This window comes from Pangasianodon hypophthalmus, chromosome 13 (assembly GCF_027358585.1).
Source record: "Pangasianodon hypophthalmus isolate fPanHyp1 chromosome 13, fPanHyp1.pri, whole genome shotgun sequence".
Lineage (NCBI taxonomy): Eukaryota > Metazoa > Chordata > Actinopteri > Siluriformes > Pangasiidae > Pangasianodon > Pangasianodon hypophthalmus.
Genome location: NC_069722.1, coordinates 3553264 through 3678263, shown reverse-complemented (window position 1 = coordinate 3678263; position 125000 = coordinate 3553264). Strand labels below are relative to the sequence as shown.

Genomic DNA, 125000 nt, shown 5'->3' with positions numbered 1-125000 from the left:
TCCAGTCATTTAAAGATGCTGTCATGGACCAGGAGCACACAAAACACAGATATAAAATGCCTTGATTGATTAAATTGCTATTAAAAGAGGTTCCTTAAAAACGTATCCAGTGCGAACAGGCACTGATGAATATTTATGTATTTTCTCAATACACACAGTTCTGTGCAAAAGTCAAATTAAATGTTTCTGCATTTAAAAAATACTGTAAAGAGCAGTAAACAGTAATAAATGAAACAAAGTCAATATTTGGTGTGACGATCCTTCACTTTAAAAAAAAAAAAAAAAATAGTATCTCAGGAACAATTAGTGCAGTTTTATAAGGAAATGAGCTGGAAGTGTTACTGAGCATCTTGCAGAAGCAGCCACAGTTCTTCTGGAGACTTTGACTGTCGACTCGCTTCTTATTTCTGCAGCGAAACCCAGCAGCCTTCATTATGTTTTTATCTGAAAAGTGTCTCTTTATGGAATCTGCTGCTTTCTTTACTGACATACAAACATTCTTCTGTAACATTTAATTTTGTGCTGGAAAACTAATGTTTGGAATCTAAAATGGTTTTGTACTGAATCAATAATGTAGAAGTCAGAAAACAAAGTTTGTACTAAAAAAAAAAAAAAACAGGGTGCCTAAGACTTTTGCACAATACTGTGTGTATATATTTTTAAATATACAAAACTGTGATAAGAGGTAAAGTGATCATCGTGATATGAGGACTAACATTGTGTTCGAGCTGCAACGTCCAGGACGCCTCCATGTTCGTCTTTTGTTAGCAACAAGTTAGCCAGGACGTATTCTTACCTCCTCAAAACAGCGATCTGTATAGTCAGTAGGCATGAGATGATACGCTACAGCCGCGATACGAGACATGTCCTGATACAGGCTTCACGAGACGAAATCGACGAATAAAAAATTATTTTGTACATAATACCTTTAATATACATTAATATATTATGACGAACCACTGCAATATCAATACATTGTATTTTAAAGAAAAGTAGATCATATTATATTATTGGTAATATAAACTGTAATTTCCCTCTATTGTTAACATTATTTTAATCTTTTTCAGTGTCATAAATGTATTTCATAGCAACGTTATTAATATGGAAAGATTATTTGATGGTAGATTGTGCCTTAAATGATTAAATAATAAATTAGTGTCATCACATCACCATTCCTGCTGCTGTCTGACATCCATCTGAAATGCACGAGCGCGTTACACTTACATATTTAACTGAACAGATCGGGAAATAAATAATAGCATCACCGCATAACACACGAAGCACTTCTGAATCGCTTTAGACGCGAGTGTGACTTACATCAAGCGCAGCACACAGGCGTGGATTTAAGACTGTGGTCACGGCACCTTCGGTGGAAACTGGAGTGCACTTACACACAGCGGTTTACAGTAACTGCCCATCGCATGGCTACGCTACAGATCTGCTCTGATTTCTCAATAGTGTGAACAAGCTGGGCAATAGTGCGCTACGGGCGTTTTTTTCCAAGTTCAAGCGAGCCGAATGAAACGAGGCTACAGGCCTCATGAACCGTAACGCGTCCTTCTGATTGGCTCAACTTTTTGTACTATTAAGTAAGCATGCTTCGAGGCAGTTAGATTCCCACATTCAAACTTCGCGCTCCATATGCTGCTACCTCTGATGCTGCCGCCTAGTGTGTAAGAAGAGGTAGAGCTTATAATAAATATTAAATAGAAATATCGCGATACGCCTCAGAGAAGCGAAAATCTGTCTCATGTCTAATAGTCAGTGTTACAGATTTAACAAGCGATTATGTCTGTATGTTAATTGAGCTAAAGCACATACGTAATTCATTTATACGTAAAGACGCGCTGTTTTGTTTACTGTCGATGCTCAGAGCAGCCGTGTTGATTGGGTTGAGGAGAACGTCCCGAGTTTCCGAGTCGCGGTCGGAAATTACGAGTTACAGTCTTTAGTCGAGTCAGTGGAAAAGCAGCAACAGTGCAGGCAAAGAACGCGCAGAACAGTAAACTGGTGTGTGTATGTTCTCTCACGGATACAAGTAAAGAATATCTTAATGTATTGTAATGTGTTTGTCTAGTCGTAGCAAATGGACACGTGGACTTAATCCTGAGTAGCTGTGGTTCATTAAACCAATCCGTGATATTTGCTACTACTAGATAGCAAATTTTTTTAAATATATTTGCTTCTGAGATTCACCCCTCTGGATTCTTTGCGTTCTCTCTCTCTCTCTCTCTCTCTCCCCCTCTCTCTCTCTCTCTCTCTCTCTCTCTCTCTCTCTCTCTGCTTCAGTTGAAGAATGACATTAATGTATGATGTTAAGTGTTTCGCTCTGACCGCAGTGCTGTTTTGTTCTTACGCAGGGGTCGGTAGAGCCCATGCAGATCGATGCCGACCCTCAGGAAGACCAGCAGAATGCGCCCGACACCAATTACGTTGTGGAAAATCCCACCCTGGTACGTGTTGATTACACCTCGAGTAAATCTAATCACAGAAAAAAAACAGCAAGTTTAATGATTCTCATTTAATTTTTTCCTTATTGTCATTTTCTGACACGTTTTGTCAAACCTTTAAGCACTATAAGAAAGTGACAACTTGCTGAGGTTTACAAAACAGAATTACACTGTATGTTTTTCTGAATCGTATGAAACATTGCTGTTCTGTTTAACCTCATTCCTGCGTTTAGATCAGCTAGCCTGCAACGATATCCACTGATGTTTGCTCTGATTGTTATATTACCAGACCTGCCAGCCTTTATGCGTTTTGTGTCGGAGCTTCGCAAAAACATCAGAGTACGCTTTTTTTTTTATCGCTGAAATCTTTGGCACAGTTTCTTTTCTCCCCAATAAAATGGGAGATGAGCCGCATATTAATCTGGAGTGATCTGTGCTCGTGTTTTTAACTCCTCAGTATTAACAGACAAGAATCCCACCCTCTCTGCATCTTACGTGCTCACGACTGGCGCGTATCCCTCGCTTTCTGCAATCGTTAGAGAATGTTTTGAGCATAAATGTTTTGAATGTGTAATAAAATTTAGTGTATGTTCGACTTAGCCAACATTAGACAAGTATTTAACATCGCTTCAATTTCCTGTTAAAAAACAAACAAACAAATAAATAAATAAATAAATGGCCCAAAATAGGGGGGAAAAAAAGGAAGATTTTGACCCAGAAAGATTAAAAAGGTCTCCAGCGAAGTGTCAAATCAAACACTTTACAAATAATGTTAATGCCGTTGATCGTTAGAGAGTAATTAAAACGCTTCTTTACACTGCAGACACTCAGAAACTGCGAACAACAGTGAATTACATTGAAAATGCTGTTTTATTTATTTATTTTTTTTGTACAGTTTACTGTGCGTTACTGCAGAAGCACCTAAAAATCCACCATCCGCTTGGGTTTCCGCGATTGCCGCAGATCCTGACTGCTCGGCTAATAATGTTTTTATGCACTCCTCTACTTTATGCACTCCTTTTTAAACATGAAATGGTGGAAATGTTTGTTTTCCTGTCTTTTTTTTTTTTTTGTCGGTTCTGGATGATTGCATTGTTACTGTGATATTTTAAAATGGAAAGTTGATAGCAGGGGAAAAAAAAAAACCCAATATCGCACGTCACTTTTATTAGAAACAGTAGAGTTAGGTAAACTCCTGGAAGCTGATTTATCTTTATCAGAGCTGGATACAAAGCCAGAAGTACGCAGTGACACACCGAAAGTGATGTTTATGAAAACAAACGCAGGTAAACGCTAAAAATCTGGGCGAGTAGATTATCGCGGGACACTTTTCTGCACTTTAATGAACTTGCTTAAGTGTGTGTTGCCAGAATTACTGCGCCACAGGGTCTTTGGTTGCTTTATTGTTCTGCCAGTAGGTGTGTTTTTGTGTTTTTTCTGTTTCGTGCGTCCATTTAAAGTTTTCATTCCTCCGACAGGATCTGGAGCAGTACGCGTCCAGCTACAGCGGACTGATGAGGATCGAGCGGCTGCAGTTCATCGCTGATCACTGCCCCCAGTTACGCGTGGAAGCTCTGAAGATGGCCTTGTCTTTTGTCCAAAGAACATTTAACGTCGATGTTTACGAAGAGATCCATCGCAAGCTCACTGAAGCCACAAGGCAAGAGCAGCTCCTGTAAATCTTCTATAATTCCCTCTATTACAAAATATCATTGAACTTAATCATGTTCCAGGAAAACACTTGAGCTTGTTGTGTCATGAAAAATCATGTTTTAACTTTAAGTTTATAATTTATGCATACTAATTAATCTGAAACCGGTCTAGTTTAAAAAAAAAAAAGAGTTTGTTACATGTCATGGATGTTGTCGAATCTGTTTTTTGGTTGTTTTGCTTTTTTTTGTGCACAAAATGGATGAGGTTGAATCAGATCAGTGCTTCACAAAGAGAGGAAATAATAAAAAAGATTACAAGTGCATTTTTAAGGTCTGAAAAGCTGGTGTAAAAAATGAGTCAGAATTAATGTTGTACATTTTCCAGTTATTTGTAGATACAAACATTGTCTGTGTGTGTGCGTGTCTGTGTGTTTGCGTGTCTGTGTGCGTGTCTGTCTGTGTGTGTGCGTGTCTGTCTGTGTGTGTGCGTGTCTGTCTGTCTGTGTGCGTGTCTGTCTGTCTGTGTGCGTGTCTGTCTGTCTGTGTGCGTGTCTGTCTGTCTGTGTGCGTGTCTGTCTGTGTGCGTGTCTGTGTGTGTTTTCCTCAGGGAAATGCAGGGAGTGCCAGACGCCGTTCCTGAAGGAGCAGTGGAGCCTCCTCCCCTCGACACAGCCTGGGCCGAATCAACCCGGAAAAAAGCCCTGCTCAAACTGGAGAAACTCGACACCGACCTAAAAAACTACAAGGGAAACTCCATCAAAGAAAGCATCAGGTATTCTATCATTTTCTTTTATTGTTTTTTTTTTTTTTTTTTATTGTTGTTACTGGCTGACAGCAGTATGAAATGACTAGTAATAACACTCATCCTGAAACCAGTCATCCTCAGAGACCGTCTTATGGCACCGTTTATACATTTTTACACCACATCGCTTTTGAAAAGGCCAGGTCACCTGTGAACTTCCACTGAGAGTGTGGAATAGTTAAAAGCTGCTGATTAGAAGATTAAGGTTCTGGAGGTGGAATAGAGGGCAGAGAAGACTGGAGATGAGGCTTGGTGCAGTACTATGTAGAGCAAGTGTCAAACACAAGGCCTCGTTTCATTGGGCCTCGCATGATCTTGGAAAAAAATAATAGTGAAACGCCCCGCGTATAAAAAAAAACAATTTAGAAGCACGTCTAGACTAGAAGCTGCATTTTGGACTAGCTGCAGGTATGACAAGGTTGATTGTTCAAATTTAAAAGGAATTGCAGTAGTCTATATGGGAAGAAATGAAAGCATGAATGACAGTTTCCAGATCTTTAAATGATAAGATGCTTTTTTTTAGTTTAGTAATTGCTCAGAGCTAGAAAAAAAAAAAAATAAACCTTTCAAAACTCAGTTTATTTGCTTGTCATATTTTGGGGCAGAATCAAATCAACAAGTCACACAGTCCCTCACTTCTTTCAGTAATAGACACATTGCATCACTTCTTATTCCCATAAAAGTTACACTCGTATTTACGCTTGGTTACGCTTTAATTTTTCACATCGCCTGCTCCTGTTCGTTTTGCTCGTCACATTATGTCGCTGCACGTTCGCGTATTTGTTCGGCAAACAGTTTCATCCAGAGTAACTTCTATCAAACGCCAGCACAGAGTTGAACAGTTGACTCAGTCTTGCTCAGTGGACGTGCTAAACGAGAAGCTCTGTGGTGTGTTTAGGAGGGGTCACGATGATCTTGGAGATCATTACCTGGACTGCGGTGACCTCAGCAATGCCCTGAAGTGTTACTCCCGAGCCAGAGACTACTGCACAAGCGCCAAGCACGTCATCAACATGTGTCTTAATGTAATCAAGGTGAGCCGATATCTCTTAACGAGCTCTCTGTCTTTCTGTTTTACATTAGTAATGCCTGGGATGTTGGAGTGAACCTCCTGAGATATATATATATATATATATAGAGAGAGAGAGAGAGAAAGAGATAACTCCCTAACATTAATTATCATATTTTAAATGTGTGTGAATCTGTTTTCACGTTTCGGCATTCACACTCTTCCTCATGACTGTTTCCTTACAGGTTAGCGTTTACCTCCAAAACTGGTCTCATGTACTTAGCTATGTCAGCAAGGCTGAATCCACTCCAGAGATAGCAGAGGTTGGTGAAAACTGCCGTTCAGTTCAGATGTTATAAATAATAATGTCATGGAGGAGATGTAAACATTTCTTTCTGTGTCTTTTTTCACAGCAACGAGGGGAGAGAGATAGTCAAAACCAAGCTGTTCTCACCAAACTAAAATGTGCTGCAGGTACGCTGTCTTCTCATGTCTATATTGTTTATGCAGGACCGTTGCAGTGTCAGTCAAAGATCCAAGGTATGAAAGACTGATTTATAGCAGACAGTCCAGTACCTCAGTGAAGCTACTTGGAGCTGTTTCAGTGTGATATGATGCAATACATTATGATTTAGAGTTATACAGACAGTTTGTGTTAGGGTTATTGTTAGAAACCAAGCCTACTTCACAAACACTGACGGGCTCAGAGGCCATGCTTCTTTCACAAACACTGACGGGCACAAAGGCCACGCCTCTTTCTCTAGGACTGAGGGGCCCAGAAGCCACGCCTCTTTCTCTAGGACTGATGGCCCCAGAGGCCACGCCTCCTTCTCTAGGACTGACGGGCACAGAGGCCACGCCTCTTTCTCTAGGACTGACGGGCACAGAGGCCACGCCTCTTTCTCTAGGACTGACGGGCACAGAGGCCACGCCTCCTTCTCTAGGACTGACGGGCACAGAGGCCACGCCTCTTTCTCTAGGACTGATGGCCCCAGAGGCCACGCCTCCTTCTCTAGGACTGATGGCCCCAGAGGCCACGCCTCCTTCTCTAGGACTGACGGGCACAGAGGCCACGCCTCTTTCTCTAGGACTGATGGCCCCAGAGGCCACGCCTCCTTCTCTAGGACTGATGGGCACAGAGGCCACGCCTCTTTCTCTAGGACTGATGGCCCCAGAGGCCACGCCTCCTTCTCTAGGACTGACGGGCACAGAGGCCACGCCTCCTTCTCTAGGACTGATGGGCACAGAGGTCACGCCTCTTTCTCTAGGACTGACAGGCACAGAGGCCACGCCTCCTTCTCTAGGACTGATGGGCACAGAGGCCACGCCTCTTTCTCTAGGACTGACGGGCACAGAGGCCACGCCTCCTTCTCTAGGACTGACGGGCACAGAGGCCACGCCTCCTTCTCTAGGACTGACGGGCACAGAGGCCACGCCTCCTTCTCTAGGACTGACGGGCACAGAGGCCACGCCTCCTTCTCTAGGACTGACGGGCACAGAGGCCACGCCTCTTTCTCTAGGACTGACAGGCACAGAGGCCACGCCTCCTTCTCTAGGGCTGACAGGGACTATGCCTCCTTTACTTGGAATGACAGGAGTGTTTAAAATCCCAGCCACTCTTTATTTACAGAGTTGTAATAAAATTTTGTTTCCCACTACAGGATTGGCAGAACTTGCCTCGAGAAAATATAAACCTGCCGCCAAGTGCTTCCTGCAGGCCTCTTTCGACCACTGCGACTTCCCCGAGGTTCGTCTTTTTTCTTAATAACCTTCAAAAGTGTGGTGTGGTGTTCTATCAAAATCTCAGTTTTGATAGAATGTGAGCTGATACTCCAATGCCCTGAAAGCTGTTCATTTCGAATACTTTTCCTCTGCTCTTGCAGCTTCTTTCCCCTAGTAACGTAGCAGTTTACGGAGGACTTTGCGCTTTGGCTACATTCGATAGGCAGGAGCTGCAGCGTAATGTCATCTCTAGCAGGTATGGAGAAACATTTTTAGCTTTATTAACACTATGCAAGATGTCATCTTAGCTACTTGCACAGTTTCAGAGATTTTTGTTTGTTGTTTAATTGCTAGAAGAGTAAGCGTACTTATTTTACCTTTACATAACAGTGTGCGGTTAATGATGTCACACCTTCCTTTGCAGCTCCTTTAAGTTATTTTTAGAGTTGGAACCCCAAGTGCGTGATATTATCTTCAAGTTTTACGAGTCGAAGTATGCGTCCTGTCTGAAAATGCTGGACGAAATGAAGGTAAGGGTTCCTCGTTATAATGCTGTGGGAAGGTGTACGTTACACTGGCTGTACCTGGCTGTTAGTGAAATCGCTGTGGTGTTTGTGCTTTGTGTTTTAGGATAATCTCCTCCTAGACATGTATCTGGCTCCACATGTAAGAACACTGTACACACAGATCAGGAACAGAGCCCTCATACAGGTAAAAAAATAAATTAAAATAAAATAAATAAATAAAAAATATTGCACTGTTTATTCCCAGTCTGAAATCTTAACATTATAGCAAGATAAATTGTCATTAAATTAACAATTTATAAATCAAATAAATAAATGATTGTTGCATATAATCAGTATTCATTACACATTTTAATAATATAGGTTTTTCTTTCACATTGTGATCATTTTTTTACCATTCAGTTAAATAAAAATAATAAAATAAGTAATTATTTTAATAGTATATCAAAGAATAGTTAAATTATAATAATCAGTTAAAAGAAAATAAATAATAAGTAATTTATTTTAATAAAAATATATCAAATAATATAATAGCAAATCATATTAAATAATTAATTAGAAATTTTATTTCTTTTTTTCCCCCTTGTTATGCATAAATTATTATAAATATTATATTTTTTAATAATATTTTTTTAAATATTTGTCTGATAGTTTATTGGTAATTTATTAATTCTGATTTGGTTATATGTATTTTATTTATTAATTTTTTAAAATATATATATATATATATATATATATATATATATTTTTTTTTTTTTTTGGGGAAACAACAGCATAGTACAGATGAATCGTGTGTGTGTGTGTGTGTGCGTGTGCGTGTGCGTGCGTGTTTCCCCCCCATGCAGTACTTCAGTCCGTACGTGTCTGCAGATATGAATAAGATGGCGTTGGCGTTTAACACCACAGTGGCGGCGCTGGAAGATGAACTCACTCAGCTGATCCTGGAGGGACTGATCAACGCTCGTATCGACTCTCACAGCAAGGCACGCACACACACACACACACACCCACCCACACACACACACACACACACACACACCCCTCAGTCACTCCATTCTGTTATTGTCAAGCAATAAACCTACTTGAAGTGTTTGCAGTTTTATGACAAGTTATTTACGACGCTGTGAAGCGACAATGCTGATTGGTTGCAGTAAATTGCTCGGAACAAGCGCGTGACGCAGGTTGCCCCATAAATTCTTTACATCTGAAGCTCACATCAAACACAGCAACAACCAGGAATCTTTCAAAATGTATAGATCCAAAGCAAAGATTATGACTTTGGTTCATCGTGATGCTCCCTTCTGGCAATGATATGGGAATTTAAGGTGATTCTACTAAGTTCTGTATGTGTGTGTCTGCAGATCCTGTATGCACGTGATGTGGATCAGAGGAGCACTACGTTCGAGAAATCACTGCAGATGGGGAAGGAGTTTCAGAGACGAACCAAAGCCATGATCCTGAGAGCAGCAGTACTACGAAACCAGATCCATGTTAAGGTAACACAGTGAGGTTCCCCCACGCAAACTTCGCGCTCTGTATGCTACTACCTCTGGTGCTGCCACCTAGTGTGTGAGAAGAGGTGGAGCTAATAATAAATATTAAACAGAAATATCGCAATAAGCAAAATTCATCTCGCCAATATTTTGTACCGCGATATTAGAGAGAGTGAAAATCTGTCGCATGCCTAAGAGCTACTCATTATAACACAATTAAGTCAAATCCTGAGCTCAATACAGTTTAAGGGAATTAAAAAAAAAAAAAAAAAAAAAGTCCTTCCAGTCTTTCCTTTCAGCTCTGGTCAGTCACATGTTGTTGTTCATTTACATTACATAATGTTACGTTATGAGAGTAAAAGGTTCCACTCCCGCTACTTCTTAGTGGATCCCACTGGATGCCGGTCCTGATGCACGTGGTGACTAAACCATACAACAGCTACCGACCAGGGATGATACGTTTACATTTATGGCATTTGGCAGATGCCCTTATCCAGAGCTACTTAAAATAGTGCTTTGAAGTCTATCAAAAATACATTCTGATATTGGCTCACTAGGTCACAAACTAGGAACACCATCAGTCCAAAACTCTGTTGGGGAGGTAATAGACAAGCGCTCAGACAATACTTTTTTTTTTTTTGGTTTTCTAAGTGCTAACTTACAAAATAAGTGCAAAATAATACATGTTCCTCCAAGACACGTGAAGCCAGCCACAGCATGTTTTTCGAACTGTTGCTCATGCTGCGTGACAGAGCAGCGTAACACACTCGGAGGAAAGTGCTGTCCGCCCTCTTCCACATACTTGAGCTCACAGGTGCCTGTGATTGGCTAGTGTTGCTGTGATTGACAGGGAGAGTAAGTATGTATGCCCCTCCCACCTTCAGAGCACAGCCAGTTTATCTCTCTTGACTCTCTCGGCCGCGGATATCTGTGACATCCTAAGGATTCAGATTCATGATCTACTAATGATAGAGAGAACGCTTTTCAAACAGAAATGGGGGAAAAATGCATGATCCTGATTGGTTAATTAAATGTTTTGAAACTACTTCGACAAACCTCGCTCTGAATGGAAAACACAGTAAGACTGAATGTTATAAATGGTCACTGTAACACCACAGTGTGTGCTGAATATCGCTGTATATCATATAATGATTATCGGCACGTAACTAATCTCCACTGTTATCTCCTGCAGTCTCCACCAAGAGAAGGCAGCCAAGGTGAACTGACACCCGCCAACAGCCAAACACGAATGAGCACCAACATGTGAACGCTCGACTCGTCGCCTCTCACGAAGGAGCGCACGGGGGCCCACAGAAGCATCGTAGACCCTCATCCTAGAGTTCAGTTCTGTTTCCCTGCTGAAGAACGCAAAAAATCACAATCTCTAAAGACTTTATTTAAGTTGGGGGGAAAAAAAGGTGAGACCCGTCGTCCGTACTAAAGACGCCGAAGATACCCTGTTGCTCTGACGATTATACAAACAAAATTTAAAAATGGGGAAAAAAAAGAGGGGGGGATAAAAAGTGAAATGGCACTTCCGCTGTACCGGCCTGTTGTTGTTTGTAAAGAGATGCACTTTCCTCTGTATCTTGTGACAAAATGTTGATTACACATCGGAAAAAAAAAGAGAAACCTCATCACAGAACATGCTTTTAAAATAAATATACATTGGAAAAGACCATTTCTAACAGCATTCTTTGTTTTCTTCATAGTTACGTTCTAGTGGAGTAGGAGTAGATGATATTTAACACGACTATCTCCATAGGACACAGATTTGGTAAATAGAGATTGGGTTGGAAAATGCTGTAGTCTTCTTCAGTTTAACTATAATTTAAACTCCAAGATGTTTTAACTAGAATTACACCAAACCCATCTTTAATGTTTAGTGTGATATCGAGGGTAAGGGTTAGGAAAAGTCCAGTATGTGTCTCGACACTTACCTCCAGTACTTTTAGTGCTTCCATACTAAAAAGCCTGAAAAAAAATATATATATATATATAATATATATGTGTGTGTGTGTGTGTGTGTGTGTATTTCACATAATCTCATGTCCCGTCATGTTATTCCGCTTATACCACAGCGATTTGCCAATGATTACAACATTTAATTTATTCATGAACGACATTTCATGCATTTTTAACAGCTTATAGTTACAATTTAATGGTATAACATCCCAAGACAAGTTAGTTCCTGTGATCACTCGTGTTAAAACCGCAGTAAACAGTCATTCTTTCACCAGCATCACCTTTTCTACTTTTTCTGTCTGTCACAGGTTGTCATTTTACCAAGAAACCGGAAAACGTAAACAACTCTGTCTTGAAAACTTTGCCCTGTGACCGTTACAAAGCGCCAACACTCGAGACTCCTTCCATATATTATATATTAGATTATGTAGAGCGTCTGCCGTAGAAGTCTTTGTGAATGATCTATTAACGATAATGTATTTGAACGAGAGCATTAATATAAACGTGCCGTTCATGTTAAAGCCAGAACTAGGGTCTGAGCCGTGCTGTGATACGGAAATAATGCACAGCTTCTGACCAATCAGATTTGAGAATTCAACCAGCTGTGATATAAAACAATTTATAAGTTATAATACCCCATTAAAGCCTTCAGACGGTGATTAATTTTCTGTAACAGCAGCTCTGACAGTAGTGCAGCTGCAAATCACAGGTTTATATGAATACGCTGGTTCGAATTTATCGTTTCTATAGTAACAGCTTGTTCATAGGGAAATGTATAAACAGATTTTAAAAATGTATAGTCACTGATATGGTGAAGTTTTCTGTAAGGAGATGTTTATTTAACATTTATCGAAGGAGTCTCCAGTGTCAGTGCTTCGTAACAGCTTTGACACAGAAGACAGGTTTTTTCAGTAAAACATCACAAGCTGTTTTTTTATTATTATTATTATTATTAACTTGGAGAGAAATGAGAGATTGGTGAAGGAACGAGTTTATAGCTGCTATAGCGTATGTGAGAACTTGTTTGTTGTAACTGTAAATCGATTAAGAAATACGTCATTCTTTAATGAATAAATAATTGTAATCACTGGCAACTTGCTGTGATATAAGAGGAATAAAACACTTTGGAACATGCCGTTATATGAAAGTAATCAACCTCAGGGTGGTAACAGTAACGCCGCTTGATCACACCTCCCTGCTGTTATTTTCCTGTAACAGTACGAGAGTGGTTTATTCCTTACATAGGAAATGTACATGAATAGACAGCATGTTGCATGTTCGTAGCTTGTAGCGTGAGGAATATCTGTCATTTTATTATAATGTTTTAAATTTATTATTGATAGTTTTGTTCACACAGGAAGTGACCTAATTAGCTTGACATGCTGAGTGAACACACATCTAACCCTAACAAGTGACAGTGCCAGATATTAGGACAAAATGGAGCAGATTGTTGCTTAAAAGAACTTTAAAAGTTTTATTCATTGTAAAAACCTCAATGTTAAAAACACAAAGCAGTGGAAATGTCACAGATGATCCTCAGAAAAACAGCAGTTTCATGTACCTCGAGGATACTACACTAGATTTCAATTTTCAAGCTGTGTTCAGATAACGTGCTGGTAAATCCAGCTCTGACATGATATCCTGATTTCCCAAGAGCGTCAACATTCTCCCGCGTGAGTGTCGCAAATGTAGAACATCAGCAGAAACTGAAATTTGACTTTGGTGTTGATTGAACATGTGAAAATATTGGGTATCTGTTATGTTTAAAAAAAAAAACCTAAATGTAAATAAATTAATAATTTTTAAAAAACCCGTTAAAACAGAAAAAGGTGTTTGCGTAGTTTGAATAAGTTAGCCCTGTATTCTAGCTGTTCCGTTTAATATCTGAGGATTGAAGTGTAAAACAGCCACAACGCCGAGGTTTACAGTATATTGGCAAGTCTTTGGGGGCGGGGCTTAGCTAAAACAATGTTGTAGCTACAAGTTGCAGCTACATGAAAACCCTACGTACAAAATTTAGTCTCTGCAAGTTACAGATTTTAATCGTGTGTGATTGTTTTCCTGTATGGAATTCGTTCCTGTCTAAAGTAGTAATAAGTTTTTACTCTTCAGCAGCAGTATTCGGTTTCAATGCATATGTGTATGTGAGTAAGATACACTCGTTTTGTTGCGTTTACAGCATGAGTTGCGTTTGCAGTGCGGATGCTAAAACCGAACTCTTAGCAAAGTCCGAGCCGGAACTCGAGCGACGCAGAGGTTTAGGACGATATCTCTGTTTGGACAGCGACCTTCTGCTTCTGCGCTTTCGTCTTGAACCTCAAGCCGTGACCTGCAGAGGATCAAAAAAGGATGAGCAATAGGGTGGACAAATTCTTCATGTGTGTATGGTAGAAAAAATATTTCACAATATTTAGTGCGGCTGAGGTTTAACAATACTGCTACATTTGAACAGTCCATAAAATGCTCAAAATTTGATTTTAGAAAACTAAATTATTTACAAAAGAATCTTTGGATGAAAGAAAATTGGATTTTAAATATCCAGTAAGCCATTTCATTGATGTCCACAACACTTTATTAAATCTCAGTCACCTTTATTACCATTAAAGCTTCTTTTTTTTTTTTTTTTTTATACATTAAAGGTGTAAACTCACCTGGACAATCTGCGACTTCCTTATAAGCCTTTTTCTTACAGCAGCCACGACACAGGTTAAAGACACACTTATTCCCCTGCAGGAGCGATAAACAGTACAGAACTAAATATACAAATCTTATTCTTAACCATCATTTTCTCATTATTTCGATTCAATATCATCAATATGAATTTACATAATCAGTGTAAATACTCTACAAAAGTCAGGGAAATAAATAATTAATGAATATATTATGTGTATAAATGAAAGAACACTTACTTTGGGATTCCCACATTGCTCACATTTGATGTACTTTGCTGCAGATGGAGGAAAAAAAAGATTAGATCTTTACAGTCAGTCATCTGGAAGACCTTTTTATCCACGAGGCAGAATTCAGTTCATGCACATCAGTAATAGGGTTTGCAAAGTTATGGGGGAAGAAAAAAAAGAAGAAATTCTCCCTTTTGTTCTGATGGTTTGTCTCCTGATGGAGCGTACCATCATCAAATTTGTGTCTTTACAACACAATAATACGCAAGTTTTATAAAATAGCAGAATGTGTGCTTAAAAATAAATACACAACTAAAACATAATGTATAGAGACGTACTTAAAAGAAATTCAAAATCCGTCATCCTGCCTTACGTTTGAGCTCGGGGCAGAAGTTCTTCTGCGGGTTCCTGACTTTCTTCTTCTGCTTGTTCTTGGAGAGCGAGTCGTTGGAGCTGTCGCTGTCCTCCAACGCCCTTTTCCCGCTCACCGCCTTCACGCCGTTCTCGCTGCTCGGATCCTTCGGCCTGCACAAACAGCAGCACGTCTCATCACTCTGAATTACAGAGGTTTGCATCATGACTAAAGATGGAGTCAAATATCCAGAGACAGCGATTCCTGCCTCCACTTCTCGTCTGACATCATTAATGATCTTCCACTTGCACCGTTTATCACAGAGTCAACTAACAGCCGCCAGTTTTATATGAATAATTTCTATAATGAAACAATATAGCATTACAAAGTAGCATTACTGGTTATATTTGCTTGATATCTGGCGTAAAACAACACAATCTGCTGATTCGTTTTTTTTTTTTGTTTTTTTTTAAATGCTAGGTCACTAAAATGATTTTCAGAAAATGTATTTACTTTTTATCGGAAAAAAAATAATGAGAATTAGGAAATATAGTAAAATCACTACTAGCTAGTAGTAATAAATAAAATTACTATTTGCTAGGAAAATTATGTCTGTGACAAAAAAATTATCATTTTGAATTTTATGTATAAAATTAACATTAGCTAGTGAAATTTGCTTCTAGCTATCAAAATAGTTACATTATTGTTAACTATTAAAATTGTGACCTTTCATCATCATATGGATGAAGAAATAGAGAAAAAATTTATAGACATATTTTTTTAAAAAATGAAGAAATAAAGGAAAAAGTAACCAAATTAATAAAAAATATAATATTTAAGGAAGAAACACCTAAATGCAAAAATAAATATAAAGAAAACTGATAAATAAATGAGCAAATAAAGACAGAAATAAATGTGGAAAAAATAAATATAAGTAATAATGCATAAGATAATTTAGTGTTTTTTATATTTACATTTTAAATTGTTTTATTACGTTATTTATTTATTTATTGTTTTGTTTATTTTTCATTTTGTCTGGAGGACATATTTGGTCCTTGATATAATTCTGTATCCATTACCACTAGCTATTAATGTTAATTATCTATTACTATTAAAAATTACAAATTTGTTAATTGCTATTAACTAGTGAAATTATTATTATCGAGTTCTTTATAAGCTGTAAAATCCAGTTAAGGTCAGTGTTGGCTGCAAGAGAGAAAGTTCTGATATTTTTCCATGTTATGATCTTTTTGACGTAAATGGTTTATACACGTCACGCTGAGGCAACAGGCACTGAATCAGAAAGACTGTGACTCACGCTGGTCTGACGTACGGCTGACAGATCCAGTGAGGAAAAGGCAGTCCGGTCTGATGTCGCTCCGATTCATCCTTACCCATCTCCTCCTGTACAAATCATCACAGACTCTGGACGTCATGTAATATATTAAAGCATCAATACATTTATTAATCACTTTCCTGAAAAATGTCGGTGTTATCTGTTTGTAAGTGTTGTACCGTGAATATTTTCAGAAAAACACAGTATGAAATATTTTACACTGTAGTGATTTACCAATGTCAATGGGCGGTCTACATGGACACGATGCTTGAACGTTGTTTTTAATGAAACCAACTATTGAGTCCGAGATTGGAAACAAAAAAGCAGTGATTTCGTCTCGGGTGTGTACCTGGCAGCGCTGCTTCAGCTGTCTGTTCACCTCCTCAATTCCTGCCAGGTTCTTTGCTTTGGCCAAATCTTCTCTCAGGTCCTGATGGATCTGCAGCCTGAGGGAGGAAATGTCAAAAAAAAAAGTAAATAGCTATGAGTGAGATACTTTACAGTGTGAGTATAACAAAAGAATAGCTGCACTCTTGGCTGAATTTACCATATTGTTGAGATATTTTACAGTGTGATACTGTACTTTACAATGTGAGATACTATACTTTAGAGTGAGATATTTTACTGAGAAAGATACTTTACAGAGTGAGAGTGCACTTTACACTATGAGATACATGACAGTGTGAGATACTGTACTTTAGAGTGTGGGATACTTTACAGTAAGATACTGTGCTTTAGAGTGTGAGATACTTGACAGTGTGAGATATTATACAGTGTGATACGCTGTACTTCAGAGTGCAATATATTTTACTGAGCCAGATACATTACAGAGTTAGATACTGTGCTTTGCACTGAGATATTGTACATTACACTGTGAGATAATGTACTTTAGAGTGTGAGATATTTTACTGAGACAGATACTTTACAGAGTGAGATACTGTGCTTTGCACTGTGAGATACCTGACAGTGTGAGATACTGTACTTTACACTGTGAGATACTGTATTTAGAGTGTGAGACATTTTACGGCGCAAGATACTGCACTTTACAGTGAGATAGTTATAGTGTTACATTTTTGTATTTTTGTATTCCTCATTTCTGTATCCCCCTTGACTTTATATCTTTGATTCTGTGTTTGCACCCGACATCAAGACAAATTCCTAGTACTGTAGAGTGTCCTTTACTGTACCTGGCAATAAATTGTTTCTGATTCTGATATTGACAATGTGAGATACTGTACTTTACACTGAGGTACTGTACTTTACACTGAGGTACTGTACTTTACAGTGTAAGATACTTTACAATGTGAGATACTGTACGTTTTTTGGTGTGTGACTTACGTGTGATGCCAGAGTTTAAAGAGATGAGCTCGGACGTGTGATAGCGTGCTGGGCGTGTGTTTCTTCACCACCTCCAGATATTCCTCCACCACCTCCCACACAGGCGGGTTACGGCCCTCGAACAGCGCCGGGTTGTGCAGGTTCCCCTCTGTCAATGCACAAAAACATAACTGATTTATTAACGGTGCTAAATTATGATAAAACACATTCCTCCATGTTTTATATAGTTATAGTTTTCTCTCAGATCTACTACCTGCACTCATGATGCCCTGCACTCCCGTCTCCGCCATGCAGCGCTGCACGTCACTCAGGTGCTGAATGTTTCCGTTAGCAAAAACCGGGATGTTCACAGCTTCTCTAATAAAAATTAACAAAAATAAAAAAAAACACAGATGATGATTTTGGAAACATAAATGTTTTTTTTTTTAACCTGTTTAGTAAAGAAAACTGGAATTGAACTGAAAAATCTTACCGTACAGCTTTAATGTGCTCCCAGCTCGCCACTCCGGTCAGCGCTCCTTTCTGGTCTTTGGTTCTGCCATGAACGGTGAGCAACTGCGACAGAAAAGCAGACTGAAATCTGCACCTAACTCCACTGACACACAGTTTAAATAACCATAAAACAGCATAATCAGGGTTAATACCTGGCAACCCGCTTTTTCCAGCATCTTGGCATATTTCACTGTTTTTTCAACCTCTGGAAAAACCCGGATTTTGCACGTGACGGGCACGGAGAGCTTCTCGTTGGCTAATTTAACTGTAAAAACAAAAATTGATGAATTGATTTCTTTTTTAAAGCACTTTATTGCTCTGGTGTGTAAATGGAGGGAGACGTACTCATTCTCTCCAGTAAGTCCCACTCGTCCTGCAGAAACACACCGTAGTGACCTTTCGTAGAAAACAAAACACAAAACATTGATATATAAGATGTTATATGTTACAAAGCAAGATACTTTACAAAGCTAGATATTGCACAGTGTGAGATAATATACAGACTGAGCGAGATACTTTACAAACAGCAAGATACTGTACACTGAGATCATTTACAGAGCAAGATACAGTACTCTGAGATACTTTACAGAGTGAGGTACTGTATGGTGAGATCATTTGCAGTGTGAGATACTTTACAGTGTGGGATAATTTACTGTGAAAGCAAGATATTTTACAAAGCTAGATACTGGACAGTGAGAATATACAGACTGAGCGAAATACTTTACAGACAGCAAGATACTGCACAGTGCTAGATAATTTACAGAGAGCAAGATACTGTATAATGAGATACTTTACAGAGCAAGATGCTGTACAGTGCAAATAATTTACAGAGGAAGACACTGTATAGGGAGGAATACTTTACAGAGCAAGATACAGTACACTGAGATCATTTGCAGTGCGAGATACTTTACAGTGTGAAATACTTTGTGTGAGATACTTTACAGTCTGGGATAATTTACTGTGCAAGATACTTTACAGTGTGAGATACTGTGCAAAATACTTTACCGTGTGGGCTAATTTACTGTACAAGATGCTTTACAGAGTGAGATACTTTACAGTGAGATACTGTACTTTAGTGTGATACTTTAAGATGTTAATTTGTGAGAAACTTTGCTGAGCAAGATACTTTTCATAGAAAAATATATAGAGAAAAAAATAAATAGATACCTTTGACAGAAAAAAGAACATTGTTATATGCGATATGTTACAACATGATGATTTTGACATGCAGTTTGCACGAGGCTAAACTGGTAGCCATCTGCTTTCCTTAATCATTAGCTACATTAGCCTCATAGCTCCAAGTCAATACTAAATAAGCTAAATTTAACGGGGTTTGAGTAAAGGGACACTGTGTTCATTCCATTTTTGGCTGAACTGTTGCTTTAAGAGGATCGCACTTAGCTTTCTCTGAATGTTTACTTCTGGACTACAACACGTATGTAAAAAATATTAACATATTACTGTAATAAGTAATATTACAGTAATATGTAAATAATACTATTACACGTTAATATTATAATAAGAAGCAATACCGCGTTTAGCGATCATCTGAGGGCATCCTAAATTGAGGTCGATGGCGTCGCAGTAGTTCTGAGCTAAAAGTGCTGCCTGGACAAACACCTCTGGGTCATTTGCACAGAACTGTGGAAACAAATGACACAAAACATCGACATAAGATGGTAGAGTATGAACAGGAAGCCAACTTGTCACACCATATGATATCTCAATAAAAGTCTTGGCCAAATTCTATAACAGATTTAAAAAAAAAAAAAAAAGATTGACCCCTCCTATAACCCTAAACCCCTAACCCAAGAGGCGCTCAAAAACATACAGTTAATGACAGCTAATGCCACAGCTAATGCCACAGCTAAAGCCAGAGCTAACGCCACAGCTAACTACACAGCTAACACATTTAACAACATGCTTAACACAGTTAAGGACACCGTTAACACCACAGTTTACAAAACGCTTAACAACATGCTTAAACTGCCTTCAAGTCCTCCTTGGAAGTTCGTGCATATGAGTTCAGAGGTCACGATTATGTTTGTGTGTATGTTTTGTCAAGGACACAGTTAACGCCACAGTTAACGCCACAGTTAAGGACACAGTTAAGGACACAGTTAAGGACACAGTTAAGGACACAGTTAAGGACACCATTTACGCCGCAGTTAAGGACACAGTCAACATCACAGTTAAGTTCACAGTCAACGCCACAGTTAAGGACACAGTTTATGCCACAGTTAACACCACAGTTAAGGACACAGTTTACGCCGCAGTTAAGGTCACAGTCAACGCCACAGTTAAGGACACAGTCAACATCACAGTTAAGGACACAGTTTACGCCACAGTTAAGGACACAGTTAAGGTCACAGTCAACATCACAGTTAAGGACACAGTTTACGCCACAGTTAAGGACACAGTTAAGGTCACAGTCAACATCACAGTTAAGGTCACAGTCAACACCACAGTCAAGGACACAGTTAAGGACACAGTTAAGGTCACAGTCAACGCCACAGTTAAGGACACAGTCTACGCCACAGTTAAGGACACAGTCTACGCCACAGTTAAGGACACAGTCTACGCCACAGTTAAGGACACAGTCTACGCCACAGTTAAGGACACAGTTTACGCCACAGTTAAGGACACAGTTTACGCCGCAGTTAAGGACACCATTTACGCCGCAGTTAAGGACACAGTCAACACCACAGTTAAGGACACAGTTAAGGACACAGTCTACGCCACAGTTTAGGACACAGTTAAGGACACAGTTAACGCCGCGGTTAAGGTCACAGTTAAGGACACAGTCTACGCCGCAGTTAAGGTCACAGTCAACGCCACAGTTAAGGACACAGTCAACATCACAGTTAAGGACACAGTTTACGCCACAGTTAAGGTCACAGTCAACATCACAGTTAAGGTCAAAGTCAACACGACAATTAAGGTCACAGTCAACGCCACAGTTAAGGACACAGTTAAGGACACAGTTTACGCCACAGTTAAGGACACAGTTAACGCCGCAGTTAAGGACACAGTTAACGCCGCAGTTAAGGACACAGTCTACGCCGCAGTTAAGGTCACAGTCAACGCCACAGTTAAGGACACAGTTAAGGACACAGTTAAGGACACAGTTAAGGACACAGTCAACATCACAGTTAAGGACACAGTCTACGCCACAGTTAAGGTCACAGTCAACATCACAGTTAAGGTCAAAGTCAACACCACAGTTAAGGTCACAGTCAACACCACAGTTAAGGTCACAGTCAAGGACACAGTCTACGCCACAGTTAAGGACAGTGTTAAGGTCACAGTCAACGCCACAGTTAAGGACACAGTCTACGCCACAGTTAAGGACACAGTTTACGCCACAGTTAAGGACACAGTTTACGCCACAGTTAAGGACACAGTTTACGCCACAGTTTAGGACACAGTTTACGCCGCAGTTAAGGTCACAGTTAAGGACACAGTCTACGCCGCAGTTAAGGACACAGTCAACGCCACAGTTAAGGACACAGTCAACGCCACAGTTAAGGTCACAGTCAACGCCACAGTTAAGGACACAGTCAACGCCACAGTTAAGGACACAGTCAACGCCACAGTTAAGGACACAGTCAATATCACAGTTAAGGACACAGTTTACGCCACAGTTAAGGTCACAGTCAACACCACAGTTAAGGTCACAGTCAACACCACAGTTAAGGTCACAGTCAACACCACAGTTAAGGTCACAGTTAAGGACACAGTCTACGCCACAGTTAAGGTCACAGTCAACACCACAGGTAAGGACACAGTTTATGCCACAGTTAAGGTCACAGTTTATGCCACAGTTAAGGTCACAGTCAACATCACAGTTAAGGTCACAGTCAACGCCACAGTTAAGGACACAGTTAGCATCACAGTTAAGACGCCTTCAAGTCCTCCGAAGTTTGTACTTATGAGTTGAGAGGTCAGGATTATGACATGGTGTATGTTCTATTAACGACAATGTTAATGACACAGTTATGTCACAGTTATGATCATAGGTATCATCAAAGGTATTATCGCCACCTTTTTTGGTAGGAAAAAATGGAAGGCTTGAGAAACGTCTTTCTCAATGAGAAAAACTTCTTTCATGGATAATGTGCCATGACTTTTTGTTATTGACACGCTGGCAACTAGGAAAGTTGGATATCATAGAAATCATTGACATTGACATTGATCATTATGATAGTTCCTGCAGGACTTGAACACAGCATCAGTCCAGGACAGTGGGAGGAGCTGGATCTGTTCTGACTCCACCGCCCCATGGACTTGTGGTCCTTCAGCGTGGGGTACTTGGGGAACTTTCCCCCTGGAGGAGTCTGCAACACTGCGCATGTCTATCACTCAGCAGAAAGGTGAGACAGGTGAGACAGGTGTGTCAGAGCTCACCTGTGTGATGAGAGGGCGGTCCTCAGGGTTCACTTCGTTGTACAGATTTTCTCGCCGGTAGTTGGCGTCGCGTACAAACACCTGCGCGTGCAGCATCGGTGTGTAGCACAGTTCCGCTCCGTGTCTGCGGCTCAGCAGCCTCCACGCGAGCTCGCTCTGGTCCACCATGGGCGCGAGGACGAAGCGTGCAGCACAAAGAGTCTTCCTCCAGAACTCAAAACCCTGCAGCTTCTCCATCGCCTCCAGCAATGAGAGAGCAGAGACACGACTTTACACACTCTATCTGTTAGTAAACTATTATTAAACAGGTGAGCAGTGTCTGTAACACATATCTAAATCATTAAAATAAATAAAACTAGAGATTAATAAGAATTTACACACTATCATTAAAAAAAGACTCGAGCAGATGAACAGTAAACAATGCTGGTTGCTGTCACATGTTACCGGATATAAATCACAATCGCGGCCAGTTTAACACACTTTCCTGACATCCATCAGATAAACATGAGGAGATGATTAGCGCGGAATGTTTTGTTTGTCATACAACAAAGCACAAACTTGTGAAATCAAAATAAAACAAGACTTACAGCTCAGGCACAGCACTGTGCTCTCGGCGGTGCGTTGCGGGAAAGTGGGTCCGTGCGACAACTCTAGTTATCGCAAAGCGTTCCGGTAGGACCCACTGCGAACTGAAAAACAAACTGACACCAAAACTCATCTTTTTTAACTTGTCTTTAATGTCATTCGTAGTATTGTGTATTGTTCGTTGTTATCTATTACATACGTGGCAAAATTTATTGTTTTCCACTGTAATATTCCATAAAAATCGTTGTGAGGTCAAATATCGCGAGAGTTTCTGTACGTTGCCTGGCGTGAATGGCTGAATGTTGCCATAGTAATGAACTCCTTGCTGTTTTTTTAAGCAACTGAACTAGCAAGTCGTATGGAAGCCAATTTCCTTCAACCTGAAAAAATAAAATTTAAAAAATGCACAGCACGTTTTTTCTTTATTTTTGGTAATAGCAGTGGGTCGAAATTTTGACTTAATATCTACAATTTCTGACTTATTGTCCCAAATTTATATATATATTTTGAGATGATAAGTCAGAGTTTTTAGATAATAAGTCAGTACTTTGAGATACTAAGTCAGTATTTTGAGATACTAAGCCAGAATTTTGAAGTAAGTCAGTATTTTGAGAGTAGTCAAGATTCTGAGGTACTAAGCCAGAATTTTGAGGTACTAAGTCAGTATTTTGAGATAAATCAAAATTTTGAGATACTGAGCCAGACTTTTGAAATAATAAGTCAGAATTCTGAGATACTAAGTCAGTATTTTTAGATAAATCAAAATTTTGAGATACTAAGTCAGAATTCTGAGATACTGAGCCAGACTTTTTAGATAATAAGTCAGAATTTTTAGATACTAAGTCAGTATTTTGAGATAAATCAAAAATTTGAGATACTAAGCCAGACTTTTGAGGTAATAAGTCAGAATTCTGAGATACTAAGTCAGTATTTTTAGATAAGTCAGAATTTTGAGATACTACGCCAGAATTTTGAGATAATAAGTCAGAATTGTGAGATACTGAGCCAGACTTTTGAGATAATAAGTCAGAATTTTGAGATACTAATTCAGTATTTTGAGATAAATCAAAAAATTTGAGATACTAAGCCAGAATTTTGAGGTACTAAGTCAGTATTTTGAGATAAATCAAAATTTTGAGATACTGAGCCAGACTTTTGAGGTATGTCATTATTTTGAGGTAATAAGTCAGAATTTTTAGATACTAGAAGGAGTAACTTTAGCGGTATCTATCTGTTGTGCAAAATAGTGCCGTGATTGGCCACTGGGTGTCACTGAGTGTCACTGGGTCCTTTACAGATGAGGCACAGCATTAAAAAGCTCAGTAATGGACTAGTTCAGTCTCTCTCTCTCTCTCTCTCTCTCTCTCTCTCTCTCTCTCTCTCTCTCTCTCTGAGTGTGTGTTTGTGTGTCTTTGTGCTCTTGTCCCACATTGTTGCATTGTTGTTTACAGCTTGAAGTGTGTGTGTGTTGCACAGTGTGTAGGTGTGTATTGCCATGTGTTGTGTCCCGTGTGTGTGTGAGAGACAGAGAGAGATCCTAGAGCCTCATTATTTTCATCACATTAATGTGTGTGTGTATGTGTGTGTGTGTGCTTTTAAATACTTTCCCACAGCATTAACACTTAATTCCGGTTTAAGAGCTCTGAGCTCGCGCACACCAGCGCATTGCCGTCCACGTGACTCCACACCGAGCCCAACCCTGCCACGTGACTCTCATCTCAGCCTCCTCAGCCATTGGCTGTTCGCTGTCCAATCACAAACCGGATTTCATAGCAGAAACACGATCCGTGTGACTGTGGGCGGTCCTACACAGCCGCGAGGAGACACACCCACTTCCGGTTCACAGTCGACCGAGACAGGAAGTAAGATGGCAGATATTCCTCCGGTATTCCCAGGAAAACACGCCTCCTATTGTAATGATCTAAAAAAAAAAAAACATGTTAATTTCCTGGAACGACACATTTAAAGCGAGACATTTAATGAAAACAGAAAATTAGAAATTGTGTACTTTGCTGAAATTATACATTTAAACTGAGACATTTAATGGCAAAAAACTGTATACTTTTCAGAAATTATGTTTTAAAAGAGATATTTAATAATAAAAAAAGCTTAGAAATTGTGTATTTTAAAATTAAATCACATTTAAATTTAGATATTTAATTAAAAACAAAAGCTGAGAATGTGTGTCCTTGCCTGAAATTACATTTAAAGAAGATATTTCATTTTAAAAAGAGAGAGAGAGAGAAAAGAAATTGTACACTTTTATGGAAATACACATTTAAAAGACAATATTTAATGAAAAAAGCAAAGAAATCATGTACTTTGCTTAAATTTCTTTTAAAGGGAGATCTTTAATGAAAACAAAAAGCATAGAAATTAAAAAATAAAAAACAAACAATACTGAAATTAAATCAGACATTTAAAGAAAAAAAAAGTGTAGAATTTGTATAATCTTCTGAAATTACATTTAAAAGGAGATATTTAATGAAAAAAAGCTTCCTGAAATGACACTTTTAAATGGAGATGTTTACTGGTCGTGACGTCCTGCTGATAATCCAGTGGTGTCCCTCTTTAATATTTTCTCTAGTAATAACATGGTTGATTTGTTGTTCAGTTTTGTTCTGTTTTTATTCTATAAGTTATCTGAATAACTATAATTTTGCATCTGTTTATCTTCCTATAGATGGATACAGTTGAATGGGAAATCAGGAAGATAAAGAAATGCAATTTACAGCAACAAGACATTTAGTTCATTAGGTTTCAGTCATCCTTTAACAAAAGTTAAAGGTTAACAAAATCGTCCAGTTAACAAAATGGTTGAAATGTACATGTTAAGATATTAATCTGAAAGGAAACAAAATCATGCTTGCGAGGTTTTTCCCACCTCAGTTTTAAGTTCTCAGCTTTTCTCTCCATTCTCTGAGCAGATTTTTCTCTTTATACGTTTCTCAAATACATTGCCTTTTTTTAGATTTGATTTAGAGAGAGTTGTGGTTCTTTTCAAACTTTTCATTCTTTTCAAACTCTTCTTTGTTGGTTTGGCCTTGTGGTTTAGATTGTTGTCTCGCTGTAAGATACACCCACACTTCAGTTTTAACTTTGAAAATGTGGTGGATGCAAACCTTTGCACCCAACATGCAGATAATGGCTCCAACACCACGGCGTTGAGACAGGAGTGCCAATATTATAGAAATAAGCAAAAGGTAGAACACACATTATATCTGTTTTACAGTTCCTAGAAATTGCTGTGTATTTATGAGGTATTGTGTAAGGTACAGTGTAGTGAGCTCTTTTAGGACACTAAGAATATTTTAAAGAAGAACCTTTTTTTTCCTAGCAGTGTAATTAAACTGTTCCTGAATTACACTGGAAGCTGCTTTTGCTCATCTTTCATCTCTCTGTCTTTTAGTTTTACGTCAAACCCACATCAACAAGCCTGTTGACTGCTTGTCATTGACAAATCTGACCCGCAAACACAGGAACCATGTTGTCCTTGTCCATGTCACGGGGAAATAGAGATGATTATCGTTATTACCGCTCTTCCTCGTTTGAGGTCTGGATGATGACTCGCTTATCACGCCGAGTTTTCATGAGTGGGAATAATCTGCTTGTGCTGTGAGTCATTTCGGCACGTCATCACTGACACGGCGCAATTCCTCCCTGGAGCGATGAGCAAAGGCCAAGAGTCATTGCTGTCACACAACAACATTGGTCAGCAATTAATAAAGTACAAAACAAGACAATTGGAACCAAAAAAAAAAAAAAAAAAAAGTTTAGACAAATGAGTTGTTGCCATTCCTCGTGACACAACACATAACAATACAGTCGCAAATACACAACAGTGTGAGACAAGTACAAAATATACAATAAATATAAAAAACACAGAGCATGCTAACTAGACAGAACAACAAAACACTATTAAATATAAGAGACCAGTGCAAACAATCAATAAACCAGCAAAGCAGCAATAAACCTCGAAAACTAAAATTAAATTGAGACACTATTTCACTTGGCTTATGCTATAAGCTGCTATCTAGTGAATTTTTAAAAGACAGTTGAGAGTTGTATACACACAGTCATCCAGCGTACAGTCTAGCAGGCCATTCTGAACACTTTTAGACCCAACTTACATCTCAAAAAATACATGAAAGCCATGAAACTATAAACCCCCAGCCAAAAGATTCAGGTACTGGAATAGGGATACACATCATTCCTTTTTTTTTTTTTTGTTTTTAGTCTTTCTGTATGCTGTAACAGGGTCACCGTGGTGCGCACGCATTTCTAATGTACTCTAAGGACATTATTTCCTCCATAATTCCCGTTCTCCTTTATCTTATAATAGAAATGGTTTAGTACTTCACAGACACACTGTCTGCACTTACACTTCTGATTCTGATTAGTTGCTATAAAACAAGATCTTTGTGGCCGCACTGTATTTTTAAACTATCCCAGTTTGGTTTTAAAATCCACAACCATGTCATTAACTGTCCTGAGCCGAGATTCTCAAAAGCTTTGAAGCACAAAGATCATTGTTAAATGGTAGCAAGAGCATCACTCTCCCAAATAAGATGATCTTAACTTTGCGATGCTTTTTGAAAACTCAGCCCTGTCCTTCCCTGATTATTAGGGCAGTGTGATTCTTGCAAAATGTATAGATTTGTGAATGAGGGCATTATGGAGATTAACATTTGATGAACAGCTGATATACTGTATATGGTGGGGCTCTGCCTATCCTGCCCCAATGGAAAAGCCACCACTGAATTAACTGTAGACCTTGTTGTATCATGCAATTTAGGTAGATAAAGAAAAGTGTAGCAGTAGGATCAGTAGTCTTATAGCAGAGCAATAGCATTGTCCACGAGATAACACTGCCATTTTAAATTGCAGGTAAAGAAATGTCACATGAATTATAAATGAAAAAAATATAACAATGAAGGCCGGAAATTTCCACTGTCCAAGCTGGAGAGTCTCATTAGAGCAGAGTGATATAAAATGTGTAAAATGTCCAACCAAGTACTTCCAAACTGACAGGATGCATCAATGACTGAAATTCTGTTAGCTGTTTAGAGAAAAACTGTTCCTGAACTTAACCTTGGTCAAAGGTCTGTCTCATCTACCAGAGATAAGTGGTTGATACATGAGGTGTGATCGGGTTCAATGTGAGCTTTATCTTTATTCATTCATCTTCAGTAAGTGCATTTATGGCAGTGGATCTGGAGCCTATCCCGGGAACACTGCGCGTGAGGCGGAAATACACCATGGATGGGAAGCCAGTCCATTGCAGAGCACCACAAACACACACACATATTCACATCTATAGGGCAATTTAGAGTCACATTTCATGTGTTTGGGTGTTGGGAGGACACCAGAGAACTGGAAGAACACACAAAACTCCACACAGACAGTAACCCACCTCCACAAATCCAACCGATCAGGACAAGGAGGTGTCTCTTTACCTACCTGTCAGTCATGTTGTGTTCAGGCAGTGTGTGTACATGGATTTTGCTGGGTGTGGCTGTATTTGTCTAGATTCAGAGCTAGTTTCATTGCTCCTATAGCTTAAGCTAAATTTTGACTATAAATAATTCAGGTCAAATGTGTGTGTGTGTGTGTGTTGTTCTATTTTACACAATTCTGTGTACATATTGTCTTTAACGTGATTTAAATATTGAACTTTTCCTGCTAGATTGAATTGTTTACATTTTAGTTCTGCACCATGCTCAGAGTAGTATCAGGCTGCGTGTGCAGAGTGTGCGGATTACTGACCCATTTATCATTCCAGAAACTGCTTCCCTACTGACACAAGGATGTGCTACCTTTCTGACAGGTTAAACCAGTATGAACTGGGTTTAACACGATGGTTTTGCATAGGACACACCCTAGCAAACACACACCATGAGCCCTTGTCCACAGTAACATGAGCAGCTTAAAGCTTCTATACAATAGAGCAGTCAGTTGGGATGACTGCAAAATGGCTTACAGTCCTCTATTGTTTCTTTTGTATGATAGATAGATAGATAGATAAATAGATAGACAGATTATCTTCTATTATGCCACAGTGCTGTTGAATTCTCGAATCGGATTGGTCAGAAGGTGTTGATTAATTATCTATAACAGCAGCTCTGACAATAATGCAGCTGCGAATCACAGGATTACATTAAAGTGCTCATTTAAATACGTTATTGTTTCTATATCAACTTGAGTGAAGACGCTAATATTTCAAGCTAGTTGCGGTTTAAAAAGTGGGAATTTTCATGATAGGACATGACAAACTTCAAGAGAGAGAAGAAACTGTTTATATTTGCTCTAATCTAATGATAACATATCTAGATCCTAGCTTGTTTCGCGGCCATTCCACAACATTAACCGTAAATATAAATTAATAAGGGTATTGCATTTCATTCGTTAATAATTAACTGAAGGAGTCTCCATTGTCAGCTCTTGGTAACAGGCAGTAAGTTTTCCAGCACAGGAAAGTCTTCAGGTCACAGGATTCTGCCCCTACACGTTTCTTGGTAACATGACAACTTGCATTTTTTTTTTTTTTTGTATTAAGTTCAAGAGAGAGAAAAATGAGTTAATGAGGGATAACAAGAGCTAACTTCTTTTGTGAACGTTCCACAACATTAAACGTAACAAAAATGGAATAAAATGTATGGTGTATCATTGATTAATAAATGAATAACTGTCACTTTTTTGCTAAATTTTGTGGTATAAGAAGAATAAAACACATCAGGATGTGTTATTATAGGATGCTTCTTGTCGGGCTGAATCACACCACCCTGTCGTTGATTATTTTCCTATAAAAGCACACCCTGGCATGTTCTTTTCCTATATACAACTTATAGACTATATTTGTTTTTAATTTTTCTGTTTCAACATCCAGTTTTAGCAGTTTAAAAATGTTAACATAAGTGAAGACTCCAATATTTCAACCTAGTTGTGGTTTGAAAAGTGGGAATTTTTGGGACAGGACATGGCAAGCTGTGATTTAGTCTTATTAATTTTAAGAGAGAGGAAAAAAACAGAGGCTGGTGAAGTGACGACTGTTTAGCTCCTATAACGTAAGTGATAACAGGAACTAGCTTGTTTTGTGGACGTTCCACAACATTAATCGTAACAAAAAATGGAAAAAAAGTATGACATGTCATTGATTAATAAACCAAAAAGTGTCATTTTTGGCAAATTGCTGTTGAATAAAAGGAATAAAACACTTCAGGTAGTGCTTTTGTTGATATTTTTTCTGTAACAGTCCTTTGTTTTTTTTTTTTTCTTTACTTGATAAATAGGCTACAGTCTATTTCAAAACATATTTTTTCAAAGTTTATAGCGTTGCTAAAAGTTTATAAACTAATATTTCAGTGTAATTGTTGTTTAAAAGTTGGAGTTTTCATGACAGGACTGGCTGAAGCGAACAAAAGAAGCCTAGCAGCCGAGCCTTTTGTTGTTGTCGTTGTTGTGTAAAGCTTCCTCGAGCGCCCCTCCCCTTTTTAAAAGAAAAATCCACAGCCAACCAATCACATTCTACCTTCCCTGCTGTTGCTACAGGAAGTGACGTCGTCACGCAATAGGCGTACACTTTAATGGCGTCAGACGTACGCGGGCTGTAAACGGTAGAGCGACGGAAGAGGGTTAAGAAGGCTCCAGTGTATATGTATATGTTTTTTTTCTTCTCTCCAATGTAAAGTAAATCCGCCTTCATCCTTTTTTAAACGCTTCGTTTTTAAAAAGAAAACATCCGGAGCATAAATTTGACACTTTAGACTTCATGTCGAGCCCGATATTGTGATGGTGCGACGCTCGGAATGTTAGAAAACAAATGGTGAAAAAACTGGGATAATTATTGAAGGGGAATTAGCTTAGCATTAGCTTTAGCGTTAGCTTTCAGTGTAGCTTAGCACAGCTGTGGAGCCTGGAGAGTGACTTCAGCACGGAAGAGACAGAGAGAGAGACACACACACACAGAGACAGAGAGAATATAGATAGACTTGGCGTATTATTGTTGTTATTTTTTATAGTTTTATCGATATAATCACATACATCCTTTCTGTATTTTTGGTAGAGCTAGCTGTTTTGCTAGCTGTGTAATTTAGTTATTTTTGTACGATGGAGTTGAGAGTCGGGAACAGATACAGGCTCGGGAGGAAAATCGGCTCCGGGTCGTTTGGAGACATTTATTTGGGTGAGTTTATATTTCTTTTTCTATAAAAATATAATAGAGATGGTTGATAAAACAGTGTGCTTATTTATTTAGCTTGACATGTCAGAATTGTTGTAATGTCTAACGAAAGCTAGTTGGCTATCTGACTAGTTTTGTGTTTGTCCGTTAAAATGATTAAATTCAATCCGAATTGTTTTTATTTCGATTAATTTTCTGAAGATAAAACGATTTATTTAGCGGTCAAGCTACAAACTAGTCAGTGTTTCCAAGCCAGTCGAGCTTCTTGCTAACCTTCCTGCCTGTTTAACTGGGTTAGCTGGCTAGGTTTAGGGATTAACACTGCTAGTTAGCTGGCTGGTTACCAGCTTAAACTTCTCATAATCAGTGTAAGGTTAAAAAAAAACCCACAACACATCGTCCTTTCTGCGTCATCAAGTGTTTATGACAGAAGGAAATAATCGTGTTTAATAAAAGCGTCAAAACAAGATGTGTGTTATTCCGTTCACAGAAATCATAAAGTGTTATAGAGTACAATAAACATCCCTGTCTTTCTTCCTGTGTTACATTCCTGTGTATATACACCTTTTATACACACTTGTACACATTTATACACATTTATACACACTTATATACACCTTATACACACATGCACCTCTTATACACTCTTATACACACATACACCCTTATACAGATTTATGCACACCTTATACACTCTTATACACGCTTATACACACATACACCTCTTATACACTCTTATACACCTCTTATACACACTTATACACACATACACCCTTATACAGATTTATACACACTTTATACACACATACACCACTTATACACACCTTATACACCTCTTATACACACCTTATACACCTCTTATACACGCTTATACACACCTTATACACACATACACCTCTTATACACTCTTATACACATTTATACACACCTTATACACCTTTTATACACACATACACCCTTATACAGATTTATACACCTCTTATACACACTTTATACACACCTTATACACCCTTATACACACCTTTTATACACACCTTATACACGCTTATACACACTTACACACCTTATACACTCTTATACCCTCTTATACACGCTTATACACACCTTATACACCTCTTATACACTCTTATACAGTTATACACCTCTTATATACGCTTATACACCTCTTATATACGTTTATACACCTCTTATATACGCTTATTCACCTCTTATATACGCTTATACACCTCTTATATACGCTTATACACCTCTTATACACCTCTTATATGCCTTTTATACACACTTATATACCACTTATGTACCTTATGGTTTCTCTGTAAGGGTGTGGTGATTTGACAAATATCATATATTGCAATATTTCCACAATACGTATGTTTCACAGTATCAGAGTTTGTTAAGCAAAGCTGTCATTTTTCATTTAATTATAATAGTTTGATGATCCTTGTACTTACTGTCTACAACAATAAACAAAAATCAAAAAGGAGTGGAATCACTGAATCAGCTGAGATTCAGTCCAGAGTTTGTACTTTTTGAAGATTTTTTATATTTAAATGTAGAAGTATAGAGCGATGTGAGCGATATCTCAGAAGAAGTGAATTGTGATTAAACTATAACAGTATAGATATTGTATTGTGATATCACCCAGCCCATGTTCTTGTCCCTCTAGTAGAACCTTTAACGGTTCTCTGTAGAACCCTACACCAGAGCGTTTCATTATCTAAAAGGGTCTCATGTAGGAACCTTAATTATACAAGGAACCCGCGAAGTCCCGAGAGAACCCGCCAACTCCATATTGAAACACTTTAAATATGTTTCTTTTGAAATGTTAGTGACATGCTCAGCGAACCACTTGCTAATTTGAATTTTTTTTACCTGTATTTCCGTGAGAAGTTAGCAGCTGTGTGCTGCACCAGCATCGTCGTTAGCGCAGTTACGATGACGTTTAATAAGAGAAGAAAATTCAACAACCTCAAACTGAAGTGCTAATGCCTTGAAAAAGCTTGAACTTTTTATTTCTCGCTCACTGTTCATTTCCCAGCGACGTTTAAACACCATATTTACGAGATGTGGAGACGTCGGTGCAAATGTCAGACTTGGGGTCCCAGAATGCAATGCAGCTACACGATGCAGTAGAAGACGTTGTTAGACTTGGCTAGTTGATGCTCTACAAGATGGCAAGCGCGACGTTTGAATGCAATTCGAAGCTTTCTTCTTTAAAACAAAAAAAAAAGTTTGAGCAGAGTGAACAGATGTGGAGGTGAGAAATCTAGCTCGAGGAAAGCACTAAAGCGCCGCTGCATCGCTCCGTTTCAGTAGAGATGAAGTGAGAGCTAAATTCTACTGCATCACTATCAGCACGGGATTATGGGTAATGTAGGAAGATGTTAATCAAAGTGAGTATAGACGAGCATTTCGAAGAAAGACTTTTAATCAAAACAAAAAAAAAAACAGTTAATTATAACGATTTAATATGCGAGTCGTTCCTAAAGCCTATTATGATGCGATTGTTATGCTAATTCTGTTAATTAATCAAGGCTAACGAGGTGTTCCTGACCATTACACACGCCTCGCTCATCATCCTGAGCTGACAGCGTCATTAAGAATACGCTAACACCGTTTCGCATTTACACATTAACGATTTTGAGACGCGTAACGAAAATGATTTGTTTGCGTACGCAGTATTTATCTCAGTATTTATGCAAAGTATCTCAGCGAGGATCGTTTCTTTTTTTTTCTTTTTTTTCTTTTCTTTCTTTTCTTTCTCCCCCCCGAGATCACTGGTTGATAGTGAGTCATAGAACATGGGGCGTACACACACACACACACGCACGTGTACACACACACACGCACGTACACACACACACACACACACACACACACACACACACACATGAAACCTTTTAAACAGCCTATGAAGAAGTCAGTATCAGGTACCAGGTGATACTCGGAGCTCTTGTGTGTTCATAGAAAAGAAATTACTGACCTGCCGTTTCTGATCAATTTTGTATATTTTTATCTTGTTATTGTTGCCTTTAGTCTGTAAAGTCTATATTGGGTGGTAGACTGATTAAACATACGTATTTGAATGTCTGATATAATTTTTAAGCTCTCAAACGTGAGACGTTTTAAACTCAAACAGGAAAAAATGACACACGAGTTTTATAAGTAATTATAACGCTGCTTTATAATGAGCTAAAATAACATCAGAGTAGAGTGAAGTTCATGAATAGTTTTCTTCTTCGTTTAAAGAGATGTTATTAACGCTTCATTCATCACTGTGATTTCTGAAAGGGGTGTGTGTGTGTGTGTGTGTGTGTGTGTGTGTGTGTGTGTATACGTGTGTGTGTGTGTGTGTGTGTGTCTGTAGCACACCAGAGTGTTTGAAAGGGTTCTGTTGTAGCAAGCTTGGTTGTTCCACTGATAGACCCCTTACAGTTTCTCCAGACTGTTTCCCTGTCTAAAAGGTTTCTCTTGTAGGAAGCTTGGTGGTTGTTCCATTGTTGGAACCCTTAAAGGTTCTGTGTGGAACCCTACATCGGAGCGTTCTCCTTTCTGGAAAGGTTCTCTTGTATGATGCTTGGTTCTTGTCACTCTCGTAGAACCCTTAAAGGTTCTCTGTGGAGCCCTGCTCCAGACTGTTTCCCTACCTGAAAGGGTTCTCTTGTAGGAAGCTTGGTTCTTGTCTCTCGGGTAGAACCCTTAAAGGTTCTGTGTAGAACCCTAAACCGGAGCGTTCTCCTATCCCCAAAGGTTCTCTTGTGGGAAGCTTGGTTCTTGTCCCTCTGGTAGAACCCTTAAAGGTTCTGTGTAGAACCCTACACCGGAGCGTTCTCCTATCTGGAAAGGTTCTCTTGTATGACGCTTGGTTCTTGCTCCTCTTGAAGAACCCTTAAAGGTTCTGTGTGGATCCCTACACCAGAGCGTTCCCCTGTCTGCTAAATTATTCAAAGACCCCGTAAACTCCATCTTGAAACACGTTAAATATGTTTATATTGAAAGATGCGTGAAATATCTGAAAGGGTTCTCTCGTAGGAAGTTTGGTTGTTGTTCCTTTGGTAGAACCCTTAAATGTTTGTTCGATGAGTCTGTCGTCTGAGTGTTAGTGTTAGTAGCGTGGTTCTCATGCGCTGACAATGACGTAATATAATCTCCGCTATCATCACACGGGTTTTTCAGCCAGCTGCTCCTCTCCTCTCGAGTGCACTCGCTTCACCTCGCCTGGCCAGCGTTTGGGAATTAATTAAAGTCCAAAATGAAACCCACACCACTTTCCCCTCATGTTCCTGCCTCGCGTTTGCTTTTTATTTTAGTTTTTGCTCTGGAGCTGCGACGCTAATATAGCTGATAAAATTAAGCTACCGGTTTAGCATGTCTCAAAAGACATTGCCTTATACATGTTTCACAAAATAGCTGAAGTCATCATAAATTTGAAGCTCAGTGTTTCTCTTTGTCTGTATTTATAGATAAATGTGTCACACAGAGTCAGAAACCACATCAGGAAGAGGTAAAGCTGAGGTTTGTGCAGTGCGCGATTGGAGGCTGTGAGCTTGGCTTACACGCTAACTCACGACAGGAGTCCAATAAACACCTTACATTTCATTTACATTGTTTATTACACATAGGTGGCACGAACAGGGCGTCATTTTTCATCATCATGCCCATTTCGTTCAAAGTGTTCCAGCGTTTAATATAAGTGTCTGGATTCTTCTAGGGGGGAAAATCGACTCTCTTATGTCACGCTTTGAAGGTTTTCATTTGACTCGCACTCGTAGCTACAGCACAAAACTCACAGAGTAAACCTCAGACCAAAACCACAGCTTGACTGATCGAGTACATCGTGTTCTGGAGATCTGGACTGAGGAAGAAAGTCGTCATTTGTGTAATTATTTAATCTTTATTTCACGCCGTCGCCGTGTTTTCTACGCTTTTAAAGTTTGTGTGATTATCTACACGTACGTGCCAAACTTATTTATTTATTTATTTATTTATTTATTTTTAACGTTGCCGTATTCCTGAGCAATACTTCTAACATTTCTAGAGATATCCAGAGATGGCACGACGCCAGTTTTTCTTTTCCGGTACGGATACCGAAATGTTGCGTATCAGCCGATTTCCATACCCAAGTTATAAAAGCTACTGAGCTTTAACATGCTTTTTAACTAAAGAACTTTTGCAAAGATACAAAAGAGAGATGGTGAGAGAGTGAGATACAGAGAGAAAGAGAGGTAAAGTGAGAGAGAGATAGTGACAGATAGAAAGAAAGAGACAGAGAGAGATGGTGAGACAGAATGAGAGAGACAGAAGAAGAGAGAGAGTGAGAAAGAGAGGGACAGAAAGAAAGATAATGAGACAGAATGAGAAAATGGAGGGATGATGAAATAATTTGTTACAGGATCAGATCTATTTTGTTATTTTTTTTTCTTCGCTATCAACCAAACTAAACGTATCAATTTTACTCGATAAATGGGCTCACAAGTATGAAATGCAGTTATGCTTCTCTCTGAATGGGGATAAATTTCATCTCAGGAATATAAATGCTAAAAAAAAGAAAGAAAAAGAAAGTGCCGTGTGGTGGGAACACGGGTTATGGCAGATTTTTTTTTTTTTTTTAAGTTTTGATTAGGGGTGGGTGATTTGTCAAAAATATCATATCACGATTCTTGGATAGATTTCTATACTACACTAGGGGGTATCGTGATATTTAGGTTTGCCAGCGAAACTGTAGGATTGTATTACTCTGAGTTTGATGATATTTTTATTTAAAAAAAAAATTAACACTTAAATAAAGGAGGAAAAATAAGGAATTTGAGAGTTTAATAAATCGTAATGATTCTAGACAACAGTCTGAGCGTGTAATAGTTTTTCAGAAAATATGAAGCTATAAAAAGATGTCATGATATCTGTGAAAAGTGAGTAGTGAAGTAATTTATTATGATTATATTTGATATTACATCGTCGTATCTCCCTGCCCTGGTTTCAAGTGTAACACTGTTGAATATCACAATACGTCGTGAAACCGATTATCAGCTCACGCCTGAACCCGCTCTCGGGCCTCTCTTCCCACAACTCGCTCTTTATTTTCTGTTTTTATTTGCACGCTGGAGCTTCACCGTGTTGAGCTCATTGCTTGGCCGGCTCTTTATGTTTGAGCTTCGAGATGATTTTGTGCAGAGCGTGTGATGAAACCCTTCTCTATTCTGTTCTGAATCGTTGTAACCGCGCGGTAGTGCCAAAGAAATGTCCCAAGGGCTGGAGCACTAATCCTGTACAGATTGCTCAACATGAAAAGAAAAAAAAAATTCTTGTGCTAGTGTTTCTGCTTCTGGATTTTGTGTTTTAGATTTTCCCTGATGATGATATTACGAGCAGAGCGTAACAGGTTAGAAATGCATCAGCGGAAAATTTCCAAGGTTTGCAAAACAAACAAACAAACAAGACTCTCTGATTGATGAATCATTCTTTAGGTGACTCCTCACAATGCCTTTTTTTTTTTTTTTTTAAAGAATTGAACGTGCTGATGATGTAGACCTTGATGAAATATTTTCTCGTGATACTGAAATGTAAGAATTCTGAGTCGCTTCTCGAGGTTCATGAGGTGTTGCAGTCGTTCTCACACACTTAAACACGACAGCTCGGAAATAAAAAATGCTTAAATAAGCAGGTGATTATAAATTTGGCTGCGCAGATGATATCCGTGTCACGGTGTCCTGAATTGGCATTGGACGATTACGACTTGCGAAATGTAACGCAACGCAATGATTCAGCACGCGTGCTGGAAACAATCGCAATCTCCTTATCATGGAGCTTATGGAAAAGCCCCCTGATCTCCTCACACTCCTCACGCCGAGAGTGGACTCGACTCTGATGAAGTGCAGCTGGGGCATGACTGGCCTGAACAACAACACACACACACACACACACACACATATCACTAAAGAGCTGTTTTGATTTTCCTTGCATGGAACGAGTCACATAGACTCAGCGTTTTTTCTTTTCGTAATTGTTATATTAGAATTATTTAGCATGATGATTAGACCAGGATTTTTTCTACATTTGTGCGCTACAGTCTTGTTTGTTTTTACATGTGTGAATTTGTTACGTTATAAAGCTGCAGTTTTTGCTGATTTCATCCAAAAAGCATCAGCCAAACACACACAAAATGTCACAGAGACTAGCGGAAACGATGCTTTTAAAAGCTTGAACATCTGTCTCGAGTGATCCGATCACAAGTGTGAGCGCGACTCGGCGTGGCTCGGAGACGCGTTGTGGTCCAGTCGTTCCGACCGCAATCGGAGGTGATCTGGGACGCATATAATCATTTGTAGCATGAACGTACCAAGCGATTTCGTGATTCGATGCAGCAATGATTATTGGAATCATTTGTCTTGGTATCGTGATCCACTATTGAATTATTCAACAATGTTTTATTTTATTTTTTTCCGGATGTCTGTCGTGCTTACGTTCTTTACTCATTTGCTCTTATTACCAATCCACACAGTACTATAGCATTTTATTTCTGGTTAACTATACAACTACGTTTTATGAAAGGATTCGCAACAGTAAGCTGGCAAACGAGCCACGCCCACGCTGTATGAAGCTGACTAGCTATGCTTGAGTCAGTTTCTAACCGCCTACGCGCCATCCATTTTATCTCATAAGTGGGAAGCTGGAACTCACAATTACATCATTTTCAATCTCTGCGTGTTCAAGCTACAGAGGAGGAGAAGAAACTGGATGTCTGTGTGTAAGCTTCTTTTGTTCGCTAGCAATCATTAGTGATACATTAGCGGTGACATTCGTGACGTATTAACTTGCCAAAACGGCGAACTGTTCAGTGAGTGTTACAGATTTAACCATTAATTGATGGATCAATATTGACGGATCTAAAGCAAATACCGCTCTAATCTCGTTTAAAATGGCCGCTCTGAGTTCCTGGGCTGATTCCTGCGAAAGATTTCTTTGGTTTTGTTTTTAATTCTTCTGAAATGTCTGTAAAATCAGTGAAGGGAAACTTTACAACTGACGCTTTTTCGGTTTCACCAACATCTATGACGTGGTCTAAAGCTAATCAGACACTTTCTGTTCGTAACCTTCAGGTGAAACGAAAAGATTTACACGTCTGGTTCTTGACGCCATTGCTAATTTTCATAATGGACTGTGTTTTTTTTTTTTTTTTTTGGCAGTAAATTATATCTCGACTCCAGTTGCAAATGCGCATACGTGAGTGCAAATTCTGCGCATTTGTTTTGTTTTTAGACCGAACAAAACGTACAGAATTTTTAATTTGATAAAGAGATTTCACTTCTACAGATTCGATGTTTTAACCCACTCTTACTGCTCTGATTATCAAGTGTACATTGATCACCTTCGATCGGATTTGTTCACATGGCTACATTTATAGCTTGCTAACATAATTCCTCCAATGCCGTGTTGTGATGTTGCGGTTTTTGTGTTATCTGAAAGCTTGGTTGTAGTTGCTTTAGATTAGGATTCGCCCCCATTTTCCCCGGAGTGAGGGGGAGGAGGGAGAGCAGCTGCTGCTCGGGATTTAAAATGGACGAGCGTATTGATCTGCTTCCTGGAAGACTTTCTTGTAGAGTTGTTGGGTTTTTCAGCCTTGTTTTGAGCTCTGAAGTTTCAGCTTTAACTTTTATTCCCTTTACAAATTCTCATCCATCCAGGACAGTGATTCTGTTGAAATTATTTTTTAAGACAAAATTTTTTTACCTCTCTAAATACAAATGTTGTTCGTTGACCAAGACGTGTTCTGACATAGCTTCACGTTGTGTCATTAATGATTATCTATATTTATTTTTTTTTTCTTTAGTAGAGGTGGCACTGATTCTATACCTGGTATCAGTATCTGCTTGATACTTCCCCAAAAAGAAACAAAGGTGGATCAGATATTGAAGAAAAAAACGTATCGGATATCAGATCCTGTAACAAACGCTAAAGACCGGAATTTAGGGGGAATAAAAGTATTTTTTGAGCTGTTGGAGATGTTTATATATAAAATAACTTGACTTTTTTTCCTTTATTTTTGTGATTTTATCATTTGTATTTTACATTTTGTTTACATTTACAGTGTCTGTTTTTTTTCTGTGTGTAAAAAGCTTATTAGTTTTAAAAGAAAATGATATAAATACAAGAGGGGAAAAAGGTTTCTTTAAAAAAAAAAATTTCAGAAATTTTTAAGGTTTAGTACAAAATTAATGTTGAATAAACAGCGTCCTGTCAGTTTGTAATTTTTGTGATTATAAAAAAAAATCACTGGCTCAGATGTCAAAGATTTTAAACTGATAAACTATTCCGCTGTCAGTGTCGTGATTAGGGCCGGACCATATGATGTAACTCTGATATCACAATAAATTATGTCAGAATATGATTTTCTGAAATACCGCGGATATTTTTTCAAGTTTTTACAGTTTTTAAAAATGAATTGAATTAAAAACTGATTTGACGTTTCAGTTTTCTACCTTATTTTTAATATGCTCAAAATTTTTACAGAAGAATTTTTCTTATTGTTTGTAGGTTTTATACATAATGATTTAATTTCTTTTTTAAAATATAATAAGATTTTTTATATATTTATTTTTTAACAAAGCTATATTGCTGGGAAATTGTTCGTAAACCTTTATATCGCGATATGATATTTTTGTCCTATTGCCCACCGCTGGTCACTTTGCTTCGTGCTAATGCAGAGATGTTTTTGCTAGTTTGAGCATTATTATTATTTTAAGTAGATTATTTTTAATATTTAGAAAGTATACGGCCACGTGTCCAAGGTGTCACGTGAAATCCATCTTGGTTTGTAAGTTATGTTTGCAAAACAGGTATAAACATCAGAAATAAACGTTCAGGATAAGAAATTTCACTTCGTCATGCTGCAAGTAGTGGATGATACACGCTTCCTGATCGTCAGCGGAAGACGCTGGTTCTCTGAGAGTGTGAAAGCAGAATGGTCTGTTTCGTAACAGGAATGTGTCTGAACATGTCCCTGGTTTTATCAGCTTCCTCGTCAGAGAGATTCGACCTGCCGAATGTGTCTCTACACATCTACATTCCACTGACATGCTGCTTCACCTTTATCTTCCGCTGTGGTGAAAACCGATACGTCCTGCATGTCAAAAATTACAATGAAGGAAATCACGACTTTGTTCAGCTTGACAGAAAGCTTAAATTTGGCCTCGGATCACTTCCTGTTCCAACAGTTTATAAGATTTTACTATTGAAGGTGCTTTAGGTAAGATTAGTCAGTTTTTTAAATCAAGATTAGGTCTCGAACAGATATGTAGGTGGGTTTGTGACATGATGGCCTGTGAAATGATTGCCAGGCGCCGCATCCAAACATAAACAAGCATTCCAGACCGGAAGTCAGTTTTCCAAACGCTTGCGCTGAACTCGAAACTATTTTTATCATGTCCTAAATATCTTCCAGATAATTGGAACAAATGAGAAATTACAAAAAGTTGACTATTGCACCTTTATAGCTGGGATTTAAAAAAAATTACTTCTGTAAATAATTTCTACTGAAGTGATCACATGCAATCGTTTTATGTCGTATAGGTTATTTTCTTGCCCTGTACCATGGATTTGCCCCACATCTACCCCATGAATCAGTGAAAAGTACCCCTACTGACCCCATGTGATTTTATTTCTTTATGTATAATTTCCAAAACCTGATGTACAGGAAATGGGAATTTCTCCTGCACCCTGCCTTGCCATGAAGAATTTGCTGACAGGAGTGTTGTGCTTTATAGTTGTTGCTTAGCTGCCTTTATTTTGTGTGTGTGTGTGTGTGTGTGTGTGTGTGTGTGTGTGTGGTGTTCCCCTCTTCAGGAGATGACTAGTGTGTGTTCGGGTGGAGCCTTTGGCTCCTGTTCTGCCCCGAAGTAAAGGAGTGGCCTTTTTTTTTTTTTTTTTTTTTTTTTTTTAAATAAACTCAAATGGTTGATGATTAACGACTGTGACAGTTCTTTCAGTTTATATTGAAATTATTTTATTTAATCGGCCGTTTCCGCTTCCAGCCCGTTTTGTCCCCCCTGAAACATCATTAGATCATACGCGAGTTATGATTATGTAATAATGCATCTTGATTGGCTCGGATAAGTAGATATCGAGTTCCAGTGCGCCTTGGCTGACTTTAGGCGGCCATTTTGGGCTGTTGAAGATGTTTTGGCGGCTTAGTGACGTCACGTAATTTTTTTGTAATTTCTTATCACTAATGTTTTTGCAAAATATTAGTGTTGGATATGGATATGAGACGAGATTACAGGTATCCATGTGCTAGATAGTCGTGGTTTGTTAAGTGAACATGGATTAACGACGCTAAAAGGGGTCGCTAAGATACTTTAATTTGGAGTAGACTCATTTTAGGGATCTGCGACAAACCCCATTCCTAGCTCGCCAATGAAAAGTGATAAAAGTTGTGCAGTTTGAGTGATTACACAAAATTTCAAAATCATAGTAGAGTCCACTTGCCTTAGCTAATACCACACTGAGGTCGTCAAGTGCCCTAATTCTAACTGTGGGAAATAAGGCGTTTGAGTTTTTGTGGAAGCGACGGCGGTGTAGTCGTGGCCCTTATCCTCGCTGATGTACCACATCGAGTTTTCATAATAACACAGCAAACAAGGCATCAATCTTTGACTAACATTTTCGCTGAGTCATGGTGTGAACTTTTCTCCTCCTACATAAAAATATGATCGAAATCTTGTTTTGTTTTCACGTGTGACGTTGTCGTGTTGGTAGTCAAGTTGTGTAAGCGCTTTGTGTTGTCCTGGATTCTTATTTTCGGCTGCGTTTCCTCATTCCAGGGTGTTTCTGATTCTGAAAAGATCATCCGTCATCCGCGTGAGCTCATTAATCCATCTAGTGAAAAGAGTTTCTACCGCACCTCGGCCGATGAAAATTTAAGAAAAAAACCAACCAAACAAAAAACGCTGGCGACTGCTACACATGCTACAAGTCTCCATGTAGCGTAAACTTTGTTTACGGTTGGTTTTGTGAGCGGCCATGTTGATTTGATGCCACTTGCTGAACTCGGGGTTGGGGAGGCGTTTTCTCTGGTAGCACCTCGCAGGTCATCATGAACGTCATATTTTCTAGAATTTGTTTGCACTCGTATCGATGATACCCACCTCGCTAAATTTTCCCGAGAATGTTTTTGACAAAGCGTGACGAATCCCGGAATTTGGCGCACGGGCATGTTCGTCATCAGGAAGAAATAAAATGTCCACTGCAGTCATTGCATAACGTGCATTGATGGCAGCTCCGGTGAAGATGAGTTTGTAGTCGAGGAACAAATACGTGATGAGGCATGCAGGCTAAATTCCAAACCTGCAACAAACTGAACTCTGAGTTCAGAGAGGGTGTGCGAATTAAAAAAAAAAAAAAAAAAAAACCCTGAGAAACACAAACGAGCATGAAATTCATCACAAGCCTCTGATTGGTCAGAAAGTGTTGATTAATTTTCTGTAACGGCATATCGGACTGTAGTTCCTTCCACGCTCGTATGGCGAACGCTTCATACACGCGTTAACTGTTTATAATGGTGACGTTTTCTGTAATTTAACGTGTAGAAGGAGTCTTTGTAACTGTGAATTTGTGGTTTCCAGGTGACATTTTATTTTCCTCTTAAGAGAAGGAAAAAAGAGAGACGGAAGGAATGACAGTTTTTATCCTCTATAACATAAGTGGCAACAGGAACTGACTTGTTTCTTGGATTGCGTAACTATAAATGATGCAAAAAGCGCAATGTAACATTTCAGTTTAAACGGATTGCTGTGGTGTTGGAGGGTCAAAACACTTGTGCTTCCTGTAACAGCTCACCCCATTTCGTTGGAATGTTTGTGCAAAATACCATTTTTCTGCAAAGTTATATTTTCAGTTATTTGTGTGATAAATATCGCAATATAGTTAACTGTCAGCTGATGATGGACTCATGCTGACGACTGACGTCTGGGCAAGACATGGTATGCGTCTGGCCTGTGACGGAGTGTGTGTGTGTGTGGGGGGAGGAGAACACACCCTCGCCCTTCCCCAATCCATTTATCCCACAGACTCACCGTGTGTGTGTGTGTGTGTGTGTGTGTGTGTGTGTGTGTGTGTGTGTGTGCGTGCGTGCGTGGGCGTGGGCGGGTCGCTGAGAAGGTCGTTGCCGTGTTATTTGCAGGTCTTGTTGCTTTGACTCGTTTTTCTTGCAGTGTCACGTTTCACTTAAGAGCGGGTTGAGAACGACTGGTTTCTGCGCTCTGTCATGTTCAGAGACAAATGGTGAACAGGAGGCGCTCGTGCACGTAACAGCAGACCTGCGGCTTTCTCAGCTGGAGCACGAGCAAGAAATATGGCCTCCGTATATTATACTGTTCAGACCACCAGAGACTCGAGCAGCTGCTGTGGATATCCTTTTTAATTTTTGCTTTGGTTTCAGGTTGGGTGAGATGGAAATAACCGCACGGCCTGGAGTGTGTTATTGCGCTTATACCACAGAGATTTACCAAGAGTTCTAATCGTTAATTTATTAATGAACGACATGTCGCACGTTTTAACGGGTTGTAGTTAGATTTAATGTGGAACATCAGAGAGACAAGTTAGTTCCTGTTCTCACTTTTATAGCCGGACCCCTCTGTCCGTCTCTCTCTCTCTCTCTCTCTCTCTCTCTCTCTCTCTCTCTCTCTCTCTCTCTCTCTGTGTGAAGCCTGAACTATTCTGTCCTGAACACTTTCCTGTGCTGGGAAAGCACTGTGACTGATTTCTTTTTTTTTTTTTAAACTACAAAGTGCTGAAACTGGAGACTCCTTCCATAAACGTTAAATAAACATCTCCTTACAAAACCTTCACATCAGTGATTATACGTTTTTGAAGGAACTGGTTGTTTTCAGAGAACATTAGTCACAATGATACCTACGTGTTTATCAGTGATGTAAAGGGAAGTTGCGTTGTTTTCGCGGCGCAGAGTGAAAGGCAGATGAGTAGGAAAAAAAAAAAAACACGTAGTAAATACGTTACACTGAAGAGGTGTGTGAATGTGGGTCATTCTGACTCAACACGGGGAAATAAGATGCGCGAGCGCTTGGAAACGGGGTGGAGTCGGTTTCCCGACATCGCTTTAAAGTCGAATCTTAACTTTTTACCTACTAGCCGTTCTGTCGGCGCCGCCCATAACGTCTCGCTACGTTTCTGCAATACATGAAGCGTAGCACGATATATAGACAATACAGCAGTGTTTCTTTTTAAAATTTTATTTTATCATATAATATTGAATTTAATTAGTCTATAAAAATATTTTTTTATATTTAAAAAATTTTATTTATTAACACACGATCTGTTTGTTTTTTACAATTTCAAAGACTGCATACAAAATTTCAGCATCACATCAGCAGCTTCCAGTCAGTTTGTAATTATTTTTAATAATATCACGTATCTCAGAAAAGCAAATCATGAAAAATCGATCACGATGCCAATATTATATCGTCATATCACCCAACCCTAATCACACTATCTTTTTTGTATCCTTTTTCAAACTCAATTACAAACTCAGGTGATTTGATAAATTTCGTACTGAATTCTTAAAATTGTAAATGTTCGTTTTTTTCCAGGATTTTTTTTTTGTCCTTTTTAAAATTCTTCATTTTTGTAGAGACAGGGTTTTTTATGCGGCGTCTTAAAGTTTTTAAGTTATAATTTAAAATAACTTTTTAACTTAAAAACTTAGACATTATCTGATTTGAGTAAAAGTTTTGTCCTGAATCTTGTAAAATGATTTGAATTGATTTTTTTTAGATTCTTTTCAGTTTAAAGAATTTTGTAGATGTTGTGAATGTAAAAGTTTTTTTTATTGTATTGCTGGCAATTATGGTACATCGTTTATCGTAAAAATGTCTTCGAGTATCGTGATATGATATTCTTGTTGTGTTGCCACACCTCCATATTAAAATATCGTGATGTTTTTTTTCCATATCGTCTGACCGAGCTAATTTCACAGGACATGCTGTGTTTTTTTTTTTTTACTTTACATCACAGCACTGTTTAATTCTCTATTCTGATTGGTTGTGGAATTTTCTAGATTAGCAGCTTGTACGGTTGTCTAACTTTCGACAAATTGCTGCAGTGTAAGTGGAATAAAACACTTCAGCGCTTTTATTGAAAAATAATCAACCTCAGTAGCTCCTGTTCATCGTCGATTACTTTCCTGTAGCAACATGATCCGTATTGATTTCCTGTTTTCTCTCTGCTCCTCAGGCACGGACATCTCGGTCGGCGAGGAAGTCGCCATCAAGCTAGAATGCGTGAAGACGAAACATCCTCAGCTGCACATCGAGAGCAAAATCTACAAGATGATGCAAGGAGGAGGTGAGTTCCCGATTTCCCAGAAAACACTGGTGTCGCCCGTCTCATTCTCATTAATTACTTCGCTTCTCATTTACATAAAATCAATCTCTGTTCACGTTTAGTGCTGCATGAAGCTCCGCCCACTGCTTTGTCGACTGTAGCTCCGCCCCCTGGAAGATGAAAATGAATGCCTGTTTTTTTTGGCTGTATTTGGAGGCAGGAAGGCATCGAGTCATGTCTGAGTCACGGTGCCTTCATCTAAATCTTTGCTGTCCTGCATATCCCATAATGCCGTGCAGAGACGAGAGGGAGCACTAATTTGTAGACAAATTAATTATTAGTCTTTATTTTCAGGTTTTTTAAAAATTGTTATTTATAGTGAATAATAGCTGGTGTAGTCAGTGAGGATTCTCTCCTTTTCCCCCAATGATTACTCCATTTCACCCAAAGAGTCGTCGTTAGCGTGTGTCGGTAACCTAGCAACGTGGTGACGCGTGCAGGGTTTTTTTTTTTTATATAGACGTCTCAGCGTGTTTTTTTTTTTTTTTTGTTTTGTTTTTTTTAAATAAGAGAATTGACGTAGATGGTGAAACAGATGTCCGGGGCGTTATGGCAGGTGCCCCAGAATAGCTTTTTTTTAATTCATTTGTACTTAAAAGGAAAAAAAAAAAGACTTTATGTGCAAGGAGACGTGTTTATTTAATTTAAAGTAGTGTAAAGTTTGATTTATTTTCCGTCACAGGTCAGGGTTCTCTCCCACGTTTCTGCCTTCACGTCTTCCACGAGCGCCGACTGTAAATCTGTGCCATGAATATGAATGAGGATCCCAAAGGATATTTGTAGTTTGTTATTAGGCGCGAGGAATCTCACACACACACACACACACACACACACACACACACGCGCGCAATTGTCTATCTTGCTTCCTCTTTCTGTTTTCTTTCTTTTCCTTCCATGTCATTCTCTCTCTCTCTCTGTTCTTACTGTTTTTTTTTTGCATTTGTTTTTTATTTTTTTCCTCTTTTCTCTTTCTACTTTTCTACTTGTGTAATCTCTCTCTCTCTCTCTCTCTCTCCCCCTCACTTCCTTCCTTCCTTCCTCTCTTTCCTTTTTTTTAAACACTCTCTCTCTCTCTCTCTCGGTCTCCCCCCCCTTCCTTTTTCTCTTTCCTTATGTTTTAAACATGCTCTCTCTCTCTCTCTCTCTCTCTCTCTCTCTCTCTCTTTCTCTCCCCTCTTGCTTGCGCTCGCTCTCGTTCTCTCTCGCGCTCTCTCGCTCGCTCTCTTGTTCCTCAACATGGTCGTCAGTCCGATTAATTAATTTTCTGAACTGTGTACATATTTTGCCGACACTCTTTCTACAGATGCGTGTTGTATGGCGTCTGAACGTGTACAGCACTAGCGGTGTTTAGAGTAAACGTTACCATGACAACAAGAAGCTTGACAGTACCAAATGGCTAACGTTAGCTCAGTGAGTTGTGTGCGTGTTCAGTCACAGAAGAGTTTTCATCCTGCGTCATTTTTCTAATAGTTTTCTAATCATTACCTTTCCAGTAGAAATCTGTAACTTTTTATTTTCTCACCGGTTGATGATGATTTTGCAGCCGCTGCGTTGGTCAGCATGTCGTATGCACGCAAGGAAAGGTTTTACGCTACGATATTTTGCTTTAATTCTTATTACAGTCACTTTACTGTGGTGCAGTCGTGTAGGAGGCGACTACACACACACACACACACACACACACACAGTTCATGTAAATGTGACCAAACTACATTTACTGTGTGTTAGAGCTGGGAGATATGACAATTATAATATAGATATCGTGATAAATTGTCATGATATGCTTTTCTGAGATATTGTGGTTAGTATGTTATCTTTTAAAAAATTTCTGAATAAATTTATTTTTCAGTGTTAAATATTGAAATTATTTTTGAACTCGCTATTTCTTAAGTCTGTCCTGTTCCCTTCCTCTTTCCTCTTTCATTCTTCTCCTCTCTCATCCCTCCCCCACACGGATCACATGAATGGTTGAGTCCAGATGGCGTGTGTGTGTGTGTGTGTGTGTGTGTGTGTGTGTGTGTGAGACAGAGGAAGGAAGTTGCTCCTCCTATTCTGGGCTTCCTCCTCTACTCTTGTTCACTCCCATACAAAAAGAAAGTTAGCTGTAGCTGTTAGTCGCTAGCGTTCACATTTAGTCAGCTGTTTTGGATTAATTAGCTGTCAGAAGTTGGGACTGAATCAACGTAGCCAGTTATTAGATGTAATTAAGCTCATGATAAAATAATATAAAGTTATACAGGCTACGCGTGCATGTGCTCTGTGGTGAGCAGCAGCGGAGATATTTACCGAATTCTTTTATAGCGAAGTCGCCCTGATAAACGACACGCTGTTTCATTTTCTTTTGAGCAAAGACTTTCACAGCTTTATCTGTTTCCAAGCTGAGATGCGTCAAAGAAAAATGTTTTGTTGCTCTGCTACGAAGTCACACAGCAAGTTATTAAAGTTTGTGTAGGATACAAAATGGGCGAAAAGGAAACGCTTATTACGGGATAAATGACAGTTTATTTTCGTCGATCTTAAAGCTGCAGGTATCAGGTTTTTCAGCAGGAACAACCCACGGCAGACCGTGCAGTTATACGGAAACAATGCGCTCCAGGGTCATGTGACGGCACCACGTGAAGTGGATCTGTGTGTGTGTGTGTGTGTGTGTGTGTGTGTGTGTGTGTGTGTGTGTGTGTGTGTGTGTAACAGGACCGTCAGGAGTGTTATTCTGCTTATACCACAATTACTATTACAGCGTTTCATTTGTTAACGAACACGTCATCGTTAACGGTTTATAGTTAAGATTTAATGGTGTTGGAGCATCAGAGAGACAAGTTAGTTCCTGTGTTCACTTACGTTATAGCAGCGATAAACAGTCGTTCCATCACTAACATCTCTCTCTCCCTCTCTCTCGCTCTCTGACGCACCACATCAACAGTTATATGTTTTATAATGTTAAACTACATGTTTTTTTTAAAAAAATCTGCTGTTGCTGTTACTGTAGAAACAATAACGTAATATAAACCCGTCGTTAAATGTTAAAGCCGGAGCTAGTGTCCGAGGCGTGCTGTTATATAAAAACTAAAGCGCACTTTCTAAGTAATCAGAAACGAGAATTCGGCTGCGCTGCGGTATAAAATGATTTAACGCCTGGCTGGGCTTCACAGACGTCACTTTGAGAACCACTGGGCTAAAAGTACGATATGTAACTGATCTCATTGCAGTTGGTAATCGTGAGGCCGTGGCTTTTCTCAGAATGATGAACACTTTAATTTACTTAACTCAGGACGAGGCTACTATACACACATCTTCCTTGTGCCTCTGTGATAAATCTGTCTTATTGGGAAGGAGGCATAAGACGACGTAGACCCTTCTGAGACGAGTTTATAGACACGTCGCGTGGGTTCTTCACGGAGACGCCAATTTCCTGACTTCAGTCATCGGCGTGTGGTTCCTGGAGAACAGGAAGCCTGAAGCGGACCGAGATGAGATATATTTATCCTTCTGAGCGCGCTCGGAAAGGGCTGACCTCGAAGATGCACGAAGGAAAAATTGCTGAGCGACGAAAGCTCCACACTGTACAAGGCGAAGACCAGATTTGGCTCTCTCTCTCTCTCTCTCTCTCTCTCTCTCTCTCTCTCTCTCTCTAACACACACACACACACACACACACACACACACACACACACACCAGTCAGCTGCAGTCCCCCTGAGCGCTGATGGCTCTTCCGTCTGTTGCTCTTCTCCCTAAATATCACCCGTGCGGTCGTCTAGAGATGGAACAGAAATATAACTGTTATTTACGGCTTATAGCTGCAACTAACAATTATTTTTATAGTCGAGTAATCAATCTTTTTTTTTTTTTTTTTTCTTTTTTTTTTTCTGGTTAGAATATTTCAAGAATACGAAATACCAAAAATCAAATCCCAGCATTTCATTCAAGACTCAAGATCATCGAGCAACTAATCACAAATGAAATACTTAAATTAACTACATGTATGTTTTTATTAGGTTTTATAAATTTTTGTCGAAACATGTTTCAGAAGAGCAATGGAAATGACCTTTATGTATAACAAAAAGACTTTAGTGTAACATTTACTTTAAAATCTAAAGTGCATCTGCATTTGAGTCATTTTTGGAGGGAAAAAAAACTACTACTAAATGCTAGAGTAAGATTTCTAACAAAGATCAATAAGTTACGTGATTATGATTGTCTGGTAAAACTAGCTACTTTTTCATTTCTTTCTTTACTTTTTTTTTTTTTTTTTTTAATAAGCAGAGAAGGTGATGGTGTTCTTTGAATTGGTTGCTTTTTTTTCTTCTTCTTCTTTTCCCCGGCCTGTATCTTTTTACCCAGCGTATCCTTCAAGGTCACCCATAGATGTGTTTTATGGTCTGCACTTTTATGGTTTTTACGATACAGACCTCCGTATGTCGCTTAATCACGCTGCTGACCTCTAACCGAACATCCTTCTCACCTCCATCGCTGTACATCATTCTATCCGTGGTGTAGAAGGTCACCTTCAGTGCATCGGAAAAGTCTGATTTAGTCCTGTGAAGATGTGTGTGATTTCCATGTTGTGATTGTTGCCTCACTGCAGCATTTTAAGTAGAGCTGGGCGATAGGATGAAACTACATCACAGTTCTTCAAGGTGTTATAGTACAGAATTATATTTAAAAGTTTTATAAAAATATCACAATAGCTATGATATCTCAGAAAAGCATAATTCGTCTAATTTTACTTGTAAATTAATCATAATTGTGCCATTCCAGCTCTTTTCTAAGCACAATCTCTCGCTAGCATGTTTAGCTGATATTAAAAACACGACTAGGCTTTATTGATGGCTCTTGCAGCAAAGAGCAAACTTACAAACATCTTGCTATGTGAAGTAACTACTAAATCTAAACGGAAACCGCTCACAGTTCACCATTACACATCATGATTAGGGCTCTGCAGATCATCAGAAGTTAAAATCGCTTCTCTGATTTTCAGGATCTGATTTTGACTATATTGATTAGGTCTATTTTTAAGTCGTTTCCAAATCTCGCCATGTTCTTGATTATTACTGAGATTTAGATTGTTTTGGCACCAATTTTGAATGAATAAAGTAAATGAAGTTTTACAGAATGCTTCATAAAATATGGCTCAAAATGTGACATGCTTTCGATTTTTGGACACCTAATAAAGGGGTATAGGCTAATAAAGTGACGTATGAAACCGCACAGCTGATCTGCAGCTTGTGTGTCAATAATACGGATGTAACGATGCACTTGTGTCGCAATTCAGTTCACGCTACAGGTGTCACAATTTGATTCAATTAGTTTCTCCGAATATTTTGAACAAAATTTGAATGAAGAAAAATTATTTCTGAAAAGACTCCTTTTTTTCTGAATAATAAACAATGCTTAAATAATGTGCATTTTTGTCTGTATAAAACTAAATAAATTAAAAATTGCAGCGAACAGAGGTTTAATATTGTAGACAGAACATACAACAGGTTCACTATATTTTAAAACTAAATGCTCCCCAAAATTAACAATGTCTCTGACCCAGGGAACATGATCGATTGGAACAGTAGCAGCCCAGTTTAACTGGAAATAGAGCTCCAAAGGCGGCTAAAATGCCCAGGCTGACGATTATAACATGGTCATATAACTATATGACCTGTAACGCGTTTCGGTCATTGTGATCCGGAGCGGCTCGGTCACTTCACAAGTGCACATGATTCCCGTTAATGGTCCAGGCTCTCCACGAAAGAACGCGATCATGTGACCAGCGGGTTGCACAGATTGGGACCTCTGGTGTTCAAAATGTGTAAACTGTGTAATGCGTAACTAATAGAATGCTGATTTCCACAATGTCAAATTTATGGGTCATGGTGCATCATTACCTGCCTAGTCACTGAAAGGTCTTTAGAAGGTTGTGTAAACGGTTTATTTATTTATTTATTTATTTATTTATTTTTGCGCAGTGGGGATCCCGACGATTAAATGGTGCGGAGCTGAAGGAGATTACAACGTGATGGTGATGGAGCTCCTCGGCCCCAGTCTGGAGGATCTGTTCAACTTCTGCTCCCGCAAATTCAGCCTCAAGACTGTTCTACTCCTGGCTGACCAGATGGTAAATCCTCACACACACATGCTGACACACACACACACACACACACACACACTCACGCTGTTAATTAGAGGCCTTGTGTAGTGAGGTGACTGCTGAAGGAACTGGTGTTCATATTACACAGATCTGAGTATTGTTCTCTCGGCTCTTTTGCATTGGCGCTTGTGGATCCTCTTTTATCAGGTGACTGATGGAGCTGTAAATGCCCGAGGGGATTGTAGTATAAAAGGTTTTTTGTTCTGTTACTGATTGAATCATTGCTTCGTTTGTGTTGGAATTTGCATCGCAAGTTTCTCCGTCTCTTCCTTTTCGGTTTAATACGCTTGATTGGCGTGGATGTTTTTACGATGCGCTTTATTTATACAAGTCACCTACCTGATTTCCACCGACTGAGCCAGCGTGATTCAGCGTCCTCTGCTTCTGGTTTGGGAAGTTTACAGTTACGTAGTACACAAGGTGTTCAGTATCGAAGCCACTCCGTAGCAAGGACTTGTGGGAGATTTGGTCATATACAGCACAGGGACCTCCACAGTTCTGCTGTGAGTGTGTTTTCGATTCTGATTGGTCAGAAGTGTTTGTCCTTATGAATTGCTTTTAGCTGTTTGTTCTGGACGTGTAGCTTCTCAGAGGAGATTTTGTTATTATTAGCAATACCGCTCCTATTTAGTTTGTTGAAACTGGCAGTCATTTTCATATTCACGTCTCATTTTAATGCCAGCGATTAAATGACGCTGCCGCCAAGCCCCAGGTTTTTTTTTGGTTAAAGATCACCGTCAGATTGTTGTTCTGCTCAGAAGAGAAAGAACCAGCTCTTGTGTCGAGGGAACACACTGATCATGTTCATACTGGGTGCTAGCACGTCGTCCTTTTCTCTGAAACAGCACCAGATGACCTTTGACTCTTGTATTTCTGTATGTTCAGTTGATTTAAGATAACATTGTGGAGAAAAGGATTGATGTGCTTACCTGAAATAAGCCTACATTAAACACTTGCAGTAAAGGTTATCTATAATATGACTGTGTGTGTGTGTGTGTCTCAGATCAGCCGCATCGAGTACATCCACTCGAAGAACTTCATCCACAGAGACGTGAAGCCTGATAACTTCCTCATGGGCCTCGGGAAGAAAGGCAACCTCGTTTACATCATCGACTTCGGCCTGGCCAAGAAGTACAGAGACGCTCGGACACACCAGCACATACCGTACAGAGAGAACAAGAACCTGACCGGCACGGCCCGCTACGCCTCCATCAACACACATCTGGGCATAGGTACACACACACACACACACACACACACACACACACACACACACACACACACCCCTCTTACAGAGAACCAGAATAAGAACCAGACCAAATGTACAGTAAATCCCCGACTGAGTGAGGAATTTATTCATTTATTTATTTATTCATTTGATTGATTGGTTACGTTGACTGTGTTCACATTTCCCATTTTATTCTCTTCCCCCACAGAGCAGAGCAGAAGAGACGATCTGGAGTCACTCGGCTACGTGCTCATGTACTTCAACCTTGGCTCTCTGCCCTGGCAAGGACTAAAGGCTGCGACCAAGAGGCAGAAGTACGAGCGGATCAGCGAGAAGAAGATGTCCACGCCCATCGAAGTGCTGTGCAAAGGATACCCGTGTAGGTTCTAGTTGTGATTAGGACCTGTCTCAAATCTACACACTTTTTTGTAGTCTTAAGTCTCTTGCTTTTTTTTTTTTTTTTGATCAGCCTCAGTATATATATATATATATCGATGCTTAGTGAAGGCAGGGTCCTTCTGATATCTCTCATGAGTGGGATTTTATGTAATACTTCCCAACTTGGCTATAGGTATTCCATAAAAAAAAAAGAAACGTTAATGTCAAATGCTAGTTTAGATGAGTTGTGACGAGACCACAGCACATTTTTTTTTTCATTAGTTAGTGTTTAATCAACCTCTCGTACGACCTCATGTATAAGTATCTTCTACACTGATATGATGGTGAATAGTGTGTGATTTGAGACACAGCCCTAGGCTTCATTCCGTTCATACGAATCTTCCTCGGCCAGTGAGTTCTTGCTTGAGCCCTTCCTCTTTGTCTTCTCACAGCCGAGTTCGCTACGTACCTCAACTTCTGCCGCTCCTTACGCTTCGACGACAAGCCCGACTACTCCTACCTGCGACAGCTCTTCAGGAACCTCTTCCACAGACAGGGATTCTCCTACGACTACGTGTTCGACTGGAACATGCTGAAGTTTGTGCGTATCCACAGGCCAGACTTCGCTGTAGCTTTGTTAAATTAATTGCTGGGTTAAATCTGTCTGAAGGGTGTAAAAGGTGTGGTATGTGTAAGGAACACAGCTTCTCTGGAATCAGTGGTGTTACGAGTGACTGTTGCCGATTATTGCTGGTTATTTTCCTGTAAAAACACATACGGAAGTGTTTTATTTCTCTTACACCCCAGCAGTTTGGCAAAGATTACAATTTTCTGTTTTTTAAAGAAAGTCATACTTTTACCTGTTGATATTTCAAATTCAAATTTTATGTCACGTACACGATCATACGCCGTACGACGTGTAGTGAAGTGTAGTGCTTTTTACGACAGTCTGTGACGTGAAGTAGAATTTCCATAGTGTTAGAAAAAGTGAATTTAAATTTAATGTTGTGGAACGTTAGTTAGTTACAGCTAGTTAAATTTAATTTATTGTTGTGGAGCGGCTGTGAAACTAGTTAGTTACAGATGGATAAATGTATTTTTTGTGGAATGTCTGTGAATCTATTTAGTTACATATACTTACATTAAATCTTGTGGACCATCTGTGAAACTAGTTAGTTACAGCTAGTTAAATTTAATGTTGCAGAAGTTCTGTGAAACTAGTTAGTCAAATTAGTACATTATTTATTAAAAAAAAAAAAGAAAGAAAAGAAATGCCGCTTGTGATAATAGTGATAAATTGCAAAGCATAAACTCCTCTGTCCTGAAGCTGTCAGAAAACTTAGTTACAGCTTCACCTCTGACTGTTACAAAGCACTGACACTGGAGACTCCTTCCACAAATGTTAATTAAGCCTCACTTTACAAAATGCATCAACATGTTAGAATGAGTGCATTAATATAAACCTGCTCTACTGTCACAGCTGCTGTTACAGGAAGTTAACCTTCTGACCAATCAGAATCCAGAATTGTAAATGATGACTGTAGCGTGTAGCATTTAGCGTTGCGAGCTATTCATGGCTACATCCTGTGAGCCTTGTTACCATGGAAACTGATAGTAGCTTACTGTTTTTTGATATTGTTTAGTGTGTTTTGGGATTTTAAGTCTGTGATGAAAGGAAAGGCTCCTCCACAGCACAGCAGTTTTAAGAAACAGGAGTTGATTGACAGCTTTGACTCTCAGGCCGAGAGATTATTTATTTATTTATTTATTTTTTTGCTGTAGTCAGTTTTTTCGTGTGTGTTTTTTTTTTTTTTTAGGGAGCGAACAGAGCAGTGGAGGATGCCGAGAGGGAGAGGAGGGATCGAGAGGAGCGTTTGAGACACGGCAGGAATCCGGCAGCCAGAGGAATGCCGTCGGCCTCCAGCAGACCCAGAGGAACACAGGACGTAGCACCACCCGCTCCACTCACACCCACCTCACACACAGGTGAGAATGCTCAGCAGACCAAATAAACATGCATCAGTAACTTAATTTTGGAGATTACTGGGGGAAAAATCGTCTTGTGGAGGAAAAAAGCCACCAATACCGTATTTTCTAGAGTATTAAGCATACTGCAATTAGACTAGTGAGGAACATTATACAGATTTTGTAGTACAGGAATTATATAGCCAACAATAAGCTGCCTGCTTGTATGCAAGTTTTTAATTTCTGTGTATAAAACACTTTGAATGTTCAAAATTCAAAAGTCCAAATTCTACTTTCTCTACACTTGCGTCCCAAACCATATGCTATTTTACGAACTAGTTTAAAACGTTCGCTTAGACTTTGATGTTTTCTAACCAGCAGCAAGCTGGAAACTGGACAGTTGTTAATATTTCATGCCATGTGTGTGAATTTGCTCTAGCTCTGGAGTGTGTGAAAGTCTTGTTTTCATCGTCTTTTACACCACCGAGCTTTATTTCCTGCGTTGGCAGTGGCATTTGTGGTTTTCGTTAGCAGCAGAGTGTCTCCCCTGGGTTCTTGTGATTTTTGTTTGTGTTCTCAGCTGAGAGGAAGTGGTAAAGTAGTTACACATGTTCTCTCTAAACAGGAAGTCATGACACACAGTGTTGCACTGAGGGACGAACTGATGTTCCTTATTACATGGAGGAAGTAACCAGGGGACTGATGTTAAAAACCAGCCCATATATTATTGTTGCATGTGTCTCATGTTCATAAGCGTAGTGCGTCAGTAAATGTGTTGCAATTGGTTGTTTCATAGGAACATAAACTGAAGACAGCAGAACTCAAAGTTCTAGTTCTGGTTTATTTTCTACAACCACAAGCCTTGGCTACTCTCTTTTCTTTTTTTTTTTTTTTCCTCTTCCCCCCTCGCAGATTTATAATAAAGGACTACTGTAGCATCTGAGCAATGAATGATGTCAGTAACGCATGTACGTGTGACTTAAGAGACTAAAGACCAAAGGAACATTCCTCGCACTGACGTACCAGTCTAGTAGGAAGTGTTGTGTTGTTAAAGGAAAATAATCTACGATGGGGTGGCGTGACGCGGCCTGACTTAGCCGCCTGGTTTATACGTGACGCATGATTTTGCGTGCACATCCAGAAGCAGCGGTAATGCGATTGGCTTTGTTCACACACACACACACACACACACACTTCTGCGTGTTTTATGTACATCCAGGAGATTTAAAACATTGACATTGACTAGACGGCACGTCAGAGCCAAAACATCCCTGTGCATCAGGTTTCCAAGTCGAACTGTAAAATGTTTGGCGATTTTATGCACAGTGACATTAAACACGCTGAGGAGCTCTGTATCTCTTTAAAACTTTCCACTGTCGTCCTGATTGTTGTCATGAGCTGCGTCTCAAATTGAAAACTGACGCTGCATTCAAAAGTATTTACTAATCTAGAAAATCCTGAACACTGGTACTCAACATGAGAGGTTTTTAAAGTTCACACACTAAAACACATTAAAATTCTATACCGAATCTTTTTACTGACTTAATTCTAAAAATGGGGGAGAAAATGAATATCTTTTCTCTTTGTATTTTTTTTAGACAAGAAATAAAAATAAATTATTTTTATCATATTTTTTAAATACATCATGACTGTGTTGCTGGCATTTTGTTAACAAACTTGGATATCGCGATACGTATCTTGTATCGTAGAAATGTCTTTAGATATCATGATATTTTAACGTGACTTGTCTTTTGTTGTCCTAATTAAAGTCTGTGCTTCTTACTAACTTCACTCTAACGTTGACACACTTTCAGGAATGGAGCGTGAGAGGAAGGTCAGCATGCGATTACACCGCGGCGCTCCGGTGAACATCTCCTCCTCTGACCTGACCGGCCGACAGGACACCTCACGAATGTCCACGTCACAGGTACGATTCCTGCTCGCGCCACACTTCCCTTCGTCCCTCCCTGAGCTTTACCGTCATCAGTGGTGTGTAAGCTGCCGTTTGGCTGTAATTGTGGCCACAGTGCTACTTCCTGCTCTTCCGTGGCTCCCTGTCTTTGTTTTCCTTGCCCTCCGGTTACAACTGAGTGACATTAAAGCCTTATGTGGTGTTTTCCCTCATTGTTATTTTTATTTATTTATTTTTTAAAAGTGTTATATAGAGGAGACAGTGGTAGGGAGCCTTGCGAGAGCGCTACAATGCTGTTTATGTGCTGAGCTTTAATATAATTTACTAGCTGCTAGCACGTCCAGTTAAAAATGCAGTTTTAAACAACAGAAGCCTTAAAAAAGGAAGCGTATAGAAGAAAAGATACAGACTTGAGTAAGAGTCGTGTTTATGATATGTAACTAATGTCTTTCTAAATTAGTATTTTGCTATTCGATACATGTTGAGACATGCTATTTGCTTTACTTTAAAAACCAGACAAATTGCGTAAATCTCTCCTGTTTGGGGGAAAAAAAAAACCAACAAAAACTCTTTATTTCTTGGTTCCCATTTCCAACCAAAAGCACTGTGTTGTAATGTGCTTGCCATTGTTTTCTTTACATCCTCAATGTCTTTCCCCCTCCTCCTCCTCCTCTTCCTCCTCCTCCAACCCGCCCACTTCAGAATAGCATTCCCTTCGATCTCCACGGCAAGTAGAGAGGCAGCAGCGGGTGAGTGACAGTCGGCTGCCATTTTGTGTGGCTGCGTTTTCCTGCACTCGGTAAAAAACACTTCCTGCCCGCTCCCTCACGCTGTATAATCCTAGCACTTCCTTTTTTTTTTTTGCAATCGATCAGGCTGGGAGGGGGGAAAAGAGACAAAATGAGGCTTTTAATAAATAATAAAAGCCTGCTGGAACTGTTGGGCAGTTCACTCGATAGCTAATCTGCTAGCTGTAATATTCCCGTAAATGTTAGCTTAAATGTAATATTCCCGTAAATGTTAGCTTTATCATCTTTGCTACGGTAGTGCAAAATTAAAGAAGCCAACTTCAGACGGCAAATATCTCTCTTGCAATTTAATTTTGCACAAGTTGTCTCTTAAGGTAAAGGGAGTGGAAAGCAAGACATTTCTTTGGCTTGTTTTTCCTGTTAGGATCTGTTGCCTGCGCTAAGACTCGTATGGGGGAAAATACAGTGGAAATAAAATCATTTGCTGCACTAAAGGCTAAAATGTGGCTCTTGTCAGGGTGAGTGGTGATATTTTTACAAAACGGGATCAGAACGAATTTTAAATAATTGGTTAAATAGATATAACTAGATGAACTATATAAATTATATAAATAGATGTCAGTTATCAGTTATCTCTCAATAACCCACAAGGCATTTTTTTTGTTTTTGTTTTGTTTTAATGTTAAGATTTAAACAAAGACCAAAACCTTAGCGATTGTGTCTGTACATAAACCGTGACGTTCAGTTTTTTTTATGTGAGTGATTAAACGCTCTGTTGTGCTGTTATAAGAAAATAATCAACAACAAGGTGTTGGGATGAAGCAGAGTTACTGTTACAACTACAAAATTGATTATTTTCCTGTAGCAGCATGTCCCCAAGTGTTTTATTCCTCTTATACCACAGCATTTTTAAAAATTATAATATTTATATAACGTCGTGGAAAGTTCGTGAACAAGTCAGTTCCTGTTTTCACTTGTGTTAGAGCAGCTGTAAACAGTCTTTCCCTCGCGAGGGTCTCTTCCTTTCTCCTGCTTTTGAAGACAGTTTGAAATTTCGGCTCTTCACATTACAGAGAAACGGCAAAAATGTGAACTGTTCTGTCCTGCAGAAAAGTGCTGTCACTGGAGACTCCTTCCAGAAATGTTAAACAAACGTGTCCTTACTGAAAACTTCACCGTATCAACGATCAATCCAGATCTTTTCTTTGTTAAAAAGAAATTTTTTTAAATCCGTTTGTGGCGCTTCCATCATTCAAGTCCCTGTCAATGAACTGTTACTATAGAAACGATAATGCATTAAAAAGCGGACATTAATACAAACCTGTGATTTGCAGCTGAACTACTGTCAGAGTCGCTGTTGTAGAAAATTAAACATCATCATCTGACCAATCAGAATCCAGAATTCAGCAGCGCTGTGGTATTATTATAATAAGTCTACTACAACAGAAACTTGCTTTGTCAAACAGACTTATCTAGGACTTTAACGCCACAAGACGTTTGCTGAGAAAGCTTATTTGCTCATTTAACTAATTTATTTTTTATTAAATTATTAAAATTTACTGGACTCAGTAAAGCTAAAAGATTTGAGACGTAGTTCAAACTGGCAAGAAGATGATGATGATGCAGCATCACTGTGATGCTGTGCTGTAATAAGGAAATGTGACCTTATACCAGTGCAGATTAAGTAGGGACTATAACAGGACATCAATTCAACAATTTGTGCTCACTATTTAAAAAAGAAAAAAAGAAAAACACAGACTCTAAAGCATCTCTTGTTGCACAAATAGCGTGGGAACAGAAAATTAATCAGTGTGCTGTTGGAGTTTTGGCCCTACATGGACTTGTATTTCCACCAGCCCATCTGCTGGATCTGAATCCTTCCAGTAATATTAATATCTTACTGCGACTGCCACGAAACATGTCCATCTGGAGTTCTCATCACATAACTGACTCTTTTTTTTATTTTATTTTTTTTGTAGTAACATACTCAGCTTTTTAAGTAACAATCTCGCTTAATCAGGTTTCGTCATGTCTTTTAAACTTACGAGCTGCAGCCTTTCTCTGAAAGCGAGTTAGGGAACGTCACAGAGCGACGTTGTAAAATAATTCCACATGAAATGCTGAACATCCGTATTGGATTGAGCTCCCGAACGCAGTGTGTCTGAGGTGTTGTAGAGGTGGAGTGAAGGACTAGGATTAATCCGTGTGCTTTTCTCACACCCCTTTGTGCTGCTTTATTCGCCTACAGCCCTGCCAAGCTGCTCGAGTGCGGATGCTTTTTTTTCTTTTAATCCCTGCTTGCGTGCTTGGTGTGCGTTTCTCGAGCGCTCCTGATCACGCAGGTACGACGATTAAAAGTGCGCTTGCCTTCACCGACCCCATGCTTGAGCGAACTGAAACCTGGGGCCTTGTTTATAAACTGATGGGGCTGCGTCAGGAATCTTATGATGGTCCGAAATGTACAAAATGTGTAAAGAAAACTTAATCAGCTTTAAAATAAATCCTTAATTGCAAAGAATCCAAGCGAAAAAATCAGTTGACGATATAATTTTGATATCATAATAAAATTGCATTATCTTTTTATAGTTCAAAAATAATAAATACAGACTTAAGTTTTGTACTGTATCTTTAATCTTTACGTGTTAAATGCAGAACTCATTTTTCCATCTTTACCTTTAACTTATTTTGTGAATATTAAATAAATAGTTAAATTCAGGTTTTAACACAACTTCCTGGCAGTTTTTCTAGCAAACATGAATATTGTTCTACATGTCGCATATCGTAGAAATATTTTTGAGTATTGTGATATATTTGTTAAATCGCAACCTTCAACCTTAGTAGCTGTTTGAGTATCTAACTATATTGCAATTTTTTTTTTTTTTTTTTTCAAACTGTTCATACTGTTAACGTTATAGAAATAATTTCTAATTTCACACACGAGGACTTCAGATGAAAGGATGCTGTCATGTGCACGTGCAGCCATCTTTTCATCACAGGGCAGCATAACTCATTCGAACGAAAGCTCTATCTGCCCTCTTACACATACACGAGCTCACAGGCAGGCACGATTGGCTAGTGTCGCTGTGATTGACAGGAGAGAGAGAGAGTGAGAGAGAGAGAGAATATTCCGTCCTTCCTGCCCAGAAAGCACGGCCCTCTCGTTCTCTTTGCTCGTGGTAACAGATGGCGGTGAATTCGTTGAGATTTTCAGACTCGTGATCCCCTGACGAGAGGGTGAACACTTACCTGAAAATATTCACCTGCACCGGACTGTCAGTCATGTTTTAGAAAATACTCAATGTGTTTCCCGTCTTCGCATAAACGAGGCTCCTTGTCTTTCTCTGGCATGCTGTGTGTGTGTGTGTGTGTGTGTGTGTGTGTGTGTGTGTGTGTGTGTGTGTGTGGTGTGTGTAGTGTGTGTGTGTAGTGTGCATGCAAACTATTCTTTCTGCTGTACTGCTGCTGGCATCATGCTTCGCACTTGTGTGTAAACCTGCACTGCTTTATGCTGTGTGTAAGTAAGCTTTGTATAATTTTTTTAACTTGTCCATAAATGTGTAAGTTTATTCCTGTTCTGCTTCTTTATCATAAAATTAATACGTGACTGATTATTTTTGAATGCCTCTGTAATGGTGTCCACTGGGAGACATGCAAGACGTGATGAAGTGCCTTGCCACTGTTTTAGCTCCTGCTCCAGAGTAGCTCCTTTTCTAGAGACATACTGATGAGCTGAATGCAAGAGGGACAGAATTTCTGAGCCTCTCCACCTCCATTTAACCAACGAGAGATTGCTGAAGTGTGTTTAGTGGAACAGGAACTCCTCCAGAAACTTGAGTTTTCCTTCAGACGTTGGTGGAAACGTGCTGGTTGCTCCTCCTCAGCTTCTCTTCTCTCATGACTCTCTCATGATGGGCCACTATTAGAAAAAATACCTTCTGTTTTTGATCAGCTCCAGATGTTAATAAACAGCGACGTGTTTCACACGTACACATGGGCGTACTACACTCTGTAAAATGATCACGTCCTGTTAGTGGAGGACGTGTGAAATGGCCCAGTGTGTGTTTCCTGGAGGGGAGAAAAAAAATTACACAAATTTCTCTCTAGCTCAGTCTCTCTCCCTGCGTCTATCTCACTTTCTCTCTCTGTCTCTCTCTCTCTCTCTCTCTGTCTCTCTCTCTCTCTTTCTCTCTCTCTCTGTCTCGGCTCTCTCTAGTTGAGTCTCTCTGTCTCTATCTCTCTCTCTCTCTCTCTCTCTCTCTCTCTCTCATTCTTTCTCTCTCCTTATCTGTATTTTCCTCCCTCTCTTGCTCTCCCTCCTTCCTTCTTCCATGTTTCTCTCACCATCCGTCTCTCCCTGCTGATGGAAATAAAACCGCAGCCGTATCACTAACACTTCAGTGTTAATAACAAGCTTTATGGCTTCTTTTTCAACTTCTGAATTTTAGGGATTAAAAAAAAAAAGTTTTCATCCTCAGTAGTTTCTGTGCCTTTCTGTGAGACTGACTAGTGTGTGTGTGTGTGTGTGTGTGTGATAACACTGACTGTGTGTGTGTTTGTGTTCCATCAGGCTCTGTCCCGCGTCACTCCGAGCGGCCTGCAGTCTGCTGTTCCTCGATGAGCGTCTGCGCAGCCGCAGTCACCCTGAGCAAATCAAAGCCACACACAGACTCAACTTTTCTTTTATTTTCCTCAACACACTAACACAAACTGTCGCTGAGGGAGACGGAGACACACACACACACACACACACACACAGTCTCTCTCTCTCTCTATCTGTCTCTCTCTCTGTCTCTCTCACACACACACACACACACACACACACGTTCTCACGCAGCCACACTGGAAATCAAATCAAACAGCTGAGGCACGTCGTCTCCACGTGCTTTTTCACTCTGATCTATGAAGACCTCTGGAGTGGGCGGGGCTTTGACAGAAGGGGGGAGGGTTAATGACATTTCTCTGCCTGTCAGTCATGCGCAGTGGGCGGAGCCATCACGAACAGCGCAAAAAAAAAAAAAAAAAAAAAATTCCTCCACTCAGCTTCAGATGGAGCTGTACTTACTGATAGCCATTGATCTTGTGTTTCTCTGAACTGTTTCTGATTTTAATTTTTTAATCCTTTATTTTTTTTTTTTCTCGTTTATTAACGAAGATTAAACTCAGTTTTCACCAGCTGCGGGTGTGCTGATTCATGGGAGTTAATGTTTGTAAAGTTCTTGCAAAAAAAAAATCCAGGTGGATGAAAGTGGAGAGTAGACAACAGATAATAGCGTTAATTTTTTTGTTTTTCTCGTTTGGTAACGACGTGTAAATCGTTTTTGCGGAAATCTGTGCAAAAATCCAAGCCGTTGATTGTGTTTTTGCGACTTTAGATCAGATCTGTCGTGGGGAATAACCAGCGTTTTGACTTTGCAGTTTATTATTTGTTACGAGGCGTGAATAAAATGATCAGATCGCAGTCGCACCAGACTTCTTTGACATTTTTAGTGTGTACATGTCTGTTTTTCCCCCTTTGCATTCCCAGAAGCTGTGAAATTCACGTTGCTGCAGTCAGCTCTCTCTCTCTCTCTCTCTCTCTCTCTCTCTCTCTCTCTCTTTCTCTTCTCGATCACATGGACGTGTGTGAGGTTTGGGATTTGTGTCCACGTTGTGCGTTTGTGTTAAAGCATGTTGATTTGGGCTTCTTGGAACGGTTTAATGATGTAAGAGTCTGGGGATTGAATGCTATGATGATGACGATGACGACGACGATGATGATCTTTGATAGAGATGAAGTCATCTGTGCCCTTTAAGCAAATTATTATTGTTTTTTTTTTTTTTTTTTCCTTTTTAACTATTTGAATTTTTTATTTGCTAAACATTACCCAGGCTTTTAGGCTAAACTGTGGACGGTGCTCGGAGTGTAGGAAGGAAAGCGGCAGGCTCTTGACCGTAGTCGAGTGTTTAGGCGTTTCTCTGTAGTCGGGAAGGGGGGTGTAGTGCTGAGAAAACTCCTTCATTCTGTTGTCATGTATATAGGACGTGTAGTTGATCACCAGGTACCCTTTTTTTCCCCCCCTGTAGCCTCTTGTTTGTCTCTGTGTGTGTGTGTGTGTGTGTATGTGTGTAGTGTGTGGGGCAGACTGTAGTGTTTAGAGGGATGATAAGGATTTTGTTGCCTTTTTTTTTTTTTTTAAATTTTAAAAGTTAGTCTTTCTTCACTAATATTTACAAAAGCGGCTCCTGTGCCGGTGCGAGTGAGAGCACACTTTGGGATCGAGCGATTCTGGGTTTTCCTTCTCTCTCTTTTTTTTTTTTTTTTCTCCCCCTCCTTTTGACTGATTTCATCACCACCCAATCACCACACTGTGCTGTATCCGATGGAATGATGGGAATCTTCCTGCTTGGGAAGGTTTTATTTTTTTTTCCTCCTCATTTGTATTGCCACTGTATTTGTGTATTTTAAATTGTGTAAATAAATTAATAAGTACTTGTATGTTTCAGGAGTTGAATTTTTTCCAACAGGATACACGAGAGAGCTGGTTTGTCCAAAGTACATCATTTTTTTTTATCCATAATGAACTAAACTGGCTAAAAATATAAAAATAAATTTTACTTTTACCCCAAATAATAATTAGCATTGTGTTTAAAGTGCTTTCTTTGGGCTCTTCGGTTCCAGTCGGATTGGACAGAACAGTAGCGCTGGACATGTAGACTCAGTTTTAAAGTAATAGGATCAAACGCAGTTAAACTGGACAATGGTTTGTTTATTCAGGGAAGGATTCAGTGGACTGCACAATAAAACGTGACTTTCACATTTACAAGAAATTATAAATATTTTTCCAATTTGCCGTCACCTTCCTTGCAGAAAAAAAGTGGAATCAGCTTTTTTTTTTTTTTTTTTACACCATCATTAGAAAGACTGTTGAAGTCACAAATCAACAGAGCATTTACAGGAACTAAATCCATTAACAAACACAAAAGAAAACAAAACAGCCGATACTAGGGATAAGACACGGATTAAATCTGTTCAGCAGGGTGAAAACTGAAAGCAGGTCGTTCTATTACGACAAGTGAGTGCTAAACTCTGTCATTACACCCTTTAGTAATAAAGGCCATCTGATTTTTGCATTTTTTAAAACAATACTGTACCTCCATCATCTCTCACTTTAGCTGTCAATTTGCTCAGACTTTAAAAACCAAAGACAAAAAAAAAAAAGCACAGAAATCATAATTTACGGATAAAAGATTACAAAACATTTCTGTTAACATAGATGTGCTTAATCTCCACGATGATTAAACTTAAACAGGTCGCCAGATTCAAATCATATGACCAGTGTCTCAGACAAATGAAAAATCGATTAGTGACCGGACCTCGCCCATAAAAAACAAAACAAAAATAAAAACCTCCTCAAGCAGAGATCTGACTCCAAGAATCTTCACTTCCCTAACACCTAAAACTCAAACTAAATGTTTTCTTCATATCTATCCACAGTTTAGCTTACACATCTGCAAAATGTAAAAACACATGGAAAAAAAACAAAAAAAACCTTTTCCAAAATCAGCTGTGAAAGAAACCATTCTATTAGACGAGATTAATATAAGCCTCAAAAAAAAAAAAAAAAAAAAAAAAAATCATCACATTTTCTTTCTAAGGCGTTTTCTTTCTAAACCTCACTGCCTGGCCAAAACTTTAGTCTGGAGATTCTCAGAGATTTAAAATAAATAAATACATCTATGTAGGGTTAGGATATTAAGGCAATGCAGTGGCGTCGTCTTCATGCTCCTGTAGCCTGCGCGATTCTGGACGAGGACGATAGATAGACGGAGGGAAAGAAAGCAGGATATCGCAAAAAATATATATATATATATATATATATTGTGGGGGAAATAAAATGAAGGATGCACCGATCCGATTCCACACAATACACACAATCGATATCAACCTCAGGTAACGGTTTCTTCCTTCGACTAAAGCTCGTACCTCGTAACTTCTAACCTCAGACTAGGAATTAAACAACAACTCAACTCCTACTCAGGAGCTCAGGAAGGTCCCCTCAACCCCGAGTTCAGCAAGTGACATCAAATCAAAATGGCCGCTCACAGCATTAAGAGTTAAAACAGCACCTTTAAATGAGTTAGACTGTATATACACACACGAGCCAATCAATAAACATATACGACATTCGCTTGTTAAAACTGTAACACTTGAACACACAGGGATCGACGATGACGTCATTATCTAGCCGATCTCCGTGCAGTCATGCTAACTGCGATGTCAGTGAGTGATGCAAGCATTTTCCTCCTCAAAACAGTGAACTGTGTAGTCAGTGTTGTAGATTTAACAAGCGATTACGTCTGTGTTGATTGATCTAAAATAAATACTTGTGTATATTCAGTAGAAGTCATTTAAAGGTAAAGAAGCGCTGCTGTGTTTACTGTTGACGTTGTGAGCGGCCATTTTGATTTGACGTCACTTGCTGAAATCGGATTTGAGCGTACTTTTCATTAGTCTTAGTCCACAGTCAAAAATTACAAAATTACAGCTTTTAGTTGAATGCAGCACTATTTACGATCATTGTTTTCAATCTTAAATAAAAGGTCTGGGGAATTTTCCACTATGAGCTAATCATGGAAGTCTATTTATCTCTACTGTTTTTTTTTCTTCTGTAAATCTACAACCACGTCTAGTTCTTCACTGACGACTCAGACTTCCTGATCAGTGAGACAAAATGGCCGATTTAAAAATTAAAAATAGATTTTGAATGCAAGCATGTCTGGGATGATCCATTTTTGCACTGAGGGGAAAATTCAATACGTTGAAAAATTATATATATGTATGTTTGTTTGTTTGCCAAACTGTTCTCTCATTAGCTAGCGAACAGCACGTCCTCTCGTACACACCGTTTTAAAATCTTTTACGATTCTTAAGTGAAGGAAGAGTCAGCACTGGATGATACTCTGACCTCTGATGTTTGTATTGCTGTTGAGAGAAATCGGTGCATCCCGAAATAAAACCAGCTGCAGTGGACCGAATCGGATCCACACACACACACACACACACACACACACACACACCTCCAAGCTCCGTCCTGCATAATAAAACCCCTCCTGCAGAGGAGAGCACAACTCGGTCAGTGCAATGCTTAAAGGACGAGAGGAGGCCGTGACGGGGGGGAAAGGGGGGAGAAACCACACAAACTGAAAGGAAGAAAACGGAGAAAGAGGGGGATTGTGGTCCAGAATTCCGAGCACATCTTCAGGGATTAGTGAATATAAGCTCTGTAGACTGCAGACATGTCGTTGTCCGACTGGTCCAGCGCCTTCGCTCTCTTATACACCTGCAGAAAGACGGACATCGTTTCAGAACCACACGCTTCATCCGACTTCACGCTATAGTGTCACTGTGGACATGTAAATATCAGCAGCACACACATTACTACAGCTGTGTCTCTGCCTTAAAGAGAATAAACCACCACACAAATATCATCAGCTCCCTTCACAGCAGAGGTCAAACGCTTCCCCTGTAAGCCTCACTTCCTTCTTTTTTTCTTTTTCTTTTTCTGAGAACTCGCCCTGCCATCAGCTGTAACTGAACATATAGAACAGAATTATTCACCTGAACAGGAGTGAAACAGGAAAGTCAGGTCATGAAGTCCTCTTCATTAATCTCTGGGAGTTTGTGTGATTTAATAAACATTTAACTTTTATTAATTTTCATTTATCATAATGTTATGGACGTTTCTGCACAGTCAGCTATACAATCTGTCAGTCCTATCAGGTTTTAAGGGGCAGCTATACTGCTTTTAATTCTTTTAACTCCTGAACGTTTTAATTAATAAAGCTTCGAGCATAAATATACAAGTCGTAATACTTTATTATAGTTAGAACCATTTTTTTCTCAGTAGGATAGAGTACTCGGTTTGACTTCGGTGCAGGAAAGCAAAGCAAACAAACAGCATTTTAAATCACTGTCTAATTATAATCAACATTATTTGTAAAGTGTTAAATTTTACATTTTGTTCATTCTAGTCCTAATTGTTTTTTTTTTTTCTAGTCAAAAATTTTCAGCCTTTTTTTTACTCTTTCAGACGAAAACCAAACACGCCTTTTCTTTTACTATTTTCAGCTGAAATAATTTGTTGTTATCTGTAATATATATATCTGACTGATGTTATATACTTAACAGTTAATGACAGTCGGAGCAGACTCTCATAGACTTTATTTCACATTAATCCACCTTTCAAGTGGAGACTCGAAACACCTGCGTAACTGTCAATCATTCCGGATTCACATGTCGATTGGCTCCTCTGTTTTCATTAGGGGGATAAAAATGAAGGCTGCTCTTTTGGGATATTTTTTCACTGTTAAAAATGTGTGAGTTGGCAAGTCTGAAACAGTCATTTAAATATATATAAAAAATCTAATATTAAATATATTAGAGGGGTGCCAATACTTTGACAGAAGGCCATCGGAAGTGACGCACAGTGACCCGTTGACGAGAAAGAGAACAACATTTTCTAACATTTTTAGAATTCCTGCATCAAATCCTGATGTGTCTGAGTGAAGCAGTACGTCTTTGAGCTCACAGTAGCGAGTGACAAGTCGCTTGTGGGCGTGGCCTTCTGATGAGAAACGTACAGACGACAGCACACTACAGGCTTTTGTCGTAGCTACGTACACTCACCAGAGGCACCATCACATGCCTCTGTAACTTTAAATCATCTTCTAACTAGTTAAACGCAAATGAACTAACACTCTAATCAGCTACGTGCCAGGCTTTGAATCAGCTTCCTTAGAAGATTAGCAGAGCAGCCTAACTGTACGAGCTGCAATCCATCAGCAGGGGCGCCAGCGACCTCTGCTACTTCCTTCCAAGCTTTATTTTCCTTCGTCACGTCTCTACACACATTTAACGAGACGTCGTATATGACAGGGTAAGACGAAACCACGGTTAGAGGTTCTTCTGTTTTTTTTTTGGTTTTTTTTTTGGGTTAAACGGAAAAATGGGAACTAATCGCAGGTAGGAACTAAAGATGTGAGTGAGGAACTGAATGTCAGACCACACACACACACACACACACACACACACACACACACACGACATCGGATTGGTCCGAAGAATCATCACAGCCAATTGTTTGATCTGTGGCTTTACAGAGTTATACACAATTTGCATGAAGCTGAGAAAATCTTAACTTGGACATCGCTTGTTGCTACAATGGCAGTTCGACATCGCTGTCTGTTGCTAGTGTGAAACAGACACACACACACACACACACACACACACACACTTTTCTTACCTCATTCGCTGCGGCTGCCATCGGTGTAGGGTGATTAACAGAGTCTCCCATCGAAATAGCTAATCTTAAATCTTTCTGAATGTGTTTTAGGTAATAATCTGGTTTGAAGTTGCCCTGCAAAATATCTGGAAAGAAAAAAAAAACAATAAAAACAATCAGCTTGTCCATTTTTTTTCCAGAAACTGTGCTACTGTACTGAATGGTTCAGCATGTGCTGAAATCTGTCATAAGGTGTATGATATAAAGAAGGAATAAAACACTTTGGGACGTGCTGTTATAGAAAAATAAAAAACACAGCTTGTCATGTTATTGAGAAACCATTAAAAATAAATAAATAAATAAATAAAAAAAAGCATAAACTCCTCTGTGCTGAAGATGTTTGAAAACTTAAAGATACAGCTTCACTTCTGACTGTTACAAAGTGCTGGCACTGGAGACTCCTTCCATAAATGTTAAACAAACATTGTCTTTTAATCTGTTTATGTGCTGTACAAGTTCCTGTGAACGAGCTGTTACTATAGAAACGATAACGTAATATAAACACGTGATTTGCAGCGGCACTACTATCAGAGCTGCTGTTATCTGACCAATCAGAATGGAGAATTAAACAGCGCTGTGGTTTCATCATCAGCTGTATAACATGATGTGGTGTGTGGGAGGAAGATGGCTAGAGTTACACGAAATTAGATAAATATGGCGGACAGAATGGTCACTAAGCGAGGAGTCGAGCGATTACACTTCAGTCACTGAGTTTAACAGGATCTACCAGCTGATCAGCTCATGTGGATCTAATAGCATGTGCTAGATGTGTGAATTTATTTCTTTTGAAATGTAGTGCTTTTGTAAGTATATAATAGTAATGTTCATGCGATCATGATATCATAAACAGGCATATTTTATAACTTTTAGGACATAAAATTTTACATATTCACTCCAAACCTAATGTTAAATCTTAATTAACCCGAGTCGAGTGTGATTGGCAGTGCATTACACAGTGTTGGATTTGGTCTGTTTATTTTTTGAAGGCAGATGTTTTAACCTTTAACCTTAAACCTTTGCACTGCTTATCTGTTTAAGTTTTTCTTTTTCTAACTCTTAATTTCAACTTATTCATTCATATGTCTCGCTGTGAGCAAATTCCTTCTAAGGGAATCTTATTTGGTCAATAAAACACATTCTATGTATGAATTTATTTCATTTTTTGTCACACACCGCCCCCTAGTGGTGCAACAGCAACTAGGAGTAGCTGCTTTGGGACAATGTCCATTGTTAAAAGTGCTATACAAATAAATTTCAGTTGAAAACTCCTAATTCCTATAAGCTATACTGATCATTTACATCATTTATTACATGAATTTCTCAGTCTCAAGATCTTCACACTTCTGCAGAACTTATTCGCCACTTCTGCAAAATGAAATTTCACTTTCTCTCAAAGCTTTTTTTTTTCTTCTTAACAATTCATCTTCAAGCTGGGCTCGTGACTCGAACATTTCAGCACGCAGTAAGGAGAGAAGCTCGGCTTTGAAAACCACAGCTTGAGCTAACAGCGTATCCGGATCTGAGCTCACTGCAGCACGGACTGAAGGGTCCTGAAGCGCGGTCGTGACAAGCGAGGCTGAAGCCGAGGTATTACGCATTACGTATTAATCTCTGTTGAGTTTAGCCGGCATTTTGGACAAGCAGTGAGCGAGGTTAATAAATAATAAAGGTAGACACTGACACAGAGAAATTAGTGGAACAGTGTGAACACCTGTGTCTCATATTTCACCTCACTGGAAATCCATAAATCAGTCAGTCAGTAAAAACACACACACACACAAAACCGTGAACCCTTCCTAACAGTGGTTCCTGAGATTTAACAGCACAATGGTACAAATGAAAGTAAAGACTGCTCACTTTGACATTTCTGGTCCACGAACGTGCTGGCCATCTGCCCCTGACACAGAATGTCCAGGAAGGTCTGCTGTGATTGGCCAGTGGCCTGAGCGAGGGTCAGCCCCTCTGCGATGGTGGCCATGAAACTGCCCTGCACCATGTTGAGGATCAGCATCATCCTCGCCGCGTTGCCTGCTTCTCCTAAACACACACACACACACACACACACACATACACACACACACAGCAAACCATTACATTGTTCACTTAATTACAGTCATACTGCTAAACAGGACAGTTCTATAAAGTCACTAGAGCAAATGAAACTCTGCTCATGTCCTAGGAAATCGTTTGATTTTTGGTTTCACTGTTTTGAATTACTCCTGTTTGAAGACGCTCTGATGATCATGTGAGTATCATTTACATTAATATTACATAACCAAGAATAATTAAAAACAAATCAGTTTCATATCCATCAACTTTATCATGTACATCATTTCTGTAATCTCCCGATACGACTGGAGCATAAAAGGTGTAAAGTAGGAATTCTCAAACGTTTTCAAATCAGGAGCTTCTTCCAGAGGAAAACATTCACAGATATTCACACTCCATCAACTCATCCAGCTGCAGAATTTAAACAGCGTGCATCACAAACAGCACTTCCTGATTGGATTAAAACTGCAGTTAGATTAACATACACAGTTTATTTTATTTACTGCACTTGAGATTAAGCCCTGTTGTTTCACAGAACCATGATTTCACATAAATGTAATCTCCACCACCGACATGAGACCCCACTTTGAGAACCATGTGTGTAAAGTACCTAAAAAGAAGGAGGTTTTGCCCATAGCCTGGAAGCAGCTGCTGCAGTCTTCGTAAACAGTCCGATCTCCCGCTGCGACGATGACCAACATCCCGTCATTGGAAAGCTGCTGACTGCCTGAAACCGGAGCTTCCAGGAACCGGCCTCCTCTGGACGTGATCACCTTTAAAAACAGCCGAAAATCTCAAGCAGAGCAACTAAAGCACCGAGACCACGCTGCACATGCACAGGGAGGATAAACGAGGCTCTAAAAAGCTTTAATCATCAGTTTAAAGAGCGGTATTAGAATAAAACGGGCATTTTCCTTTGAAGTGCAGTGGACACTCAATTAAAAAAAAAAACATAAATAATTTTTAACAGTATTTAGTAGTCCTCTTCATTCATCTTAATGACGGTAATGATCGTGAAGAAATCATCATTACTTTAATATCAGTGTTGGTTTTATTCTTTCATTTCTACTTCTACTTCACAAGTGTCGTATAAGACAACGCCCAGATAGCGCGCACACACACACACACACACACACACACACACACACACACACACACACACACACACACACACACACAATCCCAGTGACGTCACATGCAGCTTGTTTGCTAATTGGGAAGACGCCAGCATAGTGTTGTTTTATGATCATTTGCTTCTTTCAGCCATCACTGTGTATAAAGTATGATTTAAACTTGTAACGACAACCATTTTTCACTCGGTCATCTTCAGTAACACAGAGCTGCTGTGTGCTCCAGGCCAGTCCCACGAACACTGTGCAAGAGGCGGGAATACACACTGAAGGGGACGCCAGGCCATTACACAACACCAGGCACGTGCACACACACACACCCATTAATACCTAAGGGACGATTTAAATTTCTTCAGTGGGAGGAAACCAGAGAACTCACACGAGCACAGGGAGAACATGCAAAACTCCACACAGACAAGAAGCGAGGCTCAGGATCGAACCCTGGACCCTGCACCTTTTCTAAAGCTGTCTATTAAAAGTGGAATATTAAGAACAGCTATTAATTATGAATTAAAAAAAAACAAAAAAAAAAACAAAGACATTGTGCTGATGCTGTCCTGTTTAGCATCGAAGCTCCACGTGATGATGTTGGATGTTGGATGCATGTGTGCACTTTGGATTTGTACGTCTTTGCCTTATTCAATTATGAATTTATTTGTTTTAAATCTTAAACATGATCTTCATAAGATGCTGAACGATGGGAAAAATATCAGCATGTCTCTATACACAGTGGAGAATAAATGCAGTTAAACAAGATGACACACTGACAGATCAGCTCACACACGACAACTCTGGATCCTTCCATCTCCTTACACCTAGACACACACACACACACACACACACACACACACACACACACACACACACACTCCTGTGTATGCTGGTCACTTGAAGTCTCAAACTGTGGCGCGTCCGAGAGTAACCTCTCACTGCACAGTTCCTCCATTTCCTCTCAACACCACACTTTCACCCTCCTTCTTCCTCTCGTCAGGGTGTTTCCTCAGTTCTTTCTTTCCTCCGTGCGTGTGTGTGTGTGTGTTTGTGTACGTCCAAGGCTAAGCATAAACTCAGAGTTTTATTTCACAGAAACGTACCTGCGAGAGCTCTGTAATGGTCTCGGGATCAACAGTGGACATCTCCACATAACACTTTCCGGGTCTGATTCCCTGTAACACACCGCTGGGACCCAAAACCAGCTGAAATAAAAAAAAAAATAAAAAATAAAAATAAAATAAAACAAAGAAAAAGGACAGCATTAGAAAGATCAAAGCAAATAGACACGAGGCAGAGCATAAAAATCTACCAAATTAATAATGAAAAATAATTTATATGAATAAATATATAATTAACAAACTTTTTAAAAATAATAAATAGGCATCAGTCTGATACTCCAGATATTCCAGCAAAAAATGGCAGATCTGATCCTCTAACAAATGGAAAATTTGGAAAAAACTTTTTATTTGGAAATGTTCACATCTGAAGAGACTTGAATATATTTTTTAAAATTTTTAGATTTTTATTATATTTATACTTTATTATATTTGCAGTCTAAGTAATTTTTGTGCAAAATCTGCATTTAATGCTTTATTTTTAAAACATCTTTTTTTAAAAATTTGTAGTTTTTAAATGAAAAACAAATATATCAGAAGGTTATTGGCTTCGGCTAATACTTAAGATTTTCATTATTATTATTAATATTATTATTAATAACCATTTTAATAATTAGTATGAATAATGCAATTAATGATTACATTTTAGCTCAATTAAAATTTTAAATATTAACATCAACAAAAACAATTACATAATAAACAATAATAAATTAAATAGTAAATTAGCCTTCTTGTAATTAGATAATGTGCGAGTGTTGAGAGACCGGATCACGTCCATGAAGACAGGTGTGTGTTTTTCAGTGTTAGTTTGCTAGCCGTGTGATGAGGGATGTGAGAGATTCTTGTACTTCTTCAGGCTAATAAAGCTACTTTACTTAATCGAATCTGAAAGTCTCTATTGATTACTTTAGCCATCATAAAGCTAAAGCTACGAGCGATTAAAAATATTTTATTCCCTGTACATTCTAATCAAATCATCTGGAGAACTGTTCTGAAATGTAATTAATAGAAACAGTGAAGAATGTAGCAGTCTAGTTTTCACATTTTATCTCCTCCTCAATCCAAGAACACAAGCACGGAAGCAGAGGTGACGTTACAGAGCTCTACGTCACGTGTCCACCTACATCTCTGGCAGCTTTGGGGTCTGATACGCAGGAGAAAGTGATGTCGCACATGGACACGACCTCGGCTGGCGTTCGTCCTAACCTGGCACCTTCCTGGATGAACAAGTCGCACTGCAGAAAAGAAGAACATCATGATGATGAAAAATCTCTAATGAGGCTTCACTGCATTTCTGCTGCAGGAAGCAAGAACTATTCAAGTTCCTGGAACTTTTTTGAAACAGACAATTCAAGTTCCTGCAAACTTTTTTTTTAGTTCCCCCAAAGTAGGTATTTTTGGCAGGGTGGAGCGTGCTGTATTTAACAGAGCGACTGGTCGTCATGCTCCAGTGCTCAAACATGTTCTGTGTCACCAGTCGCAAAGCTCTTTCAGCGCTCATCTTTCAAAGCTCGACCTCTGTACGAGAGACCGTTTACACACTTACAACGACGCCATAACAGACGGAAAGCAAAAAAACTACAGCGCTCAGAACCTGCAGGCTGCCACACAGCTGCAGCCATGCCACATGCGTACCTCTCCTGATTAGTATTAATTTATATTCAGAAATAATTTACTCTGCAAATTTTTAAACCTCTCTGGAATATTAAATCCTTTAAAAAAAACATATGGATTCGTCTCTAGTAGAAACACAAGATGAACTTATCCAAAAGGTTCTTGGAAACATTGGAAACAATCTGTCTCTGGTATCGAGAACAAGTCTCTCAAATGAAAAAACTTCAGAAATAATTTGAATTCAAACAAATTCTCAGCAGGAAACCTTGACAAAAACATGCAAAATTTGCAAGACTGCTCTGCTCTGCTCTACAATCACAAATGTTACTACAAACCTACAAAGTTTTCCGTGAGGAGATTTTTATTTAATATCTTTGGAAGGAGTCTCCAGTGTTAGTGACATGGGAAAGTCTCTGCTATGAGGTTTTTTGGTAACAGCACACGCCTCATTAACTTCAAGAGACAGAATAAGAGAGGCTGGTGAGGGCATGACTGTTTATAGAAGCTGTATCATAAGCGAGAACAGGAACTAACTTGTTTTGTGGACGTTCAATAATGTTTAACTATTAACAGATGAAAAGGATGACAAGTTTTTTTTTTAAACAAATTAAAAAATGTTTTAAAAAAATAAAAAAATCAGACGTGTGCTTCAGGATGTTATTAGAATATTGTCAAATGTGGCGTGGCAACAGTTACAGCTTCATCGCACCAGTTTGTTCACTGTTTTGTTCCTTTTGTGATATGAAAATCTTGACACGTTACTTTTTCTGCCGTGCGATTCCACACAGTCACAACGTGGCCCATCTTCAGCAGGTTCGAGACAATTCCACTGCCCATCAATCCGAGTCCGAGGAAGCCTATCCTGTTAGAGAGAGAGAGAGAGAGAGAGAGAGAGAGAGAAGAAGGGAAACAAAAAAAAAGTTTAATCTTAAAAATAATAATAATAATAATAATTACAAAAAGTGTTGCTTATCATTTTTTCCAGGTTTGGATGCTGTTTAATTAATTTCATATGCAAGCAGATTTATTGTCCTCACACACGTTTCGTAAACGTTTTACTCGGTGTGTACCTTTTGTCTGTGGGCGTGATGCTGCCGTTGAGAGCCGTGCTGTCTGCAGCCTGAATGGATGTAGAGCCGGTGTCCTGAATAAGAAAACAATAACAATAGCACTTAACCAACAAGTTATTTAACTCATTAACGTAACTGTTGTGACAGGAGGGTAAAAAGCGCCTCACCTCTTCAATAATCTTCAACCGTTTGCTTATAGGCTCCATCGAAGAGGCTGGCTGTGAAATAAAAATCCCCGTCACATATGAACTGAAACGTTACCGCAGCAAATCACTAGCTTTATTCACTACTTACAGCCGCCGCACGAACACCACGTCTGCTCTGGTGATCCACATCAGCACCGTTTATCACTTAATAATCACTTTTACTTAGTTTTGTATTTATTCATGCTCACAGTGTTTGTTTTTTTTGTGTATAGTCAGATCATCGAGCTTTATTTATCAACCTTGTAGCAAAGTTGTGTGTAAATGTTTTTCATGGTTGAACCAAATAAAAGAATTCCTTAGACTTAGAAAGTGCTGCTGATTATCATCGTACTCTCGTGTGCACACTGTTAAATGGTAATTGGACGTAAATTACCAAGGGCACATTTACTGACGAAGTGGGAGGTCTGAACTTGGAACCGCGTCGTTTTCAAGCTACAACATGGGGAAAAACTGGGACACTCATGTTCGCCTTAAATTAGGAACCAGTTAACTGTAATGTTACCGAGTGATGTATATATTTTCAGTACTTTCATATTTTCATTATACTGTAGTCAGTGTTACAGATTTAACACGTGCTGATTGATCTAAAGCAAGTACTAGTGCGTACTCGAGCTCGCAGCTTGTAATTTCCCACCTCCAACCAGGAAAAGCAAAATAAAACTCCCCCTCAACCTGAAATCCCGACTTGCTCGGGAACGAGTTCCTTCCCAGTTTATGGAGTGACGTCAAATCGACATGGCCGCTCACAGCATCCGAAGTAAACAAAACAACACTTCTTACCTTTAAATGTGTTGTGCTGTATATACGACACTAACTACCTTTGCCGTTTGAGGAGGAAAATATACATCACTCATCACAGTTAGCTGGCTAGCTTGCTGCTAATAAAAAGATGAACATCAAGGCGTCCACAGTTTATTCCCTCATCACTGCGTATGTGGAACACACAGAGCTCGAAAACGACATCATTCCAACCTATAAATTACTCTTTGCGAGGACAATGCAGCATAACGCCTGCTCCATTCATAGGGTGCCATTACTTACCAATTTATTGAAATGAACCTACATGTTCAGAAAATAAATCTTTTTTTAAATAAGCCAATTATATGTTACGAATCGAGGTTCACGTTAGTGAGTCTCATTATACGGAAATTTACACAAACTCAGGAGCGAAACGTAAGATACGTAGGAACGCTCTTCCCAGCTAAGTTTCATTAACTTGTGTAAATGATTTACGAATAAATGTGTGTCCAGGTTGATCAATGAGTGTTTGAGTGTTCAGCGATCTGAGAATGAATGATCTGACATGCACAACATGGAAGAAATCAATTAAAAGCACTGAAAGACAGAAAGCTATCGTAGACAGGAGCTAGTCAGACGTGTTGTTCGGACGGCGGATACACTACACACCCCGCTACACTGAACATGGAGCGAATGGAGAACTATGACGGGGTTAAAGTCATCTGCCGTGCACGTTACAGATGATTTTAACGGTGCTCTGTGCTGGTCAGTAGGTTGCCTCTGAAGCTTATCGCTGAAGCTAATCCAGCCGTGTCAGAGCTGCACACACTGTCCCATCTGATACAAAGAGCCACAAAGCCAGCGATACACACCGCAAAATTATCTTTCATGCACACGGTTTCAGTTCAACCCAAACAAAAGCTTGAGGCAACCGACAGGCCTTTTTTTAAATTTTATTTTAAATGTTTCCTTCTGTTTTTACTGAATCATTCAGATCAAATCACTACTGACTGAACACACAGGAAGCAGTGAGGAGCAGCAAGGAAGCAGTGTGCAGAGGAAAAAGGGGTTGAACTACGCTGGAAGGAAAAGAGCTCATGCACATTGAGGAAACTCGGCCAGGATTCGCCGTCGGCCAAAAGAACCCTGTCTTTTATTATTTTTTATAATTAATTATTCAGCTGTAAAGAGATGTGATTCTGTGCAAGACATCTGTGACATTACTGTGCATTTCCCCATAAACAAACATTCATCGTATCCAAGGAGTGAGGAGGAATTTTCCAGACTGAATCAACACACTGTGTGATGTAACAAATAAATTATATAACGTATTGTGAAATTCATTAAAATTGGCAGAACCTGAAATTTAAGCTGTCGCATTCACACATAATACGTCAGGTCACATGATTCGATCGAGAGCACCGCCTCTAATGGCGTGATGAGTGCACAAACTTTCAGTTTAGTGTGCAAATCATGTTAGACCTTCATGTCTCATTTAGTGTTTAGAATTTCTTATAAACTGAAAGTGTGAGTTTACTTTCAGTGCAGCCTTGATGAGTTACTCTGCCTTCACATGGCTTTTTTTTTTTTTTTTTTAAACAATATGGGGAAAAAAAAAAAAAAACACATGCTTGTGAAGACATTCGTACCGGTCCTAGCTAGTAACGGACCACTAACTAGTCTAGCTTGCTGTCTAGATTAGATTTATTATAATTATTATTATCAGTAATAAAGATGAAAATGAAGATGAGGTTGTCTGTCATCGCCGTAGCTTTGAAAAACAAGGCTGAAAGGCTGAAAATCATAAGAATTTGGGCTGCTCGTGTGACACATTTTTATATTTACTTATGCTGCAACATTAGAATACTGGCAATAAAATATTTTCAATCCAATGAGTCATAAATCTTCATATTTCCCTCCTCCACCAGAAACAAAGTTCTCAATGTTTTAAGTTTTTCCCCACGTGACCCCCTAACTTGCGACCGGATTGACATCATTCAGAACTTTTCTGAAAATCTGAACATTTTTCTCAACTGTAAAAGCTTAGCTCTAATGAAAAATCTGCGGCAGAGGTGATTTATAAAAAGCTGGTCGTCCCCACACTGGATCACATGTAAAATGTTGACTGGAGAGTAAGAAATAAATGTGGAAAAATGTGAAAGCAGCCTTGGGTCCCGCTCACACCTGGTATTAATGCTAAGTATAGGAGTGAACGGGATCAAATACGTCTCGAAGGCGCGCTGTGATCCGATCACTCAAATCATATTCGGACGTTATATGGGACGTGTATGACATCACATCACATTTATAGTGTCTCAGACAGCAACGAAGAACCAACCAATCGACTGCGTCACTGCTCTCACCAGAGGATACGTAATCATCGCCAGACTGTTCAGCAATCACGCAGAACTGTAGAGCTGCTGCTTATGGATAAACACGATGCCTTAACAGCAGACACAAAAGCAGCTGCTTTTCATGGCTTCACTTGTCGTCTCATATCTCGTTCGTTTATAAGTTTCGCTGGCAGACCACGAGATTAAAACATTTGAAACAGTCCGTGCAGGTACATAAGACAGAAATCATGGGACTGATGTAAAAGTGTGCGACAGCCTTTCTCCAGCGGAAACGACGTATAAATGCGATCACGTGGTCACCGGAGACGTGCTCATAACGCCAGGTGTGAAAGCAGCCTTAGTTACGAACAATCAGATCAAGCAGGTCCAATCAAAAGAGTCTAATAAATCCTGAATTTGATTGGTCTAGAAAGTTGGCGCCAAATTAAAATCACATTTTCTTTCAGTATTTCTATTTAACCTGGAAAAATTCCTCCGTAAAGAAAGAGAAATCTTGAGCTAGCTTTTTTTTTTTTTTAAAAAAAAAAAAACACTAACACTGTAGCAGTGAAGAGAGACAGGGGAGTCGTTGTAGGAGTGAAAACGAAACATCAAGTCAAGTGCAGGAGACAGAGGACAGGAAGAAATGCTGACTGAAAGCATTCTGCACATCCTCTTACCTTCTCAGACTGGCTGAGCAGAAAGTGATGGAAATGTGGGTCATCCTTTACCGGCTATAATGGAAGAGAGTTAGATTGGAAACTATTCTGTGAAGAGCCGACACTCTGCTCATGTGTGACTGTGTACAGCCGCGTGTGTGTGGTGGGAGGAATCGGATCGGTCGAATCAGACACTGTGCCGTGATACACGCCGCATTTTTTTTTAGATAAATGGGAAGCCGAGTGGACAAAGTAATTGCCTCCAAGATTACACAGTGAGCAGAGATGAGTGCTTCCTGTACTCACTGATTAGCATCGCAGGAAATCTGGCCTACTCACCCGTGCAAAACAGATTTTTTTCCTGCTCTGTTTCATTTTGTTTTGACCTTGTTTTTTTAAAAAAAAAAAAAAAAAAGCTTTAATTCCTTTTTACTGAGTGACCTAAATCTCTTGCTGTGCATTATATTAATTATGAGTATTATTAAATTACGAGTGTGAGTCAAATAAAAATCTGAAAAGCGCAACATAGATTAAAAATAATTTTTTTTCCTAGAGGAATCTGGAGGCTCGTTAAGCGCTGGGACACTAAAAGAAATGGACATCTATTTGCAATAAAAAGTACAAAATAAAAAAAATTATGATTCTTTGCCTCACCCTTGTATACATCACAACACATTTTCCTAAGTTATCAAGCTCCCTTAAATTTTTTAACCTTTTTTAAATAATTACAAACTAATCATGTAAACAGTTTCTACAGATTCTTCTCCTTTTCACTGTCAAATATTTTTATTTAATTAATAAACTATTTTTAATATAAAATAACAAACAGACATTAAATAAAGCATCTTTCTTTTTAAAATAAAATATAGGTTTTTTTCCTTTAAAAACAAACAAAAAAAAAAAAAAAACTGCTGTTTTGCTGGCAGTTGGTGAGCTAGCCTATACATCAGGACGTATATTGTGTATCGTAGAAATGTCTTAGAGAATCGTGATGATATTTTTATCATATTGCCTAGGCCTGGTTCTAGCATTTAAAAATCTGCTCAGGTGAAAAAGGAGAAAACTGCATTTCATTCTGACAGCAGCGCAGGAGCAAATCACCGACATTTTAACAGCTGGGATCTGATTACAAACTGATCTGATTTGCAAATCACGCTAGCAGAGTTTTAGACCGAACTGAAAGGCTCCTGATCTACACTATATGGCCAAAAGTTTGTGCACCCCTGACTATCACATCCAACTTGTTGCCACGAAGTTGGAAGCAAACAATTTTTTGTATGCTGTCTTTGTATGCTGTAGCTTTACAGTTTCTCTTCACTGGAACTAAGAGGCTCAAACCTGCTCCAGCATGACAACGCCCCTGTGCACAAAGCGAGCTCCATGAAGACATGGTGTGTGAAGGTTGGAGTGGAAGAACTCGAATGTCCTGCACAGAGCCCTGACCTCAACCCCACTGAACACCTTTGGGATGAACTGGAACACCGACTTCACCCCAGACCTCCTCACCCACATCAGCGCCTGACCTCACTAATGCTCTTGTAGCTGAATGATCACAAATCCCCACAGCCACGCTCCAACATCTAGTGGAAAGCCTTCCCAGAAGAGTGGAGCTTATTATAACAGCAAAGGGGGAATAAATCTGGAATGAGATGCTCGATAAGCACATCAGAGTGTGATGGTCAGGTGTGCACAAACTTTTGGAAACATAGTGTACCTCACGAGATCTCTGCAGAAAGCCTCAGAAGCTTTAGAGGTGGAAAAAAACATAAATTAATTAAATTAATTAATAACGTCACAGGTATCAAACGTATTAAAACATGTATGCTGTCTCATCACTGTGGAGGAACCTCCATGTGAACGCACTCTGCTTTCCAAATGAAATCAGACATAAAAAGAAAACCAAAAACTCGAGAATCTGGTTGAACAACTAACTAATCAACCGGTGCAGCGGTGTGAATAAGCGCTGTGGTTACACTCCTGTCTCTGCAAGCAGAACAGCTTCTGGTACAGCACAACGTCCTGACGGCGTATTTCACCGCTCGCTTTAACGCCGCCTGTCTGCCGCCACACGGACGCCTCTCGTGGAGGCTGGGTGATTATTTTACTGATATCGAGTGACTTCTTGTTGAATTAATTTATTAGAAGTTTGGCTATTACATCAGGACTGCAGCTTTGCTCACACACACAAACTGCTTGTACAGTAACACACTCCAGCAGCTGACTGCAATTACCCCTGGCTTTAACTCTATAAACACACTAGAGGAGGCAATTACTTTCTCACACTTCACACACTTCACACACGGCAGATGCACTGATGCACTCAGCCCAACAGAACACAACAAACACAAACACATTAATCAGTAAAAATCTTCAGGAACCGTTTTAATGGCAGTGTGCCGATGCCATACGGGAAGCAAAGCGTCTCTGGTTAGCCTACGAATAAAAAAATTTATTTAACCGTCTCTACCGTATTTCAGCAAAACTACAAAAGCTGCCCTGATAATGGTACCGATATGCGAGACGTCTCGGCAGAACACAAGTCGACGTTTCCCATGCTTCTGCTGGCTAAAATCTACACCCTGTCCTTGTACACGCCCGTCCTTGTTTCTATAGCAACAACGTCCGCAGGGGCGCTCCACATTCAATCCAAACGGATTGAAACGTGTGTATGGTGAAGTTTTCGGTGAGGATATTAAAGATGATCAGAAGTGAAGCTCTAACTAAGTTTAACGGTACGGGAAAGTCTTCAGGACGAAGGTCTTTAAATCGGTTGTTTTCTCTGTAACTTCAAGATTTATAAACTTCAAGAGAGATTAAAAAAAAAAAAAAAAAAAAAAAGAGATCCTGGTGAAGGAACTAATCTGTTTTGCAGACATTCCACAAGACTAAATGTAACTATAAACAGACAAAAACTACAATGTGTTGTTAAATAAATAGAAACTGTAATGGTGTACGTAAGGGAAATAAAACACTACAGGACGAGCTGTTAAAGAAAAATAAAACCTCAGGGGTGGTAACAGTAACTCTGCTTCATTACACCATCCAATCAATGATTAGTTTCCTCTAACAGCACAACATGGAGTGTTTAATACAATCTGTATTATGCATCTATTAATAAAGTTATATTCACGTAACCAGATCAAATTTTCAACAAAACACAAAGAAAGCTCTTCTGGGATTCAATCAAGAGATTTGAAATCGAGCTTTAGAAAAAAACGAGGGGAAAAAAAGCTCCCCAAAACGCCGCCTTCTGTTCTGCAGAGATTAGAGATTAGGCTTCTGTTAAAATGTGCACGCTGTGACACAGACATCCAAAACATAAAAAAAAATAATAATAATAAAATAAAAAACATGATACGTAATTTCGACTAGATTGCGCAGGACAGATCGGTGCAGGTTTATTTCTGAGTGCCCAGGCCTCATTACAGTGTGCAGAGTGTGACGGTCTCTCTGCCGGAAAAGCTAGTGTGTGTTACAGTATGATTACGTACGTCTTTTACACGAGGGTCACGTGGTATCACACGGTCAAGGTAACGCTGATACGAGGCTGAAACAAGAACCTGTGCTCGAAGTGCATTAGCGTAAACTGTATAGCGGCTTGAAAGAAGAAGGTGTGTGTGTGTGTATAAGCAGCTTAGAAAGAGTGAAACTTGTTTAATAAAATGGCTTCCACTAGATATAAAAGCATCGTTAAGTATTAAGGCAGTAGCTAAACATCATTCAGACAGACAGCGAGCACAAAGGTGTATGTTGGTTGGGGTACTAAGGGGTCCTTTTTTTAACGGCGACAGCAGGAGGACCGCCACAGTCACCACCATAGTGTAAGAACAAGCATCTGCATTAGGGATGCATCAACACCGTTTTCCCCCCAGACACCCATACTGAAACGAATAAACTACCTAGTATAGGAATTGTATTGAGCTTTGTTTGTCTTAAAATTGCTCACGTGCGTGTTCACGCATTTACTAGCCTCACTCTTTATAACGTTAGCGAGTTAATTTCAAATGACGTGTGCTAGCTATATTAGTTACTGTGAACCGAGCAGGACTGCAGTAGAGAAGAGCGCGGTTTGTTCCACTTCTGTACAGCTCTATGTAAAGTACGTTTTTCTTTTCGCTGCGTTAAATTGTCGGATTGTCAAGAACACCCTCCTGAGTAAGCCCTGAGATTTCCCCCACTCACCCAGCCTTGCCTGTAGGAATCTTTTTTCCTTACTGCTAGCGATAAACTCCTCGTGCTTTTACAGTTTAAGAGGTTTTATCATGTTACAATGTACACTACGCACACGCTACGCTTTTTTTTTTCTCGCATACAAGTAAAAGAGCATGGTATCGGATCGATACCCGATACCAGTACCGGTATCAATGCATCCCTAATCAGCATGGTTTAAGAGGAAAAAGCAAAAAAGTGCGTCTCAAGCAGGGCAGAGTGTGAGTTTATCACCTACACTGCTCTCCCATTTGAATCCTGCAACTGTTCCAGCCACCAGCCGCTGCACAGAGGACGGTTCTGGGTCAGAGTCAGTTTGCTCCTTAAGGGAAAGAGAGACACATTTACCACATACTTGAGTTGTTTTTTTTTTAAAAACGTGGCACCTGAAGCAATAAAGCAGCTCGTGCACAAGGAAGCCTTGTGCGTGCGCTCAAGCCACGAAGCACAACCAGACAGCAATCAAGCCATGACGTGCGAATGAACAAGAAATGTGCGGATATACTCCCGTGAGTCCACATCACACAGGAAGAAGAGGAGAATATACACACAGGTCTCAAACCTGTAATATTAAAACCCTGTGAATGATGGCGCGACTGACCTTGTCCGAGGAGCCGCCCTTAAACGCATCCTCATCGTCTTCTTCTATAATCTTCATCGGTTTCGCGGCGGCTTTCCGCCCCTTCTCAGATTTGTTTTTGTCGTCCGAGCCGTGTGCCTGGAAAATTTAAGAAGAGCAACGGTAATAAAATTACTGGACGATGTGGTGGAAGATCTGGAGAATGGCTTATTTGATGGACAAGCTGTCATCATTTTGGGACACAGATTGTAGAAGTATGTTTATTTGTATAGATAAGATCCTAGAAGAAATCTGTTAACTGATATAAAGGTCTTAAAATGGTACTTGTTGCAAAACCTCTGCACATGCAGGAGTGGAATTTGCTTGAAGGGAGTATACAGGAATTTCAACATTGATGCGTGAAAACTAGAGCCGAGGGCGGACATGTAGCTAGACCAGGCGTCAGGGACAAGCTCAGGACGTGTCCATGATATTAGTTAGGGTTTTGTTTATTTATTTTTTTTAAAGTTTTTAGTTCACAAGGAGGTTTAGATACAACAGTGTATATAACCAATGTTTTTTTTCTTCACTTTCTTCACTCATTCAACAACCAGAAAAAGGAAAAAAAAAAACTATTAGGGTTGTACGGAAGTCCAGAAAGGCCACGAGTTCATTTTTTTTTCTTGTGCTCTCACAATAAGAAAAGTTGTTTTCCTAAGATCATAATGTATTTCCCTTGTGATCACACGACAACAAAAGTTATTTTATTTTGAGATCATGTAGCAGCAGCACTACACCGCTGTGGCCGGCGACACACTGCATTGTAATCGGTATTACGTTATGTTATGATTCTGCACTAATTACACCCTCTTTCCTAAGATTTTCATCACCTTTCGTCTTGTGAGCAGCAAACCATGTATGCAGCATCTCTCAAACCTCATGCGGTAACCATGGAGACGGTCCCTCAAACTGGCTGGGAACGAAACTGATCACTCGCTCAGGATCGCTATATCAGTCCAGGAGGGTACGGATTTCTGAGTCGCCTTCTCAAGTGACGGACATTCATTTGGAAAATGTCTAATGCTGACAAGCATGAAGGAAGACGGAGAGATGGATGGATTGATGGACTTGGGATATAAAATCGAATTTTACGATGATCGAACTCGAAGCCCTGGCGCTGTAAGACAACAAATTTCCACTGCATCAGCTATTTTCACTAGCGTTAGTCCCTGATTGAAGTAAAATCAGATGTGCTCATCCACGATGTACAGCACGTATGCCTGATCCATCATTTCGACACCGTGAAAAAAATAATCTGGGAACTTAGCAAGGGGGGGAATGTCTTTCTCAACCCCCAAGGATGTGAATCTCAAAACTATATGCTTCCAGATACATAGTACACAATGAGATTAAAAAAATAATAAAATACAGTTGAACAAGTTACGATTTGATTCACTTCAATTCACGACTGATCTGATCCTGTTGAGCACCGATACGATTCCAAGCAGATCCTATAAGATTCCTTTCAGATCAAATTTAACATGCGCTGATGCACCCGAGTTTTGACTCAACAAATTGTTCACTGTCTTTATGTTGTCTTGGAATCTTTACTACTTAAACCTTCGGGGTTTTTTTCTACAGTGAGAAGATCCACGGTTCACTGGAATGTTGCCGAGTCGGTATTGTGTATCTGGGTTCCGGCGTAGCTGTCGTGTCAGAACCCAACATTTTCTGTAGCGCTACAGGGACACGCGTCCCTGCAGATGAAGTGTGCTGGAACTCACTTGCTCTTTTCCCTTGGCCTTCTTCAGGTACTCCTCGACAGCATCAACGGCCTGCTGGAAGCGCTTGCCTTTGTTGATCTTGATCATCTCTTCCTTGTGGGGGTGGTACGGCTTCAGCTGTTCAACCTTTATCCAGGCACTTGAAGGGGGGGGGATCAAATAACATTGTGAACATGTGCTTCTTACAACGGAAGAAAAAAAAAAAAAAAAAAGATGTTCAGTACTCACTGATCTTCAGTGCCGAAGAATTTTACAAAGAAGCATTTTTTGCCTCTTGGCTTCTTCAAGTCCTTTGGAGGACTGACAATCTAAAAAAATAAAGAAATAAAAAATAAAAAAATAAAAAAAAACAGAGCGAGAGAGACAGAGAACAAGCGAGAGAGACACACACGCAGAGAGAGCGAGAGAGAGAGAGCAAGAGAGAGCGAGCGAGATACACACGCAGAGAGAGAGCGAGAGAGAGAGCGAGAGAGAGAGACACACACGCAGAGAGAGAGCGAGAGAGAGACACACACGCAGAGAGAGAGCGAGAGAGAGAGACACACACGCAGAGAGAGAGCGAGAGAGAGACACACACGCAGAGAGAGAGCGAGAGAGACACACACGCAGAGAGAGAGCGAGAGAGAGACACACACGCAGAGAGAGAGCGAGAGAGAGACACACACGCAGAGAGAGAGCGAGAGAGAGACACACACGCAGAGAGAGAGCACGAGAGAGAGACACACAGGCAGAGAGAGAGCACGAGAGAGAGACACACAGGCAGAGAGAGAGCACGAGAGAGAGACACACAGGCAGAGAGAGAGCGAGAGAGAGACACACAGGCAGAGAGAGAGCGAGAGAGAGACACATACGCAGAGAGAGAGCGAGAGAGACACATACGCAGAGAGAGAGCGAGAGAGACACATACGCAGAGAGAGAGCGAGAGAGACACATACGCAGAGAGAGAGCGAGACACACACACGCAGAGAGACACAGAGACAGAGAGACACAAAGAGAGACAGATACACAGAAAGACACAGAGAGACACAGAGAGACACAGACACACAAAGAGAAAGAGACAGACACCCAGAGAGAGAGAGAGATGCACAGAGAGAGAGAGACGCACAGAGAGAGAGAGAGAGACACACAGAGAGAGAGAGAGAGAGAGAGACACAGACACACAGAAAGAGAAAGAGACAGACACACAGAGAAAGAGAGAGACACCCAGAGAGAGACACAGAGAGAGAGAGAGACACACACACACACACACACAGAGAGAGAGAGACAGAGACACACACAGAGAGAGACCCAGAGAGAGAGAGACCCAGAGAGAGAGAGAGAGAGAGAGAGACAGAGACACAGAGAGAGAGACACAAGGTTCAAGGTCAGAAGCTGGAAGTCTCTCAGCCTTTCACTGAAGCAGTAACACCAGAACCCCGACTCAATCCGTGTAAATACAGCTTTGTGTGACATGTTGCTCAGCTCCTACCTTTCCTGGCCACGGTGGATACCGTCCGAGTTTCCCCCTAAAACACACCACAAACAGGCAAAGTTACTTTGTTTGACTTAACACCGGTGCTAAAGTCGCTAAAGCCCCAAAACAACAGCAGAAACATTAGCAATGTGCCAACGCAGCTTGCTAGCAGACGTTTCTGCCTTCACTCAGCCTGCTAGCTGCAAGTATTATCCAGCAACAACCCTAAACAGAGGCAACTAGCTAAAAAACGCCATGTCCGCATGATATTATATTATATTTGATAAATATTAAACCCCCTATACTTGCTCGCTAGCATGTTTGCTAACTGCGCTTACTAGCAAGCTGCTTTGGGGGATTTAGTTCACGCTTGTTTTCCTCCGTCACTTAATCGCAAAAACAATTTATAAAACTATCACACACACACTCTGGGGCATTCATTTTTTAAATGTGCCGCGGACACTGAACTAACAAAGCAAACACGATTTAAACATGACACATTATCTCACCAAACCAGATCCCCGATCCGCAGATGTACAGTCGCCATCTTAAAAAAAAAATTTTACTGAAACGTCGCACTGAATGCAGGGAAAGGAACAAGAACACACCCACCTACGGATCACGTGACTCGCTCGCGTAGCCACGCCCGCTTGCGCGTCACGTGACTGAGGGCCGTCGGCTACGATGTTGACGTCATGACGTCTTCGTTTCAAGCCATTTATTTTTTTTAAATATTTGTTTTAAAATAATTTAAAGTATATAAAATATATAACTTATAATTATGTTTAGTGTTTATTTAAAATTATACAGTAATATAATATATATATAAAACTTATAATATATATATTACAATATATAATATATAATACAATTTTATAGGTTAACTATTTAAACTATAAAAACTATAGTTATACAGTTATTATTATTTATAATTATACAAAGTTTGATATATATTATATGTACAACTTTTATAATTAAAATTAATTATATAATTATAAATAAATAAATAAATATTTATATATAGTATATATATAATATAAATAATTTATATATTAAGTTATAAGTTATAAGTTTTATATATATATATATATATATATTTATACAGTACTGTGCAAAAGTCTTAGGCACCCTTTTTTAACTTCTGACTTCTAAATTATTGATTCAGTACAAAAACATTTTAGATTCCAAACATTAGTTTTCCAGCACAAAATGAAATGTTACAGAAAAATGTTTGTATGTCAGTAAAGAAAGCAGCAGATTCCATAAGAGACACTTTTCAGATAAAAACAGAATGAAGGCTGCTGGGTTTCGCTGCAGAAATAAGAAGCGAGTCGACAGTCAAAGTCTCCAGAAGAACTGTGGCTGCTTCTGCAAGATGCTCAGTAACACTTACAGCTCATTTCCTTATAAAACTGCACACACTGCACCTCAGATACTGTTTTTTTTTTAAAGTGAAGGATCGTCACACCAAATATTGACTTTGTTTCATTTATTACTGTTTACTGCTTTTTATAGTATTTTTTTTAAATGTAGAAACATTTAATTTTATTATTTTGAAGGCATCTTTGCTCTACAGCATTTCTTTGCATGTGCATTTGCACCAGAAGCAGCAGGCTCAGGGCAGCTTCTTCCCCACAGCCATCACCCTGCTGCTGAACTCTACACTACACCGTTAGGCCACTGATGTTTTACTGCCTGTAATCATCCTGCTGCTCTGCTCTATACTGTTTACTCTGAATTCTCTCTATACACACTGTAGATTCATGCTATATATCCTAAGTTTTCTGTATATATCTGTATATTATCTGTATATACACTGTATATTATCCATGCATAATCTGTTGTGTATACAATGTACATATCTCTTACATATATTTATGACTATACTTGCATATATTATATTTTTTAGAGTTTTTCTATTAATAACATAGTGTCATGTACGATTCATACCGTTCTACTCGACAGCTACTGCGTATATTCACTGCTCACAGCCTGGTTATTTATTTATTTATTTACTGTGTATATATTTACACATTCAACCTGCACTTTGTTAATTTGCACAATGATACTATGTGCAATCTATCTACACACACACACACACACACACACACACACACACATATATATATATAAAATTTTTGACTGTAATATAAGTAAAACTATAGAAAAAATATATATTTGTTTTATGTAAGATATATTTTAAAAATATAATTCTTTTTTGCTTTATTTTTAAATATCATAAAACATAAATAAAAAAAATTTAAGGTCTTTGATAGCATTGTTATATTAAGGTTATTCAAAAAATAATTGTTTATTTAAAATTACATTTAAAAAATAATATTAAAAATAATTTTTTTAAATAATATAAATTTAGACAAATACAATTTTTTAAAACAAAGAATTATTATTTTGAATAACATTAATATAAGAATGCTATCAAATATCTACTACTATTATATATTCTAAAAATATTGTAGACTTCTTTGTTCTGTTTTGTTTTTCTCATTACTAATCGTTTTATTATTCGTATTTTAATTATACATATTGTAAACAAATATATAGATATTCATTACATTTGATGTGTATTCTGTATTTCTGTTCAATTAAAAAGTCCCTAAATGTTGACTTACATAGAAATGGCATAGAAATGTGTAGTATGTTATTGAGTATATAAAGTATTCAAACATGTTAAGGTGTCTGTTGCTTTGGTGGGAAACAACATGATTTATAGTCATATGTTTCTGAACAGCCATAAATGTAGATGGTGTACAGTGTACAGTACACTTTCACTTCCTGTATTACATTCCCTCTCGGGTTTCATGACCTTAAGAAATAACCTTTGAGCTGCTGTAACAGGGTTTTAGGTTTGCACTCCTGTGACTTCTGGGTGGAAAAATGTACATCGATTTTACAATTTATCTACAAAACAGGATTCAGTGTTCACTGGATTGGGATTTCTGAATAGAAACCCTTTACAACACACATTACAGTAACTGAGTCCAGGTCTGCAGGTATCTCTATTTCTTTGGTAGCAAGTTTAAAAGTTTGCATCCCTCCTGAAATGCTCTAGGTCATTTATTTGAACGTAGGTGTTTACCTTATTAAGCCGTGTTTAAGAGGCTCAAGAGGAAATCAGAGATATAGCTCTAGCACGCTCTAAAACAGGAAAAAACAGACCTGTGATGATAAGATTTCAGTGTTTAGGGATTAACCTCATGGCTCAGGTGCAAAACTAATGGAACACCACAGGTAAGGTCATCAGGAAGGGTCAAAGAAATAACACTGTGGTGCTAAGTTAGTGCAAAATGGCAAAAAGTACTGGTGAAGTCAAATATGTACAAGTGTGTACATCTGATAGATTATATATACATATATGTGCTGAATAAATGGAGTATGCCACTATGGACACTAGGGCCAGAACTAACATGGCCGACCCTCCAGTCTCAAGACATGAAAATAACCAAATTCATATGAAACCAAGAGAAAGAAAGACAGATACAGTAGTCCAGTTTCCCAGATATATTTTTTATTTAGAAACATTAGACGCTCTGGCTATGGAAACAGACATTAGCGTGATAATTCATCTTCAATAACAGCGCAGATATTTGTGGTGTGTGTGAAACTGAGCAGCCTGTAGTCAGATAACTTTCACCCTGCTATATCAGAATATATCTCCCCAACAAGCAGAAGAAGATTTAGGTAATATTCTCCCTATTAGCCCAGATATATGCAAATAAATATACAGTGCATTAAGAAAGCCCCAACTCTGAAAGCCTAAGGAAAAACTGAACTTGTGCTTAATCATAAAAACCGATAGCTCTTCATCATGTAATGAAAGTGACGAAACATAAAGCAGACAGATTTCTTATGGCATTATTGACTCTTTCCAGAAACCAGGATACCAAACTCCTGGATGCTGATTTCTTTGTTCTGGTACTGCTGTAGCTGGCGTTTCGTGATGTTCCCAGACTTCAGGGCGTCCTCGATGGAGAACTTTTTGCCCGATTTTCTGTCGTGAAGAACAGACGACTCTCCATTTGGACCCTTGACGGTGATCTCCTCCCAGTCGCACTCCTGACTCTGGAGGTTGACGAACATCTTCCAGTCGATCAGCCCCAGCTTGTACGCCTCCTCTGGCCTCATCTCTTTGCCCGTGTCTGGGTCGATGACGACGATAGAGCGGCGAAGATGGCTTTCCCTCTGCTCTCTCTTCACCCTCACGGCAGACAGACTCTTCTGTAGCCTTTCGATTTCTTCATCTTTTTCGGTCGTGATGCGTCTCAGGTCTAGAAGTTCTTTCTGCAACGCCACTAGCCGTATTTCCAAGTTCTTGCTGTTGTCCACTGGGGTGGACTCTGTGATTTGCCTGGTTTCCTTTGTGGTGATCTGGATTTCGGCCTGGAGTTTTCTGATCTCGTTCTGCAGGCGTTGGTTCTCCTGGAGAAGCCTGCTGCTCTCGTCGCGGATGTGGTCGAGCTCTTTGGATGACTTTGTGTTCACGAACTCCATTTCAGTCAGCCTGCTGGTGAAGGTGCTGAGCTCAATGTCCAGCTCTTGTCTGCGTTTCGTTTCTTCTTCAAGGCTCCTCTTCAGCCTCTCAATCTCAAGCTCGGCTTCTGGATCTTTCTCGACTTGGACCTTCTCTGTGCAAACGACTTTCTCCCGGACCTCCATTCTCTCCAGCGTTTGCTGTTGGTGCAACAGAGCATTGTACTGTTTCTCCAGAAGCAGACGCTTGTGTCTCTCTTCCTCGACCTGAAGGCGTAAGATAGAATGCTCTTTCTCCTGCTGTGGGTCTTGCTGCAGAACGACCTTCTGCTTGACTGTAACCTTCTCTCTGTTTTCTTTGTCCCTGATCTCGAGCTCACTTAGCCGGACTCTCAATCTCTGAATTTCAAGCTCGGCTTCCCGTCGGGATCTGCGCTCACGTTCAAGCTCCTCCAGCTGGAGATCCAGATCAGCCTTTTGACGCTGCAGCCTGACCAGCTCCTCTTTGAGGATTTCCCTCTGTTTCAACTCATTATTGATGTTCTGAGTGAAGGTCAGACATTCGGACTTCAGCACTGGGTCTTCTTCCATCTTCACCACTTCTTGCTGCACAACCTTCTCTCTGACCTGTGACAAGTCAATTTTCCTGACCCTGATCTTCTCTTCAGTGGTAGCTCTCTCTCTCTCTAGATCCAAGCGCTTCCTCTGTTCCTCGGCCAGCCTCTTCTTGAGGGTCTCAATTTCTTCTTTGGTTTTAGGGTCCTCTCTGTACTGAAGGACCTCGTTAACCACCTCTTTGGTCTGCACCTGGGGTTTTGTGTCTTTCCACCTCTGAATTTCATCCCTCATTTGGACTATCTCTATTTCCAGTTTCTCTGTCAAGTGCGTCTTGTCCACGATTTCATTTCGGAGTTTCTCCAGCTCTCTTTCAGTTTCTGGATCGATCTTGTACTTGATAACCTCCTTGATGAGTTCTTTGATTTCAACTTGTGGGCCTCTGTTTCGCAGCACCAACAGCTCATCCTGAATGGACTTCAGCTGGAGCTCAGCGTCCCTGGATCTTCTCTGCGCTTCTACAAGTTCAAGTCTGAGATTGGCGACCTCTGCCTCTGCCTTGGGATCGGGCCTGACGATCTCACGCATTTTTTCCTGAATGATGACCTTGGACTTCTCCTCCTCCAGGCTTGTGATCTTTCGCTGAATGTCGGTTCTCTCTCTCTGAGCAGACATGCGCTTTGATTTTTCTTCCTCAAACTCCCGTCTCAGCTTCTCAACCTCCCTCTCCAAAGCAATATCTTTTTCAACCTTGAGAACCTCTCTGATGGAGATCTTCTCCTCGGCCATGGCCTTTTCCTTCTCCAGACGCTTGAGTTTTTCTTGCAAGAATCGGAGCTCATCTTCTAGCTGCTTTCGGTTGTCAATTTCTTTCTGCTTTCTCTCGATGAACAGTCTGTATTCGCTCTCGAGCTGGGGATCGTTTTGCACCTTTATGACTTCTTCCTCCTTGATGACTTCCTGCTCCTTGTTCTTCTCAGCAGCCAGGATGGTTATCTGCTTCTGGATCTGAACGACATCGTTGTCCTTGACAAGTTTTTGTCTCCTGAGCTCCTCCAGCTCTTCTCTTAGCCTTCGTACTTCCTCCTCCTGTCCGCGGTCCCTTTCAATGCGTAGTACCTCTTTGACCGTGTACTGCTGAGCGCCTTCTTTCATTTCTGTCTCAATGCCACGTAGCTTCACGCGGAGAGTGTCCAGTTCGCCTTCGAGGATGCGAGTGGTCCTGCGTTCGTCCAAGAGCTTCTGCTGGACTTTGCTGATTTCTTCATCCAGCTGAGGATCAGGGACCTTCTTGATCAGCTCTTTCTTGACAATCGTGTCCTGTGGTTTTTGTCCTTCCAGCACATAGATGTCAGTCTGAATTGTTTTGATTTCCTTTTCAAGCTGCTGCCTTCTCAGAATCTCTTCCTCCAGCTGATTCTTAACTCTCCAGGCTTCATCTCCGGAAGCAGAAGATTTCACAGACTGAACGTTCTGCTGGATGACTTGCACCTCTGTTTGCTGTTAAAAAATAGTCGCAAATAATCAGTTAACAAACCTAAGATATGAAAAAAATCTGTACGCTGTACTGAAGTGTTTTGGTGGACATTATATCTTACCTGATTGAGAAGACTTTGTGCAAACTCAAGGTTCTGTAATCGTTGTTTGTTCACAGCACTGACCTCTGTGAATTTGGCCTCGATGGCTGCTTCCTGTTTAATACATTGGTTTCAAAAAATAAGACAAAATAAAGGTTCAAAATAGCAATTAAAAAGCAATATTATTAAACATGGTTTACACTAAATTCCAGTTAAACTTAAACTCTCAGAAACAGTGTTAATTATGAGACAAATATACGTCATGTGCTAGATTCTAGCTCTAGATACTTCTTATTGAAGATATATTTTCTAACTTTAGAGTTAACTTTAGAGTTTTTTTAATTAAAGAGCCCAGTTTTTTTTTTTTTTTTTTAATTTAACCCAAAATGCTAGAATAAGACTTATAAAACTTTTTACTAGCAGTGTATGTTTATTGTTCTTGGTCTCATCCTGTATATTATCATGAGAATAAGACTGAACTACGTGCTAGAGTATAATAATTTTACCTCTCCCCTGACTCTCAGTGCAGGAGATTCCAGTCGGCTCCTCTTGTATGTTTGCGAGACCAGGCCATCTTCAAGGTCGAGAATGGACCTGAACCTCTCAGCTTCATTTTCATAATCCTGAACAGAGCCACAAAGAGGAACACATTGAGGTTTCACTGCACTAGCTTGTTAAACTATGAAAGATAATTCTGCGTGATATTGCGGGATCGCTTCACACCTTGACCGCTTGTTGGTAAAGCTGTGCGTTCTTCGAGACGTTGTTTAAGTCCGATTCCTTCCTTGCGATGTCAGAGAGCAGATTCTAGCAATGAAACGAAAAATAAACTGGTTTGTCAAATTTGCTCACTCAAAACATTGGTACATTAGTAGAGAAATAAAATATACGCAAGTGTTGATGATGTTATTAGTGTGGACTTACTCTTTGGTTTTTCAGTTTTCCATCCACCTGCTGGATTGTGTCAGTCTCAAGTGGCTCATGGTTCGGCACGCGGGAGAGCCAGCTGTTCAGGTTGTCATAATCATTACGATAATTGTTGTAGGACATTTTAGCTTTCTGCAGACTCTGTGATCTGGAAAACAAAAGCATTTCAAAATCAGTACAGTAAATCAAGCTTGCACGATAAGTGTGCCTAAGTGTTCCTTCTGAAACTGGAACGTTTATGATTTTGAGGTTTTTAGCTGTTAGCAAGCTTCAAACATTACAGCTCAAACAAAATGGCCTAGGGTACAAGTGCATGATGGACAATATTCCCTTAACAGTCAACAGTGAGTTAAAGATACACGTGTAAAATTTCCGTGCAAGGAAAACACTGATACTGTTGGTTCCATGGCTTCAGACAGTTAAATCAATAACTGATGATGATGATGATGATGATTATACATCAATCATATATATTATAAATGATTAAATAATCATTTCTCAACCACCAGCACACAGTGGAACAACAAGGCAGGCGCTTTTAAGAAGCAGTCCTGGCTGTGTTCTTTGGTCACACAGAGCTTTCAAAGTAAAAAACCTTTCAGAAAAGAACCTTGTTGAGAAGAGAAAACCGTGTGAAAAATTATTCTTGTTAATGAGTGAACATGAGGAGATTTATGAAGTGCTGAAATGAAAATATGTATAATTACCAAAGTTTTCTAAAAATAATCAAAATAACTAAAAATAATTTTTTGGGACATTCATCGGTACACGAAGTGACGTCCCACTTTAACGGTTGCACAAGCAGCCCAAATTTTCTTGAATCTCTTCCACCAATCTTCCACCAATTTATCCCGATACTAGATATAGAGCTGATAAGAGCATTGTTAAGCCTGGATCACATTTGTTTTTAACTATGTGTACATGTACGCGAGATGGCTGCTGCGTGTATCCCCGCGCTCGTTCAGAGTGACACTGTGTCTACTTCTAAGTAAACACATTAGTGCTGTGTCTCAAATCGCATCCTCATGTACTAATCTACACACAACCTCTCGTGTTGCCTTCAAACCTACCAAAACCTCGGTTTTTGCGTACCAGTCTTCTGGATGTCTAGATTAGTAAGTACATTTGAATGTAACGTCAGAGTTTTTGATTTGAGACACAGCTCATGACAACAATCACGACGATGGCAGAAAGGTTAAAAGAGAAGGACAGACCTTGAAAGTGGTTAATGTTGCTGTATATGAAATCACTAAACATTTCACAGTTAAACTTGGAACTTGGGTGTATTGGCTCCGATGTGCCGTCTAGTGGTCACTTTTAATCCTACAGATGTACGTAAGATACACAGGCAAGTGTGTGAACAATGCTGCTTGTGTTGCTGCTGTTTTGTGCGTCGAGTATAAACCATAAATATAAATTTTATGGCTAAAGTCACATAAGCTGCTTTTTTCATATCAGCACAAAAGGAGCTCCAGTGCTTATGTAAATAAATGGCAAGTGTGAACTCACATGAATATGTGTTATTGTGAAACATCATTGATTAAAGCCTTTTTATGTTACATACTGATCATGTTAGTAACGAATAAACGTGACACACACCTGGTGTCGGTCTGCCTGAGAAGATTTTCATAGCGTTTGGTAAGCTTTTGAACCTCAGCTTCCTGCCGGTCGATGTCAGGGCAGTGCTCCTGCACTCTGTTCACCATGTTATCACAGCTGACTTTAGAGTTCCTCAGATTACTCTCCATGTCTGAGAGAATGGACTTCTTCGCCCTCAGTTCCGAGCCCATGTCCTGTGTCGGACCAAAGAAGTGATAAGTGTGTGTGTTTGATATGGCTAATAAATAATCCAGGACATTACATAGTATTGTGCTACATGCATGTAAAAGTGGCTTATAACTATTTCTGTTTGTATTTTCATTAAGCCGTGATTTATATCAGTGTCTGCAGATGTGGTGATGTGTGTACGCAGCGTCTTACAGCTAGCTCACGCAGAGCCTTATCCAGAGAGGTCGGGTCAGAGGGAGCGATTTCTTCTCTGGCCAGCCTGTTTTCGTAGGGTGTGAGCAGATTTTTGCAGTTCTGTATCGAGCTCTCCAGCTTGTTGGAATTCTGAAGTCTACAGAAATCAGTGAGAAAGAACATTTTATTCTTTGATACACCAGAGATTCATGTTTCTCGTATGTAAAAAAAATGGCACATACTTCTCATCCGAACACTTCAGCAGCTGCTCGACCTTGTTGTATTTGTTGAGAGTCGTGTCGACCTTGGTGGAGAGCTGTGGAGCGCTGGCACACTTGGGGTTGGATTTGAGGAAAGTCTCGGCCTCACGAACTTTGGCGGTCTTCTCTGGCTCGATCTTACGGACGATGGAGGCAATGTCCTAAAAATAAACGAGTTAATATTTATGGTTAAAAAGTTTTCGACTGAATTCATTTTAAAAGAGCAGATTGGACAAAGTGCGAAAAATCGTCACTGCTTTAGATTTACTGAGAATTTCCTGAGAATCTCATGAAATCCCACAATGCACTTCAACAGGTCAGTGTCTCAATGATGTAAGTATGGAAAGCCATTTTATTTCAAATTTAATAAATATTAAATTTATTTATTATTAATAAACATATCTATAAGTAATACAATGAATAAATGCAGCAATAAATATATAAAAGAGTCAATATATTGTGAAATAATTCAATAAATAAATAAAAAATACTGAACTCGAAATATTATTTCAGCATACTTATTTTCACAATAACACTGTCATATTTCAGTCCATTTTAATTTCATAATAACAATTTTTTTTCAAAAGACTAATTTTATTTCACAATGCCTCTTTTCATTTCATAATGAGACTATTATTTGAAATATATATTTTCAGGTGAAATTAAATTTATTTGTGCCTATTCGTACATGGAAATTAAAATTTCTTGACAAGAGCAAATGACTAAGGGCTTATGGGCATTTTTTCTAATTTAAATATTTTTGTTTTGTGGTATAGCCACATCACATAAGCTTTATATTTTGGTCAATATGTGTTTGAGCCAGCCTAGAAGTAGTTCTGAACTACCTTCTGTAATCTGTATCAATATTTGTTATATAAATATTACAATCCATAATCCATATTTGTATTGTCAGTAAGGACATTTTTACACCATTACAGTTTGTAGAAGTTAGATATGAATGGTGCTGGAGCAAGAAATTTTACATTTCTGATATTTTTTTAAAATGTGAGAAGGATTATAATCACAGAGAGAGAGAGAGAGAGAGAGAGACATGGCACATTTCTTACTCTCATGTTCTGCAGCCTGTCAGTGCTGTCCTGTACGGGGCGGTTCTGCTCCAGAGGGGGGCGCACTTGGGAATAAATGGCCTTCTCCTGCTTATCTAGGTCGTTCACCACTTTGTCCAGTCCGGCCATCAGCTGGCGGCACTGCAGCTCCTGCTTATCTGTGATTCGGGTGCGAGAAAATAGCTTAATTACTTCCATGCCGTTAGAACAACTTGAAAGAATGAAGCAGAAAGTGTGTGAACAGGAGACTGAGAGAGATTTTAGTCTCAGACAAGCATTTCCCACACAGCTAAACAATGAATCGGTCAGGAATAATAACCAGAATACTCAGGGAAAATATTGACGGCTGAACCCTGAATACTCCTCTTCATAAATGTATTCACAAACATATTTTGTTACAACAGAACAAAAAGTAAAAGGAGTGTATTCTGAGCAAATCCTTATTTAAAACAAATCCTGAAAAGACGCTGTCCTGTAGCATCGTTCTATAATTTTCCTGTGTTATGATTCTGGATGACAAATATTATAATGAGTTTTATTTTTTCCTCCATTTTCCTCCTTTTTCCCACTAATTTGTTCCCACCCACCGCCCAGCTCTCACCAATCATATGACAGTTACCAGCTGAGGAGGGTGCAGGGTGAACACGTGTTTCCTCTAAGACACGTGAAGCCAGCCAACCGCATCTTTTCGTCACAAGGGCAGCATAATAGCACTCGGAGGAAAGCGCTATCTGCCCTCTTCCGCATACATGCGCTCATAGACACCCATGATTGGACAGTGATTGATAGGAGAGTATGCCATCACTTCCACCCAGAGAGCACAGCCAATTTTGCTCTCTTGGCTCTGAGAGCCAATGATGGTCTTCAAACTCTTCAAACAGGTCAAACAATTGTAATGATTTTTAACTGAGTTTGTAATGACTTTTTACTCTTTATGCAGAATGGTCAGGGTTTGCTGATCATGCGACAACGTCAATGGACCGGAAACGTGTGAAAGATCAGACTATTTAAGCTGTTAATGGTTAAACGGTATTGGTAACGGTATTGCTTTTATTTTGCCATAAAACACTCCACAGTCCTTTGAACTAAGAATAAGGTGCTTGTCAGAATGGCATCAAAAAACCAGGCAGGAAGCAATAAGTAGCCAATATCTATCCAGGTTTTTAACATTAAATCAGACGAGTGTAGGACACATTGTCCTGAGAGCACACTTTTGTTAAAAAACAAAAAGGCATTACTGAACGCTGACGGTAATAACGCTAACCTGACACCAAAACTACTGAAACACAAAGGGACGGCGAAGCAAAATGATAGCTGCTGTCATTGTTAATTGCAAACACACCCCTTAATTTCACAAAAAAAGTAATTATTTCCCCACATTAGGTAACAGAACAAAAATATCCACAAACCACAGGCGTCAAAGTCTGTCACGATTATGTGTTTCGACCTGTTTCGCCATTTACAGATGATAGTATTTCATAAACAGGTTGAGGTTTTTTAATTAGTGGAACAGAATTCTCCTAAAACAACAATTAATTGTATTCTACATAGTGCCTTTTGGTAAAGCATGGGACTCTTGATCTCAGGATCATGGGTTTGAGCCCCACGCTGGACACCAACCCCAGCTACTGCGAGTGCACAGGCTAGTGCCCTCTCAGCGCTGGTCCCGGATAAATAAGGAGGGTTGCATCATTGTGCCAAATCAATATGCGGACAATGGAAGGTGATCCGCTGTGGTGACCCCTAACAGGAGCAGTCGAAAGAACAACAACAGCAACAACAACATTTTAAATAGTGCCTTTTCAAAAATGCACTGGTGACTGATGTTCGTCTGATTATGTAACCCTGTTACTTGTATTTCAGTATACTCAGTATGATAGTTACAGACGAAAACACACAACAGAAGCCTGTTTTAATGCTGTGACAGTTGAATGAATGCTGTATGTGAATTAAACCCAGGAACACACCTTGTCCACTCGTGCTGTCCTTCTTCAGTTCGGCCAGTCGGGACTGCAGCGCCGTTTTGCTGCTCGCCACCTTTTGTTTGATGCCTTTCTGCTGGCTCACAAGACTGTATCATGACAAAAAAAAAAAGAAATCATAGAATGCTAAAAATCCTTGAATGCTAAAAAAAACAAACATACAACTTGAGGCATGGAGAAGAAATAATATTTAAGAAATAAAATGGTGATTTAACTCATGAAGTTAGCTCATTTGCTGAACTGACCTGGCAAGCTAGAAGTTATGCGCAAGATAATAAAAGGTTTCATGATTAAACTTGTAAGAATGGATTCTCTCTGCTGTTTTATACTACTCTTCATTATATACATCCAAAACCTAATTGTATTTAAAGAAATTTCCTATTATTATTTGAGATTACATCACTTAACAATGCCAAATATGGGTATGTATTGTATTTAAAGAATAGATTTTCCATAACATAGCATCATATTAGAATCCACCACCAAGCTACGAATCCACAATCCAATCCAGTCCGGACATTACCTTGCTCTCACTCACTCACCTGTTGGCTGTTTACCCTCATTTGCTTCGCTGTATTAATACCTGTCTCTAGCGTCAGGGTTTGCCATTAAAGTGTGCATCACTGAGCGGTGGATTCCCTGTTCATTACTCCTGGTTTCTGACTTCTTGCTTTTGATTATGATTTCCCTGGATTGCTCTGTTTGCCTGACCTTTCACCCCTGCCTGTTTCTGATGACCACAGGTTTTTCTGCCGACACGTAGACTTACTTTACTTGTTAGTTACATGATACTTGTGGATCCAGTTCAAAAACAAAGCAAACATGTGAACAATGTGTACATTTCAGTTTTGGACTAACATTCCTTTAATATTTGTTTTACAGCACAGCACTTTGGTAAACATTACGCTGTCCAGGACACGAGCTCTTTAAGACTTGCATTGTATTATAGCTGTTAGTCCACAAAGCTACTCAGAAAGAGGAATACTTACTTATCAGCGATGGCGACAGAGTCTGAGTCAGTCGGGGGAATGATGAAACACACGCCAGGGGCTGCCAGGGTGCGGCCGGCCGAGTCTTTCACGTCCCATTTCTGCCCGTTGTTCCTGAGCAGCGTGTAGCGTTCTCCACGCTGAATCTGACCCTGTGTGTTCCATAAACAACAATCAGATGAGTCTTAACAGGAGTCATGACATGTTTTGCTGAAACCTGCTGCTAAATTCTTAGGAAAATCTGAAATTTAAATGAGTCTTGCTGCTTAACATGATGGTCATCTTGTAAATATAGTAAAATAAACAGCTCTACTCTCAGAGCAGTGTTACTCATTTTTCAAAGTGTTTGTGTCACTCATTTTCCATTAATTTCTTCCAATAATAGTTCATAAGAGGCATTAGAGAGGGATAGAAGAGGACTAGTGTTTAATACCTCCTCTGTATCAAAGTCGCACAGCGCCTCGATGGGCAGAAGCTTTTGTGGTGAACTCCTGCGGTACTTCAAGGGCAGAACCTGAAGGCTGCGGTTCTGGAGAGCTTTCACTCGATCATCAAAGTGATCCATGGCCTTCGCTTGATCCTGAACAAATAAACACAACTTTCTTGAGACTCTCCACCTGTTTGCTCTTAACACACAATCACAAATGCATCCTTACACTCGCTCACATGTTCACACACTTACACATGCACGGTTATGCACACATGCTCTCTACAAAAAAAAAAAACCCAAATATGATTAATAAATGTCAAAATGACTATATTTACATTCAGGTCCATGAGCAAGCCGTCCAACTGGTACTGGTCTTTGAAGTCAGGGTTGTACTTCTGGTTGATTTCAGTATCCAGGCGCTTCAGCAAGTCCTGAGTGTCTCTGGCCTCCTTCTGAAACTGCACGTGGCACAAACAAACTATTAAAATTCTGACATGTAGCGTTTTCAAAACATCTTTAATGCCATGACCTCATGTGTGTATGGCTCTTAAAGCACTATTAATTTGCCTTTTTTCCTTACCTTGTGGTACTCATCCATGTGCTTGAGGTGATTCTCTTCACAGATGAGCAGGTTGAGATATTCCTTCCAGTCTGCATGGACAGCATCCATATGCGCCTGGAGACGAAACACATGACAAAGCAATAAATAACTGGATTTCTAAATACGTGTACTTTACATTAGGCATGGACGACATCGCAATAAAATGATATCACGATACTTGAAGACATTTCAACAATAACTGACATTACAAACAGACTGATGAAAATTTTTTAATGCCTACAGAAAGAAATTACTTAACAAGGTACAATTTTAAAGATGCTGTACATTTAACATCAGCTGCATCCAATTGTTTTAAAGTTATAAAGATATTGCAATATTCACAATATCTCAGAACATATATTGTATGTTGTGGTGAAAATGATGACATAATCGATATTATATCGTCATATTGCCTAGCCCTGCTTTACATCATTTTAAATTTAACTTACATAAAAAAATTTATTTAAAAAAAAAAAAAATCTGACTGTACCTCGATGACGTTCTTTCCTGGGTGTCCCTGGGCGATGAGTTTCTCCCCGTCGTCACTCAGTTTAGTGATTGTCGCCTCCTTGGATTCCAAACACTTACTGATGAAGTTCTACAGAAGTGGAATAAAACGTGACTGTTAATAATGGGTTAAGTTTTATTGTCCCAGTTTTACATAATGGTAATGGGACTTTTACCATAGATACAACATTTCACGAAAAAAGGGAGTGAAGAGTGAAGGTATGCAACTACTTGATGGTTTCAGGGTTTTGAACTCATTAGCTTTGTTTGAATTTTTACTAAAAATACAAGGTGCTTAGATCATATTTCATATAATGAATCATATAATGAAAGGTAGATAAGATAATATTGGGGATTTTTTTTAGCCCTAATTTTAGAAATGTTACAGAAATGCTTGGGTCACTGGGAATGAAGACTTCTGTTCAATCCTATCGATCAGGTATTGAACACAGTAGGAGTGGTAATGTATGATTCTGAGGCGTGTTCATTTAATTACAGCACCGTGAGACACATCTGGTGATCGCTGTTACCTCGTACTGCCTCTTGCGAGCCGGGTAGTCGAGGTTGGCATCGCTCCAGTCGTACATGATGCGTTCATCAGCCTGCTGATCCAGCCAGTAAAGCTCGTTGGTGCAGCGCTGCATGTAATCTCTCAGACTGATCAGGTTCTTCTGACGAGCCGTGGAGCTTGCCTGGGTGTGAATTATATATAAAATACGTAAATGTACAGTCATCTGGGAGTTAGAGCACAATACTCCCAACTAATCTTAAATCTTATCCTGATCTAAATCCTTAAATAATCTTAAAATCATTTCTGAATTCTCAGTTTTCAAGGCTCAAAGGTTTGGGCTATGTGGAGGTGAAGGTGAAGTGGAGCTTTGAATGGATAAAGATGAAATGCAAATGTTGAACACATCCTTGAACACAGATTAACTTCCTATTCAAATCCACAGAGCACAGCGCTCTCGGTTTCATAACAGCTGAAAGGAGGGCTACCAATGGGTTTGGGAAAGAAAACTTCTCTACACAGACTTTAATTAAATCCAACGCCAGAAAGTTAATGAAAGGGAACAGCAGAGTTTTACCAGGAGTTTGTTGTATTTCAGCTGCAGGCCATCAACGTAGTCCTGCAACACAAATGGGAGAGTCAGATGAGTCATACGCTGTTCTCTATTGTTTCAAACCTGCATTGTAGGTATCTATTTAAATATTAACAGACACGTATATGGCCGTGTAGTAATTCAGCTTTGGAAGAAGAAGAAGAAGCAGCAGCTTTGGAACACAGCTCTAACACATGAGTATGAGGCTATGCTAATAATAATAATATAACATGAGACACTAGCAAATTAGCGATGCGGCTAAATCACCTTGTCTCCCTGACTGATGTAAGGAGCCAAGGCCTCTACTTCACTGTGAAAGATATTGTGCTCTTCCACTTCATTCTCAATGGTGGGCAGGTCTTGTCCAAATCCTTTGTTGTTGAGATTTGCCTGCATAAACACAACACCCACACACACTTCCAGATTAATAGTTGGCTTTCCTGGGTAAATGACTTTATTTACAAAACAAGAGCTGGAAATAGAGAGCGAAAGAGAGACAGAAGGAGATAGTCTTGATTTCTCACCAGTTTCTCATCGATGATCTTGCCCCAGTTGACACTGGGAACCCCTTCGGATCGTGTCAGGTGGTAAATGTGGTTGTGATCATTCCGAAGCTTCTTCACACGCTCACGCAGCTGCATCATACTTAACAAAAAAAAACACAAATGTGATTAGTGTACATTGCGTATCAGTCCATATCATATTCTACCTACAAAAGGTTAATAATGCATGGGAATGGGCACAAGCTCTCAATCTCATGCTTCTTCATTATTTGTTTTTTTTTACGTAGAAGCTTACTGTTTACATCGAATTGAACTGAAATCCTAAACAATGTAAATCCTTTCAGAAACGGAGTCGTGATTGTTCAAAGTGGCACTGGGTGTGTAAAATATGGTCTGATTGTTTACAATGGATTTGGGGGCGGGAACTTACAATCTCATGATGGTCACCCTGCATTTAAACACTGTATGTTGGCTAAAACAAAGTTGTTAGTCGATTACACTATATATATAAAATTTATGAGATCAAATAAATGCCTTTCTCTGTGTATTTGAGTAATTGCTCATTCAGGCTGTTGCTATGTTTAGGAAGATAAAATATTTGTGGCTCAGATCTTTATTCACTTGGATGTTAAATTGTTGGTGTCTTCAACCTGGCCTAATGACTTTACTGTAACATAAAGCACGTGCAGCTCTGATCAGTGTGTTTTCGTGGCATCTACTCACTCGTGCTCGATCATCTCAGCCTGCGGGTGCTGCAGGCGCTTGGCTTCGGCCGCATCTTCATCCAGACCGTTTAGCAAGTACAGCGAGTTCTCGATTGCCTTGTTGGTGGTTTCCTGATACAGCGGTGGCTTGCCCTCGTTGATCTTGAGCACATCCTGATAATAAAAAGTCATCGAGGAAGTCATATGGTTAGATGCAAGTTCTCGCCTGCCAGAGTCAAAGGATCATTCTAACATTGCTGACAATGAATAAAACGCATAACGCTCTAATTCCTGGTGCCTTTCATTAGCTGGTACACTCTCAGACAAATATCATGTTTCGTACATCTTCTGTGGTTTTAGTTAGAGGACCTAGAGAATGAAGTATAACTTCAGAAATTATTTAAAGTATATAATCTGACTTTGAAGACCATTTTGAAGGTATTATTATATTGTTTAGATCTTTGGCACCAAATATATACAGTAAATTTTTAATCACAGTGTAGTTGCATTATGACTTTTAGGAATATCTATTACTAATATTAACGATGTTGTAGATATGGTTGTTGTAACAAGCATCACCTTGTTGAGATTCTGCTCTGTTTCCAAGATGTTCTTTTCCACCTTGTCAGCATTCCTCTGCAGCTTCTCGATCAGAGTGGTCAGATCGACCCTGTAGTACACAGAAACAGACAAAAATTTTAGTCAAACTTTACACCACAGACACAATAAGACAACTGAAACTAGCAAGTGAAATCTGTGTGTATGACATGCTCAACATTTTAATGTATATATTTATTTCTTCAAACATTTTATATAAGTTCAAACTTTCAAGTGAGGGTCTGAACTCAACATTACTGGCTTTCAGAAAGAGTGAATACAGGAAGACGATACAGTATCCACTCACTGTCTTCTCACCTGTCAGCTAAAACAAGTCCACACCTGCATTTATTTTTTTAAAGGAATCGTGCTGCATGCACAAACACTCTTCATTCTCAGAACTCAGAGGAAACAGAATCAGACCACACTGAGAGTGTGACCGGCTGCTACAGTAAACTGCCACACCTTTTTTTTTATGTAACACCAGTTAATGGAGTGTGTTACACTACAGGGAAATCTTTAGAGCTGTAACAAATGTGTAATAAATTGCTGCTTTGCACTGCTGAGCATGACCTATCTTGAGGAAAATGAAGCTAACACCACGTTTACCTGGAGGGTGAAATCTGCACGGTTTTACACTCAGCTGATTTCTAATGCATGGTTAGAAGGATGATTTTAGTTCTTTATTACCTGGGGATAAGCCTTCATTTCCAAGAGCTTTGAGCTTCAGGGACTTTAAAGTGACGGGGGAAAGTGAGATCGCGACACAATAATGCGGGTGTTTCATGCACAAACAGGATAGACGGGTTTACTTCCCACAGGTTTTAGCCGAGACAGTGAAACTGAATGAAGCCAAGAGAAACTAAACATACATGAATGTATTTTTAATTTCTGTAAAAGAAAAATACACCACAATGACAAAGAATTCACGTCTTCTCAGAGCGTGTAGACCGATATGGTCTAACAAGGAAAAAAAAGGAAAAAAAAAAAACCAATCTGAAATCGTTTTGACTTGCAAAGTGTCTGGCTGCCTGCATGAGCTGATCATCAGCGTGTATATCTGCAAACACTGTGTTTCAGAGAGAGAACTGCGCTGCAGGCAGAATGTCCTCATAACTTTATTTTTCCAGGTGATGATTGACATGATAATATACAGCTCGACTACACTGAGCTATGATATGAAATCAGGCTGTGTACTTTTCTGGCAAACACTCCTTTTAAACACTCATCAGTTCACATGACGTAATGAGTTTTAACCTTTCTGTGGTAGTTATGTAATCCCATGTTTGGATATTCACTTCCAGCCAAATCAGAGCTTTCTGCTGAGGACGTTTCCTTTCTTTCATGGGCTGTTGCTGTTGTACAGATATGCAGGGAGTTGGTGCAGTATCAGTGGGAGAGGTCACAGTCATTTGTTGCCACACCGCATGTTTCTGGGATAACACACAGTGGTGGCTCAGGTTCTGGGATTTTTGGTGAGAAGGGTAAGAGTTCACGTAGCAGCATTGCCAACACTGAGCTCTTGAGCAAGGCCGTTACCTCTCATCTACTTGACGGACACTTCAGCATGTTTGAACTCAGAATGTTAGCACAGCAGGCTACACTTGCTAGGTTTTGTTTGTTCCTTGGACCAGCCAAGCATGAACACCTAATTCTAATAAAAGCAATATCAGTGTTTGGATTGGCGAAGATTTACTCAAGATTAGTCCTGCCCACTTTACATCAAAAAAAAAAAAGAAATTCTGTGGAAAGTGGACAGAAACGTAGGCCTATATTTCGTGCAGATTATGACCACAATACCTACATTAACCTCATTAGAAAGCAATCACAGATTTTATAAATGTGAAGTTTTCCACCACTAGACAACATCGGGTGTGACTTTCTCTGATGACCTAGACAGAAAACTATGCATCTGAAAAGTTTTCCTTTCTCTGACATCTGTTTTAAATACAATAATTTCAACAAAAAAACCCAAACCACATCCCTGCTGGGTACGTCCTTAAAAATTCACCAGAGAACTGTGTGGAGGCTTGGCATGCAGAGAGCATTATGGGTTGTAGTTTTGTGGCTGACGATGACTCATGGTCCAATGTTCAACTGATCTGATTCACATGTGGGATGGAACGCCATATACGAGTTTTTGACATGGGCTTCAACAACACAACAAAACACGTCCCACTGAGCTGAAGCACATCCTGTACAAACATGAGAGCAGTTTCTAATTCATAACTTCACTGGAAACACAACAATGTCTTTACTACCCCTAAATATATCTAATATCCCATTGAGAGTCAAGAAAAAGCCATTGCATGTTTGCATGCATGCAAAATGCAGCGCTAATACACAAGACTAAACTCAAATCTCCCATCCAGTCTGCTTGTTTGTACTTGAAATGTAGTCTCTCAGACCTTCCAGCCCTGGAACTAGAAAATCAGGCCTTTTAAAAACAAAGAGACACCTTGAGGCCTTAAGCAAGAAGAGCAACTTGAGGAAAGGTGCGATGGGAAGGGCAGGGAAAGCGGACATTGTTCAGATTCCACTTTACCTCCCACCCAGGTAAACATTCACGCGTAGAAACGGCATTCATGTCAAACATCCACACACCTACAAATGCCATTCAATCCAAGACGCTGTCAGTGAAATGAAGTGCAGTCGTATCGGACACCTCCTATTAGCGCACCTGTTTTAATTAGTCATTTAATTTTAAGTTGGCTAACGAATACAGCCAGATTAAAAGGCATCACAGTAGCAAAATTACAAACCTCTACTGTCTATTTAACTAAAATATTTCTTAAAGTTGTATCTCTATGTAAGAATAGCACAGATGATCACAATTATGGCCTAAAAAAAGCCATTAACAGAGGAGTGATGAATCTGTAGCCATTTAATTTAGCACCATATGTACAAAACAAATAACCTACATCTGCGACACATACATCATTTAACAACCGACATATGTAAATTATGATGTAGACATGTCAAACCTACAAGTATTTATGTTGGAATGTTAGCTGTATTTAAAAGCATTTTTGTGGGTGTGGTAACAGGTGTATCTAGGCACATTCTCAAAAATAAAGGAACCAAACTGGACTTTTCCTTGTTGCTGGGGTGGTACCATCAAGGGCACATCTTTTGTACCTTTAGTATGCATCTTTATACCTTTATGGTACATAATTGGACTTTAAAGACCACTGATATCCCTTTAAAGCTTTAAGTAAGAGAACACCTCTGCACCTTCCCAATGACTTTCTTACAAATAAAGGTACCAAACAGTACTTTTCATTGTAGTTGGGGTGGCAGAACCAAGGAACATGTCTTCTACCTTTAATATACATCTTTATACCTTTATTGTACATAATTGACCTTATAAAACACTGATGTACCTTTAAAGCTTTAATTAAAGGTACACCACATGCACCTTCCAAGGTACATTCTCAGAAATACAGGTACCAAACTGTATTTTTCTTTCTCATTAAGGAGGTACAATCAAGGGCACATCTTTTGTACCTTTAGTATGTATCTTTATACCTTTAGGGTACATAATTGGACCTTAAAAAACACTGACATCCCTTTAAAACTTTAAGTAAAGGTAGACCATTACACCTTCCCAGGGACTTTCTTACAAATAAAGGTACCAAACAGTACTTTTCATTGTAGTTGGGGTGGTAGAACCAAGGAACATGTCTTCTGTCTTTAATATACATCTTTATACCTTTATGGTACATAACTGGACCTCAAAGATCACTGATATCTCTATAAACTTTAAGTAAAGGTAGAGCACTACACCTTCCCAGGTACATTCTTACAAATAAATGCACCAAACAGTACTTTTCATTGTAGTTGAGGTGGTATCATCAAGGGGGCATGTTTTGTAACTTTAGTATGTATCTTTACACCTTTAAAAATAATTTAAAGTACATAATTAGACTTTATGAAACACTGATGTACCTTTAAAGCTTTACTCTAACAGCTAATTAAAGTTACAAGACATTTACCTTTCCTAAAGGTAAATGAACTACTTTTTCTTGTAGTTAGGGTGATACTATTAAGGGAGATTGTTTTTTTTAAACCTTTAGTATGTATATTTTACCTGAAAAGGTGCATGTGGTGTCCATTTAATTAGCATTTATAGAAAAAGTACAGTGGTATTTTTACTCCTGAGAGTGTAGCCTAGCTAGCAAGCAGTTTGTTAGCTTTATCATCAATATCATATTATATATATATATATATATATATATATATATATATATATATATATATATATATATATCTCACACCTTAGGCTTAAGCTTAGCTAAATGTCAGACACTGCTCTGGTAAAAACGACAATCAATGGTTACCACAAAAAAAGCCGTTATTTTAAATTTTTAAAAATCAGTGCTCGCGCACGGTGTAAATTGACCTTAACGTAAGCAATCCAAGCGTGTTTAGCTGTTCAGAAAGGGTAAGTTCGGCCATTTTCACCTCTACGACAGTGATTTTAACTTAGTTTTCTAAATAAAATGTACAATATAGCAGTCAGAGCTGACAGAATAATGCTGCGTTAAAGGAAAGGGCGAGGCACGAGCTCACAAACAAATACATAAACAAATAAATGTGCGCAAGCACGCGACACACAATCCTGAGTGAAATGTCCACAGTGACACTAAGGAACAGTAGATTTCTCAGAGTGGATTTAATAAGATGTCTTGCTAGGTGTTGTTGTTGAAAGAAACTCACTTCTTAGTGGACGCGGATGAGGGGGTCAGGCTGGTCTTCGCAGACTTCTTCTTGAACATTTTGACAGCTTTCCCAGCACTTGTGTGTGTACAATCCGCACTCCTGGCTGCTGTTTTGCTTAAAGTTGATCTGCACCAGCTAAAAAACTCGCACTAACGCTTCCAGACGCAAAGCCAGAGCTCACAGCTGCTCTGTTCCTGCCAACACCTGCAGCTGTCTTCCACACACACACACACACCTGTTTTACACGGCACAGGGCAACGCCCCCGTCTGTGGGCGGGGCTCAAGGGTAGTAGAGTTGGGTAGAGCGCACTCTGTGCATGAATGTGTGCAGAGGTGTCAGGATGAACTTGAAAGGACAAGGTGTCACAGAAATGGACACTGGGTCAGTTTAACACCGTTTAACTGCAATGCAATGGCAATCATACTCCAGGAAAAAATATACACAATGCAATGGCAATCATACTCCAGGAAAAAATATACACAATGCAATATAAATCATACTCCAAGAAATAAATACACAATGCAATATAAATCATACTCCAAGAAATAAATACACAATGCAATATAAATCATACTCCAAGAAATAAATACACAATGCAATATAAATCGTACTCCAAGGAAAATATACACAATGCAATATAAATCATACTCCAAGAAATAAATACACAATGCAATATAAATCATACTCCAAGGAAAATATACACAATGCAATATAAATCATACTCCAAGGAAAATATACAGAATGCAATATAAATCATACTCCAGGAAAAAATATACACAATGCAATATAAATCATACTCCAAGGAAAATATACACAATGCAATATAAATCATACTCCAAGAAATAAATACACAATGCAATATAAATCATACTCCAAGAAATAAATACACAATGCAATATAAATCATACTCCAAGAAAAATATACAGAATGATAAATTCACACAATGCAAATCAATGAAAATCATACTCCTGGAAAAAAAGTGCAGAATGCAATGAGCAAAAAACAGCAAACAAACAAAACAAAAAAAAAAACGCCATAAAATTACAGAATGAAATGAAAATCATAGTCCAGGAAAATAAACATAAAATTCCGCAATGCAGTGAACATCATCCTTCATGAAAAAAATATACAGAATACAATGAGCAAAAAAAAGAAAAAAAAAGAAGAAAAAAAACATTAAAGTACACAATATATTTTAAAAAAGGCACCTACTTTAAGGAAGAAATGTTGTATGTTGTTTTGATAAATATATTTATGTTTTCTTAAAATAGAGAAATCACATTATATTATTTGCGCAAAAGCTCAGTTTTGTTCTGGTTCTAATGATGGAAAACAATTAGCAAATGTTGTAACATATATACGTATAATATAATATTTTATAGGCAATACTTATGTTCGAGGTAATGGTCTAGGTAATTTGGCACGTCCACTTTGTGTGTTCATTGTTGCACAACCTGTACAGCCTCGTTGTGAAAATGTATTAAATATTAATGCTATGAAGCATATGAACACTGGTAATGACAATACTGCTGTTGAGTATGGATGAGAAACAAAGAAATAGGTTTAAATAATGATATAAGGAACTAACGTTCAGGGAAACAGTTACAAATGTGCATCATTGAGGAGGTTTAATTTTTTTGGAAACAGCTTAGCAAGAAACTCCAAATCCCGTCCTCTGCATCTAAAGTCTTGTAAACTCTTATCTAGTCTGAAATTTGTTTAATGTGCTTTTCATATGAAGTTAAAAACAGTTGTATTGTTTTCTGACTTTTAAACACTGCACCTTCTGCCAAAATGACCATAAATGACCGTTTTTTTACAGCACTACCTTCGAGTTCTGGCTCCAGCACCCCGATGGACGAGATTACAGTAACCTGTCTAACCTGTGTGAAGAATGCATGCACTCTTATTGTGCTGTCACGGGCAGATATGTGGTAAATGTTACTGTGAAGAACACAAGCTTCTGCAAACTTCCCAGGAATTCTAACCTGGTGATTTCACTGGAACGAAGCTGTAATTAAAAGTGAGAACATTGTAATGACAGGAATTCTGTCTCTTTTCAGCGAGTCAAGTCACCAGCAAGAGTCGACTCTTTCGGCTCCCAAACGACTCACTGACATTTTTGTGTGATGTTTCAACCACTGACTGTTTGTCGTTGCCTAACTGTAGCTAAAACTTCCACAAAGTCTTACTGATTAATAAAATAACATTACTTTGCGTTGCATTTTATACTGTCATTCCTATCTGTCATACACACTGCCTCATACACACACGTCTCATATACACTGCCTCGTACTCGCTGCCTCATACATACTGCCTCATACACGCTGCTTCATACACACTACCTCATACACACGTCTCATACACACTACCTCATACACACACGTCTCATATACACTGCCTTATACACACTACCTCATACACACACGTCTCATATACACTGCCTCGTACTCGCTGCCTCATACATACTGCCTCATACACGCTGCTTCATACACACTACCTCATATACACGTCTCATATACACTGCCTTATACACACTACCTCATACACACACGTCTCATATACACTGCCTCGTACTCGCTGCCTCATACATACTGCCTCATACACGCTGCTTCATACACACTACCTCATATACACGTCTCATATACACTGCCTCATACACACAGGTCTCATATACACTGCCTTATACACACTACCTCATACACACACGTCTCATATACACTGCCTCGTACTCGCTGCCTCATACATGCTGTCTCATACACACCGCCTCATACATGCTGTCTTGTACACACTGCCTCATACTCGCTGCCTCATACGTACTGCCTTATACACGCTGCTTCATACACACTGTCTTATACACACTGCCTCATACTTGCTGCCTCATACATGCTGCCCTATACATGCTGTCTTGTACACACTGCCTCATACTCGCTGCCTCATACGTACTCCCTTATACACGCTGCTTCATACACACTGTCTTATACACACTGCCTCATACTCGCTGCCTCATACATGCTGCCCTATACACGCTGCTTCATACACACTGCCTCATACACACGTCTCATATACGCTGTCTCATACACACATGTCTCATATACACTGCCTCATACACACTGCCTCATACATGCTGTCTCATACACACTGCCTCATACATGCTGTCTCATACACACTGCCTCATACACACTGCCTCATACATCCTGTCTCGTACACACTGCCTCATACTTGCTGCCTCATACATACTGGCATATACACGCTGCTTCATATGCACTGTCTCATACTCTCTGCCTCATACGTACTGCCTCATACACGCTGCTTCATACACACTGCCTCATACACACGTCTCATATACGCTGCCTCATACACACATGTCTCATATACGCTGCCTCATACGCACTGCCTCATACATGCTGTCTCATACACACTGCCTCATACTCGCTGCCTCATACATACTGGCATACACACGCTGCTTCATACGCACTGTCTTATACACACTGCCTCATACATGCTGCCTCATACATGCTGCCCTATACACACTGCCTCATACTTGCTGCCTCATACTCGCTGCCTCATACATACTGCCTTATACACGCTGCTTCATACACACTGCCTCATACACACGTCTCATATACGCTGTCTCATACACACATGTCTCATATACATTGCCTCATACACACTGCCTCATACATGCTGTCTCGTACACACTGCCTCATACTTGCTGCCTCATACATACTGGCATATACACGCGGCTTCATACGCACTGTCTTATACACACTGCCTCACACACACTGCCTTATACATGCTGTCTTATATATGCTGTCTCATAAACGCTGCCTCATACACAGTCTCATACACACTGCCTCATACACACTGCCTCATACACAGTCTCTCATACACAATGCCTTATATACGCTGTCTCATAAACATTGTCTCATACACACTGCCTCATACACACGTCTAATACACACTGCTTCATACATGCTGCCTCATAAACGCTGCCTCATACATGCTGCCTCATACACGTCTCATATACACTGTCTCATACACGCTGCCTCATACATGCTGCCTCATACACGTCTCATATACACTGTCTCATACACGCTGCCTCATACATGCTGCCTCATACACGTCTCATATACACTGTCTCATACACACTGTCTCATACACACTGCCTCATACACAGTCTCTCATACACAATGCCTTATATACGCTGTCTCATAAACATTGTCTCATACACACGTCTAATACACACTGCTTCATACATGCTGCCTCATAAACGCTGCCTCATACATGCTGCCTCATACACGTCTCATATACACTGTCTCATACACGCTGCCTCATACATGCTGCCTCATACACAGCAAACCCGAAGCCAGCCAACCGCATCTATTCAAACAGCTACTCCTGCTGTGTCACATGCACGAGTGTAACACACTCAGAGGAAAACGCTATCCACCCTCTTCTGCATTCACAAGCCCACAGATGCCCACGATTGGCTAGCGTCGCTGTGATTGACCGGGGAGAGAGAGTATGCCCCTCCCACCCAAGAGCACAAGCCAGTTTTGTTCTCTTGACTCCCAGCCACAGACGGCTGTGGCAGTGTCAGGATTCCAACTTTTCTGTTGCATCACGCAGGAGCTCCCATCCTCCAATCATTTTACATAATCTTTTATTTCCATTATGTCTGTAGGGAAATGAAGCTAAGCCAATTTTCATGTTGGAGAACTTATTTTTAGCATTGTTCTGTGAACAGAGTGGGTTAAAATCCACAGATGGAGCTGATAGAACGGCTTTGTTGCACTGCTAAATAGAATGAGTCATAGGCAGGAGTGTGTGTTTGTGTCATTTGATTGGATAGATTGAGACAGCGTAGGACTGAGAGTGAAACAGTGAAACAGCGAAACAGTACAGTTCTGCCGCCATGGCCATGTCACTTTAGAAAACCAATGAGGCTATTGTTCAACATCTCCACTTGGGTTCATGTTTAACTTTGGGCTCAAATAACAGTTACATGAATATGAACCAAATTCCCAAATGACCAGCCACAAAATTCCCTGCAGCACAGAACAGGACAAGACGGAGCCAAAATGGCCATTAAAATCACAGTTAAAGCTAGAACACAGTAATTAACATTAACAATAATGCTTTATAATTACCTCACGCTACTTAATTAAAGGACAAGCTACCCAATCATGCTGTAATTTGATAGAGGAATATCACACAAAACTCAACACAGGTACCAAGCAATCATAAACTCTCGCAAACATATACCCCTATACCAGGAACCCCACTTAAACGGGGCACCGTCTCTCTAGCATGTGGGACTTTTATTCTGCTAGTTTATTATGAAGTGTCACGTTTTAATAACGAAGTGAGCCTACCTGTCTGGAAGCCAGAAAAGAATGAGAAAATGAGAAAAGGAGGAAAAGAGGAAGCATAACTGTGCTAATAGGTGGAGATGATCTAATAGCAAATAAATAAATAAATAAATAAATAAATAAAAATAAGGATGACAACTGTAGGCTAAGCCATAACGTAATACAACACTAGCTCAAATATCATTTTGGTAAGCGAGCAGCTAGCGTTTATTTGGTTGGTTCTTGGTTTGGAACACGTTCAGCCTTCTTGGTAGAATTCATCATTTTGCTAGATGGTAGATGCTGGTATCACTGTGTCTGTAATCAGGACTCCATTTCCATAAAGTGGTCATAGAGCTAAAAATAGTGAATGCCTTTAAAGAATAAGTATGTTAAGTGTGTTATTTTGTGATCGTATAACACACTTCACGTATAGCGTTAAAGAGTGCTACGTCTCCTGTTATTTAACACTAATCTGAATATTTGTAATAAAAGCTAGGTCAGGTATAATGCTCAGTAGCAGATTTTTAATGATGCTCATGGCGAATCAGGTGACGTGTGTGTTTGTTTGGGATGAGTGTGTTATAGTAACGCAGTAAAGAAGTATGTTTAACCTGAGCTCTGAAAGATGGGAGGCTGTGGAGTGACATCACCATCCAAGGCCGTGAGTGGGAGGGAAGCCATTTTATTTACACACCTCTCTACTGTGTCACAAATCAACACACCTCACACACCGAGAAATATACACACACCTCATACACTGTCACACGTACACACAGCCTTAAGCGAGTCAGTTTGGTGGTATTGTGTTACTGCCATAGTAATGCTAGTATTTATCTAGTTTGGTGTGTGTGTGTGTGTGTGTGTGTGTATATATATCCTTGTACTAATATGGTTCCTTAGTCTGTGTGTAGTCATGTATAAATCATTTGTGTGCTGTTACAAGTCCCAGTATTTTGACTTTCTTCCATCATTTTGTCTTAACCGCCGTGTCTCAAATCCTACCTTCTGACCTGACGTATTAGATTAGTATGAAATAGATGTAAAGCAGAGTGACACCAGATTGTGTGCTGTGAATGAAAGTGATTCAGCTTCAGAATGGCCGCTACAACTCTTTTTAGCTCTTTTGTCCGTGTTTATAGATAACAGTGTGTCACAGTGTCAGAAAGTCTGAGCAACTCAACACATTGGATCGAGGGCTTGTTAATTTGCATATTTATAGTTCCTTGCATTCTTTGCAGATGTTCCTAGGCCACTTTTAGTCATCATAAAACCTTAGATTATGCAACACAGATTATTTAATGGGTATATTAATACTTAACTCATGCTTTAACGAGCACATCTGGAGGAGCTATGGCACGAGTGACTGCATTTATGGGTTATATTCGCTTTTCTTATTGTACACTATAACAGCCCATGTGAAAAAATAACATACATTTTAGGTGTAATTATCTGAATAACATGTGACCACATTTCAAAAATATGTGGAGATGCATTTCAACATGCTGCGCCCTGAAACTCTCTCACTCACTCACTCACTTTCCGCTCATCCCAGATGTGAAGCAAGAATACACCTAGGCTCGGATGCCAGTCCATCACAATTCACCCTGCACACACACACACACACACACACACACACACACACACACTTGGGGCAGTATAGCAGGACCAATCCACACATGTTTTTGGGAGGTGAATGGACATGGGGAGAACTCAGAATGGAACCTGTCCTCGTCTGGGAGACACTGGATAGTGGGATTATAAATGATTATGAATACTCAGTATGAACAGATTGTCAATAAGAGTCCTGGGATGAGCAACAGGACAATGTTTATGATTACGGCAGCAGTTCTAAGGCACGAAGCTACAGCATTCAATGTGAGACGCAAAGTGAAACTTGGCCACAAATTGTTTTTGGGAAATGGAAATATTTAGCGCAGTGGTTCTCAGTGTGGGACCCAGGGACCCCCAGCATAGCCAGGGGGTCCGTGACCTTTTTTATTTTGTCACAGAGGTGGAAATCACAACCCACATTATCAAAGTTATTATATTTAGGGGTCCAAGCACCAAAGTCAACTCAGACCTGATGTGTTCAGGAATAGAAAGCTCTATGGCTCCAAAAATATTATTTGAAATTTTTAAATAAAGTACATGAAATAAATCGATTCTGAGGGGCCCCATGGAATTTATTTTACAGTTAATTGGGTCCCTGGCTACAAAAGCTTTGAGAACATCACAGCAAGAGGAGGTCATTACACTTCACTATATAAGACAAGATTCTCATGGTGCTGTTTTTATCCTGAGCGCTGGCTGTTGATAAACTGCTTCACTCGATCACAGTCCATCCACACAGTTAAACATTAACCGTGTTAATTAATCAATCATCAGTTTGTCTGTCTGCCAAAGTTCACCTGTTTCTCCTCTCATTGGACGAGCTGATTGGGACCTTCTGAAGAGCGAGGAGGATCAGAGCGTTCACTTCTGAAACCAGAGCTGCTGCATTTCAAGACATTTGATAAAAGTTCTTTTGTGTGCAAATGAGCAGCTACATGGCTTCTTTTGATGAACTCGTGTATAACACTTCACAGTTGTACATTCATTAGTGACACTAACATATATGCCTATGCCTACATTTTTTTAAAAACTAGGAACATTTTTTGGGCCTAGGTGCTACAGAAAAACTAATTTTATCGTTTCTTCCAGTTAAACGATTTCTGAATCATATTTGTGCAATAATCATGATCATTATAAAATATTTATGAACATATTGTTTTTGTCATCACTCAAGCAGCTCAAAAGAAAAAGAACAGTATTTATATATATATATATATATATATATATATATATATATATATATATATATATATATATATATATATATATATATATATATATATATATAATTTATTTATTTATTTAATCCTTTCTTTATCCATGCACTTGTATCATTAAAAAAAATTAGTGAGCCACGTTGCGGAGACAGCTCAAAATACTAATGAGTTTCTTAAATTTATTTTTAATTTAATGATTTTTTTTAATGTTTATTTCATTATTTTCAAAAAATTATTCTCATGAGGGTTTTTTTTTTGACTAATTAATACTCTTTATATTTTTATATATATGATTGAGCCTGTCTAAAGAAAGAAAGAAAGAAACACTCATTTAATTCTAAAGTAAGTTTTATTTTATTTTAATCTTTATAGAAGATATCCTTATTTTTGTATCTGTGACTGTGTGAAGTCTCTCGAAACAATTATAAAGTGTGTAAAAGGCAAGAATGTGCTGTGAATTCTTTTGTGTGTGTGTGTGTGTGTGTGTGAGGGGATTCTTTTGTGCATTCTTTTAAGTCCCAGAAAAAGGGGGTGTGTTGCTTACAGCACGTTTTGCATGTGGAATTTGTGTGAGACGATCTGTCATTAAGGAAACTCGTTTTTGGAGTAACATGGAAAGCAAGGGCACATTCCTGCAGTGGGTGGAGTTCAGTGACAAGGTGTGCGTGTGTGTGTGTGTGTGTGTGTGTGTGTGTGTGTGGGTTCTGCATGACTCTCAGTAAAAGGTGCAGCGTGGGCAGAGAAAGCGAAAAGGGTCAGTCATTTCATACCAAAGATAAAAGCACTTATCAGATACAGTCACTCAATACCGAGGCTAAATGCCAAATACTGAAAGTAAAAAAAAAAAACAAAAAAAAAAAACAATTAGCTTCTGAATTTAAATGTGATCGCTGAGTGGCCTGCATGTATAGCTAGCTAGCTAGGAAGTTACTCTGAAACGATTTCTATTAGTATACAAACACAAATATGAGTGTTAATTAAAACTGTAAAGAAAAATGAATCGTTAGCTAGCTTACATCTCTAAACGCCGATAGTTCTGTCCACCATGTTTGTTTACCATTAATGCAAGTGATACATCATTAAATGCTGTATATTAATAAAATTTACATACTGTACATCCCTTCTGAGAAAAACATTTTCAAAAAGCGAATGGCTAATAAGAAGCAAATTAGCACTAATATGTGTAATGGTCTTGCTTCTCTTAACCTAATGGTTTCCATTAACCGCTTTCCTATCAATTTCTAAAAATATTTAGTATTAGGTTAATAGAAGTATTTTTTCACATGTATTACCATTTGAAGCCTTTTGAAAGCAGTGTAAATGTATAGTGTTCCTCTTTTACATCTGTGTTTTTTTTCCTTATTTAATGATGTGCATATACTGAATTCATAAAGCAAAATTGTGTTATATAACCACACTAGCTTGCAGGTCACATGCACTGCCTCGCTAACTATTGCTAGCTGGCAAGTTCCAACCACTAAATGGGAATGACATCTGCCAAACTGCAAACACAAATACTGTGCTTGCGTTACAAATGTGTAACCAGAGTAGTAAAGAAGGCGTGCAGTCAGAGAACTGCTGATACAATCTGGACCTGCTGTAAAGTTATGGAGGTGTGTCTTCTGCTCAGGTGCGGCGGCTTTATCACTCAATGACAGGAGTGCCACCGCTCGCTGGGTTTAAATGCATTTTTTGCAGAGGAGTGTCACGCAGCGTCTCGTTTTTAAAGCATGGATACAATGCTACTTATAACCCAGATGTCTCAAATATGCAAAACAAATATGCAAAAAAATGCACCCAGCCTTTTTACAAGTGACATGGAAACAAAAAATAGCAGATAACAGGAGATGATTAATAAAATGAAATGAAGTAAAGTGAAATGGAATCTGGCCTCACTGGTTTTTCATATGAAGGACAAACCCATTATACACTAACTGACCTGTAGACACAGTTTTCTATCAACACTTTTGACACTGAGAAGCAAGCTACTATTAACAAAAATGATGGTTTCCAGAGTTGATATTCTATATTTTAGTTAATGTTAGAATTAAATAATACCACAATAAACTAAGCTAATAGTTTAAACCAGGGTAGAATAACTGTACAACCCACTGCTGAGACCTATTAGGGCTCTTCTGAGTTGGCTTAGTATAGATCGGCGACATTCAACTTAAAATTCCATACAAAAGCCAGGATAAGTGACTAACATGACTGAATGGTGACAACATTTACTTTTTAAACCTTTCTAGCAGTACACTGGTGTTCCGTTCCACCGGCGGAATGGAAATCGACTTATCGGACATTTTCGATCAGTATAAACAAATGAATTATTATATCGCCATAAGTCTATTATAAGATTAGTCAGGATGCTGTTGGGTCACTGTGTGTAGAGTACTGTGACTCTGTGTTCAGCTGCTGGTGAACAGGGTGATGGGAAAGGGGAGGGGTGCGAGCCCCCTGCTTGGCAAACAATTCACACCTCTCCACAATAACACTGGTACAGAGATAAAACAGACAGCACAACTAAAGGTTTTTTGATAGTAAAACACCGTATACAACTGCCACAATGAAAATATAAAATTTTATGAGCCTTTAACCACTATTGTGGAGTGTGACATCACAAATAAATTCAATGCCGAACACGGGCATCTCCAAACCAGGCGCAAATTCCATTTTTTGGCCTTAATTTGCTTAACTATTAATGATTAGTTTATGGCTATACAATACTTTGAAATGGTTGTATTTAGTTTTGTAGTAGTGCTTTATCTTAGCCTAGCTTTATGACTAGCGCCATGACTTTGATGCAGAATATACGTGTACTTCTCTGTCCAATCCTCTTTAAATATTCTGTTTTCCTGAAAACGTTCTCCTTTCTTGATGATCTGCCTTCAGCTAAATAATATACATAAAAGCATTCGCCCTATCATCAGGAAATCCCAAGTTTGAATCCCGGAGATTCCACAGCCATCTGCGTCTAGGAGTGCTTTCTGGGTGAGAGGGATGGCATACTGTCTCTCCCCTGTCAGTCACGGCTAGCCAGTTGTGGCCGTCTGTGAGCTCAGGTATGCAGAAGAGGGTAGATAGCGCTTTCTTCCCAGTGTGTTAGTCTGTTCTGTGAGGAAAGGATTGCAGGGATTGGTGTCATGTGTCTCTAAGGAAACACTTGTTAGCCTTTAAACTCCCCGGCCATGATAGGGGACAGTTAGCAGATAGGTGGGAATTGGCAAAAAAAACCTGGGGAGAATCTGGGGGGAAAATTACATTTGTGTTTGATTGATCACATTAATCAGTTTTATTACAGCATTTTTTGTGTGCTTGGTTCGATCTGCTGAAATACTTAGTTTGAAATTAGCTCCACATTAGCGTGAGTGCTAATCTCTATAGCTCTTTTATCAGGTACACTATTAACTCACTGACTGTACCCCACCTATTCACTGCACAATGTCCTGGCCCACCCTCTACCCTGTCCATTAATTCACAGGTTCACAACCCTAGTCCTGGAGAACCCCCCGTCCTTAACATTGTTGTGTTTTTTCGCTGCTCTAACACTCTGACTTCACTTCAGGAAGTTTTTTTTCAGGGAATTAGAGCTTTAATGTAAAAGCAGCACCACAGGACCAACCCTGAGCAGATATTATTTTATTAGGGTGATGCTTCATTCTTGGTTTAGCACTGATACTGACATGGTGGTGTGTGTGTGTGTGTGTGGTGCTGGTACGAGTAAATCAGGTGGAGCAGCATTTCCAGAATATTTAATCACCTCAGTATCAGTGCTGGATTGGGAACCAGTCTTCACAAATTCTCCAGCCATCAGCAGTGCACTGGTCAGGAACAGACACTGATAAAAGCATGACAATGATTAATACACACACTGAGCACACTGGAAACACAACCCGGTATTGATGATTCAGATTTGGTGGAAGCAAAACTCTAACACCAAAGATATCTTGGCTGCATTTGACTGCACTCAGGATAAGGAGGACGGCGTGTATTTCATTTTTGGCCAAAGCATTACTTTAAATACAGGCTGAAGTCTGTGCAATACCGAAGCACTGCGCCTTTAAGTGAGGAACTGTGTGGTTTAGCGAGGTGTTTATGGAAGGCAGTGGGACTCCAGAGCAGAGCTGTGTTTCCAAGGCGTGTGGTGTGTGTTCGTGTGTTTGTGTGAGGGAGAGAGAGAGACTCATAAGCTCAAAATCCTCCCTAAGATCAGGAAACAAAGAAGAAAACAGAAACCGAGATTCTGAAAGACCCTCTGGCACAAAACTGCTGTGCTGCAGCGACTCCAGCGATAAACACAGGTCCTGCTCTCAAATCCTGGATTTAAAAAAAAAAAACCCATAAGAACAAAAACACACTGATATCAGGCGGCGAGATACATTTGTCTGTACTCCACTTACATAAGCTTGTCTGTGTGCGTGCGTGTGTGTGTGTGTGTGTGTGTGTGTGTGTGTATAGGTGATGACAGCCACACCCAAATCAGCCAGAAAAACCTGCTCAGCTGGACTGATCTAAAACACACAACGCGTCCTACACACATTCACGAGCAGGGCGGGGCAGAGAGACAGGTTGTTTTCAGGTTCATTCCTTCCATTCCCTGCCTGAAAACACACACACACACACACACACACACACACACAC

General features: G+C 39.4%; 5 protein-coding genes across 14 annotated transcripts in view; 2 read left to right on the top strand and 3 right to left on the bottom strand.

Annotated features, from left to right (window-relative positions):
* The window catches only part of gps1 (G protein pathway suppressor 1), a 15708-nt gene extending 4378 nt beyond the window's left edge, over window positions 1-11330 (top strand). Inside the window, exons 2-14 of one of the 2 annotated variants that reach the window (XM_034310233.2) lie at window positions 2361-2453; window positions 3929-4110; window positions 4710-4874; window positions 5803-5938; window positions 6159-6236; window positions 6327-6387; window positions 7575-7660; window positions 7797-7891; window positions 8060-8165; window positions 8266-8346; window positions 9005-9142; window positions 9521-9655; window positions 10845-11330. In XM_034310233.2, the coding sequence (XP_034166124.1) occupies window positions 2361-2453; window positions 3929-4110; window positions 4710-4874; window positions 5803-5938; window positions 6159-6236; window positions 6327-6387; window positions 7575-7660; window positions 7797-7891; window positions 8060-8165; window positions 8266-8346; window positions 9005-9142; window positions 9521-9655; window positions 10845-10919 (1431 nt within the window). In that variant the 3' untranslated portion in view covers window positions 10920-11330. Of the gene's footprint in view, window positions 1-2360; window positions 2454-3928; window positions 4126-4709; window positions 4875-5802; window positions 5939-6158; window positions 6237-6326; window positions 6388-7574; window positions 7661-7796; window positions 7892-8059; window positions 8166-8265; window positions 8347-9004; window positions 9143-9520; window positions 9656-10844 lie in introns of both variants that reach the window. The other variant, XM_034310232.2, reaches the window with a different exon arrangement.
* Window positions 11331-13064: 1734 nt separating this feature from the next.
* On the bottom strand, window positions 13065-23245 carry dus1l (dihydrouridine synthase 1-like (S. cerevisiae)). Of its 3 annotated transcripts, XM_026916172.3 has the most exons (15): window positions 23227-23245; window positions 23030-23143; window positions 22443-22682; window positions 19568-19676; window positions 18381-18431; window positions 18188-18300; window positions 18016-18098; window positions 17797-17900; window positions 17544-17691; window positions 16555-16651; window positions 16188-16273; window positions 14891-15042; window positions 14527-14564; window positions 14269-14344; window positions 13065-13946 (listed from the first exon to the last, which is right to left on the bottom strand). In XM_026916172.3, exons 3-15 carry the CDS (start codon window positions 22677-22679, stop codon window positions 13876-13878), a joined length of 1365 nt encoding a protein of 454 aa, XP_026771973.1. In that variant the 5' UTR covers window positions 22680-22682; window positions 23030-23143; window positions 23227-23245; the 3' UTR covers window positions 13065-13875. The 3 variants fall into 3 exon arrangements, with proteins under 3 accessions (XP_026771973.1, XP_053095279.1, XP_034165562.1); XM_053239304.1 differs by lacking the exon at window positions 23227-23245 and having other exon boundaries at window positions 23030-23161; XM_034309671.2 differs by lacking the exon at window positions 23227-23245 and having other exon boundaries at window positions 22443-22685; window positions 23030-23087.
* A 7368-nt stretch (window positions 23246-30613) lies between these two features.
* csnk1da (casein kinase 1, delta a) lies at window positions 30614-65443 on the top strand. Of its 2 annotated transcripts, XM_034309985.2 has the most exons (10): window positions 30614-31209; window positions 46450-46560; window positions 52555-52703; window positions 53740-53968; window positions 54173-54343; window positions 54795-54943; window positions 56160-56328; window positions 58122-58234; window positions 58922-58968; window positions 63536-65443. In XM_034309985.2, exons 1-9 carry the CDS (start codon window positions 31134-31136, stop codon window positions 58952-58954), a joined length of 1200 nt encoding a protein of 399 aa, XP_034165876.1. In that variant the 5' UTR covers window positions 30614-31133; the 3' UTR covers window positions 58955-58968; window positions 63536-65443. The 2 variants fall into 2 exon arrangements, with proteins under 2 accessions (XP_034165876.1, XP_034165875.1); XM_034309984.2 differs by lacking the exon at window positions 58922-58968.
* Window positions 32318-89832, bottom strand: glyr1 (glyoxylate reductase 1 homolog (Arabidopsis)). Of its 6 annotated transcripts, XM_053239441.1 has the most exons (17): window positions 89712-89832; window positions 89218-89254; window positions 87978-88057; window positions 87750-87888; window positions 86008-86124; window positions 85645-85728; window positions 81219-81272; window positions 77429-77479; window positions 77262-77335; window positions 76954-77053; window positions 75702-75812; window positions 74563-74664; window positions 72949-73111; window positions 72147-72326; window positions 70251-70375; window positions 32412-32464; window positions 32318-32369 (listed from the first exon to the last, which is right to left on the bottom strand). In XM_053239441.1, the coding sequence occupies exons 1-17, from the start codon at window positions 89747-89749 to the stop codon at window positions 32333-32335; spliced, it is 1545 nt and encodes a 514-aa protein (XP_053095416.1). In that variant the 5' UTR covers window positions 89750-89832; the 3' UTR covers window positions 32318-32332. The 6 variants fall into 6 exon arrangements, with proteins under 6 accessions (XP_053095416.1, XP_053095417.1, XP_053095418.1 ...); XM_053239442.1 differs by lacking the exon at window positions 81219-81272; XM_053239443.1 differs by lacking the exon at window positions 85645-85728.
* Window positions 89833-92706: 2874 nt separating this feature from the next.
* On the bottom strand, window positions 92707-112394 carry ppl (periplakin). The gene is made up of 22 exons (XM_026916263.3): window positions 112171-112394; window positions 107434-107524; window positions 106874-107028; window positions 106172-106292; window positions 105915-106037; window positions 105633-105674; window positions 105078-105239; window positions 104531-104638; window positions 104020-104115; window positions 103775-103897; window positions 103443-103589; window positions 103010-103161; window positions 102006-102109; window positions 100039-100196; window positions 98954-99132; window positions 98730-98868; window positions 98349-98542; window positions 96747-96897; window positions 96546-96629; window positions 96329-96445; window positions 95844-95936; window positions 92707-95745 (listed from the first exon to the last, which is right to left on the bottom strand). The coding sequence occupies exons 1-22, from the start codon at window positions 112227-112229 to the stop codon at window positions 93076-93078; spliced, it is 5268 nt and encodes a 1755-aa protein (XP_026772064.3). The 5' UTR covers window positions 112230-112394; the 3' UTR covers window positions 92707-93075.
* Window positions 112395-125000: the final 12606 nt, after the last annotated feature.

Excerpts from the sequence above, each read along its gene's own strand:
- dus1l (XM_026916172.3), bottom strand. The coding sequence starts at position 22,679 with ATGGAGAAGCTGCAGGGTTTTGAGTTCTGGAGGAAGACTCTTTGTGCT. Across the intron at positions 18,432-19,567 it reads TCAGATGATCGCTAAACGCG|GTCACTACGGTGTGTTTCTG; the intron begins GTATTGCTTCTT and ends TTTCTACGAAAG. Across the intron at positions 15,043-16,187 it reads CAGCCGTACGTCAGACCAGC|GCCGAAGGATCCGAGCAGCG; the intron begins GTGAGTCACAGT and ends CTGTTTGTGCAG.
- csnk1da (XM_034309984.2), top strand. The coding sequence starts at position 31,134 with ATGGAGTTGAGAGTCGGGAACAGATACAGGCTCGGGAGGAAAATCGGC. Across the intron at positions 31,210-46,449 it reads GTTTGGAGACATTTATTTGG|GCACGGACATCTCGGTCGGC; the intron begins GTGAGTTTATAT and ends TCTGCTCCTCAG. Across the intron at positions 54,344-54,794 it reads GCTGTGCAAAGGATACCCGT|CCGAGTTCGCTACGTACCTC; the intron begins GTAGGTTCTAGT and ends GTCTTCTCACAG.
- glyr1 (XM_053239441.1), bottom strand. The coding sequence starts at position 89,749 with ATGGCGACTGTACATCTGCGGATCGGGGATCTGGTTTG. Across the intron at positions 75,813-76,953 it reads GGAATCGCACGGCAGAAAAA|TGCGACTTGTTCATCCAGGA; the intron begins GTAACGTGTCAA and ends TCTTTTCTGCAG. Across the intron at positions 72,327-72,948 it reads CAAAACCTCCTTCTTTTTAG|GAGAAGCAGGCAACGCGGCG; the intron begins GTACTTTACACA and ends GTGTGTGTTTAG.
- ppl (XM_026916263.3), bottom strand. The coding sequence starts at position 112,229 with ATGTTCAAGAAGAAGTCTGCGAAGACCAGCCTGACCCCCTCATCCGCG. Across the intron at positions 106,038-106,171 it reads AGATCATCGATGAGAAACTG|GCAAATCTCAACAACAAAGG; the intron begins GTGAGAAATCAA and ends GTGTTTATGCAG. Across the intron at positions 105,240-105,632 it reads TGAAATACAACAAACTCCTG|GCAAGCTCCACGGCTCGTCA; the intron begins GTAAAACTCTGC and ends ATTCACACCCAG.